This window comes from Brachypodium distachyon, chromosome 1 (genome assembly GCF_000005505.3).
Source record: "Brachypodium distachyon strain Bd21 chromosome 1, Brachypodium_distachyon_v3.0, whole genome shotgun sequence".
NCBI lineage: Eukaryota > Viridiplantae > Streptophyta > Magnoliopsida > Poales > Poaceae > Brachypodium > Brachypodium distachyon.
This window is the reverse complement of record NC_016131.3, coordinates 31,854,888-31,972,611: the sequence shown is the minus strand read 5'-3', so window position 1 is coordinate 31,972,611 and position 117,724 is coordinate 31,854,888. Positions and strand designations below refer to the sequence as shown.

At 50.0% G+C, this 117,724-nt stretch overlaps 10 protein-coding genes and 2 long non-coding RNA genes across 15 annotated transcripts; 7 read left to right on the top strand and 5 right to left on the bottom strand.

The window, feature by feature from the left end:
• Positions 1-8,545: 8,545 nt before the first annotated feature.
• On the bottom strand, positions 8,546-15,976 carry LOC100827835 (MLO-like protein 13). Its single transcript, XM_003560542.4, has 14 exons — positions 15,475-15,976; positions 14,300-14,357; positions 13,832-13,989; positions 13,462-13,578; positions 13,328-13,382; positions 11,517-11,650; positions 10,724-10,798; positions 10,544-10,632; positions 10,342-10,391; positions 10,003-10,043; positions 9,631-9,843; positions 9,485-9,552; positions 9,256-9,316; positions 8,546-9,156 (listed from the first exon to the last, which is right to left on the bottom strand). The coding sequence occupies exons 1-14, from the start codon at positions 15,583-15,585 to the stop codon at positions 8,851-8,853; spliced, it is 1,536 nt and encodes a 511-aa protein (XP_003560590.1). The 5' UTR covers positions 15,586-15,976; the 3' UTR covers positions 8,546-8,850.
• A 13,961-nt stretch (positions 15,977-29,937) lies between these two features.
• Positions 29,938-33,213, top strand: LOC106866322. 2 transcript variants are annotated; one of them, XR_002962013.1, is made up of 2 exons: positions 29,938-30,528; positions 31,780-33,213. It is a non-coding gene; the product is annotated as an uncharacterized LOC106866322 (long non-coding RNA). The 2 variants fall into 2 exon arrangements; XR_002962014.1 differs by lacking the exon at positions 29,938-30,528 and adding an exon at positions 30,535-31,706.
• Positions 33,214-35,235: 2,022 nt separating this feature from the next.
• Positions 35,236-38,144, top strand: LOC100831413 (aspartyl protease family protein At5g10770). The gene is made up of 2 exons (XM_003563585.4): positions 35,236-35,793; positions 36,514-38,144. Exons 1-2 carry the CDS (start codon positions 35,610-35,612, stop codon positions 37,839-37,841), a joined length of 1,512 nt encoding a protein of 503 aa, XP_003563633.1. The 5' UTR covers positions 35,236-35,609; the 3' UTR covers positions 37,842-38,144.
• Positions 38,145-39,534: 1,390 nt separating this feature from the next.
• LOC100827225 (65-kDa microtubule-associated protein 1) lies at positions 39,535-44,284 on the top strand. Its single transcript, XM_010229206.3, has 10 exons — positions 39,535-39,693; positions 40,938-41,023; positions 41,187-41,396; positions 41,629-41,886; positions 42,230-42,445; positions 42,550-42,705; positions 42,799-43,110; positions 43,301-43,388; positions 43,569-43,717; positions 43,818-44,284. Exons 2-10 carry the CDS (start codon positions 40,952-40,954, stop codon positions 44,097-44,099), a joined length of 1,743 nt encoding a protein of 580 aa, XP_010227508.1. The 5' UTR covers positions 39,535-39,693; positions 40,938-40,951; the 3' UTR covers positions 44,100-44,284.
• A 7-nt stretch (positions 44,285-44,291) lies between these two features.
• LOC104581514 lies at positions 44,292-46,380 on the bottom strand. The gene is made up of 6 exons (XM_010229207.3): positions 46,136-46,380; positions 45,707-46,045; positions 45,355-45,603; positions 45,165-45,278; positions 44,643-45,074; positions 44,292-44,556 (listed from the first exon to the last, which is right to left on the bottom strand). Exons 1-6 carry the CDS (start codon positions 46,223-46,225, stop codon positions 44,470-44,472), a joined length of 1,311 nt encoding a protein of 436 aa, XP_010227509.1. The 5' UTR covers positions 46,226-46,380; the 3' UTR covers positions 44,292-44,469.
• Positions 46,381-46,567: 187 nt separating this feature from the next.
• LOC112269840 lies at positions 46,568-47,775 on the top strand. The gene is made up of 3 exons (XR_002962015.1): positions 46,568-46,952; positions 47,053-47,512; positions 47,639-47,775. It is a non-coding gene; the product is annotated as an uncharacterized LOC112269840 (long non-coding RNA).
• Positions 47,776-48,025: 250 nt separating this feature from the next.
• LOC100826922 (pentatricopeptide repeat-containing protein At1g03540) lies at positions 48,026-52,442 on the bottom strand. 2 transcript variants are annotated; one of them, XR_001405211.2, is made up of 3 exons: positions 50,635-52,441; positions 50,174-50,306; positions 48,026-48,690 (listed from the first exon to the last, which is right to left on the bottom strand). XR_001405211.2 is itself a non-coding variant. In XM_024457177.1 (2 exons), exons 1-2 carry the CDS (start codon positions 52,351-52,353, stop codon positions 50,244-50,246), a joined length of 1,782 nt encoding a protein of 593 aa, XP_024312945.1. In that variant the 5' UTR covers positions 52,354-52,442; the 3' UTR covers positions 50,175-50,243. The 2 variants fall into 2 exon arrangements, 1 of the variants encoding a protein (XP_024312945.1); XM_024457177.1 differs by lacking the exon at positions 48,026-48,690 and having other exon boundaries at positions 50,175-50,306; positions 50,635-52,442.
• LOC104581515 (UPF0301 protein Cpha266_0885) lies at positions 48,464-49,675 on the top strand. The gene is made up of 2 exons (XM_010229208.3): positions 48,464-48,640; positions 48,740-49,675. The coding sequence occupies exons 1-2, from the start codon at positions 48,556-48,558 to the stop codon at positions 49,480-49,482; spliced, it is 828 nt and encodes a 275-aa protein (XP_010227510.1). The 5' UTR covers positions 48,464-48,555; the 3' UTR covers positions 49,483-49,675.
• Positions 52,443-52,856: 414 nt separating the features above from the next.
• Positions 52,857-54,051, bottom strand: LOC100826608. 2 transcript variants are annotated; one of them, XM_003560538.4, is made up of 2 exons: positions 53,915-54,051; positions 52,857-53,816 (listed from the first exon to the last, which is right to left on the bottom strand). In XM_003560538.4, the coding sequence occupies exons 1-2, from the start codon at positions 53,927-53,929 to the stop codon at positions 53,202-53,204; spliced, it is 630 nt and encodes a 209-aa protein (XP_003560586.1). In that variant the 5' UTR covers positions 53,930-54,051; the 3' UTR covers positions 52,857-53,201. The 2 variants fall into 2 exon arrangements, with proteins under 2 accessions (XP_003560586.1, XP_010227507.1); XM_010229205.3 differs by having other exon boundaries at positions 52,857-53,810.
• A 5,585-nt stretch (positions 54,052-59,636) lies between these two features.
• LOC100831111 (exopolygalacturonase) lies at positions 59,637-61,504 on the bottom strand. The gene is made up of 3 exons (XM_003563584.3): positions 61,203-61,504; positions 60,806-61,111; positions 59,637-60,713 (listed from the first exon to the last, which is right to left on the bottom strand). Exons 1-3 carry the CDS (start codon positions 61,380-61,382, stop codon positions 59,961-59,963), a joined length of 1,239 nt encoding a protein of 412 aa, XP_003563632.1. The 5' UTR covers positions 61,383-61,504; the 3' UTR covers positions 59,637-59,960.
• Positions 61,505-63,659: 2,155 nt separating this feature from the next.
• Positions 63,660-65,334, top strand: LOC100826296 (exopolygalacturonase). The gene is made up of 4 exons (XM_003560537.4): positions 63,660-63,810; positions 63,895-64,206; positions 64,319-64,849; positions 64,941-65,334. The coding sequence occupies exons 1-4, from the start codon at positions 63,676-63,678 to the stop codon at positions 65,175-65,177; spliced, it is 1,215 nt and encodes a 404-aa protein (XP_003560585.2). The 5' UTR covers positions 63,660-63,675; the 3' UTR covers positions 65,178-65,334.
• Positions 65,335-67,749: 2,415 nt separating this feature from the next.
• Positions 67,750-69,442, top strand: LOC100830804 (exopolygalacturonase). The gene is made up of 3 exons (XM_003563583.3): positions 67,750-68,051; positions 68,143-68,448; positions 68,541-69,442. Exons 1-3 carry the CDS (start codon positions 67,872-67,874, stop codon positions 69,291-69,293), a joined length of 1,239 nt encoding a protein of 412 aa, XP_003563631.1. The 5' UTR covers positions 67,750-67,871; the 3' UTR covers positions 69,294-69,442.
• Positions 69,443-117,724: the final 48,282 nt, after the last annotated feature.

The following is a 117,724-nucleotide window of genomic DNA, read 5'->3' as shown; positions in this document are numbered from 1 at the left end:
CCCTTTTGGAAGGACCCATGTTCCTCTCTGTCTCTCTCTAGATCTCTCTCACACACTGTTGCCTTGGGATCATTGCATGCCTACTTGATTCCTTCGCTAGATGCTTGTTTCTCTTGTTTAAATAATTAAGCAGTGTTTTTGCGGGAAAAATAATTAAGTAGACTAATGTAAGTCCTGCAGAGTAAATAATATAATAGTATTTCGCCTACATATATTTGTTATTATGGCTCTTCATGTCTATTTACTCGAGCATTTTAGACGGCATCCTATTTTTCCTCTCTTTACCATGATAGCCAGCTCTTTTTAGTTCCAGTATATGATCATGCTGGATCTTTTTTTAGGATACATTTTGTTAGAACCAAATCTAGTTGTGCTCACGAATGAACCAAATGTTGATTGCTTGTAGCTAGCCTTCACCTCCTTTTCGATATATATGGTTGTAAGAATTAGCTTTTTGGAGCATCATATTTAGTTAACTTTACTATTTTAAAGTTTCCACCATGCATGGGCCCGGTTCTTTATGTTGACAATCTTTTTCCACTTGGTTACAGCAAAATATGTATTTATTCTTAATCATAATAGGGGTTACATCTAGATCTAGTACACCGTAAAAGTGAAAATGGATAGTAGTATATCTTCTTGTAGCAACACATAAGCATGGGCCAATGGGCCGTACATGTACTCTACGGATAAAATTGAGGTCAGGGGCCAATACTGAAAAAAAAGGTCCTTGTTCTTAAAAAAAGGAAAAAAGAAAACGGTCCTTTGTTATTTTAAAGAATCATTAAAAAATGATTTATGTCTTGTCTTCACATCAGAGATCTTGTGCCGAGCCCCAATTTCTGATTCTTCTCAAATTGCATCTAATATATATATACGACCTCCCCTAGAACACTGCATTAGTAGGTCTATCATTTTTAGGTCTGTTTTTGCTTTTTTTCCACATAAACGTACAAATTTTAGATGTAATATTTCTCGGTCCCTTGTTGTTTCCCTTCTTTTTTCTTTTGCCGTTACCCATGCTGTTTGTACTAAAATGACACATCTAAAAATTAATCTGCACCTCTAGTGTTAAAAGGTGCATCTGTGTATTTTTTTTAAATGATATTTTTTAAATTTTTGGGCTGCACTAGTAGTTTCACTATGTGTACTTGTGTTGTTGCAGAATTTTGGTCTTTTTTTTGTGTAGAATGGTTAAAGAAAACCATCTGTGTTCTAGTATATGTTTTTAGACATTTGTACTCTGTGCGCTCCAAATTATAGGGCGAATAATAGGACTCGTTTTTTTTTCCGGGGAGGGGGGGAGGGAATATGACCCTTAAGACAAGGGTTTGACCACCAATTACTTTCTGATATGTAGTGTATGTGACAAAAAATTAATTTTTGAATATGAACCCAATGCCATAACTTTTGTACGACATAAAGCGCATACTAAAGTGTCAATCCCCTTGTTTTAATGAATTCTTATACGCCATATAATATGAAACGGAGGAGGTAGTATATATGGGGTTAAAGGAGAACCACATGTTCGAATCCAGCGCCCTCTCGAGAGCGAGACTAAGTTCTAAGGAAAAAATAATTGACTGCACGATAGTTTGCTTATATATTTCTAAACATTTACCCACAAACAATCTTTTAAGGAAAAGGTGGCAAAGATATTCTGCCTGGTTAATTATACCGTTAATTAATTATCTTCCATCCAATGTGGATGAATGTGACACAAAAGTTTGGCAGAAGATAATAAATGCATTTGTAGTATATATCTACCCCTCTAATGATCACACTCATATATGCAGCATTCGTTTGGCTCTTGCGTGGCCATGGCATCTCGTCTGTCACTCGTTCCTAGTATATATGCATGCATTTGTCCAAGCTATATATGCATATGATGTAGGGGTATCATAATTATCCCAAGGGACAATGTCAGATCACATCGATCGGTTCTAAAGTCCAAACTAGCTCAGTATAGCTCAACGGCTACCTAGCTATATATATATAGCTTGCTTGCTTACAGATCGAGCAAAAAAAATACAGCACACACATGCATGAAAAGGAATGCTCGACAAAACATACATGTGTTTACGAAGACCCTTGTTGAAAAGCTTATTTCTGCTCTTACCAAGCAATGCAGAAAAGTTTGTTAGGAACTGTCGGTCGATCATCGATATAGCGCGTAGCGTAGTACTCCGATTATGTAGGCCTTCGGTTTAGCCCCTGGATTTTGTGAGTTCGTAGGGGCATCTATTTAACTGAACATTTTGGAGCCATGTCGATCGATGTTACCGGCGCCGGACGGACATTAATTGATCGGCTTCAATCGTCAACGTCCAATGAATATATATGTATGTGTGATCTGGGGGAGTTCTTTGTCAACTACTCCTAGCTAAATGATTGCTTATGTTACTAGCTAGATAGCTTTGCTAGCACGATCTATTGGTCGAGCTAGCTAGGTAGATCGCCCAACAGCTTTCTAGCTCATACCCCGTCGATAGTGACACCTCTGGGTGTGTTTGGATGTGGTACATAAGCCTTTCGAAATTAAGAGGAAGAAAATGTATGGTGTCCTTTTTAAAATTGATTTTGAAAAGACGTATGATAAAATGAATTCGTCCTTCTTGCAACAAGTTCTGCATATGAAAGGTTTCGCTCCAAAGTGGTGTGAGTGGATTGCTCAGTTTGTGCAAGGGGAAAGTGTCGGGATAAGGGTTAATAATGATATTGGTCATTATTTCCAAACCAAAAAAGGATTAAGACAGGGTGATCCTTTGTCCCCGATCCTTTTTAATATTGTTGCCGATATGCTTGCTATCCTCATTACAAGGGCTAAGGAGGATGGCCAAGTTGGGGGTCTCATCCCTCATCTGGTTGACGGAGGTGTGTCTATTTTACAATATGCTGATGATACTATTATTTTCATGGAGCACGACTTAGAGAAAGCCGTTAATATGAAACTAATCCTCTGTATTTTCGAACAACTTTCGGGACTGAAGATTAATTTTCATAAAAGTGAGTTCTTTTGTTTTGGTCAAGCAAAAGATGACGAACAACAGTATAAGCGTCTCTTTGGATGCGAGTCTGGGTCTTTGCCATTTAAATATTTGGGTATCCCTATTCATTATAGGAAACCCCTTAACAAGGAATGGAAGTCTATTGAGGACCGCTTTGAGAAAAAATTGGGATGTTGGCAAGGCAAGTTACTCTCATATGGAGATCGTCTTGTGCTTATTAATTCTGTTCTCACAAGTATGCCAATGTTTATGTTGTCCTTCCTTGAAATAACTAAAGGGGTACGGAAGCGTCTTGATTTTTATAGATCTAGGTTTTTTTGGCAAAGTGATGAACATAATCGAAAGTATCGTTTAACAAAGTGGAATATTATCTGTCGTCCTAAAGAACAACGGGGGTTGGGGATCGAGCTTTTGGATACTAAAAATGTGTGTTTACTCAGAAAATGGCTGTTTAAGCTTCTTAATGAGGAGGGTATGTGGCAACAGTTGTTACTTAATAAATACCTTCATTCTAAAACTCTTTCTCAAGTTCAGGCTATGGCCGCTGACTCCCCTTTCTGAAAATGACTTATGCGAGTTAAGACGGCTTTTTTCAATCGTGGTTCCTTTATTGTTGGGAATGGAATGACCACTCGGTTCTGGGAAGATACTTGGCTTGGTGATATACCTCTTGCCCAGCAATATCCATCATTATATAATATTGTGCAACAAAAAAGTGTTTTGGTTGCAACTGTTCCGTCATCTGTTCCTCTGAATATTGGATTTAGACGTACACTGGGATAAATGGATATCTTGGTTACATTTAGTCCACCGCTTGATGATGGTTCGCCTTTCTGCTGGTCCAGATTCTTTTTCTTGGAAATTTAAGACAAATGGGGTTTTTACGGTTAAGTCTATGTATAGGGACTTAGTGGATGGGAATATTGGTTTTCCTCAAAAAATATTTATGGAAGATAAAAATACCTCTGAAAATCAAGATTTTTATGTAGTTTCTTTATAGAAAAGTGCTGCTCACAAAGGACAATCTTGCTAAGCGCAATTGGGATGGGTGTAAACAATGTTGTTTTTGCGGATTAGAGGAGACTATCCATCACTTGTTTATATCTTGTCCTTATGCTTGTTTTCTGTGGCGAATTGTTCATGTTTCATTTAATTTGCCACCTCCAACCAATGTCACAAATATGTTTGGGAATTGGTTGAATGGTGTTGATAAAAAACTTAAAGCTCAAATTCGGATGGGAGTTTCTGCTGTTTGTTGGGCTATTTGGAATGGCCGTAATGACATTGTTTTTAACAATACTAGAGTGCTCAATTTTTTGCAAGTACTCTACAGGGCCACTCACTGGATCCGTTTGTGGTCTTATCTACTCCCTGTGGACCAGCGGGAGCTTTTGGTTACTGGGTGCAACCGTCTGGAAACGGTTACTCGGGATATCTTCAGCCGGGGTGGATGGCGGTTCACTAGTAGAATTCTAGCTACATGATGCATAGGCATTTTTGTATCTTTTATTCCGGTGGCTGATTTTTGTGTCAACCTTGAGTGACGCATAAGCTGTATTTCTGTGACACTGAACTTCGTAATAAAATGGCTGTGTGCATCGATTGATGCAGAGGCCGGGGTTTCCCCCCCTTTTCAAAAAAACATAACCCTTTCGAAAATTTATGGAGTTTTTTTGCGCATCGATCGACGGGCTAGAATGTATACTCCACAGGCCGGTTTGTGCTCGTGCAAGTAGTGTGTGCAAGTGCAATGAGATGACACTCACATCTGCAAACTGTGTAATCTGAACTTCTTGCTAGCTAGGTCTGAAACAAATTCTAGACTATATAGTATATATAAATTAATAAGTTCCACTCAGAAGACAAATTAATGCATGGTTGAAATTGGAGGGTATTGATGCTGTTATACACAGTTCCAGATCCTCAATAAGCTAGCCTATACCAGAGAGATACATAGTATACTTCCATATTTTTCACTCTTTAATTTCAGCAAAATTGAACTAAGAGTGCAAGGGAAGGAGCGAAATAACTTGCCTTGCAGGGTAGCCAAACAGCATTCATTGCCGTGATATATAGAAAGGATAGGATAATGATATACTATACACATGCAGATGTGCACATCTTCTATATCTAAGTAGGAGCCTCCCATTACCTATTTCTCTCAACATGCAAGCATGCCACATCATCAGGTCCACCATTTTGCCATGCAAACCATGCCACCTCATCAAGTCATGCATGACTTTTTTTTTTCAAGCCATGCATGTATTCATTTACAATTTTTGCATTTAATTTATCAATTCAAACTTGTCACCTCATCAATTAATTCATGTACTCACTTCATCCTGAAATAATTGACGTGGATTTGTATATTTTTCAAGCCATGCATGTATTCATTTACAATTGATGCATTTAGTTATCAATTCAAACATATGTCACCTCATCGCTCCATCTTGAAATAAACCTCTATTTCGGGACGAAGGGAGTATTAATTTTTTGGGAAAAATTTATCTCTCTTTATACATAATTTTGTCACGGAAACCATGCTACCTCATCAAATCATGCATGCCATTTTTTCAAGCCATGCATGTATTCATTTGTATTTTTTCATTAATCTATCAATTCCAACTGTGGCATCAATTTAATCATGTCTTCCTTTTTAAAAAATCGTTCCCTTTATATACATCATTTTGTCACGTACTCACTCTGATTCTAAATTCTTGACTCAAATTTGCCCAAATATGAATGTATCTATTCTTAAAAGGCGTCCAGATACATGTAATATTTCGACAACAATTTAGGATCGGAGGGAGTACTTCTTAAATTTTATTGTTTTAAATATAAAACAAGATTTTTTCCATTAGGTTTAGTTAATTTTAAACATATATTTATGCATTTGTATTAACACATGGTTCCGCGGTAACGCGCGGGTCCTCATCTAGTATCATATATGGAACAGTCAGGAGAGGGCATCTCATCTGTCAAGCAGTGCTGATGCGGATCTCTTTGATGATTGGATTCTACATTCTAGGGGCTATAACTGAATGCCAAGCATCTGTATGCATGCGCAGTGCTTTTCTGTTTCTTCACTCTTTGAATGCCAAGCATGCATGCATACATATGCTTTGCACGTACCAGATCATGCATGGATATATTGAATGTTGTGGTAGTACTCACGCATACATCATGAGTTCATCGACAGGGATCTGGTGGTCTTCAGTTAGCATGCCGGACTGGGAGGAAGCATTCGGGCATATATATGCTGCGCTGCCTGTGTTCTTCCCCTGTTTGGTGCCTGCATGGCATCATTTAAGAAAAGTAGAATATGTACCTGTTGTCAACGGAAAACACCAGAATTAGAGGTGTTGATGGACTACGGTGTAAAAATTTGGGGGGGGGGGGGGGGGGGGGGGGAGGCACGTCAATGTTTTTTTTAAGTAGGTTCGCTCGATTCGTGGAGCACAAACTAGTCCTATGTTAGGAAGAATGACAAGTATCATGCCTCGACTAGTTGCTCGGGCCGTCAGCAACTTCCTGAGTCAACCTCAAAACTCTACACAACACTTTGTCATCGATCCCGAACCGTTAAATGATCGACGACTTCTAGGTCTCGACCCTAGGTATCTTCCTATAATTAAGTTTATTTAAGTGAAGATGGAATGAGGTTACACCCCCATACATGGGTGGTTTAATTTATAGGGCAAAGTAGTGTTGTGCAGTAGTGAACTATGACTATTTTCGTGGACAGAAAGTAGAGGTAAAGAGGTAAAACTTAGTTCATGTTTGCGGGGATGGCTTGGTCTGTATATGGTCCATGGTGAACCATAGACTTATCCGCTCCCACTTTTCCCCTTTTTCTCCTTCTCCCCTCTTAAGTCTTTTTTTCCCTTTGTGCTTGAGTCCTTTTTGCAGTTAGGCCCATTTGCTTCATTTTGGACCTTCTTTGCAGTTAGTCCTTTAATTATGCCTAATATCTATGTTTAAATAGCGCGCTATAACATTTAGTGCCGGCTTTCTCCAGATGCTATAGCGTGCGCTATTTCAAATAGCGTTTTGTAAAATAAATATATTAAATATAACCCAAAATTAAAAATTCCGGCATAAAAACATACTAAGAAGTTCTCCAATCGTTTGCAAGACCAAATCCCATGGCATAAACATAGATATTAGTCATAATTAAATGACTAAATAGTTTTAAAGAAGCAAAGTGTGTACATCCACAACCCATAGGACGACAAAATAACATAAAGTACTCATTCCGAACTAGAGAGAGAATGCACCGCCCTCGGGGTGGAGCTGGTTAGGGATCGTGCTCTCGTTCGAGCTACTATTTGGATTTTGGATGCAAATATTTAGCGTGCTATACGAAATAATGTTTAGCGTCATTTAGCGCCGGGGCTTCAGATATGCTATAGGGACGCTATAGCGAGGAAATAGCGTGCTATTTAAATCCATGTTCGGGACAAGCTAATTAAGCCACAGCCCAGATCGGAGCACTCGTCAGATTGACTCTTTTTTTCTTTTTAATATAAAGGAGAGTACTTTTTTTTTTAGAATAATATAGAGGAGAGTACTCATCCACATGATTGCGTGCAACCGTTCGAGATTGAGATGTTGGGGGCCCACAGGCACGTCAGGCCCACTGATCTGGATCCCAAGGACAGGGCAAGAAGAGATACCCACGCAAAGGAGGAGCCCATCCGGCCCTGCCCACGCCATGCCATCCAGCAGCATCCATGAGGTTTACCTTGCGGTCCTATATGCGTGTGATCGGCCATGTGCCGCCTTTGCACATCATTCCTCACACAAGATATGTACTAGTACTACATCATCATAGCCCTAGCTATAGCTCCCCTGAAGGGTTATGTCGTACAGATGCCAAGCAAAAGAATATGCGTACGTACAGTGCTTGGCACGAAACAATCCTGCCCAGATGATTTTAGAGAGAGTGAGTGAAAGAGAGGAGTAGTACAGAGAAGAGCGTAGAATATTCTTGCAACACTCACGTCTATGAGAGCATGATTAGCCAGCCACGAAGCCATGGAGCCCCCCTCACTGATGACTGATGTAGCTGCCTGTGTCTGAATTCTGCGTGTGTGTGCTCTGCTCTTGCATGTCCCTGACATTGATGGATGCATGCGCGCAGAGGCAGCCGACGGGCGTGCGCGAGACGAGACGGGATGCCTTGCCTGCGCGCGCACGCCACGTCCAGTCGGCAATTATTGGGAGAGAATATATCTATCTATCGGATGCATATAAACTCTGGCCGCATGATGGAATCGACGGCGCTCGATCACTCAACGGCCGGTGTGCTCCGGCGACGGAAAGGTTGAGTACGTACGTCCTGTCTAGACGACATGAGCGATGAATCGAAGCATCTTTATAGATGCTCGATCGCTGTCACTGACTCACTGGTGATCTAGCGTGCGTGTTATACGACATTGGCACAAGAGACGACAGGATCGGCTGTCGTGGCTCGAGGGTGGTTCAGTTCAGGCTTATGTGTCTACCGGCCTGTACCAGTGTTTCTGGAGATCGAATAGCTGCGGCTCATTTGGGCATCCTCGTTGTGGCTAGCATCGATCTCACATGCATGATATGTCGTATAACTCCTGCCTCTGCCAAGCACGACAGCCGGCCGGCCGGAGACGCGTCCCGTCCGCCGGTACCGTTTACAGAGAGATCGAAGCCCTGACGTTACATTGTGTCAGCTAGCTAGTGTGCACGGCGGCCACTCGTCTTCCTGGCCCAGAGGCACAGCGCACCTCCCCCGACACCAGGAATTTCTCAGCTCGCCCCTGGCAGTGGCCGGCGCGGCGTGTAGCCTGCCTGCCTTCTATCTCGTTCACCTCCGGCTGCTGACACCGTCGATGTCGACCACGGACACGATCTCGTCCATGTCAGGGCCGGACGCCGGCGCCAGCATGTTGCGCGAGCTACCGAAGCGCTCGTTGGGCGCCCTGGCCACTGGGACCTCGGTGCCGCTGCCGCCGCCGGGGACGGGGTTGGGGTTGGGGCCGGTCCTCTTCCAGGTGAGCGAGTTCCGGAGGCCCATGTCGGAACGGCCTTTGTTCCGGGCGCCCGAGGCCCAGTTCGTGACGGACTCGTGAAGGCCCGACCCGAGCGCTTGCAGCTTGATGTCTCCGCTCATCTGGCCCAACAAAATCGACACGTCAAACATCTTATCTTCTGACTTGGCAGTGGAATGGAAGCAAACACAACGGGGGAGGAACTTATTAAGGAAGTTTACATGAGTGACGATGGCGTATAATGGCAGGGTGATGTAGCTGCACACCACTTGGATGATCAAACTGTAAAGACAACACATGTACCGCCGTCAAAATGAAAACTGGATCTTTCAAAAGAGAAGATCACGAAGAATCTGTAAATACAGATTTGCTGTGCATCTACATATTCAGCGCCAGTGCACATGAGAGGGCCAAATATCAGAGTTGCAGGTATTTCAAAATTTTACTGACCCGATAACAAGTCTGGAAATGGCATAAGCCTTCTGTTCCATAATACACGAGTCAAACCCATATGTTACCTGCGGAGGATAAATTTGTTAGCTACAGGGTCTTATTATTAATGAAATGTTTAAGTGACAGCATGTCATGAATAATACCAAGACCCAGAAGAAAAAACCAATCTCGAAGGCGTTCTGGAATAGGATGAAATGGATCAAATGAAGCACAATTGAAGGTTTGCCAAACCAGAAATGATCCTTGGAAGGCTTTATATTGGGGATTTGGTTTGTCTCATCTGCTAACGATGCTGCTGCCTCTTGAGCTAACCGAGTAATAATGTGCTGTAGTTTTGCGCCAACAACAAGCAGAAGCTGCAATTTACTCCATTGTTAGGAATTGTTCTCATTGGGATTAAAAAAAACGTATTCTGAATTTTATTAAACATATATGACACCAACGTGTTACTCACACCGTGTTTGAGTGAAAATTGAAAAATGCAAAATAGGATAGTTGAAGTGAGGAATACTTACAAACAGAGGCAAGAAAGCTAACCAAAAGTATGTGTGCCATCCTGCATTTGGCAGTAAAAAGGATAAACTTTTAGATACCTATCCTCATAAACAAGAGGACTGACACCAATATATTGAACCTCAAGATAATCGATATAAAGCATGCTAATTCATTAAAGTGAAAGTGATCGGTTCAAGTTATTTATCAGATGCAAATGGTTAGAATTCAAATAAAAGCATGCAGTGGGAGCAATAAGTAAATTTCTGGTTTGATGGATACTACTACCCACACCTGTACCACAAACACAACAATAAAAAAAAGACATGTGCCGAGTGGGTGATTGGCTCAGCAAGACTTACCATTTATATTGAGCAAAAGGAAAAGGATGACAAACAGCCACAGGTACCAACTGCACACAAGTTACTAAAATAAGGCCACTATATATTCAAGTCAAGGTTGAAATACTTTGCAATAATATATGGTTGTGTGCAACGCAGAGGCTGGGGGTATACCCTCCTTTTCGAAAGAAAAAAAGGTCGCAAGTACTATGAAAATAGCAACCTGATACCAACAACCCTCTTAAAATCGTGTTCAAGGGCACGTATCATGTACTTGTGAAAATCAAAGTCCAGACGACTTGGGTAGTGTATCTGAATGAAAGGGAAGAAAGAAAGAAAACACCATATTAGCTTCAATAGCAGACCGGAGAAGGTATGGAAACAAATGAGCAGGGTTACTTACCAAGACAAATGCTGATCTAAGCGCTTCATAATCTGATTTACTCACAGAATCATGAAACTGCTTTAAGAATGCAATCTGCAGTGTGTGAATCAAACCTTCATGGTAAGTTGTAGATACAGAGACACAGTGACACACAAAACCAAGACAATTCATATAATACATTACTGCAATAAATACTACTTCCTCCGTCCAACAAAGGATGTCTCAACTTTGACTAATTTTGAATGCATCTATACACTAAGTCATGTCTAGATACATCCAAATTTTAACAAACTTGAGACATCTTTTGTTGGACGGAAGGAGTACGAGGTTTGGAAAATAGATCAATAGTCTTGCAGCAACCAGTTCAGAAAACATAAGTAATGCTTTGTGAAGGTATTGATTGATCCACCACAAATACCATAAAATAGGAGCGCCTTGAGTGATACTCTCTCCGTTCCAAAATATAAGGCGTATTTTGTTCCGCTAAGACAACCCTTTGACCAACACTTACGCCATTAATATGTGATTCATTTGATATGCCATTAGATGTAAATAAGACATGGTGATCTCCTATAATTTTATCCAGTGACACTGGGCCAGTTAATGAAAGTTGGCAATTCTGTCTTTCGTACTTTTGCATGCCATGATAGTGAGAAGGCATGTATCAGTCAAGGATATGGCATGCAACGAGATAAATATGTCTTCCACAGCGAATACTTATGTTGCATTAGTCATAATTTGGATCGACGGATGCACACAATCAATCATGCAGACAGAACATTCAAAATAGCTGAATTGGAAGATGGCTTACAATCCAGCTTATGACAGCCAGCTGCCTCCAAAATCCCTTTGTTCGCTCGCTGACAAATTCACCCTGTTCACGATGTAGCACAATATGCAATGGTGTAGTATTTCCTGCAAGTTCTCTTTGTTGTAGTGCAGCCACTTTTCCGGTAAAAGAAAAAAAAATCAATGAGCTAAGGATGAAAATATTGAACTCCAGTATTTCTAACCAATTAGAAGATATGCATGTTTATTTGATACAGAACTTTCTAACACCTATTGAGTAAAAAAACACAACCCTTTGTGAAGTATCCACATGTTTTAATATAGGAATGGTTAATAGAACAGGAAGGCAGAATAAGAAGAGTATAGTGCATAGGCACCATTATAGTCAACGCAAATTTGGACGCTCAATTGGCCGCCAATTGTAAAGTATGCACTTGTTTTAATATACAAATAGCTCTTCTGCTTGTGATGTTTCCTTGTACAGTCCATGAGGAATCGAGAGCAACCAAAAATAAACTAAGAGAATCGACGGAAAATGAATTGCAAAGTTTTGAAGAATCTGACCAAAGGTCAGGATATGGACACATGGGAATGATATAGTAGGGGTGCGCACTTTGTTCGGGCATTCCCGAGAAGTTTGATATTTTTGTCAGGATTATTTATCCATAGGTAGTATAGAGGCTCAATACGTACTCCCTCCGATCCATAAAAAGTGTCGCCCACTTAGTACAAAATTGTACTAACTTAGTACAAAATGGGCGACACTTTTTATTGATCGGAGGGAGTAAGATATAGCAAAAATTACCTAGATTAACAGCCCAGCCCACCTATATACCCCCTCTCCCTCCCTGGCCCAGTCCACTAGCTCCCAGTGTAGCGTTCGCATCTCATATATCTTGGTGAGACTTACTTTCTAAAAGTCTAAACACTATTAACGACATGCGAAGTAATGAAGCTTTAAGGGCCTAAAGAATCTTGCTGAGCTATCTATTGAGTCTTTTGGAACACAAAAGCATGAGATTTGTAAGTTGCTGAACTTGGTTCTCAAATTGGCATTGCTCCAACAGTGCTAATAGTGAGTATTAAAAAGGTGTTCGTTTTTTGTTGAATCTTGTGAAGACCAAGTTGACAAATAGTATGGGCAATTAATTCTAACATGACTGTCTAATCACATTTATTAAGCAAGAGATTCTCTTGAAGATTGCTACTGATGATGTGACATAAAAGCAAGTGTTTCCAAGCAATGAAAATGCAGCATGTGGAATCACGAGTTTTGCTGTTGTGTACTATTTTATCCATGTAAGACCATGCTTTAACTATTTGTATGAACTATTGACTAATTCAGAACTCATTTGTGCCGGACTTGTAAAATTACGCATCTGTACAAAACTTCTAAGTTCTGCATGTAGCTGTACCCTGTTGACAAATTTCTAATAATGCAGTTTAAGACAAATCAAAAGGTGCCTGCTCACATGCAAATCGATGTCATGATACATGTTTATGTCTTAACACATCTTCAAGCCCTCCAAGATGTAGGCAAGAACTAAGCTTATGTGGGCAGCTTCAAGATCCCCGTAAAGTGTGAGAACATAGGCTTGGGAGGGGGCAGCAAGGCTAAGAACACAATTCAAAATTAACGGTGAACGTGGATTCTTAATAGCTCTCACCAGTCAGAACTCACAAACGACTCTATGTACTCTGTTGTATATGTTCAAAGTAAGTTATATATCTCCATCAGTCACATCTACTGTAACTATATTATGCAGGTAGGGTGGCTGCATCATGTACTTATCAAAATCAATCAAGAAAACACAAGGATAGGGCAATACAAACTTTTTGGACGTATTTCTCGGTGAATTCCTGTCTCCCAATGCTTCCATTTTCTTATCTAGAAAAATTTAGCCAGATTAAGTTTCTTATCCACAAACATGGTCATATGCAGCAGAAAGTTATATTTGCAGACATACCTTTGCTCCACCAAGCAATATTGTTGTAGCGCAGAAAACAACATGGACGAAGCCAAGTACAAATATGAAGATGTGCAGCTGGTGCAATGCCTCTAGCGAAAGCAAGGGAACATCACCCTGAAACAGAGCAAGCCTATATTTATGATGACCATTTAATAATATTTCTGCACACTACAACTTAAACTGCTTCCTTTAGGGAAGACAGCTTCCTATGATAATGATACAAGGCCTTGACACCCAGCATAAAAGGATCTGTATCTCATAAATGAATGCACCAACAATCAGACATCCACTTTCATGAAATAATCAGGTATCTACTTTCAACAAGGAAAAAAAGGATCTTAGTTTTTGGAAATATGGCACTGATAACCTTTTTCTTGCAATGTACGCCACCTTCTTCTGGAACCTTGTGATTCACTTTCTTGCATGGAAGCATGAGAAGTGTGTAGGTTTCCGGTATGCAAATATGAACAATTAAACCCTGAGAGAGACTCAGGAGAAAGGAGATAAATCCAAGAAGCATTAACTCTGCATGTGTAGCCATTGAAACAGATAAGACACATAAAACAGAAGAAAAATCTAATATCATCTAACTGTGAAAAATATTGCCAACCCTTTGTCTTGTTTCCTATTTACCATTTGCTAAAGTCAACAAGTAACCTTCAGTTATTTACTCTGTTACATTGTTTCCTTACAGTCTTTTAAAATTTAATAACAGATATACTACGTATTTAGTGTGCAGTCACTAGAGGAGTCAAACTAAATGAACCATTCCAAGGCATGGTCATATGCCAGATTGATAAGTGTTCATGCAATTGCAGGTATTCCTGAATGTTACCTTCTTTTAGTCTCTGTAGAGCTGAATACAGTGTTTTCTGCTGCTTATGTTTTAGTGCCTGCACAATTTTAGAAGAAAGCATAAGTAGGAGGGGGAAAACCCTTGGCATCTCTTATTTGCACTGTTAAGTGTTGAGTGTTGACTACTGACTACAAAAGAAAGTCCAACAGACAAATTTGTTGTTGAGTATTTAAATTTATAAGGGACCTTAACGATGGACTGTGTGCTCTTTGGATGTGCAACATCAAAGTTTATTACTGTTAAAGTTTTATTCCGAGAATTATTAATGTTAAAGTTTCGATTGGATAATACAAAAAGGTTAGCTTCCTGCCTTCCTTAGAAGTCCTCCAATCCAAAACAGCCTGGACAATCAAGTACTACCTCTGTTCGAATTAAATGACGTTTTGGAGAACTAATTCCGGAGAGGTAGTAACTGAAAACACGAATAACATAATTTATGATCTAGCTCATAAGAGCTAATGGACAGGAGAACACCAGGGAAATAAGTGGGTGAGCTACTTTGAGTCTGTCAATAGTGAGGAATAGCTGACATTGGAAATGCCTTGCCAAAATAAAATCAAATATTAGTGTGTGATGTGTCGCTTACAGTCGAAATTATCTGCATGGGCAGACTACTCACGGGGAGTTCATGCATTAAGATGCTGCCAAAAGATCGTTTTTGTAAAACTGGATTGAATATCATCTCGGTCTAACACCAAACAAGGAATGTATGAAGCTAATCAAGGAGTACATTTGTTCATTCATAGACATGTAGTTGTTCGTTCTAAGTACAGTACCAAGAAAATGCCGCATATACTGCAGAGATCAAGTAAAATTATTTCAAACAATTGAGCTCGGCTACATCTGGTGCAAAGCATTAAGGCAGTTGGAAAACCCCTCGAATGCGACGACGATCATATATCATCATTATCACCACGAGCTTGCGAATCGAATAGCAGAAAGGAGCAAGGTGCTCTGATCCTCTGCAAGTGCGTTCCAGAGCGGAGAGCAAAACTGTACCATAACCACCCTCCACCTAGACCCCCACATTTCACCAGAAATCGAGCAAGGTACGGTACAGTTGCGGGGGTACCACGATGCAGCTAACTCACGAGCGCAATACGGAAGAAGAAAAAAAAACTGAGCTAATACGGAAAAATGTTTAGAAGGCATGCCTTGCCGAGGTAGTGAAGGAGGCGCTCGGCGGCGAGCGAGACGGAGACGATGCTGAGGCAGACGGCGGCGACGACCCAGGTGGGCGTGTGCTCGAGCGACGCGTCCTCCATGCCTTCTCAACCTCGATCCGCTGCTGCTGCTGCCGCGGGTTGGTAACCATGGCGGGGGTAGGAGGAGGGTAAGGTAGTAAGGTGGCGCGCGGTGAAAGGGGAAAAGGCGAGCGAGCAGCAAGGAAGGAATCGGCCTCGCGCGGCAGCTGCCTTGCCGCCGACCGCGGCCACCGGCTGGATTCCATCACCTCCTCGCGCACTCTATAGTCTAGTCTAGTCGCTGAGCTAGTGTGTGCGCCGGCAGCGCGCTCGCGTGGGGGGCTCGGCGGGGCGCGTGGCGTGGGTGGGTGCTTTCCTTCGGCCGCCGGTCTTCGCCGTCTCGCGCGGTGTCGGCTCGCTCGGCAGCAGCGGGCTGTGCAGCTGCAATGGGGCCGGGCGCGGTGGGTTGGACTTGGAACTCGGGTGGGCCGCGACGGCATGGGCGTGCTGGACGGGGAGCAAATAGGGAGTCGTTGTTAGGTTGGCTAGGGCCGGCCCGCACGGGTGTGCCTAGTCCTGACTCCTGAAATGTACGCGTCAATCTTGCCATTTCAGCAGGAGAAAATTCAATTTTGAACGTGAACTCGGTACGATTCGTCGGAATCGAACCCTAGACTGATGTAATGTACATTATTTGTTTGTTTGTCGGAATCGAACCCTAAACTTCTAATCACGGGTTTGCTCCTGAACTAATTAATTCTTGTTGAACCTCCTAACCTGAGATTAGCCGCTTGGTTAACCCGGGATTGCTGACATGGCATTAGATCAGGATTTTAAATGGGCTCGGTCCATTTACAACTTCGGCCCATGAAAACCATTAAAACTTGTGAGGTGTCTCTGGCCACCGTACGTTAAGAAATCTTAAGTTCTCACCCTTTAAGGTGGGGCGGCTCGTGTGGTTCATAACATACGCAAAGTTAGTCTAGCTCGTACATGTTTGGTCGTTTACTATTTCGTCACAGAGACTTGAATAAATATCAAAATGCGAATGACACAACTAGAAAAGTTGGTTTCAAAGGGTTTTTTTTTTAACTTTCATGGCGTCCTAAGTAGGACTCCGCCATGGCGTCCGGAGAACGAGCCAAGTCCTCTCTTCTTTTTTTGTAACTTTTAGTCCAGCAACCTAATTAGGACTCCGCAGCTCGTTCTCGGCCAGGAAGACCACTCACTGCCGCGCGGCAGCCATGGCGCAGCTACCTGTCGATGCACGCGCGAGCTACCGCTACCCAGACATGCGGTTATATGTCAACTACTCCTGCAGCGGCCGCTCCATCAGCGGCCTGCCGCACCGCCGCCCGCATGCGCACGCCCGCACCGCCTCTTGCGCCTCCCGTCCTGTTGTTGCTGCCATTTGTAGAAAAAGAAGAGGGGACGAGGGAAAAAAAATGCAAGGGGTCCGATAGAAAAGAGTGGCGCCCGACGGACGGGACCCACTTATAAGAAAAACTATCAAAATCGTCTAACGTTCATTTTGCGCGATGTGAGATAATTAGACGCACAACTTTTGGTTCTGCGGACAAATTGACAAAAGCTGTGACTCCCTAAAAAGGAAATCTCAATAACCGTGTTTCCGTGAAATTCACTCGCAAAAGGAAGACGGGGTGCAACCTAATTTTGTGTCTCCAAACATTAGCTGTCCCGCACTATGGTAGATGACATGTACCTTATCAGATTTTAAGTACATCGTGTACATGAACTTATGAGACGAGTACATCATATAGTACACCACATGTACCTCTTATGTACCAAGAAAAAAAACACATTCATCAAAACTTAGTACCTCCTCATGTACCATTCGTCAAAACTTAGTACTTTGTATGTAAATACTGTGTACATCAACCCATAATTGTACGTCATGTAACAGGAAGAAAGAAAAAATAATAAACACAAGCATTCATCAAAATTTAGTATATGTGTACCATTCATCAAAACTTAAGTATATGATATCTATCCATGGTACTTGTGGTACTCAAAAATCACAGCACAAACGTTCGAAAAGAAATCACAAGATCCAAAAGCAAGCAAGAGCACAGTACAAACCCGCAATCAAATCAGACCACACAAATCGGCAATCAAATCCGGCGCGCACCTCCATCTTCTTCCTCATGGCTGCATCCAAGCGCATGGGCCAGCAGAGGCGGCGGCGGAGGCCGACCACGAGGTCGGCGGAGAAGCCTTGGCCCAGCGACGGAGGCAGAGGCGCCTCGGTCCAGCGGTGGCGCGGAGAGTTGGCTCGTGTGGGAGGAAGTGAAGGAGTGAGAAGAATGAATACTTGGATTGACCGTTCGCTCAAAAAAAACATGGCTAAGAAAAAGAAGGTGACACGTGATTGACTAGGAAGTTGGGGGTACATCGTTGGCCCGCATCACATCTGGGAACTGGTCAGGGCTTTGTTGACGCAAATGTCAAGGCAGATGAGTGTTTGGAACAAATTTGTCAATCAAAAGATCATCCGAACCACAACAAGAAACCATGAACAAACAAACAAATTAGTAGAATCGATCGAACAGCCGCTGCACGTCCTGCGAGAAGACCTCTTGGCAGTATAGTGCTGGTGCAGCGCGGCCGGCGGCGACACGAAGACCCGAGCAGCGCCGAAGTTGAGCCCCCCTGAAGAACGGGTGTACGCCTTCACGTTCGCGGTGCCGCTCAAGAACGGGTCCTCCCATACAGCAGCTCGTACAGGAACACCCCGTACGCCAACCAATCCACTGACGCTCTATGCTCGCCGCCGCTGGCTACCTCCGGCGCCACGTACTCGTGCGTGCCCACGTACGAACCGGATCCGCCACGAACCGCGAGCGCGGGTGACGACATAGAACGCGAGCGGCATGCCGTCTCGTCCCGTGCGCAGCCGCCTGGCGAGGAGGCGAACTCGCTCCGAGTCGTGCTTCAGCAGATGAGCGCCGACGGCCTTGGCGAGATCGGTGGTGGCAAGACCCGTCGGCATCGCCAGAACCAGCCGCAGCGTCTCGAGCGATTCGGCCATGACCTCGTCGAGGACGAGGCAGCGCCGCTCGGCATCGTGGTCGTCATCCGTGGCGTTGCAGAGGAGCTCCACGATGTCTCCCCTGATGAGCCGAAACTCGTCGCGACAAAGGTCAAACTGGTCGGTTTCCATGGCATCGAACTTGATCCACGTCTTGGAGTTCGTCGGCCTATTTCAGGAGCGCCAGTCAGGCCCCTTCGCAGAGGCCGAGGCCTGCCACGTCACGCGGCAGCTCCTAAGCCGACGGCCCGACGGTCCATGGTGCTCCAACGTGCCCGTGGTCTGGTTTGCTGGATGCTGCCCTTGTCTCTGCAGAGGCCCCTGAGCATGCCGGCGGGGTTCACGTTCTGGGTGCTGATCCAGTGAACCTTTGTATGGATGATACTGAACTTGAGATGCAAGACCAGCAGTCCCACAACACAATGGCGCTGCCGTTCTCTCTACTGTGGTCTAGAGGATGCGAGGCCGCTGATTGCTCTGCACTATACCTGTGCATGGTTGGCCCGGCCCAAAGCTCTGTCTACCGGGCCAGGCCGGGCTTCACCTTTTTGCCCGAAAGCCCGGCCCGAAAGCCCGAAATGACTTAAATTAAGTATTTTAGGAAAAATAGGTATAAAAATACATTTATTTATTCTAAAAATAATTATTTTAATGCTTAAATGCCATACCACGGTATTTAAGCCCGTCGGGCTTTTACGAAGCCCGGACTGGGGTTTGTCCAAGTTCCGGATGGCTCCCGGCAGGTTCGGACCCGGACCCGGCCACCCGCCCCGCGAGTCGGACCCGTACTTAGACCCAGCACCGGGTCTAAAGTTTCCCCGGATCCGGACCTGACGCGGGTCCTCGATACCCGACCCGGCAAATCAACAGTTCAATAATAAGCACGACAATAGCAATTCATACCAGAATTAAAAATATAAGATGTAAACGTGCTCGGCTCAAACCAGACGAGAATAAACAACCGTCAGGAGAGGAACAAAAATAAGAAAATCGAAAATAAAAGCTGCAAGCGCTAATAGAACATCACAGGACACTGCACACATTCATCATCGTTCATCCATCCCCATCAGGTACTCACGAGTAGGCAAGTAGCACAGCACAAACACTAGTTGGATCGGGAGTTGGTGTCCATGGCTGGCCGGAGGTGGATGGGGAGTTGGGGACTTGGCGAAGGGGAGCAGTCCGCGGAGGAGACGGCCGCACGGCGACTGGCCCACGGGAGCTGGCCGCCGAGGAGTGGGGGCAGGAGAGAGACGCGAGAGGAAGAGAACACGAGGCGGCGGACTCGTGGGCAGGAGGAGAACGAAGGGAGTTGTCTCTGGAAGTCTGGAGTCTGGACGGGATGGGGAGTATTAGGGTTTTCAGTTGGACCGGGAGTTGGGACTGGGCTTATGCAATTGGGCTGGGCCGAATTTTTAGTAACTCCATGCATTGACACGTGGAGCCCATATTCTGAACCGGGTTTTCGGGTTACCGGGTTCGGGTAAGGCACTGCCAGACCCGTCGGGTCCAAAAATTTCCCGTTACAGACCCGCGTGTCTTATTTTTTCCAAACCCGCATGTTAATCGGGTCTAGACCCGTCAGGTAATCGGGTTTCGGTTACCCATTGCCATCTATAGCCTAGGTATACTCTCCACCAGCGCACATCCCAGAAAATAGTGCAGCAATTTAGAGATGAGCAACAGCAATGTGTAGTCAAAAGCAATCGGGAATGAGATGCATGTACGGCTGCACACAATATTTTAAGTGAACTAGTTCTCCTAATTCTTGATCCACTTTTGTTTCCCGCTATTGAGTTCGTTGCTGCTATGCCCTTTCTCGCCATTGTTTTCCGACCATCCATGGAGAGCCCACAAAGGAGTGAGGTGTGCAGGTAGAGATATATAACACCATATTGGTCATTTAAGCATTTATAATTTACAGATTTACAAGGGGCCATCTCATAATTGTGTCGAGTCATTACACTGATTCCATAAATTATTATCAAGTGAGTTTTTTCGAAGAACCATTCCTTTTGTTTAGCTTTAGACTCTAGTATGGATCTAAGAATTTAAGTGACTAAATGATGCCCTCCGCGTTGCTGCGAACCGTGTTAAAATAAATGCATAAATATATGGTTAAAACTAATTAAAAGTACTGGGAATTGTCCTTGTTTTAGATTTAAAAATAATGAAATGATGTACAAAAGATAAAACTTTTTCCAAAAAATAAAACATGATTGAATCGATAACTTACATTGTTTGAATTGAGGGTCAATGCATAAATGTATCAATGCAAAAATGAATACATGGTTTCAAAAAAAGACATGCATGACTTGGTGATGTGGTATGATTTACATGACTGTTGACACCGATTTTGACGTCGCACTTTAAATAAGATGGTAATTATATGAAAATATATTTTTAGATGGCAAATTCCGTCTAATGCAAAATAAAATAGCGGCAAGTAATTATGTGTATCGGCTAACTAAATGCACCGATATAAGCACACATATCACATAAACAAATGTCGCCACCAGCGGCGGAGTTCTAAACATGAATTAAATTTACACTGTCAAGGATGACACCGATGTTTCCAAAATATTAATCAGACCTTGGGATAAAGATCGACGTCCTCCGGATGACCCTAAAATATGTTGTGGCATCGTATTTACATAAACTCTATCACAGCTTAAAGCTCAATCAGCTAAATGACCAATTAAAGTGCTAATACACAGCTTGCACACATGCTACTAAATAAAATGACCCGGCTCCATCGACAAGGTAATCCAGCCCACATATACACTGGGTGCATGGCTCACGTACAGGGCCCATCTTAATTAGCATGCAAGTGTACTAGTGAGATTAACAAGTAAAGCTAATCAGCCCGTCTCCATAAACAAAGTGCAGGCCTGCATGCATTAGCCCAACCAATTAATCAAATACTTAAATATTGCCTTTGGCCCACATTGGCAGCAGCCAGCAGCCGATCGTGGAAAAGCAGAGCGCCATGCAGCTAGCAACTAATGGCAGCCATTAGACTTGGTCTAATCCTATCCAAATGCCCACGATTACAATTAAAGGATTAAAGAAATTCAGTTTGGAGCCGTTAGACTGCACGATCGGGAGAACGTGAGCATGCGCCCACGATTTTTTGCACAACGCCGATCCTCTCCTCTGCTCTATAAATACAGACGAGGAAGGCTAGAAGAAAGCTGGCCAACTGCTGCCAGTCCACCCGATGGAATGAATCGCCATCCACCCAGAAGGCTGCCGAAGCCAGATACTGCAAGGCGCTGCTGCCTTCGAGCTTGCCCATGGCTTGCCACCGGCCGCCGCCACACATATAAACAAGCAGAGCATCGGCGCAGGTATATGCGCAAGGAAACACTGCTGCCGCTGTCTTGTTCTCTCACACGCCCAGGCACCAGGAGGCTATACCGCGCTTGCTCGCCGGAAGATCGTAGGCGCACATCAACATCTCAAAGAAGGTGAGAAGGTGAGGCTTTGTTCCTTGGTTGATCGGTATAAACCAAAGAACTTCATATTTGGTCTCTCTTATGCATCTTTTCTCATGATTGTTGCATGATATTTTGGCTCTTGGCTTGGGCATATTGTCACAAGTCAAGAAGCACCTCATGATAGGATCAAGAATTATGCATTTGGTTTGGGCATATTGTCACAAATCAAGTAGCCTATTCTTAGATTTTTGCATATATATCTTTGTTGCATATTTGGCTCTTGGCTTGGGCATATTGTCACAAGCCAAGAAACACTTCATGATAGGATTGGAATTATGCTCTTGATTTGGGCATATTGTCACAAATCAAGTTGCTCATTCTTAACTTTTTCATACGTTGTTACATATTTGGCTCTTGACTTGGGCATATTGTCACAAGTCAAGAAGCACCTCTCATAGGACCCGGAATTATGCTCAGTTTAGTCTCATGTCACTAAATTGAATAGATAATCTTCACATGTTGCATCAGCCATATAAATTGCTATATACTTCATACATGCTCTTGATCATGCTGCGCATGTGGGCACATTGTCACACGATGCTAGCATCAATATAAATGAATTGTACTACACGTACGTGGGCATGTTGTCGCACGGCGTTAGGATTAATACAAATGAAATGAGACTATATAAAAAATCATCATATAACTGAAATCTAAAATCATATAAATATGTTGACTAATTTCTAGTCGCGCATTCATTTAAGGCTATAAAAAAGCTAGTCTTACATGCCACAAGATATCTCATATAAATTAAAACTGGACCATGCACCCTCTTCATATAGGTGTATGCATCCGTCTCATATAGATTAAATTGAACCATGCACCCTCTTTATATATGCTGTATGCATCTATTTTATATAGATTAAAATTAAACCATGCACCCTCTCCATATAGGTGTATGTATCAGCAAAGAACCATGCTATAATATAATCTCATATAGATTAAAATCAAACCATGCACCATCTTTATATAGGTGTATATCTGCATCTGCAAAGAACAAATGCCATGTCATAATCTCATATAGATTAAATCAAACCATGCACTCCCTTCATATGGTGTATGCATCTACAAATAACCAATATACAAATGCATGTAGGCATCTAACTTACATGTCATAATATAATCATATAAAGATTAAAATCAAACCATGTGCTCCTCTCATATAGGTGCATGTATCCATAAATTAAATTATAAACATGATCACACCCTATGTTATTTGCACTAAGACTCAATATAGTGCATCACTAAATTTCATATAAACTCACTATATATAAAAATAGTGAACAATACATATATGCTGCTTAGTTGGTTAAATCAATGATAGCACTAGCTGGTAGCAGCACAAAGGAAATGGTAATCAAAATATATATCATGGTGCTCCATAAAGCACGCATACTTTGGTTCTATATTTATGAACCTTTGTTTCAAGAATAAAATCGATATACATAGTATGGTGCACATGCATATATGTGACACTATCAAATAAATTATACATCCATGCATGCGCGAATAAATCACATGCAGCACATATGCAAAAATACTTTGGATGCTATTTTAGCTAGCTGATTAGCCAACTAAATAAATTATCCATGTTAAAAACTGATTAGAATAATCATTATATAATTAAAATATATAATGGTTAATCAACTAAAATGACTTAGCACCCATACATGCATATGTTATATATATGTGTATATATATGTATATATAGATATATGTATATATGTATGTATAGATAGATATATACGAATATATACATATATATATACATAACCGCGTACTACTGATGCTAGTACAAGTGAGATAAAACATGATCAGCCAAGCATGTAAGACTATATGAACAAATCATAGTTAGTATGCTACTCATATATTAGCATACATAAATTTGAAGCATGATTACCATGCTACTCATAAATAAATTTGAAGATTCTTCGAGCATGCCGACGCCGACGACAACGACGAGGAGTTTTATTTCATAGTTTTAGAATATTCATGTGTTGCTATGTCATGTAATAGATACGTTGGAATTTCTTAATCCGGGGTTTTCTCTTCGGAGATGTAATTAACAGAATTTTTATGTAAATGTAAGAGTTCTGGAAATAAAGATCATGCAATGTTTGATCCCTTATTTATTTACCGCATTTGCGCATTTAATTTATATACTATCTGTCTCTATGACGTGGACGCGTATTTCACGCCCCATTTTCCCGTCATCAATGACATTGTGCTGGGCATGTTGAGGTGGCATGCTTGCAGTTAGTAGTGAGGGTCCCCTATTTAGATATAATAGATTAGATGTTTCACCTTTCATCTGATCCGCTTATTTAAGATCTAACAACTCGTTTGGCGCCCATCATTTGAGTCTTGAATTCTAGAATTCATTTTGAATTTCAAAAATGAACTTGTTTGGTTGGCATGGAATTGGTCACATGAATTCAATCTCACATTTCATGGAATCACACTATAACTAATCCCAATTCCTCTCTAAAAGTCATCACCTATCTGGAATTGTCTCTCACTCCACAAAATCCATGTGGTACACAAACATGATTTTTGAACCCGAATTCAAATCCAACCAAATGAAATCCTATCAAAAATTAACTGGATTATGTTTCATATCTACCAAATGAAATGAAAAGATGGATGCCAAACGAGTTGCAATGGATATGATTAAGAGTTTTCAAGTCTGCACTAAATAGAGGTTTTCACATGATACGCTCGCAAAATGGGCATTTTTTACGGTCTTTTTTTCATGCGAAACTTTGCAAGCTTACATTTTCGGACAACAAAGAGTAGAAACGGCAAATTATATCATTATAGTCATCGAATTTGTTATAGAGTCAATTTGTTGACTATGTTTACAAAAACAAAAGGGCTCATCATGTGAATTCCAATAAGGCTTCTATTGGAAGAATATATGGTTTTACAAGAGGAATAGCATACAGAATAAATAACCCATATATGACATAAAACTGACTCTTAGGGACAAAACATGAACAACCTAGAAATTTCATGTTGTACCCGAGCTAGGCCACCTACCGACCTTGGACCGGCGTCGGAGAAGATGTTGCACCTTGTCTCATCTGTTTCGATTCAGGCAGTGGGGGAGCTGGAGCCCAGGGGGCGTGATGGTGTATCACGAGTGGGGCCATGGGGGTTTGCGTGACCCTGCTGGGCTAGTTTTAAGCGGGGTCGTAGCGGCGAGTAGGGTCAGCTGCGTGTGCCTGCGCGTCAGTAGCCTCATGGGCACGCCCAGCTACCTGTCAACTAGGTTGTTGCGTGGCACGTCTTAACGGATTCCTGGGACAGGACAGACATCCGTGGGATAGTACAAGCCGTTACCTGTACAAGCATAAAAAACCATTCTCAAGCAAATAGCTCTATTGACATACATATATGTCACTATTTTTTTCAATGATTGGTCAAAATAGGGGGGGTGCAAGCCCCCCCCCCCCCAATCCAAGCTGCACATAGCTCTGCCGTGGAGTATGGTGGAGTTAGAAATGTTGATATGAAAAATGATCAGATAATATAAATATTTGAGTGTTCAAACAGTACATGTCGATGTGCTCTCAACTGTAAAATTAGTGCTAGCCCCAAAATCGGGTTTTTAGAAAGAAAAAAAAGTTTAGAAGGTGGTGGTCATGTGCACAAAATCGGTTCTGTCCAGTGACAGCGACTGCACGCAATTCTTCTTCACGCTGCACAGGTCCGGTTGCGCTCGCCATTTCCGTTGCTCTCACCGTCGTCTTCGTCGTGATGTACATCTGGAGCCGTGTCAAGGGAAAGTGGAAGGCTCCACTGCCGTCGGCGCCGCATTGCTGCCGCTGCAGCTCAGCTCCGCCGGCGCCCTTTGTGCCTCCTCCACCGACGCCTTAGCTGCCTACTTCGTGGTTCCTCCGCCGGAGGCATGGGCACCGGCATCGGGATACTATGACGCGGCGGCGGCGCCTGGCGTATACTACGACGGGCCACCACCGGTGTCGTTCGGCTTCAACGACTACGGCGGGGATGGCGACGTGGGGGTGGCGGCGTACGTCGTCAGGAGCTCGGCCAATGCCGCAGCGGCTTTGACGCCCAGCTGCTGCACGATTCTCTGAAGCCCGGAGTGTCATACCTGAAGGTGCATATGAGTAGTCTGTACTGTGTTATTGTTCTGTATGAGTTTTGTCTAAACAATTCGTTGGGATAGCTGAGCTTGTCCAGTATTGTTGTTGTGTTTAGGTGTGTGTGTGTGTGTGTGTGGGTTGTAGCCAGGCCGTGGTGGCGCAGGAGTAGAAAGGAGGTGGGCTTAAAGGGTATCAAGCTTTTGGTGTGTGAGTTATCGATGAAATAAATTAGTTTTTCCTACAATTCTTCTTCCTTGCTCCTGGCTGCGGCTCCGTCGTGTATTTTAGGGTTCCGCCACTACCTTAGGGTGTGACAATTTGGTATCTAGTTGTCTCACCTCGCACAAAATGAACGCTAATTCTCTGAAGACTGGCGAGCACCACATAAGATGTTTTGTACTTATATGAGCCCTGCTTGCCCGCCACCTGGCGTGTCCGGCGCTGGCGGTATGTCCGCCAGCAGTTGCGCGCCATTCTTCACGCCGCACCGCCCCGGCTGCGATCGCTGTCTCCGTTTCTGCCCGTCGTCTTTATCATGTTGTACATCTGGAACCGCGTGAAGGCAAAGCGACAGAGCCGTTAGGTTCCACCGCCGTTGGCGCCGCAACAAAAGCTCTTACTCAACATAACCATTGTTGCACATTATTAAATTAATTAGACAAAAGAAAGAACTGAAATCTTGAGTATAAAATACCACAACAAATCGTTTGTGATGCATAGAAAATCCAGAGAGATTGCGAGCTTGTGGAAAATCAAGAATCAGGCTCCATGCAGACTTGTCTGCTTGGCTGATCTGAAGATTCTCAGGATCATGACAGACATACAGGTCTCACCTGCACAGTATCCATACCAAGCCTGTCCTGGTAATTCTAAGGCTAGCCAGAAATATTCCCAAGGGATTGCGGTCAGAGAACTGCCAGATCAGACCACTGGATCTTCTGAAACTGCATGTGTGGCTCAGGAACCCAATATTCAAGATGGCAAGCTGCTGGGCGGGATGCGTGTTCTGATGCATATAGATACATCCATATTTGGATAATTTGAGTCACTTAATATCGGACGGAAGGAGTACAATTTTGATGGAAAGGTTTTCCAAATTTACTGTGTGACGGTGAAACTTGTCGCAAGTAAAGCGAATCGATATATCCGTGCACGAGATCTTCCAAAATAATATCGACGTGATGTTTTTCCAAATTTATGATGGTCAAACTGCCCCGTGTTTTCTATATTGGAGAAATGGCGCGGTATATCATTTTTTCACGGTAGTTTAGTTCCGACCCCCCTGAAATTAGAGAGATAAGATGTTTTGTAATGACGTGACTAGGAGTTTAAATATAATAGTTGGGCCGGGGGGCAGGCCCCGTGCCCCTAAATATGATAGTTGGGCGCGAGGGGGTAGGGGGCCCCGTCTCCTTCCTTTAGTATTCTCTGAAGACTGGCGAGCACCACATAATATGTTTTGTAATGAGATGACTAGTTGCTAGTATTAAGCAGTGGAGAAAATTGACAGCATACCACTATGTGAGACCTAAGATTCCAAAATACCAGTATACCACTAGTTGCCATCGTGATGTACATCTGCAGCCGCGTGAAGGGAAAGTGGAAGGCTCCACCGCTGCAGCTCAGCTCCGCCGGCGCCCTTCGTGCCTCCTCCACCGGCGCTTTAGCTGCCTACTTCGTGCTTCCTTCGCCGACGGCATGGGCACTGGCATCGGGATACTATGACGCGGTGGCGGCGCCTGGCGTATACTACGACGGGCCACCACTGGTGTCGTTCGGCTTCAACGACTACGACGGGGATGGCGGCGTACGTCGCCGGGAGCTCGGCCGATGCCGCAGCGGCTTTGACGTCCAGCAGCTGCACGATTCTCTGAAGCCCGGGGTGTCACACTTGAAGGTGCATATGAGTAGTCTGTACTGTGTTATTGTTATGTATGAGTTTTGTCTAAACAATTCGTTGGGATAGCTGAGCCTGTCCAGTATCGTTGTTGTGTTTAGGTGTGTGTGCGTGTGGGCTGTAGCCAGGCCGTGGTGGCGCAGGAGTAGAAAGGTGGTGGGCTTAAAGGGTGTCGAGCTTTTGATGTGTGAGTGATCGATGAAATAAATTAGTTTTTCCTACGATTCTTCTTCCCTGCTCCTGGCTGCGGCTCCGTCATGTATTTTAGGGTTCCGCCACTGCCTTAGGATGTGACAATTTGGTATCTAGTTGTCTCACCTCGTCCAAAATGAACGCTAATTCTCCGAAGACTAATTATATGAGCCCTGCTTGCCCGCAACCTGGCGTGTCCGGCGCTGGCGGTATGTTTGCCGGCAGTTGCGTGCCATTCTTCACGCCGCACAGCCCCGGCTGCGATCGCTGTCTCCGTTTCTGCCAACTTCTCTTCCTCGATCCAATGCTGCTGCTGCCGCGGGTTGGAAACCATGGCGGGGGTAGGAGGGTGAGGTAGTAAGGTGGCGCGCGGTAAAAGGGGAAAAGGCGAGCGAGCAGCAAGGAAGGAATCGGCCTCGCGCGCCAGCAGCCTTGCCGCCGACTGCGGCCACCGGCTGGATTCCATCTCCTCCTCGTGCACTCTAGAGTAGAGTATCGAGTCTCTAGCTAGTGTGTGCCGTGTGCGCCGGCAGCGTGCTCGCGTGGGGGGCGGGGCACGTGGTGCTTTCCTTCGGCCGCCGGTCTACTCGCGCCTCGGCGGTCGGCGCCGTCTCTCGCGCGGTGCGGCCCAGGCCGCCAGGCGGTCTCGTGTTGCTTGGCAGCAGTGGGCTATGCAACGGCAATTTAGCCGAGCGGGGTTGGTGGGTTGGAACTCGGGTGGGCCGGCATGGCACGGGCACGGATGTGCCTAGTCCCAAACGGCTTAAACTACTGCATGTTGCTCAATCCCCAGCTATAATAAAACTCATCCCCAACAGCATCTTGCTCCAAAATCCAAAGGACAGAGGTAGCTATCACAGTTTCATTCTCAATCATCTTACTCCCAACAGGTGTATATGAACTCATAGGGCTCCGTTGATTCATGGGATTTTCATAGGATTTTTGAAAGATTGCATTCCTATGAATTTTTTTTCCTATGGACGTCCTTTAATTTGCAGGATTCTAATCCTCGGCATTATTTCCCATGGGGTTTGGTGCTTTCTTCGGAGAGGGGAAAGAAAGATGTTTCGACGCGGAGAGGGGAAGATAGGTTGTGTCTGGGTTGGTTTTGACAATAGGTGGCTATCGGGCCGGGCCGGTTCGGCTCCTGCACGGCTCGGGATAAACGGGCCTGGCCCGGGCATGGTCCAACGAAGCCCGGCATTAGAGGGGTCGGGCCGGGCCGGCACCTTAAGGCAACCCCGCGGCCCAGGCACGGCACCAGGCACGACTCGGGCCGGCCCCGGCCCGGTAAGCCCCACGGGCCTAAAAAAGCACCTGGCCGGTGGCCTTTTTATCTCATGGCAGCAACCCAAAACTATCAAAAAGCATTCGGGTTGTGTATTAAACAGAACTGTGAGCGTCGCCCAGTGGCTAGCAAGCGGAGTGGTTGAAGGAGAGGTAGTTTAATTATATTTTTTTTAAAAATCACTGAGCGGGCCGGGGCCGTGCCAGCCCGAGGGCTTGACGCTGAGGCGCGAGTGCGGCACCTGCCGGGCCGTGGCCCGGCCCGATTAAATCTGTGCCGGGCCTGGCACTGTCGGGCTTAATCCGCCGGACTTATGTGCTTTTTCCAAAAGCCCGGCCCGATAGCCGGGCATAGTTTTGACGAATAAGCCGCGTGACCGCCGGACCACGACAGCAGTGTCTGCGTTTGGCTAAGGAAGGAATCGGCCTCGCGCGGCAGCTGCCTTGCCGACGACCGCGGCCACCGGCTGGATTCCATCTCCTCCTCGCGCACTCCATATTCCACGTCTGCGTCCTTGCCACCGCACGCACAAAATCCCGAGATTTCCTCGAACAGCAAAATAAAATAATGAATCCCGCAATTATCTCCAGCTTTGCTTCTTCCTCCGCGACTATTGGCCAGTTCAGCCTCCTCCTCGCTCCTCGCCGCCGCCCGCTTCCTCCCCTTCCACAGATCAAGGCGAAGATGGTTAGGCGCCTCTGGCGGCAAAGGCGGCCGGCGCCGGTGGCAAGCAGGCCCCTCGGTCATCCCATGCGGATTTGCGCCGAAGACGATTAGGCGGCTCCGGCGGCCGGCGGCGTAGCGAGGAGAAGCTCGCGTACAGCCTCTCTCCAGATATAGGGACCAGCTCCGCGAGGTCTCCGTGCGGAGGCCGCGCCCTTCGTACCCTGCCACCCGCTTCTTTTTTCACCAAGCACGCAGTCGAGCCTGAAGGGCGACGAGCAGGAGCGGGAGCGCGGCGGAGACCTCGATAACGATGAGCGTTGCAGGTAATCTTCTGACTGTGCAACATTCCGCTCCTCCGTGGTGCCTCCTCCCCTTCCTTCGCACCTCCCTTACCTTCCCATGGCACCTCTACCGGCTATGGCCTCTTAGGCTCTTACCTCCCACAACGCCCCTCCCTCTCCCTCCTCTTGAACCCTAGGACAGCAACAAGGTATCAAATCTAATCCTCACCATCCTGCAGGTTAATTGGAGTTTAGAATAGCAAGAATTGTGTGTGTAGATTCAGTCCAAGTGTTGCTATGCGCTCTGAATTTTTCCAAACTCTGAAATTTGTGGTCTTGCACATGCAGTAGTGTACTAATTATATCGGTTCTAGGCTTCTACCTGGTTCTTTGAAAGTCGTAGGATCAAATACATCAGATATGTCTCTAGAGATGGATAGACATTTGGAGCAATATGGTTTATGCTGAAATCATCCACCGCTATTCATAACTCTGATTAAGAGGAACTCCAAATTGTGATAACCATTGAAAAAAAGTCATCTTTCAAGGAATAGATCTAGCTAAGCAAGTTGAATCATATTATTTTGTATAGACCACTGTTGTGATAACCAGGATGATATTGAAGAGTTCGTTGATATACTTGAACATTACTACACTTGTGGTTTACATCAGGGAATACTCTGTCCAATTTTTTTAATTTTTTTAGTATTTGCTATGGTGATTGTACACATAGCTTCTCATCAATGTATACCGCAGTTATTAGTACAAACCAAATAATTTTGATATGAAAATTTTGTAAATCGCTGATTCAGTAGTACACATGATATCTCAGAACATAAACCATTTACCTTTTCACTCGATTGGTTTTTGTAGCATAACCTTTTACAGTACCCTCTTTTTTTGTGTGGGTAAAGCCAGATACAGCAGTTTCTTACTGCAGTTTGTTAACAGTTACAACATCTAGCAAGCAATTTTAAAACAATTTAATTAGTAGAACTGAATTGATCATCTGTTGAGATGATCTACTCACCTGTAGACAACTTTAAAACAATTTTGATCAATGAATTTGGATTGTGCCAGAGTTTGGGGTGAATTAGGTGTAACAACATCTAGCAAGCAGTCATATCTTAATTCTTTAATCTTGTTGTACTTTGTGATTAGCATAGCCTGGATAGAAAAAGCAATTCACATAGCAGGGGGAGGGGTGCTATTGTGTCTCAGTAAGCAATCACTTCAATGTTACGTATCATTGTATGAAGGCACAGCTTCTGACCTGTAAACTCTGTTGTGAAGGTTGCTACCTTATTCAATTATTGACCATGACAAGAAAGAACATTTGCCCTATCTGCATCCAGGAAAGACAGGCTTCCAAATTAAGGTAAGCTAATTTAATTAGTAGAACTGATATGGGTTATGGATTATCATACCTATCTGTGTCAATTTTTCATTTTCCATGGTGGAATTGGAAGGGCCAATTTCAGTTACAAGATAAGAACATTTTCCATTGTACAATTGTGCCTATCTGCAGTAGATAATTTCAGTTACATGGGAATTGGAAGAGCTAAAAGAAGGGTAGGAACTGAGAACCTTGCATCTACATATTGTACTCTTGCCCTGGTTCCAATATATAATAGCAGCAAAAAACTACTGGTCGACAAGGTAAATAAGCATTTTCTTGCATCTAAATAAGTGTACCAAATGGACCATGGATATTTCCTGAAGAAGATATGTGAATCTACCAGAGGCTCTCAAAGACAAAATCCTTTGCTGTCTCCCAATAAATGAAGCCATCCGAACTTGCCTCTTGTCAAGGAATTGGAGGTATACATGGGCTTCAATGACCGAACTGATGTTCAGCACAGATGATTTTATTTCAGAGGATATATAGGTTATGTAGGTTAAATAGCAAAAAAACTTGTCTGTGTATTCAGGCCATCAGACTTCAGGCACTTATTCTTCTTGCCAGCACTCAGCATTACTCTTTATTGCTATTGCATAGAAGATAAATTTTTTATTACTACATTGGAAATTATGAGCTGTCCTTATCTATGATTTAGCTGACATGGATGTTTTTATATTTTTAAATGCCTGACCCAGTGACCCTTCTGATTAGATTTAATCAAGCAATAACATTATAATACAAATTGTGAACAGTTTGGTCAGGCTATGGAATTCTTTAAATGCTTCATTTTTTCAATTTTATGTACCGTTGTTCCAAACTGAAAGATTGAAGTCTGAACTTCTGCTTGGCACCTTAAGTTCTTAACGGAGATGTAAATTTACAACTCTTGCCTTTTTTTTTTCAGGGTGCTAAAACGGATGCATGGAAGGAGAGGCTAGCTTCAAACACATTTGCTCAAAATGTATAAATGTTTGTGTCTACAGTACCTGGAGGCAGAGTATACAGAGCAGAATATCTTGACCCTGTTGTTTGGTCTTTATGTCTCACTAGCATTCCTGCTGATTCAATTAACTAAACTTGAGAAGGTTACTAGACTTACCAAGGTTACTGATCCTATGGCCGAAGCCTCAAAGGTGCCTCCATCATATGGCAAATGCTTTTTTAATAAGAGTTCAAAAGTTCCTGTGGTGAATAACATTTCAAATCTCAATGTTGACATACATGCTCTGCATATAGTTTCTCTTGTTTTGTTTAGAAGATTTTGAATGAGCTCGTTAAATACTATCTTCATTCCTAAATGTAAGAAGTTCTAACTTTGTGTTAAATCAAACTTTTTAAAGTTTGACTGAGAAAAGAAAAAAAACTTACGATTTTATGCCATGTGGTAATGTGTTTTGCTTGGCACACATTTGCAAGAAAAAAACTTTTAATTGATGCCTTTATAATTTTCTCTCTTAGTCCGTAGCACGGTCTCTTGACTGGTCTAGTCTAGTCTCTGAGCTAGTGTGTGCGCCGGCAGCGCGCTTGCGTGGTGCTTTCCTTCGGCCGCCGGTCTTCTCGCGCGGTGTCGGCTCGCTCGGCAGCAGCGGGCTTTTTTTTTTGAGAGATGGCAGCAGCGGCCTGTGCAGCTGCAATGTGGCAACTCGGGTGGGCCGCGACGGCACGAGGGCACGTAGGGAGTCGTTGTTCGGTTGGCCGGCCCGGGTGTGCCTGGTCCGGACTCTTGTAATGTACGCGTCAATCTTGCCACCATTTCAGCAGGAGAAAAGTCATTTTTAAACTGAACTCGTAAGATTCGTCGGAATCTTCTAATCCCGGGTTTTCGGCTCCTGAACTAATTAGTCCCGGTTGAATCTCCTAACTTGAGATTAGCCGTTTGGTTAACCCGGAATTGCTGACGTGGCAAATTAGATCAGGATTTTAGATGGGCTCGGCCCATGAAAACCCCTAAAACTTGTGAGGGGTGTCTCCGGCCATCGTACGTTAAGAAATCTCATAACATACACACAAGGTTAATCCAGCTAGTACATGTTTGGTCGTTTATTATTTCGTATACACAAATTCGCAGATGCACGCCGTGTTCGCAGCAGGGGTCACGCGCGGCAACGTGCCCACGAAACAGAAAGGTGATTAAGTGACGTACACAGCACAGGCCACCCACGATGAAGAAGCGATGCATGCATCCATCAACCAATCCATTACTAACATGTGCAGATTGCGCCACATAATTGAGCACTTGCGTACGTGAACACATACTCTCTCGAACACAGATATTGGCGTACGTGCATTTTGACCGGCGGGCCACGATCTGACCGAGAATATGTGTTGTATAGTGGGTTCGAGCCTAACCAGTGCATCGTTTCGATGAGGGAGGCCGGGGCTTCCGCCCCTTTTGGAAAAAAAAAACGAGAGACGGTATTACGGTCCAAACAGAGATTTGAAAACGCAAGCAACCGAGCAAGTAGTGCAAGTGATATATGAGTGGCAAACTAGCTGAATATAATCGAGTCGAGGGTCCGGCAGGCCAACACTGACCGTACGTTGCATCCAAAATGGAGGGAACCACAGTGGTTACGAGTGAAGAGAATGTAAATTGATCGTTGATCAGCTCATTCCATGATAGATCGATCGATGTAACCAAACGTCCAAAGCAACTTCACGGGCCGGAGATCGATCGAGGAGAGGCGTAGACGCTAGCTTCTTCTGCTGTTGTGTGCCCGCATCTGCATATCCACTTGAGGAGAGCCAATTTATTGCAATGTACAGTTAGCAGGATTATTCAACCCCGGTAAGGTTGGATTGGTCAACGAATGGTCTGAACTCTCGTCACGGTTCTTTGGAATTGGATGATGTTGCTGTAAGATGGGACGTGCCTGATGTTGTTGTGTGTGCTGGTCCCAATTAACGACGCAGACTACTAACGTAGCGTCGTTCCAATTGCGTGGATGGCGAAGCCTATGCATCTTAAGCTTACACGCTAGCGCAACTTATCATGTCTGGATTTATAAAACAGTCGCGACAAATATCGGAGGCCTGCCTTACAGTGCAGCAGATGGGAACGTTTGTCGAGTAGAGCCCTGACGTCTTTGTCGAAAAATATATACTCGTAAAGTGGATACCGCTCACTACAAAAGAGTCACTGTTGTACGGCCGTTCACCGTAGCAATTACTCGTGGCCTCTAGCATGTATTACCAGATTACCAGTAGTATTCAGGAGCGAAATCTGTATTTTACTGTATGATTTACCGGCCGCGAGGCCAGCTTGCCTGTCGTACGTTCGGTCAGTGCACCTGGCCGGTTCAAAGACCAGGCTTCTACAGTACTTGCGCTTCTCTGTGCGAGAAGCGCCAGTCCCAGAATCTGTCAGGACAGAGAGATGCACGATTCAGTTCATTCCGTGGTGCCAATGCCAATTTGCCAATTGCCAAAGCCTCCGTACCATCCAGCAGCACCAGCAGACACACGATCAGTCAATCAGTGCAAGTGCAAAAACCCCGAGCCACGCACGGAAGGAGACCACCAGCCAGTGCTCTACTTGTCAGTGGTCATCTCAGCTCCAGCTGGGCGCTCTACTGCTAGCTCCTGTATATAACACGCACGCCGCGGATAGGAGCTATGCGATCGGTCGTTCCTTCTTCGTGTTCCCTCCACTCACCAGGGCGGCAGCCTGATAGAGCCGCCCCACTTACGGCCAAGGCCACTTGTGTTGTGCGTTCGTGCCATGGCCACTGCCGGTTCTGCTTCTTCTTCTCGGTGCTGCTTACTCCTCCTGATGATGCACCTGGTCATCGCCGCCGCCACGCTCGTCGGGGCTGCAGCTCCTGCCGCGGGAAGCTCTGCCGATCGTGTGCTTCTGCGCGTGGATTCGCTGTTCCCTGGACCGTCGTCGTGCACGTCGACACAAGGTTATTTCGTGATCGGGTTCTTCAGTCATACCATACGGCTATAGCTAGATGCATACGGCCATGCCTGAATTATTGTGTTCTTTCTTTCTTTCTTTCTTTCTGTGCATGCCTTGCTAACTTCTTATCGCCGCTTAGGATTTGATTTCTCTAGTTTTGGATTCTGTGGGGTTCTCTGTTAATTTTAGGTACAGTACCAAAATTTGGTTATGGTTTTGTTTGTCTAAAAGTTGACCAACATTGCTAACAATAGTAAACTAGATTAGACAAAGAGTCATTGGTTTGGTTTGCCAAAGTTTTCGCAACAAACCAAATAAGAAAAAACTAACTTTTAGGCTGTGGCCGAAATATTGCTAGTAGTATGGTTTGACCACAGTCCAAACACACCCTTTGTGTCTTCCCTGTGTTTGATGAATTACAGTAGTAGAGTATTTCAGTAGAAACAGGTAACGCAACAGAGTAGTAGGACTGAAGCGACCTGTGCTGTCTTGCACTGCCGGTCCTTTGTCTGGTCGAACATGGCCAAGCATAGTATAGTGAGTTACTGATAAGCTGACAACAGCTAGCCACTCGTTACAAAAATTTCGGCCATACCATCTGAGAAGGACGGTTCTGGTTGGTACTGTTACTCAAAAACATCTTACTTGATTTTCTGAGTTTAAGCTAGCTTAATTAGCTTTGTGATTCCAAAGTAAATTCGAACATGTGCCCCTGAAAATTCAGAGCGGAAACCCATCACTGCGACGTCGTCAGCAGCAAGGGTGCCGATCGTCCACCGGCACGGCCCGTGCTCACCACTGGCCGGCGCGCACGCCGGGAAGCCGCCGTCCCACGCGGAGATCCTGGCTGCCGACCAGAACCGCGTGGAGTCGCTCCATCACCGTGTGTCCTCGACGACCACCGGCCTGGGCGGCAAACCACGGACGAAGAAGAAAACCCCCGGGCACTCCTCGGTTCCCGCGTCGTCATCGTCGTCGTCCTCATCGGTCCCGGCGTCGTCGGGGCTCTCCCTGGGCACGGCCAACTACGTGGTGCCCATCGGGCTGGGCACGCCGCCGTCGCGGTTCACGGTGGTGTTCGACACGGGGAGCGACACGACGTGGGTGCAGTGCCGGCCGTGCGTGGTGTCCTGCTACAAGCAGAAGGACCGCCTCTTCGACCCGGCAAAATCCTCCACCTACGCCAACGTCTCCTGCGCCGACCCGGCCTGCGCCGACCTCGACGCCAGCGGCTGCAACGCCGGCCACTGCCTCTACGGCATCCAGTACGGCGACGGCTCCTACACCGTCGGCTTCTTCGCCAAGGACACTCTCGCCGTGGCGCAGGACGCCATCAAGGGGTTCAAGTTCGGGTGCGGCGAGAAGAACCGCGGGCTTTTCGGGCAGACGGCGGGCCTCCTCGGGCTGGGCCGTGGGCCGACCTCGATCACGGTGCAGGCCTACGAGAAATACGGCGGCTCCTTCTCCTACTGCCTCCCGGCGTCCTCCGCGGCCACGGGCTACCTGGAATTCGGCCCGTTATCGCCTTCGTCTTCCGGCAGCAACGCGAAGACGACGCCGATGCTGACGGACAAAGGGCCCACGTTCTACTACGTGGGCCTTACGGGGATCCGCGTGGGAGGGAAGCAGCTGGGGGCCATCCCGGAGTCCGTCTTCTCCAACTCCGGCACGCTCGTGGACTCCGGCACCGTGATCACGCGGCTTCCCGACACCGCCTACGCCGCGCTGTCGTCGGCGTTCGCGGCGGCCATGGCAGCCAGCGGGTACAAGAAGGCGGCGGCGTACTCCATCCTCGACACCTGCTACGACTTCACGGGGCTCAGCCAGGTGTCGCTGCCGACCGTGTCGCTCGTGTTCCAGGGCGGCGCGTGCCTCGACCTCGACGCGTCCGGGATCGTCTACGCCATCAGCCAGTCGCAGGTGTGCCTCGGCTTCGCGTCCAACGGCGACGACGAGAGCGTGGGGATCGTTGGGAACACGCAGCAGAGGACTTACGGGGTGCTCTACGACGTCTCCAAGAAGGTCGTCGGCTTCGCACCCGGGGCTTGCTGAAGCTGAGCGGTTAGTACTTGGCGGGTATCAATGTCGATCGCCGCCGGGGAAGAAGCTAGCTCGTGATGATTCTTGGATTAATAATGACTAAGCAAATGCTGCGTCCACCAAGTGGTCGATAGGGGATGACTATACAGAAATTATACGTACGGATTGTAACGTGAGAAATGCCAGCTTCTATATATACTGTCAGTCTGTCAGTGATGAAATTGGTAGCCTTGAACGGCGGTAAAGAACAGGAGAAGAACATTAATTACTGCCTGCAACTGCAAGGCATGCTATAAAATCACCAAGTGTTCGTCCGGTTGTGGTGTCCAGGTTTTCGGTTCAGACAAGCATGCACACAGACAGAATAAACTCCCTGTATGTGCTCGTGATCCCTCCCTCTGTACGTACGCGGCAATGACTACGAGTGTGTTGCATCAGACGTCACGGGATTGGCTCAGCTTCCACCGCCCCTATTCACCGTACGACCAGCGAATGGTAGTGCGTGCGCGCAGCGTCTCACCAGCGAACGGCAGTGTTCCCTCCGATCTGTTCAGATTTGTATATCTTTATAAAAAATCCGAGACGCTAATCATGAATCGGAAGGAATACTATGTTTGTGAAATACGAAGTTGGAGTGTTTGCCTCATGAATTGTATCCACATTTTTAAACTTATTTTTGTTTCCATAGATTCTTTTTTGGATTATTTTATATCCATGTTGCGTTATCGCGAATTAGTTTGTTTGGCTACTTTAACTAAGCAATAAGATGGTTGTGTGCATTATTTCGATGCAGAGATCTCTCTTTTTTGAGAAAAAGAGATGAAGTCTCCCACGCCTAACCGTACAGGAAAGCTGCCAACCCCCAAAGTGAAAGTGATTCATTGAAAACCAAACATAAATTCTCAAATAATCTCTCCTCGGACAACCAGAGATTAGAGAGGACATGAAGCAAAGAGACACATTATTGTAAGATTTGCCTAAGCACTCTTGCCTTTAATTTGCCTCTCATCTCGCCGCCACCTCCAGTCCTCCAAGACCCAGTTGCTATCAATCACCGTCGCCACCTCCATTGATGTCATCTCCTAAACTGCCTTTGATTTTTTCGATATCGGTGTCCATGGCTCCCTTGGTTCTGAATTTTTTCGATATTGATGTCCACAGGGTGGTCAGTGAGGCCATGACCCCACGCCGACAGGATATAGTTTTACAAGATGAGTATGTACTTGTCATATCATATTGCCGACCTGCCTATTTTCATTTTATGTGAAGATTTTTCTATCCATGGACAACTTATAATTATGCATTTGTATGTTTAATTAGAAATTTATCTCTGCCTTCTAAATATGATAAACTATATTCTAATGTATTTCATAGTCAGGTACTTATTTTTTATTTTTTATTAGTCGCACGTGCTCGATTACTAACTAGGAATAAAATGATGAGAATAATGAAGAATAAAATGATTAGAAATAAACTACCCCTTCTGGTCAGAATTACTTGTCGAAATATTACATGCATCTAGACATTTTTTACACATAGATACATCCGTATTTTGACAAATTTGAGACAAGTAATACCGATTAGAGGTAGTGCTCCATTTTACTAATCTTCAGAAATATTATTTTCACCCTTAATTGGTTCCTTTTTTGGGGGCCCTTTCGAAGTCTCAATTTCCTTCCCTTTTCACACCGTTTTCCGCCCTTTTCCCTTTCCTCCCTGTCAAACCTTCGTCCGCCGTTTTCTCTCTCCACTCTTTCGGCGGCCGTCAGCGCTCGCGCACCCCGCGGTTGCAGAAGCCCCCCTCCCTCGTGAGAGTTCGAGGGCCAAAGAGGAAGCAAGAACCCTAGCCCCGGGCGGCCCCAAGGTGAGGCCACCCTGCCGCCATTGCCCCCCCCCCCCCCCCCCCCCCACACACACACACACAGCTGTCCCTACACGCAGCGCTGCTCTGTTTCCTGTTGCTACCGCGGCGATCTCCGCGCGAAACGAAGGTTCCTGGGGTTTCTTGGTTTTGGGAGTAGGCGCGAGGTTGCGTTTCTTGTTTTCGTGGATTTCCGTTACGGATTTCATGGGGTTTTGAGAGGGTTTTGGTGGGGGGTTCTTGTTTTTTTTTTTCTTGTCGGTGCTTGGGTTCGACATCTTAGCGATTCAGTTGTTGTGATAGCGTTCCAGTTGCCTGGGTTGCAATGCAGGAGGATTGGATTAGATCTTTGAGTGTGTAGATGCAGCAAATGGCTTGCTGGCTTCAAGATTGTTGCTCCTTCCCACAAGGAATCTTATGTATATTTAGGAATTTAGGAGTTCTAACAAAATTGGGTCATTCTGTCGGAGTGGACTGTTGGAAAGATGTCAACCCAATCGATTAGCTCGTGAAATTGTAGTACCTATAGTTTGCAATTAGGTCGTTATGCTGAATCCTTTTTTGTTCTTTGTGTGGAGAATTTGTTAAAGCAAGTATGTAGTCTTGTCGCCAGATGGTATTTACTGTCTAAAATATGTACATTTCAATTCAAAATTATCTGAACATTCATAATTAATGTTGCAAATGTATGGTTGAAGCGACACAGGACATATGTCAGTCAGCAGGTGAATTTATAATGTTTTTGGCCGATTTGGTCTGTTACAGTTTCTTGAAAACCTACGAAGGTGTATGTGAGAATCCTTGTGGTAGATCTTGGTATGTTTGTCAGTTATGGTATAATCTTGCCTATCTATGGCTATGAATTCGAGCAACTTATGTTTCTGATTGCTAAATCAAAGTGATTCAGTTTGGTTTTTTATACAGTACCATTGAGAGTGTCACAATACTTGTCAGAAAGTTCAGTGGTATTTAGTATATGCAATAATCTAGGAATTTTCAGCATATATATTTTATTACTATTTGCTAGTGTAAAATTGCAGCGCTGCATGAAAAATTCAGGTTATAGTTTTTTCATGCTTATTTTCTTGTTTGGGTAATTGGGTGTGTGACAGATAGGTCTGCATTGTTTGTTTAACTTCTGTGACTTGTGGATCTTTACGGTGCAATAAGTACACATACCATTAAATCATAAATCATGATGGTCTCAGATTGTATATGCATGATCACCTATCATCATCTCATTGCAGATCGTTGAGCTAAGATGGGAGTGGCAGGTCACAACGATCCTTTGTTAGGTGAAACCACATGTGGGTCTTTGCTGCAGAAATTACAGGTGCTTTGCTCCCAGCCCTTCCTCCCTCTAAAAGAAATTGTTTCTCCATGAGCTTTATGAGAGCTAAATTTAAAACAGTGGAAACAAAAATACCAATTGAACTTCTTATCTGCATCTATAAGAGTGAACATAGACTCTTAATGGTTGACGGGTGTTACTTCAGCTGATATGGGACGAGGTTGGTGAGAGCGATGATGATCGAGACAAGATGTTACTTCAGCTAGAACAGGAGTGCCTAGATGTTTACAGGAGAAAGGTTGATCAGGCTTCTACTTCCAGGGCACGTCTCCTTCAACAACTTGCCAACTCCAAATCCGAGCTTACTAGACTCCTTTCTTCATTAGGAGAGCTGTCTATTTCTGGTGTTATAATTGTAAGTATCTGGGGATAGCCCCCCATCTCCCACTTCAACCTAGTTCCTTTATATACATAAACAATACAGATTAGTTTTAGCTGATACTTGATAGTTTGTCATAGTTCTATTTTATACTTTTGCATTTCTCACAGAGTTCATCTTCAATTATAATAATCTCTCTCTCTCTCTCTCCCTCTCTCCCTCTCTCTCTCTCTAATATAGTGCATGTCTCCTTTCTGCTGATTTACAGCCCGACAAGACAACTGGTACAATTAAGGAGCAACTAGCAGCAACATCTCCATTCTTAGAACAACTCTGCCAGAAAAAAGAGAAGAGGGTGAAAGAGTTTGCTGATGTACAGCTCCAAATTCAAACGATACGTGGTGAAATCGCAGGGAGTCTACAAGTTGGTGACCACCTGGAAATGCCCCATGTTGATGAGGATGATCTTTCAATGAAGAAATTAAATGAATATCTTTTTGAACTACAAGCACTACAGAAGGAAAAGGTTGATACTGATTCCATTGTTTCCTTTGCAGAATCTATGAACTGGTTATTTTCTGTTAATGTGCCAGTGTTTCAAACATTAAAGCTTGACCATCCTGGAGCCTGGAGGGATTCTATGTTTGGGCATTGCACACATAATTTTGCATGTTTTATTTGTTTTTTCAAATCTCTTCATATGCCAAGGTTGCATGACTTCAGTAATCATTACCCCCTTTATGTTTGAGATCTAAATGTGGCGTAACACATAATCATGTACCATATTAATCACCATTGCAATATCTTTACTTTGGATTGTAATATCAACTGGCTTGAAATGACATTTGTGTTTTCTTTATGTATCGCAGAGTAATAGGCTGCAGAAGATTCTTGACTTTGTGAGTTCAGTGCACGATCTTTGTTCTGTCCTTGGGATGGATTTCTTGAGCACTGTTACTGCAGTTCATCCTAGCCTCAATGACTCTGTTGGTGCTGATTCCAAGAGTATTAGTGATGAAACAATATCCAGGCTGTCGAAAATGGTGATTGAACTTAAAGAAGAGAAAGTGAAGAGGCTTGATAAGGTAAATTTGCAGTCAGTGTCTTTCTGTTTGTGATCTTATCTTCAGGTCTCTTTGATCTGATGATGTTATGTGACACTATTTTCTGATTAAATGGTATCTCTTAGATTCAAGCTCTAGCTTCCCAGCTAACTGATCTTTGGAACCTGATGGATACCACTGTGGAAGAACGGCAACATTTTGATCATGTCACATGCCATATGTCCTCAACATCGGATAGAGTGACAGTCCCAGGAGCTTTGGCTCTTGATGTAATTGAGCAGGTTAAGATCTTTTTTCCTCTCTGTGTGAGTTGAACTTACTGCTAAAGTAGCATACTGTTCACCCATGTGCTGACATGTTTATGCACTCTAAAGGCTGAACTTGAAGTCGAAAGGCTGGATCAGCTAAAAGCTAGCAGGATGAAGGATATTGCATTCAAAAGGCAGACTGAACTTGAAGATATATATGCTCGGGCTCATATTGCAGTAGATACTAGTGCTGCAAGAGATAGAATACTGTCGGTTATTGATTCTAGCATGTTCGAGCCTTCGGAACTGCTGGCTGATATGGAGAACCAGATACTCAAAGCAAAAGAAGAGGCCTTTAGTAGAAAGGACATACTGGAGAAGGTTGACAGGTGGATGTTAGCATGTGAAGAAGAGAGCTGGCTTGAAGACTATAACCGGGTATGGAAATTTGTTACGTTACCTTCTCTTTGTCTTTGTTTTAGTGACAGAAATGGGCGATATCAAGTGGCACTTTAGGCTTTGATGTTCCTTTGCACCAGCATTGTTCTCCAATTCTATTCTTTTCATGTAGTTGAAACCACCACGTGTTTTATTGTGGACTCTTATGTTGATGTTCTCTTAATGGCAGGATGATAACAGATACAGCGCAACTAGAGGTGCACATCTGAACCTCAAGCGTGCAGAAAAAGCTCGTGTTTTGGTTAATAAAATTCCAGGTATGTTTTGGAAGTTGTTTCTCTGTGAGAATTGCATTGTCCTACATGTGGCAGTTGTAGCTTCCACTGCCTTAGAACTCACTACATCTTTCTGATATTCAGGTATTGTGATGAGAAGACAATGTTATTCCTAATATTATGAACTAACTTATCATGAATGTCTTTGATGGTGTACTGTAGGTATTGTCGACACGCTGGTGACAAAGACCCATGCTTGGGAAAAAGAGCACAGGACAACATTCACCTATGATGGTATAGCTCTTCTTGCAATGCTGGATGAATACAGAATCCTGAGACAGGAGAAGGAAGAAGAGAAGCGGAGAATGAGGGTACTCTTTCTATCGTTCCTTTGTCTCATCGATGACTGGTTCCTAAATCATTTCTCTGCGGAGCCATTTGTTTCTTAACTTTTGTCTGTGTCATTCTTAGGACCAGAAGAAGATAAACGACCAGCTAGCTGCTGAGCAGGAGAAGCTGTTCGGCTCAAAACCCAGCCCAGCCCGGCCCCAGTCTTCTACAAAGAAGGCGGCAGGCCCTCGGGCCAACGGCGCTGCCGTGAATGGCACGCCGAACCGCAGGCTGTCGGCGCTGCAGAACAACCCCCGGTCTGCGAGCCGGGACGGGGGTAGGGACAATGTCAGACCAGTAGCTCCGGTGAACTATGTGGCCCTCGCCAAGGACGACGTAGCTTCGCAGGCGTCTTCAACTTAATTCGTGGCCTCTGTTGGGAGAAATGCGTCTTAAACTTGATTCGTGGCCTCTGTTGGGAGAAATATATCTGTGCAGTGCTGTAGTCGGGAACAATTTTATATAGCTTAGATAACCTAGGTGGAATGATGTAGATTTGGTGGGATTTGTGTTGAGCTACTCTATGGAAAACCAAGATTTTTACCACATTTCTCCTTGCTGTCAGGCTTATTTTCCGTTGTCATTTGCGTACTTTATTTAGCAGCTACTGAACCAACTCAGCATACATCACACACTTTAGCAGCAAGCAACCGAAAAGAAAAGAGAAATCATCGCATGACAAGTTAATCCGACGGAACTGAAGAAGCTATCTGCATCATTGTTCGTCCCAGTTTCAGTAATCCGTTGGGGGTTGACGGGGATCGTCTGCCTCGTCTGCCTCGGCTTGGCGATCCTCTCTCTGCCGCGCCTTCTTGCTCACCTTGATCACGGCAAGTTCTCGAATCAGCACAGGACATTGCAGACGAGATTGATTAAGGTGGAAATTCGAGAGATTTTTGTTGTTACCTTGTGCGATCTTTCTTTGAGCCGGTGCTCGGCTGCCGCCGCAACCTTCCGCCGCGGCAGGTTCCGGGCGCCCCTGAGCCGGTTCTTGCCTGGCCTGTAGCAGCTCAGCCCGCTCCGGCCGCCGGCGCTGGAGCCGTCGAAGCTGACGGCGGAGACGTCGTTGGACCCGCAGCTCTCCTTCTCCTCCACGGCCACGTCCCCCTGCCCCTGCCCCTGCGGCCGCCGCCTGACGACCACCACCCGCCGCCCGGCCACCGAGCCGGCGTCCGCCGCGTTCCTGCTGGCGCCGTCGTCGCTGGGGCAGGGCTCGGCCTGCCGCGTCGCCATCCACCGCTCCAGCCAGCTCCACCCCACGTTGAACTCCCCCTGCTCCGACCGCGACGACCGCTTCTTCGTGCCCCCAACGCCGCCGGTGCCGCCGCAGCTCCTCAGCTTTGCCACCGAAGCGCAAAAAGACCGTCAGTTAGTATCTCTCAAACTCAGTAACCAATGTGATCTGTGATGATATTGTGATGTGCGTACCTGCTGCGAGAAGGCGTACGCGAGGGCTCGTTCCCGCCGCGTCGTGGCCTCCATCTTGCTCTGGATCCGCATCCGCAGCATGTTGGAGCTCAGCGTGCTGTCGTCCCACTCCTCCTGCAGCAGCAAATTCACCCAATTATTAGCAAATCAAACTCATCCGTGTTGTAAGTTATTGCTGCGTTGCATTTACCTTGGCTCTGAACACCTGTGGCCGCGACGACTTGGTCTGGCTTGCGCCCCCACGGTGCTGCGCCGACAACGACGCGCCGTCGTCGGCGTCGCTCAGCCGGAGGTTGCTCAGGGACTCGCCTACCTGGACCTCCACCGATGCCGCCATGGTCGACGGCGATGCAGGGCTCTTGCAGGGCTCCTCGGCGCAGCAGCCGTCCTGTCCTGACAAACTCCCTTCCAGCTCCGGCAACAATTGCCTCCTCCTCGCCTGCAACGCAACGCAAGTGACATTACGATCAACAATTAATGGATATGCCTGAGCGTGGACCTGATCTTGAAAGCTCGATCGGGCATTTGAATCGGGAACGCACCATGAGTCCCCTGAACGCGGACTGGATCAGCGTAGCCGCCGCTTCCTCTTCGCCGGCCGCAGGCTCCGTGGGCAGCACCATGGCTCCCTGCCCTCCAAGTTGGACATCGCCGTTCACGTGGCCGTGGTGATCTGCCACCGGAGCTTGAGCCTGATCCTGCGTCGTCATCGTCGTCGCGCAGGCCGTCTCGAAGCTTCTGGCGGAGACCGTCCCGTCTTGGTCTTCGTCGTCGTCGTCGTCCTCATCCCCCTCTGCGGCCGCGGCGCTGGTCTCGTCGCCGCACAGGTACATCCTGAGGGAGCTCCACGATCTCCTCCTTTGATCACCCGAGCTCCGTTCCTGCGAATCAAAACAATGTCCATATGCAAAATGTCATTACAAAATCCATTTCAAAACAATTGCACGCTAGCTGTGAAGTATGCCACGCACGGTGTGGACGCCTCCGCGGCCGGTCGACGACGATGAGCCGCAGGGGCTCTTGGAGAGGACTCTCCGAACAATGCCGCCGGCAAGGCCCATTGCTAACCCGGCCACCGGAGCAGAGGATGTTTCACAGCACCTCACTCACTCATTCACTCAGTAGCTGCTGATCCACAGCACCGTACGTGTGATCCCCCTGCTCGGGTCGTGCCAGCCACCACGCCGGTTTCCCCTTATAGCAACAGTGCAAACGGCATCCGAAACAAAAACAAAGCAAAGCGCCTCCCTCGCGCTCTCGCTCTGGGTGATCGATGTGCTTTGGCGGTGCAACTTTGTGTAAAGGCGCTGGCATTTGATTGGTGGATCCGGAGGAGCACACGCGGCTTGATGATGAGGGATTAGGCCCCATGTGTTGGCTTCCTTTTTGGGTTCGCGCAGAGGAGGGAAGGGAGGAGGCTTTAGAGCTGGACTTGGGCGTCTTGTTCGCTACTGCTCGAACCTGCAAGAAATCGGCTCCAAAATTTGCTATGCTCACAGTCAGTCTGCATCCGGACCACGGAGTCTTCAAGAGTCACGACGGAGCTGGCCCAATTTCGTCAGCAATTTCGTTGGGTCAGCTACCCCAACAGACTCTGTCAGTCTATTTAACAAGGGAGTACAGAAACAGCCGAACCGTACTGCTTCTGCTGTACTCGTGCCCATGTGGTTCGGGGACATGAATTCTGTCGGCAGGAGGCAGCAGCCGCGAGCGAGTGAGCTTAGCGTTCTGAAGGAAATGAGAAAAGTATTGAGGAGAAAAGAATGTCAGAAGGGCCCGGAAATAAAGGTTCTAGACGTGCACCTTTTCTCTCATTTTTACTGGATGTTCACATGGCTAAGTTGCCTCATCCAACCTAATCTTGGCCCTTGCTTGCTCCCGGGTGCAGGTATATTCCCCTCTCTCACTCTCATCCTGCAGATCTCTCACACGATCGACAAGCACACAAGTACACTGGAGTAGGTCTTCACGTCGGAGATCCGGAGGCCGGAGCCCGGCGCAGAACACTATCCTACGACGAAGGCGCCAACACTATAGCACATCACCGATTTTCCATTTCAGAACGACAAATCAGAGTCAGTCCAGTACTCACCTACTGCACTCCTGGCAATGGCAGAATCCAGCACATAGTCCAGTCCTGCCGATGAGGAACCACGCGGAAAAGAAGTCAGCATGCTTGTAAATGAGCAGGAGAACACAGGACTAGATGTAGACATGTAGCTAGCCATTACAGTTTTGGGATCTCAACAGCGTTGATCAAAGAGGTAAGGTTACCCTTCAAAACGTCGATTTCACCACCCAAAAAATTGGATTTCAGTTTTGGGATCTCAACAGCATTGATCAAAGAGGTAAGGTTTAGTTCTAGTTTTGCACTGAGCTCGATGTCCTCTTTGTGATCAAGAACCAGAGAGGATCTCCCATCTCCTTCTTCGTTGTGTGGTGACACGACAGGTTTGGGTTTCCATTCTTGGCAGGTGGGGCGTTCCTGGCTGGACCCCCTCTTTGGCTGATGATAATCTGCAGCAATGGTGGTCGAACCGCAAGGTGCCGAGGTCCCGAGGATCGATCAGAAGGATGTTGATACCGGTATCATACTTGTGCTCTGGTGCACCTGGAAGCACAGGAATGCCGTTGTCTTTGACGGCCGTCGTCCTCACGCGTGGGAGATTCTTTGTCTTATAAACCAAGAGGGTGCTGCTTGGTACACCGCCGGACTTCTAAAAAATGAGCGCTTTCGTTTAGATAATTCTGTGGGTGTGTGGAACATTAGTGAGTAATTGTGTTGTAAATAATTGGCCTCTTGGCCATGTAACTGCGTCTCAGGTTTCTTCTTCAATATATGATACACTCATCCTAGTGTATTCTAGAAAAAAAATCATTGATCATTTATTATTATGATATTATTACACGGATCGCAATCAGCTGATCAGGGTAAGGAATCCCCTCTCCTAGCACTAGCAGGCTAGCCACATACATCTTCCAAAGGCTCGTCAAAGAATAGTACACCACTACAAGAATGCCTAGTCCATGCTAAACTCCAAGCAGCACAGTCCCTGCTCTTAGTGTTCTTATCCCCCAACCCTATCGAGCCAAGCCGTGGCCACAAACTGTGGCTGGTCCACAAGTTTTTTGGGCGCCTCACGTCACCATTTTGCGTCGCCATTGGCCCAGATGAGAGCATGTAAAAGACGAGCTATATCCATTTCGGGCCGCGGCCTCATAATATGTGGTTCAGATGCTCCGGCTCCATCAATCCGTTCTTCCTATTTAGTTGCAGGTCTTCCCTACATCCTGTCACTGCCGGTGATCCTAGCTCTCCTGTTCCCAAGTTCGTGGTGAAGCTAAATACTGGAGACTCTTGCTTCCGACCTCCAAAGCTTCGCCCACAAACATGGCTCTCCCGTCGCCAGCCGGCATTGCGAAGCCCAGCCTTCACCTGCTCTTTAACAACAGACGCGCGAGCTCCTCTATCACTTGTGAGTTGATCGATCTCCTGCTATCCCCGTGGAGGTTTTTCCCTTGCTGCCTGCTCAGACAGTATTAATTAGATACAACGTTTTTTCACTTGCCTCCAGGCTGCAGCTACAACGCGCGGTCATCCGAGGACGGAGCAGCGCCGACTATCGATGCTGACTGGCGCTCGTTCCGAGCACAGCTCATTTTGAAAGAGCAGTACTCGAACAGCGTCAACCCAGCAGCTGCAGCGGTTACAGCGGCAAAGCCAGGGCCAGCGAAGATCGCTGACAAGTGGGCACATCCACTGGTCGAGCCAGAGAAGGGGTGTCTCTTGATCGCGACAAAGAAGCTGGACGGATCACACATCTTCGAGCGCACGGTGATCCTCCTCCTGTCCGCTGACATGGGCGTGATCCTGAACAGGCCATCGCTCATGTCCATCAAGGAGGCACAGTCAATAACTGCGGAGACCGATATAGCTGGCGTGTTCTCGGGGCGTCCGCTCTTCTTTGGCGGGCCACTGGAGGAGTGCTTCTTCCTGCTGGGACCACGGGAAGCTGCCAACGATGTCGTGGGTCGGACAGGGCTGTTTGAGGAGGTCATGCCAGGCCTGCACTATGGTATGCAAGAGAGTGTGGGGTCCGCGGCAGAGTTAGTTAAGCGTGGGGTCGCCGACATGCGCGACTTCCGGTTCTTTGACGGATTCTGTGCATGGGAGCACGAGCAGTTGCGTGATGAAGTACGCGCTGGGCTGTGGCGTGTAGCTGCCTGCAGTCCTCCCGTGCTTGGGCTCACTAGTGTTGTCAAGGGAGGGCTCTGGGAGGAGGTGCAGGAGCTCGCCAGAAAGAGGAGAGTGTGGTGACTAGTTAGTTGTGTATGTGGGGTAAGAGATGCCAAGAGCAACATCTTTTATCAATATACAGAGTATAAGCTCCTCATCAGCAGTGGATGTGATCAGGTCAACCTTGTATTATGCATATGCTAGAGGACCTTCTACATGTAGATATTTAAGCAAAAGAAGAAGAAAAATCCTATGAGTGAAACATTGAACCATAGTTGAGAGAATTTCTAAAATCCTAGCAATGAATTCAGCTACTCCATGAGTAACAGGCACTATCTGAATCTAACAAGTGTTGATCAAAGGATGCAAAATATTAGTATGCTCAAATAATCCTGACTTGTGGAAATCACGAAATAAGGACACGTCAATCTTGGACATGCATTAGTTTATGGCTATACACTTCAATTGATATCATAGTTTAAGGCCAAACCTACATATTATCTTTGTCCCATGGAAGAGAGTTGAAATGGCAGTGGTAGACAATACGATCCTTAGTGTTATGAATAGATGTTAATGTTCTATTGCCATTTCAGCCCCATGAAAGGACTCTAGAATAAATAACAGGAAGCACTGGTTAGTAGTAACTGTTCTTTCTCATTACTGTCACTAAAACAAACTTATCTATGAATACTTGTGTTATATCAAAAGGTTGCAAGAAATGAGGGGAAAATTACATAATGCACTTGCCAGGCCAACTACAGAAAGAACTTACCCGCCCTTGCAGCACAGAAGCCAATAATTGTGGACAGGCCTTGCAGTCGCACTATTGTCTCCATAGTGGGTCAGGTCATGCCGTCTTGGCCTGCCATGTCTAACAAGTCTCCTTGAATCCACATAATGATATGCTACAAGGGATAAAAACATCTTCGCTCAGCAGATTATTCATGATCTCTATCAATCAATGAATTGAACTTTGCAACATGTCAGTGGTGTCAATTTCCAGTAACACGCTCATAAAATTAGAGTCGTTTCAGAACAATGCATGCTAGCATTTATCTCAAACTCCAGGGTAGTTCAGAAATGACTCATGAGCATTAATCAGAGCCCAGAATCACCAACAAAAGCAGAATCAGAAAAATGTTATCAACTGTCATCATATGTATCCATGTCATTGCACATATGTATTTTATTTCTGTTTACATCAATCCAGCTCATTCCAGGGTCCTTTTTCACCTTTCTTGATTTCATCAACCTCCTTATCTCTGAAGCATCCTCCCACCGTCCAACTGTTCTGTACACATTTTCAAGAAGAATGTAGCTCAAGTGGTACTGAGGCTCCAACTCCATCATTTTCTTGGCAACCCTTTCTGCTACATCTGGGTTAGACTGTGTGGCAGAAGCACCAAGGATTGCTGCCCACAAAGACGAATCATTGCTAAAGGGTGACTTGTTTATCAGATCTTCAGCCTCTTCCAGAAGTTCTACTCTGCTCAGAAGATCAACAATGCAATTGTAGTGTTCGATTCCAGGGGCAATCCCATAGTCCTTGCTCATAGAGTTGAAGTAGTTCCTTCCTTGCTCAACCATTCCATTGTGACTACATGCAAAAAGAACACCAATGAAACTGATGTAGTCAGGCCTGGCTCCTTCCCTGACCATCTGATTGAACAGATTGATAGCTCGCTCAGCATGGCCATTCTGAGCGAAGCCGCCAATCATGGCATTCCAAGTAATTGTGTTACGAACACTACTCGCTTCAAAAACTCTACATGCATAGTCTACAGCACCACATTTTGCATATAGGTCTACAAGTGCAGACTCGACAACCACATCTCTCCAGCCTCCATTCCTCAGAAACCGGCAATGGATCTCTTTTCCTGGCTTCACAGAAGATAGACCAGCACATGCCCTCAGAACAGTCCCCAAGCTATATGAGTCATCGTATTCCTTATCCATCTGCCGGAACAGCACAAGAACCTTCTCGTACTCTGCATTCTGGCAATATCCTCCAAGCAACGCGGACCATGAAACTGCATTTCTGACCTGCATCTCGTCAAACACTCTGCGTGCCTCCAACATCATCCCGCACTTGGCATACATGTCCAGTGTGCTGCTCTCCACGATCACACTCCCACACAGACCACGAGTCACTACCTGTGCATGCGCCTCACTACCCTGCCTCGCCCTCCTCAAGTTCCCCAGCGCTGTCATCATTGAACCAAACGTGCAGCCATCTGGCTCAACCCCATTCCTCGTCACCATAGTCCGGAACCACCTCACAGCCTCCTCAAACCAATCATTCCGCACAAACGCTGATATCAACGATGTGTAGCATATCCCGTCGGGAGTGCACATTTCCTCAAACGCCTTCCGTGCGTCACCTGGAGAAGCCGTATGGCCATACATGTCCACCAGCGCGCTCAGCACGATATCGTCGTCGGCGTATCCCCGGACAAGGATGACCCCGTGGACGCAGGCGCCCACATTACGGTCACGGAGCACAGCGCAGGCCTTAACTGCGGCGGAGAGCGCGTGGGCATTAGGAAAGACGCCGTCAGCGCCGGCGAGCATGGACCTGAGGGACTGGAGGGCGCGTCGGGGAAGACCCGCGCGGAGGAAGGCGGCCAGTATGGAGGAGTGCGCGACGACATCGCGGTGAGGCAGGTCGTCGAACGCCCTGAGCGCGTACGGGAGGTGCCGTGGGAGGCGGACGTAGAAGGCGAGGAGGGCGTTGGCGACGTAGCGGTCGGCGAGGAGTCCCGCGCGCGCGGCGCGGGCGTGCAGGCAGTACCCGAGGCGGGGTGACGGGTGGCGGAGGAGGACGGCGGCGAGGGAGACGGGGGACGAGGGGTGTGCGGCCGCGAGGCGCGCCGCGGCGGGGAGTTGCTGGGATTCGAGGAGACGGAGGACCTCGTGGTGGGGCGCGGACGAGGTGATCCTCGGTGGGGGCATCGTGCCATGGGAGCGCCGCCGGGGAGTGGCGCGATGTCACCGCGGAAGCGCGGAGGAATCAGGAATGTGTTGCGGACGGCCGAGGCAGGACCCAATAGGCAGTCGCAGTTAGCCAGTACTGTGTCGTCCATTTCGTCCCAACCGTTCGATTTGCAATCCGATGGTCCAGATGTAATGGTGATGCCTCTGCCTCTTTATTTTGTTTCTGAATTTTTGAAACTGTGATGCTCCTTTCTTGGTTGTCCTTTCGACGCATGGATTGGTAGTTTGGTACGGAGTACCATACAATTGCCTTTTTTTGTTTAAATTTACTTCAAACATTTTGGACTTTCAATTTTGTTTTTGAAATAAGGGAGAGACGACAAAGCCCCAAACATCAGAAGGAAAAGAAACTAGTATTACTCGCCGTCAAAATTTACAACAATCATCCTTGGGTTCGACGCCAATTGGTAATGGTGGAAAGCTTGGCAAAACAAAACAAAGTTATACAGTACAAAATAGAATTATCAGATACATGAAACACAATTTTATTATAAGTAGTACACCACACGATACTAAGACATCAAATACAAAGATTGACTCCACCTGATTGCTTCGGTTACCACCTTAACTTGACGAAATTAGCAACCTAGCAACCTTATGGGTTTATGGCACCCTAATTGACTTGGCCTATTATTACGATTAAGGATAATGCAACAACAACAACAACAACAACAACAACCGCCGTAAGAAATATCCCACTAACACTGGAACTATTGATCATCGAGTCATCAATCACACCCGATGTTCAGATCCCTTACTCTCCGCGAGCCTTCTTCTCGCACACATCTTGTGGGGCCTGACCCCCTTCAGTCGCTTCTTGCAACAACCTCCTGATCAAGAGCAATAGGAGCTATCGCCGGCGCCTGGTTTGCCGGCGTGAAAACCTCATTGTCGACGGGGACAACCGCCCCCTTGACCGCCGTTTTCTCGGTCTTCTTCCCCACCACCGCCGCAACAGCTACCTCGTCATCGTTATTCTCAAAGTCGACGGGGACGACCGCCCCCTTGGCGGCCACTTTCTCGGTCTTATTCGCCACCCCTGTAGCAGCCACCTCATCATCGTCAGTCTCAAAGTCGACTGGGACTACCGCCCCCTTCGCGGCCGCTTTCTCTGCCTTCTTCCCCGAACGGAGTCGTCGATCTTCCTTGGGCTCCTTCGCTTCCGCTTCCACGGGGCAATGCTCGGTGGAGAGCTTGGCTTCAAGTTCCTTCACTATGCCCTGGTCCTGATCGTCCGTGCCCATGGCGGGGACATCTCCCTCGTCCGTGGAGCCACCATTGTTGCTCACCTCCACATGATGAGCTTGTTCTTCTTCCACCTCGGTGCAGGGGGTGTCAGCTGGGATCATCTCACGGTTCGCGTCTTCCTCCTTCATGCCTGTTTTGTCGTGCAGCGCCGGTGCTGCGATCACTTGCTGAACCTTCCGTGGAAAAGACAGAAACCAAAGTGACAACTACGATTTGGAGCAAAACATTAAGAACCGATGGATTGCTCTAGATGCAAGCTAGCGATTCAAACCTGTGCCGCTGCCATCGCGGTTGCAGGAGGAAGCACTGCCAACCAGCCAACGTCTTGATCGCTTACCACTCGTGACTTGTGAGTGAGAGGTATAGGAGTAGCTTGTAGGTGTAGCTTGGATGGCTTTCGTGTGCCAGGGTCAGGGGGCTTATATAGAGCTGCATGGGAAGCAAAAGCAACAAGGACGAAGTAGCAGCAGCTAGCTAGCCAGGATCGATTTACGAGACGATCATCTTCTTGGATCGACCCCCGCATTTAAAAAAATATCATCTTGCAGACTTGGATCGATCGACAGTTTAGTTTGGATTATACAATGCATGAATGCCTCCAGCTTCCGTGGCAGGTGAGGTCTCATCGAATTCGAGTCTCTGTCTCATACATGGCAGCTCACGGAACTTGACAGGGAGGCCGGAGATATGCCGTTCCCAGAGGCAACACGTCGCTACGATCAGATCGGTATCGGGAGATTTCACTCAGTTTTTTAGGGGAGATCAACTCGATCGGGAGAACGCTGGTGCACCGTGCACACATACATGCACACGTACGCGCGGGCCGGGGTCCTCGTGCTGCGCGGTGTAGAGCACGTACGCGACAGGGCTCGCTAGTCCCTAGTCTGCCGCTCCCCCGTTCGGGCTCGCGCGCGCACCACTTTGCCTCCCGGAAACACGACGGGCGCGCGCGATGCCGCCTTGGCCGCAACGCACGCTAGTGGGCTGTTAGCCTGTGACTGTGAGCGAACCGCGCTAGCTTCGCGCTATCGTTTCGATTGAGATTTACACCGGTTTATTTATTACTAGTGAGCTTGCGTTGCACGCCTATTGCCATTTTACCATTTTTATATGATGAACTCGTCGTTGTACAATTTTAATCCTATTTTTAAGCCAAAATGCTAAAGTTGGGCCTCCAAATTTGTTCATAAAATTATCAAACCTGAACCATGATGACCTAAAAAAAACATGCATCCTAATACACTGAAGTCGAATCAAACAAAAAATATTCAAAATCATCAAATAATAAGGATGCATGAATTAAGGTTCACAATAGAATTTCCAAAAAAGAGTTGCATATCATGAACCCAAACTATGAATTACGCTCCGCTCAAATTACGATTGTACAAGTAGGACCACATTTTTAAAATAAATAGTCTGCCCTACTTGACTCAGGATGGGAAACAACGACAAGCATTTGGAATTCCCAAGCCACTATTACCATAACACATCCTAGTATAGAGATATTTTCAGATATTAGAAATCCAAATCTCAAAACCATTTATGTGAGTACACTACACTAACACCAACCATTTATCATCCCTTGCGTAACCCGTCCATATTCCTGCAAAGAAATATGCCATGTGAACCAGGAGCATTTTACAACAACTCTAAACACCAACAATATAGTACTTGACAACATGAGTTCCAGAAACATTTTGTATGGATTGATTTCCAGGATAAAAAACAAGTATACAGGTCAGCTACTCAGCTATCACCTCATCAAGCAAAAATAAAAAACTCTGCGGCAGATACATAGCAATATTAACCCATAATTTCACAATGCTACAGCCGAGCTAATTGAATTTCTTCAGCACAAAAACAGCTCATCAGCCATGCAGTCCACACAGGAAAAACGTGAAGCGGAGATCATCTCTTGCGATGAAAATGAGCGATTCGACGATGGTAGCTTCGGGCACGTTGTTAGTGATGGTGGGTCAGCGGCGGCTCGGAGCACGTCCGCAACGACGGCGGGTCATCTGTGGCGCAAAAATGATACTCCATCCGTCCAACAAAGGATGTCTCAACTTTGACCAAATTTGAATGCATCTATATACTAAGTCATGTCTAGATACATCTAAATTTTGACAAACTTGAGATATCTTTTGTTGGACGGAGGGAGTAGAAAATGATAGTTCTAGGGAAAACAGAGTAAATTTGATATATAAGCATTTGTAATGGCATTGCTGGATAGAACCATTATTATTTTTCCTTGCCATAAGCTAGTGGAAGGCCATGCAAGAGGGTAACAAAAACAAAGTCAGCACCAAATTAGAAAATAAATAAGGACTTTGTTGATGCTTTGTTTGGGTTAAAATAGACTCAATTTCTAATAATCCTCACATCACACCCAAGAGAAAATAAAGTCTTGCTTTTGTAGGATAAAAATACAGTGAATAATTTAGTATAAATTGCCATATAAACATTAATCATACCCATCCAGATCAATGACTACAACGTACGGTACCAAGATAATTAAATCAGCAAAAGATAATGGAAGGAAAACATAGCACATGTTTCAACCAATTTGCCATGGCCATCCAGATCGATTTGTACCCAGATGATTAAATTAAGAAGAACAATTGGGTAGTATCCAGATGGAGAAGCAATTTACCTTGCGCTGATAAGAACTGGGATTGAGGGGATCAAGGGGACGGTGCAGGGATGGATCGGTAGCCTGTGCGAGTCAGGGAAGACATGCTGGTTCTGTAGAGAGGAGGCGTTGATGGGGGGGGGGGGGGATGAGGGAGGTGGGGGCGGAGTTTGGTGGCGGGGTGTTGCTTTGTGGTAGGGCGAGGTGTGGGATCTCCAACTGGAGCGATGCAGCGGAAGACCGTCCGTGGATCTTGGCGGGCGGAGGCACCGGCGTTCGTGTAGTGGGAGGGCGGCGGCGGCCGGGGCGAGGTAGCGAGAAGCGGCGGCAGGCACAGGAGGCCGCGAGAGGGAACGACAGGCGCGTGAGGAAGAACCGAAGAAGAATGGATGGAGAGGTACGCGCGGATCAGGATCGGGGACTTCAGGATGGCAGAGCAGTCGGATGTAAATTAATAGCTAAAGGCACCCCAGAAAAAGAATTAGCAGTTGTTACAGCTGGTTTGTGGGACTAATTGTTGGTAAACTATTAGGTGGAAAGGGTTGGTGTACGTTTTGTGGGGGGATTTAGAAAAGAATATGCTGGTGCCTTTATAAGTAGTGGAGATTTATTACTCCCTCCCTTCCATTATTCTTGATCCAAGTTTAAAAAAAAATGAGCGAACATGCACATCAAAACGTGACAAAACTGCGTCAAGAATCATGAAACAGAGTAAATACTTACTATCATTTTTTTCAGGAATACACAGTCTGGTTTGCTAGAAAAAACAAGGATCATTCTATGTACTTTAAGTGCTAACCATTGAACGACTTCAAATAAATACTCACATGAAAGACGAAAACCTCTAATCACTTCAACTTAATTAAACCTCTTGCGTCGTTGGTCCGTGTTTCGCCATTTCATTAACACACTAGTTGAGTGCCCGTGCGTTGCAACGGAAAACAAAATACGACTAAAATATAATAATATGTCATCATGAGCACATGAAGACAAGACATACCTGTTCTTCTGATATTATAATAATATGTCATTATGAACACATGAAGACATACGACTAAACTATAATAATACGTCATTATAAATAAATAGGAGTACGTCATTATGAACACATGAATACATTATGAATAGACAATGTCAACATTTATCCCTAATCAGCAGTGGAAGTGAAATGTCAACCATAACTGTTACAATCCGTGCAACAAGCGAAATAGAATAACTATTCCTCATCCATAAAAAAGACTACAAAGGGAAACGAATCATTGGACAAATCTGACGTGCACCGCTGCACCTCCATTCTAAAACCCATTGTAGTAAACAACATATATTTGAGATCTTCTATCAGCTTTGTCCCGCTCGTGGCCATGCTGGCGACGGCTACATAAAAAACAGAGAACGCATGATATCTTCATGTCGTGATTCTAAAAAAAAAATAGAACGATTCTTGCAGGCTCAATGTTTGTGGCGGGGAAGTGGAAGAGACCCTCGTCGGCTTGGTCCAGATCGGGATGAGTAAAGGGGGAGGGCAAGGCAGGTCGTGACTCGTGACTCCATGGTGGCAACGCGGTGGCAGCCGTTTATGCTCCATGGCGGTGGCGGCCGATCCAGAGTCCATGGCGGCGCGTGGCGGCGGGCCGTCCATGGATCTTGGCCGGCAGAGGCGGATGCGGGCGGAGGCTGCACGCGCAGGGAAGGAGGGTGGCGGCGGTAATGGACAGGGGAAATGGGGCGACGATTGGATCTCGAGTTAACTTGGCCGACAATACCGGCGCGATGAGGCAATCCTGGTTGAGTTCCACTATCTTTTGAAAACTGAACAACACAAACACCCTTTTAGGATTTTTTTTTGCAAAACATGTTACATAAACATATATGTATGTCCCTTGGTCAAAAGAAAAACATATGTATATCTAGCTTTAAAAAACTTGTTCAGATATCCGCTGAAATCTTAAATCATTTATCCTTGTCAGGACTTGTGTGATATGTTGGTCTGTATGAAATTGCAGCAATGGTTTGGTTTTAACAAGAAGAAAGTTTCAAATTTGTTGCTGGTTGTCTTTCGGGCGGCACTAGCTCTGTACTTGGTCCCTACGGCTTTAGACAGCGGCAAAGAAATCTATGGAATTTGGGTAGCACAGAAGTTCTTTAGTAGGTTTGGGTGGCGCACCGAGCTTATAATTCAGGATGGATGATCCATCTTGTTTTTCCTATCCTTGATGTTATATGTGTGGATGTTTTGTACGTTGTGGAGATTCTAATCTATATAATCTATAAAGTTGATACCCACTAATTGCAATTAATATTTACAAGTTTCACATACAAGATGACCACATCATCATCCACATCATTGGCATTCAAAGTCTTCACATCACCATCCACATCATGTGTTGTAGCACATTAGGAATCCATTTTGGTGGTTCATTCAAATTTAATATTTTGATACTTAGGATTTTTCATCTTCACGTTGCATATAATAATATTTCATCAAACAACTTTTCTAAGATATGCAAATATTCAGGTTAATGAAGCTTCACTTTTCGGTTTCTTCGAAATTGTTGATGTTCATGCTGATCCCCACTAATTGCAATTAATGTTTGCAAACTTCACATACAAGGTGTCCACATCATCATCCACATCATGCATATTCAAGAATCTCCACACCACCATCCACATCATGTGTTGTAGCACACTAGGAATTCATTTTGGTTGTCCATTTGAATTTAATATTTTGATACTTAGGATTTTTCATCTTCACGTTGCATATAATAATATTTCATCAAACAACTTTTCTAAGATATGCAAATATTCGGGTTGATGAAGCTTCACTTTTCGGTTTCTTCGAAATTGTTGATGTTCATGCACATCAAAATTACACCTATTGTTTTGTTGCATAGGTGTTATTTATGATAAAGTCGTTTTGTCCTAAAATATTCATATTTCTTTTACATTAAATCATATTATTATCATTTGTTTTCAAAATTATATCCAGATGTGCATATAAAATTTTCCGCGGCAACGCGTGGAGACTCACCTGGTTATATGAAGTTGTTTGCATCGATGATTGTAGAGGCCGGATTTTTTCCTCTCCTTTTTGAAAAAAAAATCTGGCAAGAACTTAAGAACTCGTGTACAAGTATCATATAGTTGCATGGCACGGATATTTTGTCTCTAGATACAACAACATATAAGAACGAACGTACATCCCGCTCACAAATGGGGAAGGGCTAATTTGGGACAGTAACATTGCTTTAAGGGTGTACTTGGAAAGGGGTGTATGCGAGTCAGTGAGCAGTTTTTATGGCAGTTCAATTTATCATTTCCTACTTGTATAACCAATTATTTGTCTGGTCGCTGGGTCAAGGTGTTGGGTAAATTTCCGCATAGAGTCCCACTATCTTTTGTTAACAACTGAACAACAGAAACACCATTTTAGGAAAAATTACAAAACTTTTTGCATAAACTTATGCATATCTCTGAGTAAAAAAAAAACTTATGTATATCTACCTTAAAAGAACTTGTCCAGATATCAGGCAAAAACCCGGCACTTCACATCCTCCATGACACATCCATTATTTATGTCGTCTATGGCATACCGTCAGATCGAGATAGAAACAACGATCTCCAGGATGCACCTGCAGTTTTGTTATCAGTGGGATGGAGGTAAGACGACCGAGCGACGGTAGAAGAATCAAGCGGCGCATGCGAGCGCCTCGCTGCATCCCTTGGCGGTGACCTTTGCGTTGGTGCAGACGGCCATGGTCTTGTTGTTCGTGCCGCTGTATTCGACCTTGACGTCGAACATCTGGACGCCGCTGCAGGGCTGCTTGTCGGAGCAGAGCAGGCTGACGGCCTCGGGCGTGGAGGAGGTGCCGGTGATGTTCCGGAACGTGACATCCTTGACGGTGACCTTGGCGGAGTTAGGCTTGGGAGGGCAGATCTTGTTGGGGCAGTACTTCTGGTCGATGATGATGGGGTACCCGACGTCCATCATCTTGATGTTCTCGTAGGTGAGCTTGGACGCCACCAGCGGCGACTTTGCGTCCTCATACGACTTGATCCGGACGCCGTTGGTGGACTTGTTGAGCACGCAGTTCTTGACGGTGATGTCGGTCACGTCCTTCTCGTCCTTGTACCGGCCCAGGCTGCCCACGCTGATGCCGTGGCCCGGCCCGCAGTTGACGCCGCTGATGTTGACGCCGCTGGTGCCGGGGCCGATGGAGATGCAGTCGTCGCCGGTGCCGATCTTGGTGTCGGTGATGGTGATGTTGGAGGCGTCGCCCATGTGGATGCCGTCCGTGTTGGGGCTGTCCCCCGGCGAGGTGATGGTCACGTCCTTCACCGTGATGCCCCTGCATTCGTAGATGTTCAAATGGAAGAACTTGGAGTTGAGCAGAGTGATGCCTTCGATCAGCGTGTTGTTGCAGAAGTCAAGCACCAACGTCTGCATTTTGCATTGCATACGAGTTGATCATGCATCATTACGTACAGCTAGTAATCCTAATGAAATGCAGATATATATATAGTACTATGTACGTTGGGCAAGATCTTGCAGTTGTAGTTCTTGGCGCAGCTGTTCTTGCCCCATACGGCGGGGCCCTGGCCGTCGAGCTTGCCCTTGCCGGTGATGACGAGGTTCTTGACGCGCATGATCTCGATCCAGTTAGCCTTGTACTTTGCCAGATCGTTGGAGCCCAGCAGGTTGCCGTCCACCTGGATGGTGATGTCGCCCGTGCACGGCCCCGTGAAGTTGAGAGGTCCGGTCAGGAAGTCGCCCTTGGGAATCAGGATCGTCTGCTTCCCGGTGCCCCCGCACGCCGACGCCCATGCCTCCTCCACCGCCTGCATCCCAAATTCCCAATACCCATCGCATTGCATCGGAACAGATGATAATCTCGATCATCGGGAGGAAGACCCTTCATGAATTAATTACCTTGGTGCTGTCCGTCTTGCCGTCCCCGGTCGCGCCGAGCTTGACGATGTCGAGGGTCGCGCCAGGCCCGGACGCCGCCGCCGCCGATCCAGCGGCCTCCTTCTCTGCCGCTTTAGCGTACGCCGCGCTCACAACCATCAGAAGGAAGAAGGCTCTGATCGCATCGTTCCTGAACGCCATTTTTGCTGTGCAAACTCAATCCTCTCGATCGTTGCAAGGCGAGGGAGAGCTTGAATGGATGAAGCTTATATATCGCGGTATAGGGGGGCAACTGTTTGCTATGTTAAGGCATGCTGTCCTTCGATTTCCATTTTTAGGAGTTCGACCAAAAGTCACATTGTCCTGTCCTCTAGTTCTTTTATATGGTTATTTCTTTCCCTGTGACATTGTTGAACTATTATCTTTACACTGCAAAAAGTGCATTTTTGTTCATTTGTGATAACAGTTGCATCATGGATAATACGATGATTATGCTTGACTCGTGTCTTCCGCAACTTGTCAACTTGCCGACCTTTGCAGATGTCCTAACATATACAATTGAGTTGGCAAACATATTAAGGGGAAAGTATATTTTTGTCCCAATGATCGCGGAAGTATAATCTTGGTCTCGATTTATAATACAGTAAATTCATCCATTGCCACTTTGATTTGGTCCATTGCTCCAAACAACATTTTGTCCCTGTAAAAATGGCAACCCATTCAAAACGATTTTTTTAAGGACTATAAGTTTTTTGGAACAAAGGAAGGAAAATTTTAGGACAGACGATAAATATTTCAGTAAAGTTACTGTTTTTTAAAAGAATTTAAGAAATGCATAAAAATTATAAACATTATAAGAAATGAATTAAAATTAGAAACATTTTGATGCCTGTCATTTGTATTACTTTTTTATTTTCATTTTTTCTTGAATATTGCAGTCTTTTTAAAAATCATCATGTAATGTTCCCATCACTTTTACTCTTTTATTTAGGTTTCTATTTGATTGTTCATTTTAAAATATATTTTTTAGTTTCTCAAAAAACCCGTCTTTGATTTTTATTTTTATTTTCAAAAATATAAGTATGTCACTTCCAAATTTCTCTTCAGTTCACTTGAGTTGTTTTAAAACTAAAGTTCAATTTTCACTATTTCTATGACTTCTTATACATCTTTCCCCGGATTGGGCGACCACATGTGCAAAATTGTTGCCATGTCATCTTTGAGATCGATTTTGGTTGAGAACACATTGGTTAGATGGTTAGGATGGTACCCACCATTGATCATACCTCATGTTTGATGCGTTGTGTGTGTCGTTCAAGACGGATTATCCTTTCAATGCTAGACACATACTCAACACACTGCTCTGGTGTTGGACTCTCTCAACCAAATTTAAAATTTGGCAATGGTTGAGGGGTTAAACACATTTTTTTCCCTTTCTTCCTATTTCTCTGACTTTTTTTTCTCTGATTGGGCCATCACAAGTGCAAAATTGTCGTTAAGATTGCTCGCCTTTTGTAGGACAAAGAACAAAATCTACACAACTACTCATCTCTCTTGTGTTGGATTCTGTCGACAAAAATTAAACTTAGACAATAGTTGAGGGACTGAAGACATACTTTTTCAGTTTTTTCCCCATACGACGGCGAGAGCTAAAATCATGACAGTTGTCACAAAACTGCGCGTTTGCAAAACCACGTATACAAAACTATTAAACTAGATGATGCCCCGCACGTTGTCCCGGAAATTTTTAGTTAACATACGTGAGCCCATGTTGTTGAAAGAAATTCTTAGTTAACATACATGAGTAAAAAGTAGCAACAAAAGAGTATTCATTGAAAACATATAATGTAATTGTATGATAGATTATACAGTCTTCACTTGATGGAAATAGCTTGATAGAAAGTAACATGCATGCATGTGCAAAAATTATGAGTTTTTCACTAAATAGATGTGTGAACAAATTAATGATGTGATGATGCGGCATGCTTGCATGTTGAGAGAAATCAAGTAGTGGGTTTTCCTACTTATATATAGAAGATTCAACGCCTAATTTGGCATGCACATCTCAGACAAAGATGTGTCTTGAAGAGAGGTGAACCCTCTTAAAAAAACATCATCGACGTGGCAAAGAACAGTGCGGATGGACCGCAACCAGGCACCGGATGCTCGCAGGAGGTTCAATTCCTACGCGCGCTGACCATGCAGCTTAAAGAGGAGTAGTACGCGAGACAATGCAGCGACGAAGCATGGATCGAAAACCGGGGCTCATGGCAAGAGCAGGACAGCAGCCTAACAAACAAACACTATACTAGTAATGCAGTTCCAAGAATGCGTTATGGAGGAGGTGAACACTATACTGAGCAGCATAACAGAATGCCCAGGTGGCCGCCTTTGCGCTTTGCGCCTGGGTCAGTTGCCTGCACGATTATAAAAATGGCGAGACATGCAAATGCTCTGGTCGTGACGGCTGATGAGTAGGAGTAGGAGAGCAGGCATGGCGTTTCCCCTGGTTGCTCTGCTTTTCCTGGTCACGGCTAGGTGGTGCCTGGAGGTCGCTCATGCCGGCCGCCAGGTGTTCGACGTCACCGACTTCGGCGCGGTCGCCGACGGACAGACGGATGACTCCAAGGTAAAATCAAATTGGTCATTTGTTGGTCACACCAGGAATTTACTGGCGAATGTTAGTTTAATAAAGTGGATTGCTTCTGTGCAGGCGTTTCTACGGGCATGGATGAAGGCCTGCGCGGCGCCGGGGAGGCCGGCCGTGGTGGTGCCCAAGGGCGAGTACCGGCTCCACCCGGTGGTGTTCCGCGGCCCGTGCAAGGGGTACATGGAGCTGCGCCTCGCCGGCGTCCTCCGCGCGCCGGACGACCTGGCGGCGTTCCGGGGCAGCCACGAGTGGGTCAACTTCGCCGGCATCGACGGGCTGCTCGTCACGGGCGGCGGCACCTTCGACGGCCGCGGCGCCTCGTCCTGGCACCTCAACGACTGCCCCAGGAAGCCCGACTGCACGCCCCTCCCCGTGGTAACCAAGCCTCTCTCTCTCATCAGTGTTTCTTCAGCTGCGTGCTTGGGCTTGGTCGGCACTTCTTGAATGAATCCATGGGGACTCTGCTTCTGCTGTGCTGTGCTTGCAGTCGATAAAGCTGGGGCGGGTGAGGAACGTGACCATCACGGAGGTGACGTCGCTGGACAGCAAGTTCTTCCACGTGATCATCATCGGGAGCCAGGACGTGGCAATCCACCGGGTCACCATCCGGGCGCCGCGGGACAGCCCCAACACGGACGGCGTCCACATCCAGGGCTCCTCCAACGTGCGCATCACCGACACGGCCGTCGCCACGGGGGACGACTGCGTCTCCGTCGGCCCCGGGAGCGCCGACATCACCGTGTCCGGGGTGTCGTGCGGCCCGGGCCACGGCATCAGCGTGGGGAGCCTCGGCAGGCACCCCGGCGAGGAGGACGTGCGCGGGCTGCGCGTCTCCAACTGCACCCTGGCCGGCACCGCCAACGGGGTGCGCATCAAGACGTGGCGCGGCGGGCTCCGGCCGGCGGCCGGCGTGTCCGGGCTCGTCTTCGAGGACATCGTCATGAGGAAGGTCCGCAACCCCATCATCATCGACCAGGAGTACTGCCCCTACAGCTCCAGCTCCTGCCGCCATGAATCGGTCAGCACAACAGAACAACTTTTCATCTTCTCGTCCCATCCGATCCAAGTAGACAGAACATCAAACGGTCTGCCTGCATGTATATGTTCAGGCGCTGCTGCCGTCCGTGGTGAAGATAAGCGACGTCAAGTTCAAGAACATCAGGGGCGTGTCGGCCACGCAGGTCGCCGTCAAGCTGTCCTGCAGCGGCGCGAGCCCGTGCCACGGGCTGGAGCTCAGGGACATCGACCTCAGGTACGTCAAGCGAGGCGTCGCCACCGAGTCGCGGTGCGCCAACGTCGCCGGTGGGGTCGCCGGCGGCACGCTCGTGCCTCCCTCCTGTATATGAAAACGGCTGTCCATCGGATCAGATTGTAGGACTAGAAAACAGGCATCTGTTGGAATCGGTGACGATGGGGAATTGAACACGGGAAAGATTTTGTATGATCCTTAATTTGCTCTCTACTTGTACTGTACATGATCAATGAGATTGAGAAATCACTCCTCGTCTGTGCCGGTCGACCGAGATAAACGTGACCGAACCTTTTTAAATCTGAAGTTGCAGATAATATGTAAATTCCTGGTGTGACCAACAAATGACCAATTTGATTTTACCTTGGAGTCATCCGTCTGTCCGTCGGCGACCGCGCCGAAGTCGGTGACGTCGAACACCTGGCGGCCGGCATGAGCGACCTCCAGGCACCACCTAGCCGTGACCAGGAAAAGCAGAGCAACCAGGGGAAACGCCATGCCTGCTCTCCTACTCCTACTCATCAGCCGTCACGACCAGAGCATTTGCATGTCTCGCCATTTTTATAATCGTGCAGGCAACTGACCCAGGCGCAAAGCGCAAAGGCGGCCACCTGGGCATTCTGTTATGCTGCTCAGTATAGTGTTCACCTCCTCCATAACGCATTCTTGGAACTGCATTACTAGTATAGTGTTTGTTTGTTAGGCTGCTGTCCTGCTCTTGCCATGAGCCCCGGTTTTCGATCCATGCTTCGTCGCTGCATTGTCTCGCGTACTACTCCTCTTTAAGCTGCATGGTCAGCGCGCGTAGGAATTGAACCTCCTGCGAGCATCCGGTGCCTGGTTGCGGTCCATCCGCACTGTTCTTTGCCACGTCGATGATGTTTTTTTAAGAGGGTTCACCTCTCTTCAAGACACATCTTTGTCTGAGATGTGCATGCCAAATTAGGCGTTGAATCTTCTATATATAAGTAGGAAAACCCACTACTTGATTTCTCTCAACATGCAAGCATGCCGCATCATCACATCATTAATTTGTTCACACATCTATTTAGTGAAAAACTCATAATTTTTGCACATGCATGCATGTTACTTTCTATCAAGCTATTTCCATCAAGTGAAGACTGTATAATCTATCATACAATTACATTATATGTTTTCAATGAATACTCTTTTGTTGCTACTTTTTACTCATGTATGTTAACTAAGAATTTCTTTCAACAACATGGGCTCACGTATGTTAACTAAAAATTTCCGGGACAACGTGCGGGGCATCATCTAGTTTAATAGTTTTGTATACGTGGTTTTGCAAACGCGCAGTTTTGTGACAACTGTCATGATTTTAGCTCTCGCCGTCGTATGGGGAAAAAACTGAAAAAGTATGTCTTCAGTCCCTCAACTATTGTCTAAGTTTAATTTTTGTCGACAGAATCCAACACAAGAGAGATGAGTAGTTGTGTAGATTTTGTTCTTTGTCCTACAAAAGGCGAGCAATCTTAACGACAATTTTGCACTTGTGATGGCCCAATCAGAGAAAAAAAAGTCAGAGAAATAGGAAGAAAGGGAAAAAAATGTGTTTAACCCCTCAACCATTGCCAAATTTTAAATTTGGTTGAGAGAGTCCAACACCAGAGCAGTGTGTTGAGTATGTGTCTAGCATTGAAAGGATAATCCGTCTTGAACGACACACACAACGCATCAAACATGAGGTATGATCAATGGTGGGTACCATCCTAACCATCTAACCAATGTGTTCTCAACCAAAATCGATCTCAAAGATGACATGGCAACAATTTTGCACATGTGGTCGCCCAATCCGGGGAAAGATGTATAAGAAGTCATAGAAATAGTGAAAATTGAACTTTAGTTTTAAAACAACTCAAGTGAACTGAAGAGAAATTTGGAAGTGACATACTTATATTTTTGAAAATAAAAATAAAAATCAAAGACGGGTTTTTTGAGAAACTAAAAAATATATTTTAAAATGAACAATCAAATAGAAACCTAAATAAAAGAGTAAAAGTGATGGGAACATTACATGATGATTTTTAAAAAGACTGCAATATTCAAGAAAAAATGAAAATAAAAAAGTAATACAAATGACAGGCATCAAAATGTTTCTAATTTTAATTCATTTCTTATAATGTTTATAATTTTTATGCATTTCTTAAATTCTTTTAAAAAACAGTAACTTTACTGAAATATTTATCGTCTGTCCTAAAATTTTCCTTCCTTTGTTCCAAAAAACTTATAGTCCTTAAAAAAATCGTTTTGAATGGGTTGCCATTTTTACAGGGACAAAATGTTGTTTGGAGCAATGGACCAAATCAAAGTGGCAATGGATGAATTTACTGTATTATAAATCGAGACCAAGATTATACTTCCGCGATCATTGGGACAAAAATATACTTTCCCCTTAATATGTTTGCCAACTCAATTGTATATGTTAGGACATCTGCAAAGGTCGGCAAGTTGACAAGTTGCGGAAGACACGAGTCAAGCATAATCATCGTATTATCCATGATGCAACTGTTATCACAAATGAACAAAAATGCACTTTTTGCAGTGTAAAGATAATAGTTCAACAATGTCACAGGGAAAGAAATAACCATATAAAAGAACTAGAGGACAGGACAATGTGACTTTTGGTCGAACTCCTAAAAATGGAAATCGAAGGACAGCATGCCTTAACATAGCAAACAGTTGCCCCCCTATACCGCGATATATAAGCTTCATCCATTCAAGCTCTCCCTCGCCTTGCAACGATCGAGAGGATTGAGTTTGCACAGCAAAAATGGCGTTCAGGAACGATGCGATCAGAGCCTTCTTCCTTCTGATGGTTGTGAGCGCGGCGTACGCTAAAGCGGCAGAGAAGGAGGCCGCTGGATCGGCGGCGGCGGCGTCCGGGCCTGGCGCGACCCTCGACATCGTCAAGCTCGGCGCGACCGGGGACGGCAAGACGGACAGCACCAAGGTAATTAATTCATGAAGGGTCTTCCTCCCGATGATCGAGATTATCATCTGTTCCGATGCAATGCGATGGGTATTGGGAATTTGGGATGCAGGCGGTGGAGGAGGCATGGGCGTCGGCGTGCGGGGGCACCGGGAAGCAGACGATCCTGATTCCCAAGGGCGACTTCCTGACCGGACCTCTCAACTTCACGGGGCCGTGCACGGGCGACATCACCATCCAGGTGGACGGCAACCTGCTGGGCTCCAACGATCTGGCAAAGTACAAGGCTAACTGGATCGAGATCATGCGCGTCAAGAACCTCGTCATCACCGGCAAGGGCAAGCTCGACGGCCAGGGCCCCGCCGTATGGGGCAAGAACAGCTGCGCCAAGAACTACAACTGCAAGATCTTGCCCAACGTACATAGTACTATATATATATCTGCATTTCATTAGGATTACTAGCTGTACGTAATGATGCATGATCAACTCGTATGCAATGCAAAATGCAGACGTTGGTGCTTGACTTCTGCAACAACACGCTGATCGAAGGCATCACTCTGCTCAACTCCAAGTTCTTCCATTTGAACATCTACGAATGCAGGGGCATCACGGTGAAGGACGTGACCATCACCTCGCCGGGGGACAGCCCCAACACGGACGGCATCCACATGGGCGACGCCTCCAACATCACCATCACCGACACCAAGATCGGCACCGGCGACGACTGCATCTCCATCGGCCCCGGCACCAGCGGCGTCAACATCAGCGGCGTCAACTGCGGGCCGGGCCACGGCATCAGCGTGGGCAGCCTGGGCCGGTACAAGGACGAGAAGGACGTGACCGACATCACCGTCAAGAACTGCGTGCTCAACAAGTCCACCAACGGCGTCCGGATCAAGTCGTATGAGGACGCAAAGTCGCCGCTGGTGGCGTCCAAGCTCACCTACGAGAACATCAAGATGATGGACGTCGGGTACCCCATCATCATCGACCAGAAGTACTGCCCCAACAAGATCTGCCCTCCCAAGCCTAACTCCGCCAAGGTCACCGTCAAGGATGTCACGTTCCGGAACATCACCGGCACCTCCTCCACGCCCGAGGCCGTCAGCCTGCTCTGCTCCGACAAGCAGCCCTGCAGCGGCGTCCAGATGTTCGACGTCAAGGTCGAATACAGCGGCACGAACAACAAGACCATGGCCGTCTGCACCAACGCAAAGGTCACCGCCAAGGGATGCAGCGAGGCGCTCGCATGCGCCGCTTGATTTTCTTTCCCCATATTCTGTTGCTTCCAGCACGTTCACCAATTTCTGTCTGTTGTAATTTTGTTGCGATGTTCACGCATTCTGTGGAAAGGCGACGTATAAAAGCCCGCTTGTAGCTTTTTTTTTTAGAACAACGATCTAGCTTTATCGATTTATAAAACAAGTAGTACAACAAATCGATAAACACAAAACAACGAAGGTACTCAACAAAACTAAAAGCTTTATAGTCCTCCGAAGTAAATTTTCTTGATTCATCGTTCGTATCTTGATGATTTTTCACGTATTTGTTGACAAAATTGTAGGTGTATGAGTGATTTTTTTTCTTGAGAATAAAACAACCAAGGTACTCAACAAAACTAGGAACGTGTGATTTGAGACGGTATATGAGTGAAGTTTTTTTTCTTGAGAATAACGAGTGATGTTTTTTTTAGAAAGAGTGATCTTTTTTTTTTGAGAAATATGAGTGATGCTGCCTGCTTGTGGCTAGGTCAGCGGTAAGAACGTGTGATCTAAGACGGTATATGAGTGAAGTTTTTTTTAAGAACAATGAGTGATGCTTGTTTTTTTTTTGAGGGGGTAAACCAACTTTATTCAACTCTTGCCCGTAGAGGAATACAAGCAATATCTGGAACATCTAAAAGCCAAACACGACGGCCAAAAGATAGCGGTGAAGCCGCTTTAGCTAAATTATGAGCATCAAAATTAAAATACCTATTCTCATGCTTAAAAACTACTTCCTCAAAAAGCTCCTTCCTTACCCCAATCTCCTTCGTGATAACAGAATAATGACCAAACTCGTTTGCCAAAAGGCTCTTCACCACTGCTAGGCAATCTGAAGCAACACAAAATCTAGAAATATTCAGGTCCATTGCCAAGGATAGTCCCTCGTTGCAGGCCATTGCCTCAAGCGTAGGAGGGTCAGTCATCTCAGGGATAGTAATAGCAGAAGCACCCAAATAGCAGCCGGCCTCATCCCTGCAGATAGCAGCAAACGCTCCACCGGCGCCTGAGCGTGCCACTCCCGCATCAACATTAATTTTGCAAAGTCCAGGCGGCGGAGGGAGCCAGCGATTAGTACCTCTAGGAGCAGCCCGACGAGTGTCCATGAGTGGCCTCGGCTCATCCGACATCACATCATAAGCGAGAGATAAATCCTCCAGAAATTTTTGGATGAAAGCAAAAGGTCAAGAGAGGACTTTGGTGCTTATTCTCATGAATAGCCTTCCTTCTTGCCCACCAAATAGCCCACAACGTTGTTCATGAGTGATGCTTGTTGTGTTTGAATATTTGCACGAGTTGGATTACTTTAGACAGGCCCGGCCCAGGAGCAGAACAGCTAGGGCGACCGTTCTGGGCCCAAGAGTCCGGGGACCGGCTCAACGTGCGTATATGGATGCCATTAGGTTAAATGGCCGGCCCAATAGGAGGGGAGGGACTGTAGGGGAAAGATAATAGGAAGCTTAATATGGGCCAGGTCCAACCATCCCAGGTCGTGAGCAAGAGGAGGGGGTACGTAACGCGGTTGCGATTCTCTCCAAAAAAAAAAAACACGTAACGCGGTTGCGTAAGAGCGTAAGACCGTCAACGCTTCTCTTGTCGCCAGCATCTAAATCAATGAGGCGCGTTTGATTCAAGTTTTTCGTCCATCATTCCTGTTCGACTAAATTAAAAGTAAATCGATCACCTGTGCTGCCACGGAAATATATATAGATTCCACATAAAAGTCTCGCAAAAAGGTTAGATCCTCTCTGACCGTCGTTAATGTCTTTGGTCCAGTTCGCTGCACCGCCTGAGTTTCACTGTTCCTCCTCCCTAGAGAAATTCTGCACACCCCGGCCCGCCCGGCCCGGCTCTAACTAACATACACAAAAATTGGGAACAGTTGGAGTGTAGGGCGCGCATTTCTGGTCCACACTAAAACACCCCGACCCCCTCTTTCAAAAAAAAAAAAGAGGAACAACCAACAACCAGGCCACCAAGTAAAGAAACCATCTGGAAAATGTTATCACACGAGATGTTCGTACTAATCGAACTCCGCAGCTTTGCAGTGAATGCATGGGATCCACACGTAAAATGCTCCGTCTATCGATTGAAGGGCAGGTACACATGCATGCACTCTCTCCATAAAACCGCACTGTTCCGGCCGGTGTTCCCGGCCCATCGTTCCATGATGGCAATCAGAAGCCAACGTACATATACCCCCGGCCCTTCTCACGGCGTCCCTGCATGCCTGCCGTCGACGGACCCAGCTAGCTGCTGGGAACTTAACGTAATCAAATCAACCAAACGCCTTTGCCCGGCCACTGCTCACCCACAGTATACAAGGACGCGCGCAGGCAGGAATTGCATTACACTATCGCCGAGCCCGCCGGCGCGCGAGACGTACTTACCCGACATGCCATGGCCGGACGCATGCATGCATGCATGCATGCATGCATGCATGCATACATACATACATACATAACGCTGTGCAATGCAAACAATGGATTCTGAGAAACAAACATGCGGGCCGAATGTACAGTCCCGGCCCTGCCGAGATCCGGGGCGCGCATCATTCTGTTTTGTCGTCCCGCCGGCCGTCCTCTCGTGTCCTCTGTCGATCAATCAATCCAGTAATTGCTCTTCTGCGCGCGGCATGCGCCGGCCGGCCTCGATTGATCCCTCTTGTTGCCCTGTGCGCCAACAGTGGCGTCACCTGGCCCTGGACATGGGCGGAGCCAGAAAAAAAGTCACGAGGAGGCATCTAGACATTCTTAAGAAACTCTAGCTTAGATTAGAGGAGGTATCAATGGTGAAAATTTAACATTTGTACCGGTGAATCAAAATTGAATGGGAGCATTAGCCCCCATGGCTTATATGCTGGGTCCGCACATGGCTCTCCGGTGTCTTCGAGTGATCCATATATCCATCGAGTCAGCGTGACGGCGACCCGGCCAAGACATCTCGGGAGGAGCTAGAGCTAGAGGTAGGAGCTAGCTCTCCATAGGCAGGCTGTTTCTGGGATCATGAGACATGCACAAAACATTCAAGGACCAGTGTTGGCTTAGCTGTTGATGGCATTTTCTCGGGTTTCAATCTTTTGATCCAGATATCCAATCATCCATGCTTGGCTGTTTCCGGGGACGTGTGTGAGCGAGATATCTGACACTAACGCAGCTTGGATTTTACACTGATGTTGTTGGATTGGTCCGTTTCCCAGCTGCCGATATTTGCTGGCAGAACGAGCTAACTGAACTGAAGAGATAGTACTTCAGACTACAGAGCTGCTGCACGACTGAAATTACCTGCACACAGATCACTCTCTCATTGTCCGATTTCGTGCGGATCCAGCAGAAAATGACGGCGAAATTAAGGGCTTTCATGACACGGTTCTTGATTACTTCGACAAGAACTGCAGCATTTTTTTTCCAGAAAAAACTACCGTTACGCTGAATTATTATTTTTTGGTGTTGCTATTTCCTGTTACTGATAGTAAGAGCCATCCTATTTAAATACTCCTACCATGTCATATTAAGTGATTTAATTTTATCTAAAAATAGGCGTATTTGTGTACTAAAATATGTCTAGATATATATAATATTTCGGCACTTAATATGGGACGGAGGGAACATTAGATTTATACAACTACAAGAGGAATGAGAAGATCTTAATTAATCAGACTGTAGCTATTAATGTCGAGTGAGAAATACGGAGTACAAGATAGCACAAAGACATCAATTTTCTTTTGTTCTTTTATTAGACAGTTGAGCTTGTTATCTTTCCAGACCAATTAAACCTGTTTTTGTATGAGTGGGTCCCAGAGCCAGAGAGAGGGGGAGGCAAATTGGAGCAGCATGGGCGCGTCCTGCGCCCCCATATAATCCATGGGCCACTGCAACAGTGCACTTGGTCATAATTAAGATTCTTTTTGCATGAGAGGACCACTTTGCCTGTAGTTTTCCAAGGCCAATTAACCTCAAGCATCAAGATCGATCTGATCTGTACCACAACTCCCTATCTCTCCGTGCCCGTCTCTCCCCGTTCCCATATGCTTCTCTCCGGCCGTGTCCATGCATTGCCTCCCTGTCCGATGTAGCAAGGCCGCAAAATAATTAAATGGATTGGTGGCCTGCAAACTAACTTCAGTACCGTACGAAGAAAAACAGAGAACCAAGTGTTGCTTTTTTTTTTCTTTTCTTTTCGAAAAGGGGAATTCCCCGCATACCAAGTGTTGCTTGGACTGTTTGGTTTCTCCTAGCAAATGTAAGATGTGAATTTGTATTTATTAGTCAAACATTGCTCTTTGATCTAAGAGGCTCTTTCTTAATTATCACTTTTTGTTGCGTTCATCAATCCCAAATTAATTGGTGGTGCGTGTGGGGGTGTGGAGCTTGGGTTGCTTCGCCTCCACTAAATTGGAAAGGAAATGATGAGCTATTTCACTGTAGATGGATATGAGCATCCGTGCTCCATCATATATGTAATCATGTAACATATGCAATGCAAATGCCGGATAGATCATTATCAGCTGGTATGGTTGTTCGCTGCAGCGATGGCATCAAGCAACCGTCCTTACAGAGACAACGGTGCTAAATTATGGTACTCCGTGATCCTGACGCTGACGATGATGAGATGGGAAGCCATTGCCATGCGGTTACGGGTTACCATCAAAGCCAAACAGCTCTTGCATCTTTTTCGAGCTCCGATGCCGGCTCCATCCGGCTATTTCTGTGCTGGTATGTTTGTCGTGGTGGTGTCACGGTAGATGTCATAAGATGACTTATATTGGGGCCGATGGATGAAGAAGGATTCGGAGGAGGGAGAACGTGATGAGAACCACGCTCGAACACACACACACACGGTTTACCCAGGTTCGGAGCCCTCTTGTTGAGGTAAACTTTTACTCCTGCTTGGTTGTATTTGCCGAGATACCAAGATCTACAATGGTACTCCTTGAGCAGTTTTCTTGAGGAAGAAGAAGAAGAAGGGGAAAATCTTAGATCACTAAGTGAACGTCCCTCTCCTGGGAGGGGTAGTGCTTCTATTTATGGACCGCCCTTGTCAGACTGACATGTGGAACAAAGGCTAACGTTATCTTCTACGGGCCTCGCCGGGCACGTCCTTCGGTTCCCTCTGGGACGCACGGCAGGGGACAAGGCGGTTTTACTTTTCCTGGCGTCTGGCAACACGTACAGTGACCACGCGCCGGCTTTCATCATCGATTCTCTTTCGGTGCTTCTTTGCGCAGTCGCCTGACACTGAGACGTAAGCACCGACTGCTTTTCCGTGATAAAGAGGACGCTATTTTACTTTGCGCCATGTAATAAGGATAAGGCCGTTGACATCTCGGCCCTGGCCGAGATCAGAGTATTCGTGCTTATCCTGCAATCACATAAGACAAGATAGACATGCCGGCATACACTTGGTATTTCGCCCTGGTATTAGTTCGGCTTAAAGGTGCCGGCGTACATGCATGTGCTGGCTTTGCCTTCGTCATCTCGGCTAACGTGTGCCATCTTGACCCTATCCGGGGTCACCCCCCGACACTAGTCCCCGAATCTGTTGCGGTCCGGCAGGAAATTATGTCGGGCCACGACAGTTTCCCACAACTCAAGCCACCAACACCCAGTAGGGTTTAGCCCAGGAAATTGCCGAGACAGCTCCTAGCTTTCTTAGCCGAGATTAGGTTACTCCGACATATCTTATCGGCGCACTTACTCAACCCTGAGCCGAGATTCCTTTATTCCTTGTTGCCGGCAGTGAAGAACTTGTTTCTGCCGACATTAGTGCCACCTGTCGCTTGTACTCCGCGCTCTGCTTAAATAACGGGAAGATAAGACCCGAAATACTGCCGGCGCGCCCTTTGAGGCGAGCATGTCGTCCCATCGGACAGTAAAAGCCGGCAGGTCATTAAGAGGGGAATATTGGTTCCCACGCAGATCCTTATCTTCCCGGATTTGACAGGATTTACTGCGCCACGACGGGCAGTAACCGAGCGCGTTCGCCGTTAATGGGGTTGATTGCCCCCATGATCGTGTGTGGCCTTTCCGTTGGCCACGGAGATCGTGGGCTCGGAAAATCTGCGTCCCATTAGTGCGCTGCGGGTATAAATAAGGTGAGGGGGTGTCATACCAGTGGCCCGCGGGGTCCCACTGATACGGGACGCGTGGGTCGCCAGTGATGAAGCCCCATCAGGAAGGACTCCCGAGAAGCGACGAGTCCGGGAAGCCTGCCTCGAGGAGACGGCCTTTGGTGAAGGTGAAGCCAAGGGCCGAGTACAAGAAGCCCCCGGGAACCCCGGTCCCGGGAAGCTGAAGGAATGCCTCCCGGCAACTAGCAGGTGCGCTAGCCGGGAAGGTGCATCCCAGTAACCCGCGCTCGGGCATGCAGGCGGGACCCGCAGAACCGTGAAGACAGGACAAGACGGTGGGCACAGTGCATTTAATGCACCGCAGGAGTCTTATCAACAGGCCTAGGCTTGCTTAGCAAGGCTAGGGCGACTACCCTGCAAACTAGTTTTTCTACCCTGTACAGTAAACCGGACGCTGCATGGCTTCCAGCATGGATGAGCAAAAGTGTATTCCATGTGGCCGTGACACGCCTCTAGGAAACGTGTCACAGTGCATGCATTGGCACCTGTGATATCCCCTTGTCTATAAAAGGAGGATCAATGCCACCGATCAAAAGGTTCCAACCCCAGTTATTAGAGCATAGCATCGCATTCACCCAAGTAGCCGACCCGGGAACTCCCCGGGTGATCTGTACGCACACAAACTTGTGAATACAACTCAAAGCAGGACGTAGGGTATTACACCTCCGGGTGGCCAGAACCTGGGTAAACTCTCATGTCTACACTTCGTATCTATCGCCACGCGGTGATCGCCGGAGCGATCACCTCGCCCTCCACCGAACCAAAAAGGGAGTGCTCGGCGTCCCCGGTGCCGGAGACCATGCTCCGACATCTGGCGCGCCAGGTAGGGGGGCGTGTAGAAAGCTTCGGGTGACCGCCGGCGTCATCGTCATCAACATCGGCTCCTTCGTCTACGACGTCTTCGACAACTAGCTTGCCATGCCGCCCAAGAAGGAAGGCGAACCCCTGGTCGACTTGCGCGACACTCTCGCCATGCGCACTCGGTCCCATGACGCTGCGCGCGCGTCACAAGCACAAGGGGACTAGGGGTCCCCTCCACGGCAGCAGCAGTCGCAGCTGCCACCTCTGCCTCCTCGGCCGTCGGCAGTCAACCAGCCGAGGGGGCCTGCGGTGCCCAGCGCCGGAGCTAGCCGCGCGAGCGGCCACAACGCCGCGCGTGCCGGCGAGCGAGTCCACTCGCGGGCTGAAGACGGGCAGCAGCCGCTGCGCCACGAGCACAGCACGTCGCGTGCGGCGCCGACAGTCTCACTCCTCTTACCCGAGGGCACCGGGTGATAGGGCGGAGGACAACGGGTCGGAGAATCGGCAGCTTCCCGCCCAGACCCCAGCGGAAGCTATCATAGCGGCGCATGTCATGGTGCGCTACGAGCCACCGCAATGCACGCCGGTGCATGAAGCGTGGAGTGTGGAGCTGGACGCGCTCCTCGCGCTTGCCGCCCAGTAGCCGCAAGGCGAGGGCGCCCCGGTTAGTTCAGGCCGGGGGCAGAACCTGGGACGCGGAGATGCGCCCCGCGTCTTAGGGCTTTGAGAACACCCTCCCCCGCCGGGATGGCAAGGAGGCGAGGATCCCGTGGGATCCTCGGATTCGTCACCGGCCGTTACACGGGGTGACGCGTGAGGCGTCCTGAACGCCCGCCAGCAGGAAGATCTCCGCCAGCGCTTGGAGCGCCGGCATTGGCATGAAGCAGAACACCAGCGCCCAGAGGAGCAAGAAGATGCTCCCGTGGGCGCCGAGGACGGCTGCGCGCGTTCACTCGCGAGCTGCGCCGGATGACGTGGCCTCGCAAGTTCCGAGCGCCGACGCTCGGGACAGACGACAGGACCGTGAACCCCAAGGATATTCTCCTGACCTACACATTGGGCATGCACGCCATTGGCGTTGACGACATGGTCAGGTCCAACTGGTTCCCGATGGTCCTCAAAGGATCAGCGAGGACTTGGTTGCTCAACCTGTCCGTCGGGTCCATAGCCTCCTGGGCTGACCTGCGCGAGCAGTTCGTGAACGCGTTCCAGGGCGGCTACAAGCGTCCGGGAAACATGGCGAAACTGCACATGGTCGTGCAGAAACCGAGGGAGACGTTGCGAGACTTCACCAACAGGTTCTCCAACCTATCCTACTCCATCCCTGAGGCGGAAGCGGCCGCCATCATCTACACGTACGCCATCAATGTCCGGGACCCGAAGATGCATGAGAAGCTCAACACGCACCGGATCCGGACCAGAAGGGATCTGTACGCTCTCGCGCACAAGTGCGCAATGGTCGAGGAAGGGCGCTTGGCGCCCGAGCTTGCCGCCAAAGCAGCGGCAAACCCACCGGAGGGCTCCGGGAAGAAGAGCTCCGGAAAACGCGACGGGAAGCAAGTGCTTGCCGCAGAGTCGAGGGCTCCCCAAAGGCCTGCCAAGAAGGCGTCATCGGCGGGAGCATCGGGTAGCAAGCCGGCAGCGGCCGTGCGCTGCCCCATCCACACCAACGCCACCCACGACGCGCAGGACTGCCGTACTCTCCAGACCATCAAGGAGAAGTGCGAGCAGCACCCCGAGGAACGCCGCGCTGCCGGGGCTTGCTTCAACTGCGGGGACATCGGGCACCTCTCCCTGGACTGCCCGAACAACTCCCGCGGAGGAGCGGGCCGGGGCGCAGCCGGCGGCTACAAAGAAAAACCTGCGGAGGGTCGCGGTCAGGCCCACGGCGGCAAGGACCGGCCTCCCAGCGGGCGCGACAAGCCTCGCGCTGAGCAGCGCGAGGATGTCTACAGCGATGACGACGCCGACGAGCCCGGCTTTCAAGGAGCCTTGCAACGTCGCCTGCATCCACGGGGGAGCGTATGCTCTCACGTCTCACGCTGCCATGAAGCGGCTCACGCGTGAGGTCTGCGCCCTCCTCCCCAGCGTGGAGGCACAGTAGCCGTTGAGGTGGTCGCATGTGCCGATCACCTTCAACTCGGACGATCACCCGATCCGTCCATTGGGTTCAAGGGTGCTCCCCCTCGTAGTGTCGCCGATCATAGACAATGTGATGGTGACCAAGGTACTGATGGATAGCGGGGCAAGCCTTAACCTGCTGTCCGCCAAGCTGGTGGAAAAGCTTCAGCTGCCCCTGGAGCAGATGAAGCCCACCGACCCGTTCCGGGGGATCAACCCCGGAGTGGTGCAGCCCATGGGGCGAATCACGCTCCCGGTGACTTTCGGTTCCCGGGAAGCGTACTGGACTGAGCACATCGTTTTCGATGTGGCTCACGCCCCGTTGCCGTACAACGGAATCATTGGTCGGCCAGCGCTGATCAAGTTCATGGCGGCAACACATTGCGCCTACGGCGGGATGAAGATGCCGTCAACATACCGCCTCCATCAAGTGCGACCTGGAGGACGCTGCTTGGTGCGTGGGCGAGGTCGTGAAGACCTCCGCAGTGGCGGATCCCGGCGACTACGACGTTGCCGGGAACGAGGATCCACTTGCGGGTGAACAACCCGCACAGAAGAAGGCGTTAGCCGCTCCTGGGCAGGATGCCCGGGGCATCTCCAGCTCTAGCCCGCGTGTAAGAAAGGGCACGAAGCTGAAGGAGGAGGGCACCAAGGTCAAGAAGGTGCCCCTGCATGCCAGCAACGAGGCGCGCACCGTCTCTGTCGGTGCGAGCCTCGGCGAAAAATAGGAAAGCGCCCTCGTCGCCTTCCTCCGGGAGAACTCTGACGTGTTCGCTTGGGAGCCGTCAGATCTTCCCGGAGTCCCTAGGGAGCTGATCGAGCATCGGCTGGCGGTGCGGCCGGACGCGCGGCCCGTCAAGCAGAAGGTTCGCCGGCAAGCACAAGAACGCAAGAACTTGATCCAGCAGGAAGTGGAGAAGCTCAAGAACGCCGGCACAATCAGGGAAGTGTTGTACCCTACTTGGTTAGCAAACCCTGTTGTAGTACCTAAAGCTGGAAATAAAGTGTGCATGTGTGTAGATTTTACTGATCTTAACCGTGCATGTCCAAAGGACGCCTTCCCTGTACCCCGTATCGATCAAATAATAGATTCTACAGCGGGTTGTGAGTCTTTGTGCTTTCTAGATGCCTTCTCCGGCTACCATCAGATCAAGATGGAAGTCGAAGACGAGGAGAAAACAACGTTTATTACCCCGGTTGGCTGCTACTGTTACACGTGCATGCCTTTCGGGTTGAAGAATGCGGGCTCGACATTTCAGCGCACCCTGTGCGAGTGTCTGGGGCCCCAGCTAGGCCGGAACATCGAGGCCTACATGGACGATATCGTTGTCAAGTCGCGGCGTAGGGACTCGCTCATCGGCGACCTGCAAGAGACGTTCAACAACCTCCGCAGGATCAAGCTCAAGCTTAACCCTGAGAAATGCACGTTCGATGTGGACTCGGGACACTTGCTAGGCTTCTTGGTCTCTCACAGGGGAATCGAAGCCAATCCACAGAAGATCGAGGCGATCGAGAAGATGGAGGCACCCCGCAAGGTTAGAGACGTCCAGCGCCTCAACGGGTGCGTTGCGGCGCTTGGGCGTTTCATCTTAAGGCTGGGCGAGCGAGCCCTGCCTTTCTTCAAGGCGATGAAGAAGAAGGGTCCAATAAATTGGATCCCCGAGGCGGAAGCGGTGTTCTAGGACTTGAAGAGGTACCTGGAGTCGCCGCAGGTCCTCGTCGCCCCCAAGCCGGATGAGCCGTTGCTGCTGTACCTAGCAGCAACGGACCAGGTAGTGAGCTCCGTGCTTTTTGCTGAGAGGGAAGAACAAGTCCCGGAGGCTGAGACGGAAGGGACGGAGGCTCCCGGCGAGCCGAAGGAACCCCCAGCTACCTCCTCTGCCCCTAGATCCAAGGGACAGCCCACGCAGGTTGCCCCTTGCTAGCAGCTAGTGCAGCATTCCGTGTACTTCGTTAGCACGGTGCTGCGCGATGCCCGGGTACGGTACCCGCAGGTCCAGAAGCTTCTGCTTGAGATCCTGCTCGCTTTAAGGAAGCCGCGCCATTACTTTCAGGTGCACAGCATCACGGTGGTGTCGGGGTTTTGCCTGGAGAGGCTCCTCACTAACCGTGAAGCCATCGGAAGGGTGGCCAAGTGGAGAATGGAACTGACGGAGTTCGGGCTGCGTTTCGCAAACACCAAGAGCATCAAGAGCACCGCTCTCGCTGACTTCGTCGCGGAGTGGACATCGACAAGCATAGAGGAGGAAGAGTCGGAAGCGAGCCTTCCCGGCAGATTGGACGAAGGGTACTGGGTCATGTACTTCGACAGCGCCTTCTGCTTGCAGGGCGCCGGTGCCGGAGTGGTGATCGAGGCGCCCACCGGGGACCAGCTCAAGTTCGTGATACAGCTCGACTTCGCCAACTCCACCAACAACACAGCAGAGTTCGAGGGACTACTTGTCGGGCTGCGCGCGGCAATCGCCCTCGACATCAAGCGCGTGGTTGTTCGCGGAGACTCCCAACTCATGATCAACCAGGTAAACAAGGACTACGACTGCCCTCAGATGGCAGCGTACGTGGAGGAAGTGCGAAAATTGGAGTCCAAGTTCAAAGGACTTCGATTTGAGCACGTAAAGTGCAAGGACAACTTTGTTGCGGATGAACTCTCCAAGTGGGCAGTGGAATGCAGCAAGGTGCATCCTGGGGTGTTCGTGCAGAGGCAGTCAAAGCCCTCTGTCGACCCCAAGACAGTTGCTGGGGAAGCCCCTCCGGCAACTCAAGGTGACCCTGCAGCTGCAGGAGACTATGCCGCCAAGTTGGTGGCACATACTAGCCGGGAGCCACCACCCTGGGGGACAGATATTATTCGCTACCTCAGGGACGGGAACCTCCCGAAGGAAGACGTTGCCACGGTGCGAGTAGCCCGGCAAGCTAAGATGTACTAACGGAGTCATGCTCCTCTGCGTGCCCCAGGAAGAAGGGCGCGCGTTGCTGGAGGATATACATCGAGGCACATGCTCGCACCATGTGGCCTCCAGGGCACTAGCTGGGAAAGCGTTTCGGCACGGCTTCTACTAGACGATAGCACTAGCCGATGCTGAACAATTAGTCAAGACCTGTGAAGCATGCCAATTTCACGCCAAGAAGAGCAACCAACCAGCGCAAGCCCCGGAAGTCATCCTGTCCTCATGGCTGTTCGCGGTCTGGGGGCGGGACATCGTCGGCAAGTTGCCGAGAGCTATTGGCGGCTACGAGTACCTGCTCGTGGCCATCGACAAGTTCTCGAAGTGGATCAAGGTGGAGCCTGGCCGAGCCAACACTGGCGCAGACAGCCATCAAGTTCTTCAAGGGCATTGTGTGCCGGTTTGGTGTGCCTAACGGCATCATCACTGACAACGGCACGCAATTCACTAGTGCGGTGTTCTAAGCTTATTGCGAGGACATGGGCACTAAGATTCACTTTGCCTCCGTCGCTCATCCGAGGAGCTACGGGCAAGTGGAGCGAGCCAACGCGGAAGTGCTGCGGGGGATCAAGACGAGAACCTTTGACAAGCTCAAAGGCCATGGGAAAGACTGGGTTGAAGAACTCCAGCCTGTGATGTGGTCACTGTGGACCACACCAAGTCAGGCGATTGGTCAAACTCCATTTGTGCTCGTCTACGGGGCAGAAGCTGTGCTGCCCCTCGAGCTCAAGTATGGGTCACCTCGGGTACGTGCGTACGGCGACAAGGGCCAATACACGCAGAGGATTGATGACCTTACCTTCATCGAGGAGATTCGATGCCGGGCTGCTGTGCGAGCTGCAGGCTACCAGCAGGGGCTCCGTCGTTATCACGACAGGAGAGTCCGTCCCCGAGGGCTCGAGGTTGGAGACCTTGTCCTGCGCCGGATACAAGGAACGAAGGCCGGGAACAAGTTGACTCCAATCTGGGAAGGCCCTTTCCGGGTAGTGTAGGTGACCAGACCGGGGGCTGTTCGGTTGGAAACCGAAGAAGGCTTGACGGTGCCCAATAGTTGGAACATTGAGCACCTGCGCAAGTTCTACCCGTGAAACGGTGGTTCCTTACCCACGGGTGACGCTGCGGCAGCGTGCCTCTTTAAGCTAGTGTATCCAGGCAAGGCCCGATTGTAATCCGCTAGCACAAAGTTGAATAAAGATAAGTGTTGCTTCAATGAATGTTATGCTTTGCTATTTATGAATGCTTCTGTCTCCTTCTCTAGGTGCACCGAATTGTCTCCTCATCCTTGGCCGTGAGCAGGGGGCTACCGGAACCCCAAAAACCAAGCTCGTTGCCGGGACGCCCCGGAACAAGGCCTAGCAGTTGCCGGACCCATCCGCAACGTGCTACGTGCCATCGAGGCACCATGGAAAATGTAAAGATGCTCACAATCAGGTCTGAGGTCGACTCTTATGTGCCCGGGGGCTGGGAGGCAGGAGGTTATCCAGTTTATACTGTTTTTCGTGCATTTCGAATTTTTTTGCCATGCACCTTGGGCACTGCAGGAATCTGACATGCAGGGTAAAGACGAGGCGAAGGCACACTGTGATGCTCGTGGGGTGGTCACGGGGGTCGTTGTCTTGCAAGTAAGTTGTACATATATGGCAATTACTTCGAGGCTTGATGCAGGAAACTGAGATAGGGCCAGTGCCTCCACGCGGCGATTGGTGGTCCCGGGCGTGTGGAGGCGAGAGCAGCAGTTTGGCTATTTAAGGAGACCAGGGCAAGTGCAACACCAGCAACGGGCAAGAAGGCAAGAGATGTCGCAGAGAGGCGATGGTGGTGCATCCCTCTGCGCTTGTCGCTGAGGGTGTTCCCACCATCGCGCCCTGCCACATCTATTACGAAACGACACCAGAAATAGCGAGGAGACAAGCGAGAGGCGTCGTAAAGACGCGGTGGTGGTGCATGCCTCCGCAGCTCCAAGGGTGCTGCTGGAGGGTGCACTGCCACCGGGTCCTTGCCACGGCTCTCAACAAGGTGCAACAAGTCCAAAAAGAACGGGAAGCTAAGTATCTCGCTTTGGGTCCTTGGTTTTTTCCCTTTAGGGACGCTAGTTTGCTGGGGTAAGCTTGGTCCCTGTGTTGCCGGAGCGCAGGAAGGACGCTTGCGGGGTGAGGACGCCTCCCACACGTGGCTTGCAGGTCCGTCCCGGAGGCGTGCGCGCTGGGGTAGTCAACCCGCAGGCGGAGTGACTAGCCGCTGCTGTTTGGTCCTAGGTCGGCACTGCGGGTCCGTCCCGGGTCCCTAGTCTGGCCAATCACGTGGTTGGCGAGTCTCGGGGTACGCAAGGCTAAAACACGAGAAGGACAGAGCCCCTCCCCGGCAAGCTAGTCTTAGGCAAAGAAGCAAATAAAAGTGACATTGGATATATTGAAGCTTGACCAAAACAAGTTGACAAATAACACTGGTGATGATAAGGGAAAGCTAACATAAAAAAGTTCTAAGGCGCCACGCGCCACTTGCAGGAAAATAAAAAAGAAAAAGGGAGGAAACTACGCGGGAGGTGCTCCCAGGGCGGCTGTGTCGGTGTCATGTGCATCCACGGCATAGGGGGCTTCTCCGGCAACCTCCTCAGCAGCGGCTTCGTCTTTGTCGACCTTGTCCTGCATCCGCTCCACCATCTCGTCCACGATGCCCTGCACCGCTTCCCAGTGGGTCTTGGCTTCTTCTTCATTCGACCAGGCGTCGAAGACCGACTCGAACGGGAAGTCAGGGTGGGTGGAGTGGACCCGGGTGAGAATCTGCCCGGCAACCTGCTCGGCCGCAAGGCCGACTTGCCGGTCCCCGAAGGCCGTCACACAGCTTTGCCGGTTGCACAGCTGGCCGATGAAGTCTGCGAAGAATGAAGTGAAGCTCCCCATGTCGGCCCCACCAAAGGAAGCCACAGGGATGTCGAACCCCTGTAGCGCCTCCACTGCCGAGTCGGGCAGCTTCTTCAGCATGGCCACCTCCCCTGCCCTGCGGGCCCGCAGCTCGGTGCACGCACCACGAGCCTCCTGGGCCTGCAGCTTGTGCTCGCGGCACTCGGACTTCAGCCGACCGATCTTTGACGCTTTCTTGGTGTTGTCGTCGCTGCCCGCCCCGGCTGGCGGAGGTTGCTCCGTGTCGCCCGCCTCAGACGGCGCCCCCTGCGTGGCGTCACCTGTGGCAGCAGTTACGGCCCCGGTAGGCGCCGTGACCGATTGCTGAAGAGCATCGTCGTTGACTTCGCCAGTAAGGTTGATTACCCGCACCTCTGTAGGCACGGGCGTATCCGGAACTCCTCCGGCCGCTGCATGAACGTCACTTGCGTCAAGCGTGGGAAATGGCGCGAATAGATAGAAGAAACGCTGGAACTCGCACGTACCTGCCGCCGGGCCGGTGCCCTGCGAGCTCGGATCGGGGACCCTTGGGTCCCTAGCGGCCGCTGCCGCCGTCACAACCGCTGCGTCAGCGGCATCTTGGTCGCCTCTGCCCGGTGCTGGGCGTGGCTTCTTGGTTGGGGCTACCGGCGACACGTTGGTCTGCCCCCTCTTCCTCGTCGAATTGGAAAGCGCAAAAATAAATTAGTCAGGCACAAAAAAAAATTCGTAAAATCGAAAGTGTTCTGGACAACATTGGACTTACCCCACCGGTTTGAACTTGAGCACCCTGTCCGCTAGGATGCTCCTCGCCGGAGGGCCGCTTCGCACGGGGGGAGCTGTTGGAGTCGCCGGGGTGGTCGGGGCGGCTGCTGCAGCCACGTCACTGCCGCCGGAGGCCTCAGCCCCTGCGTCATCGTGAGGCTCCTGGAGCTGCGGGCTGGCCTCCCCCCTGCCCCCCCGCTCTGCCGCGGACCGCCTCACCAGGGGGACGTCGTCTTCCTCGTCGTCCTTCTCTGGCACGACCCCGCCGGCTGCCGGTGGAGCGTCGTCGTCGCCGTCATCGTCGCGGAGGTCTCCTCCGACGCCCAACGAGGAGTCGTCGGAGTCCGAGCCCTCTGCCTTGGCGGAGGCCGGGCCTGGGCCCCCTTTCCCCGAGCCGGCAGCCGGCTCCTTGCCCTTCTGGGGTCTGGGCTGCGGGGGGGAGGGGGGAGGGTTGTGCCGAGGGGTCCTCCACGATCCCCCACTCGTCGCAAAGTGGGAGATCCCAGGCTCCCGGGTTCGGGATCCCGTCGTGGAGCGGGTGTGCTCCAAGCGGGGGCAGCCGGTAAGGTTCGTCCTCGCCGGTGATACCCTTCACCCAGAACAGCACTTCCTCCGGGAGGAGGTCCGTGCGCTGCAGCCGGGTCCGGTCGCCAGCCCCGGTGTACATCCATGCCGGATGCGAGCGCCGCTGCGGTGGGGGGGGGGGGGCACGCGCCTCCCAATGAAGTGGCACGCCACATCCGTGTCCGTGAGCCCAGCCTCACAAAGCGCCTTGATCTTTGCGCAGGTTGGGGCCAGCTCCTCGTCCTTCTGATCGCGGAGCGTCCAGTCGTCAGAGCCCTTCAGAGGCCCGAGGGGCTCCTCATGGAACTCCTGGAGCTCGTCGGTGCGCACCTAGCACTAGTCGCGACGCCATTCGTGCTCGATATTTTTCTTCCCCAGCTCGATGAACTCCGATTTGATCCTGTTGCGGAATCGGAACACTACCCCCAAGGACAGGGGAGCCTTCTTCTCCACTCTCGGGTAGTAGTAGTGGCGGAATAGCGCCACCGACAGCATCACCCCCGCGAACGCTTCAAACAGGTGTTGAAAAATAGCCAATGTGAAGAACGACGTGGGGTGAAGCTGCGCCATGATGAGCTCGTAGGTCTCCATGATGGCTGAAAGGAAGGAGGAGTGTTGCGGCACAAACCCGGCAAGGATGAACCTCCCAAAGATTCAGAAGTAGTGCCCGTCGCTCTCCGCACCGACGGGGAGGACCCGCGTCGGCCCGTGCTCATTGTGCTTGGTGTCCAGCGCCAGGTCCAGCTTGTCGACCCCCCTCGCCGTTGTACCCGGGGGGAAGAAGGCGAACTTAGCCCACATTTCCTCTTCCTTTCGGGCCTTGTCCGACAGCTCCTTCTTGCTGGCCTTATCCCCTTTCCTAGTGCTCCCCTTGGGACGGTTCTGGCCCTTGGAAGACATCGACGGAGGTGGAGAGGTGGTTTGGTTGGAGTTGGGGAGCGGGGAGCTTGGAAGGAGGCAATGGCAGGAGCGGGAGACAGTAGGGAGTGCCCGCCGCCGGCCTTGGGTATTTATCGGGGCTGGCGGACTGCAACGGACACCCCCACACCGGCAATAAAGAGACCTAAAGAATCGGAGATTAAGAGGGGGGTGCGCGACGTGGCCTTAATTCTCTAGTATTAAGGGGGATAATGTCGGGGGGATGACCCCGGGTAGGGTCATGGCGACACAACTCTAGCCGAGATAACGAAGGCAAAGCCGGCATAGCAACGTATGCCAGCATCGTAAAGTTAAAAACTAACTCTAACCCGGCATCCCGGGCGTATGCCGGCATAGTTTTCTTATCTTGTAAGTTTGCAGGATAAGGACGAGCCCCTTGACCTCGGTGGTGCCGAGATTCCTCAACGTTCTTATCCAGACCACGCGGTGCAAAGCAAAGCATCATCATCATCATCATCCCAGAAAAGCAGTCAGCACCTACGTACCGGTGTCAGGTGACCATGCTAGAGAAGCACCGAAAGGGAATCTATGACGGAAGCCGGCAGAGGATAGCTGTACCCGTTGCAGGCTGGCAAGGAAAAGTAAAGTTGCCTTGTCCCTGCGGTACTGCCTGGAGGGAACCGAGCCGCGTGCCCGGCGGGGCCCAAGGAAGGTGACGTTAAACTCGGCCCGCATGTCAGTGTGACATATCTGGCCTATAAATATAGAGCAATACCTCTCGGTAGAGGAGGAGACTCAGAGATTCTAGGGTTTCTCCTTCTTCTTCTTCTTCTTCTTCTTCTTCCTCAAGAATACAGCTCAAGGAGCGCCGTTGTAGAGCTCGCCTATCTCGGCTAACACAACAAAGCAGGAGTAGGAGTCTTACCTCGACAAGAGGGCTCCGAACCTGGGTAAATCTGTGAGTTCTTGTGTGAATCGTGCGTGTTCTTCTTCACATCCTCTCTCCTCTGGTTCCTCCTTCGTCCATCGGCCCCAAGTTAAGCCATCCTATGGCATCTGCCGTGACACCACCACGACAGTTGGCGCCCACCGTGGGGCAAGAACGTATGACGGCAGTACTAAGCCGGAAGATTGGCTGGAAGACTATTTCACGGCAGTAAGCGTGGCAGGTGGCAATCGCAGATGGGCAGTACGTTATGTACCCCAGATGCTCGTGGGGTCGGCAAGGATATGATTGAACAATTTGCCGGAAAGCAGCATCAATTGCTGGATAGACTTCGAGGAAGCGTTTGTTAGCAATTTCACTAGCACCTACAAGAGACCGAACCGCCCTCAACAGTTGTCCGTGTGTAAGCAAAGAGACAACGAAACCGACCGGGATTACCTGACAAGATGGAACAATCTCGGCAATTCCTGTGAGGGGATAGTGGAATCGCAAGCCATAGCGTGGTTCGCCCAAGGATGTCTGCACGGCAGCATGCTATGGCAGAGGCTGCAAAGAGAGATGCTGACCACTCTATCTGAAATGATCAGGATCGCCGACATGTATGCACTTGGCGATCCGACTCAGCCATCGCTGATGCCGGCGGAACCACAAAGAGAGCAGCCGACATACAATCCTGCAGGGGCTTTCCGGAGGAATGATCATCAAGATCACCGCAACAAAAGAAGGGATGACAGGCAGGATTACCGATACGGGCCAGCCCATGTCGCTGCAGTTTAGGACCAACCTGATGCCGGTTCCAACCAGCGTCAAAAAACAGGAAATCAACAATGGGTTAAGAAGGGGGAGCAAAAGAAGCCCCGGTAGGATAAGCCGAAGTATACTTTCGAGGTGATGTTGGATCAGCCTTGTCGTTTTCACATGACTAACCCCAACAAGCCGGCGAACCACACAACGCGGCAATGCAGCTGGATGCAACGGGCTGAGAACGGCGAGGCAAGCCGGTTACCTCCACCTCCACCACTCACAGGCGCAAACGCACAGATCCAAGGACCCCCTCAGGCAAACAATGCAGTCAACCAGGTAGAGGGACAAGAAATCTCAGGGTATGCCGGGAGAAACGAGTACAAGGAGCCTCACCAGAGCTACATGATTTTCATCACTGAGCCCACTGACAAGCAAAGTCAGCGTAGGCGAGAAATGGAAGTCAATGCTGTTATGCCGGCAGTTCCAAATTTCATGTATTGGTCGGAGCAGGAGGTCAACTGGAACCGGGCAAACCATCCCAAGGTTATGCCCAACCCTGGTGGATATGCCTTGGTGGTCGACCCGACGCTCATTGGGCCTGACATTAACGTCAAGTTCGCTCGGGTTCTCATTGACAATGGAAGCAGCATCAATATCCTGTACCGGGACACGATGCTTAAGCTCGGCATTACAGATAACATGCTTGAGCCCAGCGGGACTACCTTTCATGGTATTATGCCAGGAGTGTCTTGTGCCCCGGTAGGCAAGATCCGAGTGGACGTCTTATTCGGCACCAGGGAGAACTGTCGGACCGAAAATTTAGTGTTCGAGGTGGTGGACCTTAGCAGTCCGTGCCATGCACTGTTGGGTAGGCCGGCACTCGCCAAGTTCATGGCTACTACTCACATTGGTTATTTGAAGATGAAGATGCCGGGACCAAATGGTACCATAACTATCACGGGCAACTACAAACGCTCAATGGTATGCGCGGCGGCCGGATTTGCTTTGGCCGAGTCGCTGGTCATCGCTGGCGAGAAGAAGAAATTACAAGAAGCTGTTGCAATGGCGCAGGCGGCACAAGTCGGTCTGCCGGCAATGACCAATCCTCATGGAAGTGTGGCTTTTCAGGCAGCTAAGGAGACAAAGAAGGTACAGGTCGACAGCGAGTTCCCGGACCGCACGGTCATCATCGGTGCCGGCCTAGGGGAGAAATAGGAAGGCGAGCTCAGCAGCTTCCTCCGTGAGAATCGGGATATCTTTGCATGGTCAACTCAAGACCTACCAGGTGTGCCGAGGGAGTTAGCTGAGCACTCATTACATGTCAGACCAGACGCAAGACCGGTGAAGCAGCCCCTTCGACGCTTCGCCGATGACAGAAGGAAAGTCATATCAGAAGAGGTATCCCGGCTTCTAGTTGTCAGCTTTATCATGGAAGTGTCGCATCCCGACTGGCTGGCAAACCCAGTCATGGTCGAGAAGAAGAAAGACGACCCAATTGCTGCCAAAGCATGGCGCATGTGTATCAACTACACCAGCCTAAACAAGGCATGTCCCAAAGACCCATTTCCATTACCTCGGATCGATCAAGTGATTGATTCCACTGCTGGGTGTGAGTTGTTGTCTTTTGTGGATGCGTATTCTGGTTTTCATCAGATACCGCTGAACCCTAATGATCAAATAAAGACATCATTTATCACCCCGTTCGGGGCTTATTGTTATCGCACTATGCCGTTTGGTTTGAGAAATGGATGAGCTACCTATCAAAGGTGCATGCAGAAGTGCTTACATGATCAACTCGGCCAAAATGTACAGGTATATGTCGACGATGTCGTCACAAAAACCAAACAGAGCGCCACGCTCCTGGATGATATCCGGGAAACATTCGCAAATCTGCGGAGGTTCCGAATGAAACTGAACCCGGCCAAGTGCACATTCGGTGTGCCGGCAGGAAAGTTGCTCGGTTTCTTGGTATCAAGCCGAGGAATAGAAACGAACCATGTGAAAATTGTTGCTATAGAAAGAATGAAACTGCGAAAGTGCCTTAAAGATGTGTAGAAATTCATGGGATGCCTCGCATCGCTGAGTCGTTTCGTGAGTCGGCTCAGTGAAAAGGCTATGCCCTTATACCAGCTGATGAAGAAAACCGACAAATTTGTGTGGACACCACAGGCGGACCTAGTTTTTCAAGAGCTGAAAAATATGATTGCTACGGCACCCATATTAGCTTCGCCGATGGAGAAGGAGCCTATGTTGTTATACATAGCAGCGACAAATCGGGTTGTCAGTGCTGTCATTGTAGTGGAAAGGGATGAAAATGGCAAATCAGTGCAGAGGCCGGTATATTACTTGAGTGAGGTGTTATCATCGTCCAAGCAAATTATCCCCACTACCAAAAGATGGCATATGGCGTGTATATGGCGGCAAAGAAGTTAAAGCATTACTTTGAGGCACATCAGATCCGAGTTATATGTGAGGCATCCGTTTCGGAAATCGTGAGTAACAAAGACACGAGCGGCCGAGTAGCAAAATGGGCTGTCGAGCTGGCACCCTATGCGTTGCAGTACGACAGATGGGATGCAATGAAATCTCAGGCTTTGGCGGATTTCTTGGTGGATTGGGCCAAGATGGAGTATGAACCACCGCCCCCAGAAACTAACTACTGGAAATTACATTTTGACGGCTCTAAGATGAAAAGTGGGCCGTGTGCTGGCATAGTTCTGACCTCGCCAAAGAGCGACCGACCTAAGTATGTATTGCAGATTCATTTCGCAGCATCCAACAATGTTGCCGAGTATGAGGCACTTGTGCACGGATTGAAAATGGCGAAAAAAATTGGAGTCCGCCGGATTCAGTGCTTTGGTGATTCCAACCTGGTCATCCAGCAAGTTTCTGGTAATTGCGATGCATTGGATGCCAACATGGTGCTATACCGTTTTCATGACCAGAAGATCAGTGGCCATTTCGAAGGATGTGAGTTTCATCATATACCTCGGGCGGAAAATGAAGCAGCCGACACATTGTCGAAACTCGGTTCGACGCGATAGGCTATTCCAACTGGGGTGGCGTTAGAGCATTTACGTAAACCATCCATCAAACCCTCACCTGAATCAGAGTCGATATTTATCCCGGCGAGCTCAGAAGCCGACGTCACTCCCATGGACGTTGATAGTGGCAACGGTTCCGATAACCCGGGGACTGAGCGCCTTAACTCAGCAGAAACAATGGCGGTTGAGCCAATGGAGATAAACGAGCCGGATGAGCCTCTTCACCACTCGTCCTATGCATGGCCGTTAAAGCCTCCCTGCAGAAATAAAAAGCTTAGTAGTTCACATGATTGTGAAGAAGGAAGCCAGCATCAGAGGTTGAGATAATAAGAGCCTTACCCGACGATCAGGGGTTTCGGCTTAGGACCATGTGCCGCAGTTTTCTTCCGCTTCACGTTCTGCGGAAGATCTTTGTCTCGAACCGCGCGTCGGCGGGGTGCTTTGCAACCGCGCGTTTCTCTCGAACCGGAGCCGCAGCAGCAGCCGGTTCCGGCGCCTCAGCGGCACGCTCACCCGAGTCGGCTATTTCAGGGATAAAGCAGGAATAAGCATTTTGGTTACGAGAATTATAAGGGTTACAAGAAGATGGTAGAGACTCTTACGTTCTGTACGGCGAGGGCCGGCATGAGCGATCGGCATGAAGTCCTCCGAATCCGGATCTTCATGGTCGATGGTCAGGCGCGGAGCCGCAAAGCATTTGTTTGGGGATCTCCCGTGTTCATTCCCCTGACGGGCGAACCTCTGCAAAGAAAAATCAGGTGCCGCTGAGTTATTTCAAAGCAAGGCCGGCATAATCTTATATCGGATGAGAGCAGAAGTTACATATAAACGAAAAACTTACCAGGGGCACTCGGTGCTTCCGGCTGTAGCCGGCATACCCCAGCTCCACTGCTCCGCCAGGCTGGTCTTTGCAATAGCTTTAACCCGGAGCCGAACTTCAGTCTGGTCAAGCCGGACTGTAGACACTCGGTCTGGGTCGAGCTGACCGCTGTAGAAGCACATTTTTTGTAACCGGCACTGCAGCGGGCATAGCCGCCGGTACAAAAATGTCGCCAACAGATCGTCGGCCGTCATCCCCTCCTCCTTCAGCTTGAGGATGGCGGCGTGAATCTCATTGACCTTCGGGTTGGTCTCCTTTGGGTCGAAAGACTAGTTCCTCTTCTCTTCCGGGGGGCCGACTTCGAATCCCGGCAGATTGATCTTGTCGTCCATGGAGGAGTTTTTAACATAGAAAAAGGTCTTGAGCCATTTTTTGCATGACTCAAGACCCTAAATCCTGGGGAAAGCCGAGTTTCGGTGAGAAAAGATGGTGGCGGCGCCGCATTGGGTCATCGGCTTTGCGGCGCCGGGATTGTCTTTATCCAGGAGAACTTGTGGCTGGAACATGAATTACCGGGACCACAGATCAACGGAAGGGCAAAGGCCGAGGTAGCCTTCGCAACAGGTGACGAACGCCGAAAGGGTGAGAATGGCATTCGCCGGAAGGTGGTGCGGCTGGAGGCCAAAGAAATCTAGGAATGTCCTAAAGAAATCACTGGCCGGAAGGGCAAACCCGCGTTCGAAGTGTGAGAGAAAGACGACGTGCTCACCAGCTTCGGGGGTCGGCATGATTTCTCCGCCGCGAACCCGGCATTCGACCTCCTTCGGGATCCGCTGGGAGCGGCGGAGCCACTGGATGTCCGCCGGGGTCACGTCGGAACCCTCCCAGGCGGCGCACTTAGAGCTCGTCCTCTCCTCTGCCTGAGCAGCAGGGTCAACGGCCGGATTGCGAGAAGAAGACGCCATGGAGGAAAGTAGATCTAGGGTTTGAGTTTCTGCGAGGTAGCGCTTGCGCGAAGGCCTAAGCTTGCAGGCGGGTGCAGCGGGAGCCTAGTTGAGTACGGGCAAACCGGCGGCTACGAGCTATGGCGATGGCAAGCAAGCTTGGTGCTAGCAGTGGCGGTGAAGTGCGCAAGGAGCAAGAAGACAGAGGAGAACGAAGGGGCGAGGAGAGCGAGGAGTGCGAAGGGTTTTCTGCCCACGCCCTCCTCCTCCTTTTATACCCGAGGCAAAGTAATGGGGTGCAGGTTTCCCGAGCGCACCACCTTAGTGGCTAACGGGAAGATTGTGCATGATTTGGGACAGTTATTCCCATCAAGGCGCACGCTCGGTTACCGCGCGGCATGCCGCCGAGAATCCCGCAAGATCTGGAGGATAAGTGTTCGCGTGGGAACCGAAGTTCTATCCTTAATGGCTCGGTCGGCTTTACTGCCTTACAGGACGGCACGCTCGCCCCGAAAGGCGCAACGGCAGTAACTCGAGCCTTATCCTCCCGTCAGAAGTGAAGAGTACAAGTCACGGACGGCGCGTATATCGGCAGAAGTGAGTTTTCAACTATCGGTTATGAGGAAGAAAGAATCTCGGCTGAGGGCTGGATAGACACGCCAACCCGGAGTCCCGGAGTGAATTGATCTCGGCTAGGAGAACCTGGGTTGTCTCGGCATCCTTCTCGGCTAGACCCAAGTAGGTGTTGGTGGTCTGTCTATGGGAAACTGTCGCAGCCCGACATCCTTCTATGCTGGACCACAACAGCTTCGGGGACCAGTGTCGGGGGGATTACCCCGGGTAGGGTCATGGCGACACAACACTAGCCAGCATCCCGGGCGTATACCAGCATAGTTTTCTTATGTTGTAAGTGTGCAGGATAAGGACGAGCCCCTTGACCTCGGTGGTGCCGACATATCTGGCCTATAAATAGAGCACCACCCCTCGGTAGAGGAGGAGACTCAGAGATTCTAGGGTTTCTCCTTCTTCTTCTTCTTCTTCCTCAAGAATACAGCTCAAGGAGCACCATTGTAGAGCTCGCCTATCTCGGCTAATACAACAAAGCAGGAGTAGGAGTCTTACCTTGACAAGAGGGCTCCGAACCTGGGTAAATCTGTGTGTTCTTGCGTGAATCGTGCGTGTTGTTCTTCACGTCCTCCCTCCTCCAGTTCCTCCTTCGTCCATCAGCCCCAACATAAGCCATCCTATGGCATCTGCCGTGACACCACACGACAGATAAGGCACGACAAATTGGTGGAGTAGAACTATAACTGTGGCCCGCGAGGCCGGGTGCCAGGGGTTTTCCTCCCCTTGGGACCCACGCGTCGGATAGGGCGTAGCCCGGCAACCGACCGAGGATAGCAGTTGCTGGGAGCTTCAGGGCTGCCGGCCCACGCCCAGGGCTACTGTTGTTCCAGTGGCCCGCGGGGTCCCACCGATACGGGACGCGTGGGTCGCCAGTGACGAAGCCCCATCAGGAATGACTCCCGGGAAACGACGAGTCCGGGAAGCCTGCCTCGAGGAGACGGCCTTTGGTGAAGGTGAAGCCAAGGGCCGAGTACAAGAAGCCCCTGGGAACCCTGGTCCCGGGAAGCTGAAGGAATGCCTCCCGGCAACTAGCAGATGCGCTAGCCGGGAAGGTGCATCCCAGCAACCCGCGCTCGGGTATGCAGGCGGGACCCGCAGAACCGTGAAGACAGGACAAGACGGCGGGCGCAGTGCATTTAATGCACCGACATGAGTCTTATCAGCAGGCCTAGCCTTGCTTAGCAAGGCTAGGGCGACTACCCTGCAAACTATTTTTTCTACCGTGTACAGTAGATCGGGCGCTGCATGGCGTACAACATGGATGAGCAAAAGTGTATTCCATGTGACCGTGACACGCGTCTAGGAAAGGTGTCACGGTGCATGCATTGGCACCTGTGGTAGCCTCTTGTCTATAAAAGAAGGACCAATGCCACCGGCCAAAGGGTTTCAACCCCAGTTATTAGAGCATAGCATCGCATTCACCCAAGTAGCCGACCCGGGAACTCCCCAGGTGATTTGTACGCACACAAACTTGTGAATACAACTCAAAGTGGGATGTAGGGTATTACACCTCCGGGTGGCCAGAACCTGGGTAAACTCTCGTGCCTACACTTCGTGTCTATCGCCACGCCGGCGATCGCCGGAGCGATCACCTCGCCCTCCACCGAACCAAAAAGGGGGTGCTCGGCATCCCCAGTGCCGGAGACCGTGCTCCGAGAGGGGGCGAGGGTGAAAACTCTTCGCTTTCCCCCAACGCCCTCGCTCTTCTCTACTCTCCTCTGCTCTTCGTGCGCTCCGCCATTGGCGTGAGCTCCGAGCTTCCCTGCTACCGCACCTCGCGCCGCATCCTCGCGTGCGCTTGCTTAGCTCTCTGCCACCGCTTTCTTGCCCGCTCGCGCCTTGCGCCACCGTCTCCTCGCCAGAAACCCTAAACCTAGATCTGTTCTCCAAGCAATGGCTTCTTCCTCCCGCGATGCCGCCACCATCGACCCCACTGCTCTGCACACCGAGGAGGAGACGGCCTCGGAGCGAGCCAGCTGGGATGGGTCCGACGTTTCGCCGGCGGACATCGAGTGGCTCCGCCGCACCCGGCGGATCCCGGAGGAGGTGGAGTGACGGATCCCCGGTGACGAGGTCATGCCGACGCCCGAACTCAGTGAGTATGTCGTCTTCCTTGCTTACTTTGAATGTGGATTCACTCTCCCGGCCAGCGATTTCACTAGGAAGTTCTTAGATTTCTTTGGCCTTCTGCCGCACCACCTTCCGGCAAACGCCATCCTTATTCTTTCGGTGTTTGTCACCTGCTGCGAAGCTTATCTCGGCCTCTGGCCTTCCATTGACTTGTGGGCCAAGTACTTCATGTTCCGGCCTGAAGTCCTTCCCGACAGAGACAATCCCGGCGCCGCTAAGCCATGACTCAGTGCGGCACCGCCACCGTCATACCCCGTCGAGGTTCAGCCTTCCCTCGGATCCAAGGTCTTGAGTCCTGCAAGAAATGGCTCAAGGCTTTCTTCAACGTCAAGAACTCCTCCGACACCGACAAGATCAATTTGTAGGGACTTGTAGTCGGCCCTCCGGAGGAGAAGAAGAACTGGATGTACGATCCCAAGGATAGTCTTCCCGAGATCAATGAAGTTCATGCCGACATCCTCGACCTCAAGGCGAACGGGATGATGGCCGACGATTTGCTGGCAACCTTTGTGTATCAGCGGTTATGCCCGCTCCAACGCCGGACACATAAGATGTGTTTCTATAGCGGCCAATTTGACCCTAACCGGGTATCAACTGTCCGGCTAGACAAGCTCGAAGTTCGGTGCCGAGTTAAGGCGATCGCGAAGACGAGCTTGGCCGAGCACTGGGTTTGGGGTATGCCGGCATTCAGCTGGAAGCACCGTCCGCCCCCAGTAAGTTTTTGTTTGTATGTGTCTTCTGTTCTCATCCGACATGACGGTTATGCCGGCTTTCATCTGACAATGACTTATCTTGGCGCAACTTGATTTCTTTGTGCAGAGGTTTACCCTTCAGCGCAATGAAGACGGGAATTCTCCGGACAAGCGCTTTGGGAGCGAGCGCTTGACCATCGACCATGAAGATTCAGACTCGGAGGATCATATGCTGATCGCTCATGCCGGCCCCCGTCGCACCGAAGGTAATGACTTCCGACATCCTCTCATAGTTATTAGAACACTTATCATCAAAATACTCACGCTTGCATTAATCCGGGAACAGCTGACTCGGATGATCCTGCCGATGCTGTAGCATCGGGTCCGGCGGCTGCTGCGGCGCCGGCCCGTGAAAAGCGCATCGCCGAGAAGGATCTTCCGAGGACAGTGAAGCGGAAGAAAACCGCCGGACCGCAACCAAAGCCGAAGCCCATGGTCGTTGGGTAAGGTTTACAGCATCTCAACCCTTGATGTCGGTTTCCTTCTTAACCATCATGAAAATAACCAACTCTCATTCCTGCAGGGAGGCTCTGACAGCTACTCAGTCTCAGACGTGCATTGCGTCTGAGATCCTGACAGCCCCATCTCCGCGTGCCGAGCCTACAACTCAGGCCACGGGAGAGACCGAGACCGCCGCCGATCCGACATCCCCCGTCCGGGATGTCGGCTCGAGCATCGACGCTTCGAGCGTCGCCCAAGCCGGGACCTCTGCGGCCGGGACTTCGGTAGCCGGGGCTGCTCCTTCATCGACAGCAGCTGAGACACAAGCACAGCCGCAAGCCACGGAGATTCCTTCAACAGCCGGCGACACAGGCCCAAGGATCCCAAGGACCGCAAACGACGTCCACACCGCCATCGCCGCCGCCGCAGCCGCAAGCTACCCAACTAGCGGCTGCGCAAGCTAGGAGGACTAGGAGCTCTGCCATCCCGGCGGGACAAGCGCCTCGGAGTTCCTCCAGCTCGCAGTCCGTCCGGGGTAACTAGGGAGTTCCCCTTAGGACGCCAAGCAGGCATAGCTGGGGTCGCTTGGCCAGTTCGTGATGGACTAGAACAACGCCGATAGCTATGAGGTGAACTCCGGCACCATGCACACGGCACGGCAGAGCCCTCTGGTGGGGCTGGCACCTATGGGGGCGACTCCGGAGTCCGTGTCGGCCCGGATGTTCCAGGCAAGGGTCGCCTTGTTTGAGTCCAGCCGCGTTGCTGAGGTACGAAGAATTCCTTTGAAGTTTTTTACTCTAATTCTAGTATCCATACAACTAGTCCCCGAGGTTTAGGCCGAGTAAGAATTAGTCAGCCTGAAGCTTATCTTAGAAAACCTCAAACACTTATTCCCCGAGGTTCAGGCCGGGTTTAGAATAGTCGGCCTGAAGCTTAAAGACTTCAAACACTTATTCCCCGAGATTCAGGCCGGGTTTAGAATAGTCGGCCTGAAGCTGACAGCTGCTGACCTCCCACTGTAATAGAATTAACTGTGGATCACCATTTTTGCAGTCTTGCATGAATAAGCGCACCGCCATCTTCAAGGTCCTGCTGACGAAGCATAAGAAGCTGGCGGCGGAGCACAAGGCTTTGGTAGCCGAGCACCAGAATAAGGGTAAATACATTTCCGCCGACATAGAAGCTATGTTCGAGTATTAATGTACTGTGAAAACTGATGCGTGCTCTCATCCACAGCCGAGGACAACACTCAAGTGGCGGAACTCTTGAAGCGCGCCACGGAAGTGCAAGGTATAATCTTATCCTTATCTCGGGTTTCACCCATTTTAAACTTGGGCTTTTGTAACTCACGTCTTCCAAACAGATGAGAAGACCCGGCTGGAGGAACAGCACCGGGATGAGGTGGCCCGGCTGAGGGCGCAGCTCGAAGCTCAGGCGGAGGCGCACAAGACCGAGGTAGTTCAACTAACCTTGGCTCTGTCTACCCAAGCCGACGAGAAGATCCGCCTGGAAGGCGGAGTGCAGAAATGCAAGGATATTGTCACCCAGGCTGAGACCCGCACCACTTCTGCTGAGGAGGGGAAGGCCGAGAGAGCCCGCCTGCTCAGCGTGTGCAGGCATGATCTTGTCAGGATAGACGTGATGCTGACCAGTTAGTTGCCCTTGTCCAAATCTTTTCCCTTTGATCATTTGGCCGAGAACAACAATAGGGTACCGAGACTCATGACTTCCTTTTTGTCCTTATCAGAATTTTTTCCGCATTCTACTGAGACTGCCCAGGCCGCTGTGATCAAAGCGCGCGGAAGAAGGGATCCAGCCAAGGCAGTACCTTCAGAGTATGATCTGGAGGACTACCTCGTCGGCATCGCGGCCGTGTCAAGCCCCTGAAGTCCTTCGGGGTCAACATGCTTAATGCTGACATTCGCGCCTTTCGAGCTTTGTGGCCGGGAGAAGAGGCTCCGACTGGCATCGCGGAACTAGTGAAGCGTCTCCTGGGAGTAGAGAACCGGCTGAACGAGTGGCGGGAGTCGGCCGCTCGTGTCGGCGCCGACGAGGCTTTGTCGTTCGTACTTTCTTGGTACGACGGCATCAACCTCGAGGTGCTGCAGTCGATGCGTGTCGGCTCCCCCTTCGTCTTGGACACGGAGCTGATCACGAAGTGTCAGGAGCGGGCCTACTCCTTCATTCAATATGCCGATGTGCATAAGTTTGTGGAGGGTCCGACGACAGACGGGGACGAGGAGGCGGCCGAGGAAGACGAGGAAGAAGTCGATGAAGAGATTGTGGTCGAGTCGGCTTCCACTGCGACGGACGCTCCGAGTACCGGCGCCAACAATCCTTCTATTTCTTCTTAGTTATGTCAGAAAAACCATTTTAAAGCTTATCAGATCCCCGGGATGCCGGGTGCATATGTAAACAGTTCGAAATACTTTTCGTTGTGAAGCACAATATTTTTAATTTGCTTAAGTCTTTTAATTCTCGAGTTCCCAACCGAGTCCCCGAGTCTATTTTTTCTGTTGGTGAAATTTTATGACTTCGGTTCTTTGTCTGCCTTGTCGGCGTTTGACGTACGAATCGCGAAGTCATAGAGCATATCTTTCAAAAAAGTTTAAACTCAAAAAACTCACTTGGGGATGTCCGATACATGAAGGAAATGCCGGGTTAGGTAAAATAACACGCATCTCGGCTCGCTCATTTGCTTATCTCTGCAGTCATTTTTCATGTGTTCAGTAATTTCGTACCCCTACTCTAGCTTGCCATGAAGCCGGGTTGCGGACAACAGCGAAGTCATAGAGGGAGTTTTTAGTACCGACACATTACTAAACTGACATAAAATTAGACAATCAAGCCACTCCGACACATAGAATGATAAATGCAATACAACACTTAAACAGCATGGAAGTCCCCGAGTTCCTTTTAAGAACCCGGCGGATAATTTCATTGTCTCAAAAAATTCAACATAAGGGAAAAAACGATATAAATACTTATCTCTCAAGTATAGAACGGACGAAGCAAAGCTACATTCCATGGCCTCTTGGTCTCCTCGCCTGACCGGTCCATCCTGTTTGCTTTGGGATCCTGTGCATCTATAAGATAGTAGGAATCATTGTGTAGCGCTTTGCTCACAATGAAGGGTCCTTCCCATGGGGGTGACAGTTTATGCATGCCGGCTGTGCGCTGCACAAGTCGGAGCACGAGGTCTCCTTCCCGGAATACTCGCGGGCTTACCTTCCGGCTGTGATAACGCCTTAGGTGTTGTTGATAGATGGCCGACCGAGATAGAGCCAATTTCATGCTTCTTCGAGCAGGTCGACAACATTTTCTCGGGCCTCTTTTACCTCAGCCTTCGTATACATGGTCACTCGCGGAGAGTCATGTTCAATGTCAGCCGGTAAGACAGCTTCCGCCCCGTATACGAGGAAGAATAGCGTTTAGCCTGTAGAGCGATTTGGAGTTGTGGTGAGACTCCATAGCACAGCTCGGAGTTCATCTAACCAGCATCCTAGAGTGCGTTCCAATGGCTCAATCAGCCGAGGTTTTATGCCGGCTAGAACCATGCCGTTGGCTCTCTCAACTTGTCTGTTGGACTGAGGATGTGCCACGGAGGCGATGTCCAGCCGGATTTTCTTTTCCTCGCAAAATCGCGCAAAAGGTCCCTCCGCGAAGTTTGTTGTAACATCCGAAAATTTAAAACCTTTTCTTATGCATTGCACTCATGAGCATCATGCCACAATTGCATTTTGAATCTTGTTTTGAATTCCAAAAAGGTTTTGAAAAGATTTTATTTCATTTTAAACCTTGGCCTTTTTACCCAATTGAGTTTTGGATTTTAAACCAATAGGGTGTTGTTCATAAAAGGGGTTTATTGCACAAATGAGCTACCCCATATTCTTGTTATTTAATTTGGAGTTGAAAAACTATTTTTTATATTAGTTATAAAGCCCTAAAGGCAATTTATAAGCAAAACGATTTTTAACTATTTTATTTTGAGGGGAAATTAGTTCCAAAAGTTGAATCATATTATAATATGATTTTACCAATTTTCTGAAATTTATTTGAATTGATTTGGAGTTCAAAATCAAAAGTTATAAAAGAAATCAGGGAAAGGAAAAAAGGAAAACAAAGGAGCAAGAAAAAAAGAAGAGAAACGGACCGGCCCGGCCGCAGCCCGGCCCGAACGCGCACACGCCCGAGGCTGACAGGCGGGGCCCGCCTGTCAGAGCCTTCGTCCCCAAAGGGAAGGCCCCGCGAATCACGCCGCCGGTCCCCGCGCGCCGTCGCCGCCGCCATCACCGCGCGCCGTCTCCTCCGTGCTCCTCGCCGCCTTCCTTGCGCGTCCTTATAAAGCCTGACGCCCCCTCTGCCCTTCCCCTCTCCCGATTTCGCTCGTCTCGCGCCCACGCTGCCGGAATCGCTCGCCGGAGAAAGCTTGCCGCCGCCGCCCGTTTTTGGTCACCGCCGTTGAACCGGTACGGCATCTTCCTCCCCTCCTCTCCTGTTCGTTTCCCCTCACCCACGCGCACCTCCTGACGCGCTTCGTTCGCCCGTTTGTGCACCGCAGCCTCCCCGACGCCGACGACCCAAAGCTCTGCCGCCGCTGCCTCCGTTCAATTGTCCTAGGTGTCATCTCCAGCCACCCCGAAGCGAACCGCCGCCACCATCGTCTCCGTTTCGTCACGCCGCATCATCCCCGCCCTTCCCCGAGCCGAGACGCCGCCGGAGACACCCCGCCGCCGCGTCCCCGAGCCTGACACCGCAAGCCGGAACCCTAGTGCCGCCGGAGGTAAGGCCGAAGCCTCTCAGCCGTTGGATATTGATCAATGGTCGCGATTAGAATATGTTAAAAACCCGAACCAGTACGCAGATCCGGCCGTCCGATCTAACTTAAGTTAGATCCGACGGTTCTCTTTTAATTTAATCCCGAACCAGTATGCACCAATAGGAACACGACACGTGGCACGGTTTTAAAATTAAAACCTAATTCCCGGTTAGAATAATTGGCGATTTTGCAGAATAGCCCCCGAAACTTCAAACCATCATATCTTTTAAGCCACTTGGTCAAATTTGATGATCTTTACCTTTCTGGAAACCTTGGAGCATGTAGAATCTTTTCACACTGTTTAAATTCAAATTTGATTATTTGTTTCTGGAGTTATTTACAGAGTAGTGTTTAATGCCATTTAAACCATATCTATTGTTTTAAAAATCCTTTTTAATTGAAACCAGTGCCCAAAAATTTGTTTTATTGTTCTCTGTTCATTGGGACAGAGAAATAAATTTTTTGATTTAATTCGTTGGTTGATCCTAATAAAACTTTGTTTTAAGCTTTTAAAACCTTTTATTTATAAATCTTGTTTTAGCCTTTTCTTTTTGATTTATTTTGTTTAATCCTTTTGACCAGAGATTAAATGTTGTATGCCTGAGAACCCGAAAACCTTTCTCGACAAATAAAATAAACCAAATCATGTCATATGCTTGCATTGCATCATAGCATACTTTCTTTTGCCGTGATGTGAATTGTTTGTTTATGTATGTGTATTGCTTGTTTATTTAGGTTTACTCGGAGAGCGAACCGTGCGATTGTGATGAGTGTCTGAACTCCAACTGCTATCAAGGCATGTTCACTTTGATCATTATCCTATTATTGTTGTTTTTAAATACCTATGCATTAGTGTTGCTTATTAGATTGCATTGATAGGATTATTACTCGTACTTATGCTAGCTATGACTTGACCTATTAGTGATAGGATCACCTTTGCCATGAATCCACCACCAATAGCCACCGTGAGTAGTTGTTGATTAGCCATGCTATGTTAGTATACGTGGGAGGGAATCTCAATCACTATGAAACTGATAATGTGGAGCATTTTGGAAACTTGGCAAAGCAACCTTAACGAATCATCCTGGGTGGACGGCTTTGAGTTTCCGAGATGTTATGCGATGTCAGGTCCATTTCTATGGGTCCCTCTAAGTCGTCTCCCCGTGGATTCGGGGAGGGATCGTCCATGGACGTCTCCCCGTGGATTTGGGGAGCGCTTGCGTCGCAAATGTGGAATGCCACCCGAGGTAACCAGAGACTGGACTAGTTTCCTGTTTAGTAGCTTCCAGTACAACCACATGGTAATATGGGCTCTGCCAGGATGGAGTAAGAAATATGAACCCGGATCCGAGGATGACATCGGTATGTAGCTGTGTAGGTGGGAGCGCGTCCCTCAGGTGGTCTGGGGGATTATGTTCTGAAATTTCTTGTAATCGATGCCGTTGCTACTCTACCCTGAGGACAACAAGGGATTAACACGTCAATTTCTTGTGGGTAAAGTGTACCACCCCTCGAGAGTGTCAAACTAAGTACTTAGCCGTGTCCCCGGTTACGGACAATTTTGAGCAACTAGATTTGGGGGCTGTAAGGAAGGTCTCACTCATTCTAATTTCTAAATAAAATAAATGGTTTGAACTTGGGTTAGGAGCATCGATGTGTCTACTCGATGTCCTTAGTGTAATAGGAGCATCGGTGTTTCTACCCGGTGTCCATTAGTTAACAATATTGTAACATTCAATTGTAGTAAGATAAACTATGTTCTGCTACCACGCCAAAAAGCCTGAACCCCACCTTGCCATATACTGCATGTGCATTGTTAGGTCTGTTATAACTTCCAGGTGAACTTACCAATACATTCAATGTATTGACCACGTAGTGGCTGCAATTAACAATGCAGGTGAATCAGACGAAGAGTGAGGTCCGTCGTTGTTGTTTGGGTCATGTGCTTACATTCCAACATGCTCTCTCCTTGGAGTAGTTGTGGCCCATTTGTTCTACCTTTCCGCTGCCTATTTTGAAACACTATTTTGTTATGCTGACCCAAGGGGTCATGCAAGGTTGTAAGTACTATTAAATTCTGGATAAATGCGTTGTAATAAAGTACTTTGACCTTTGTATCTTGATATTTCATCTTGAAACTATGTGTGCTAGTGAGTCGATCCAGGGGCTAGCACTACAAGCACAGAGATCGAACCCTGTACGAGGGCGGTCGCTTTATTTGTGCCATTATCCGTGATGACGCCGTGCGGGTAATCGTACCTCAAGATGATGTCTTTCAGAAATGATACCGCGGTCTTGCCGTCACATTTCCGTATCGGCTTCACTTCGATCCACTTGGTGAACTTGTCAACCATGACCAAGATATGTGTCATACCTCCTCGCACCCACTTGAAAGGTCCCAACATATCCAAAAACCAAACAGCAAACGGCCAAGTGATTGGAATAGTCTTGAGCTCAGATGCCGGCATGTGAATCTTGCTGGCATATCTCTGGCAACCGTTGCATTTCCGGACCATGTCCTCTGCTTCTTGTAGCACACTCGGCCAGTAGAAACCGTGCCGAAATGCCTTGCCTACCAGCGTTCTTGAAGATGCGTGATGACCGCACTCTCCCTGGTGAATATCCCGGAGTATCTCCTGCCCTTCTGCCGGCTCAACGCATCGTTGCAAGACGTTAGTAACACTTCTCTTGTAGAGTTCGCCATTGATGATAGTGTATGCCTTTGCCCTTTTCTGAATTTGCCTTGCCGACACTTCTTCTTCCGTGAGATTCTCATCTTTGAGGTAGGACATTATTGGTTGTGCCCAAGCCGGCACAGGACGAGTGGCAAAAACTGGTTCGTCTATCTCCATTGGCTCAACCGCCATTGCTTCAGCTGAGCTAGGACGTTCAGTCCTCGGGTCACCAGAACCACTGCCGCTGTCAATGTCCATTGAAGTAACGCCATCTTCTGAGCTCGCCGGGATAAATATTGACTCTGATTCGGGTGATGGCTTGATGGTTGGCTTGCGTAAATGTTCCAATGTCACACTAGCTGGGATGGCCTGTCGCGTTGAGCCGAGCTTCGACAGAGTGTCGGCTGCCTCGTTCTCCGCCCGTGGTATGTGATGAAATTCGCACCCTTCGAAGTGGCCACTAATCTTCTGAACATGAAAGCGGTACAACGCCATATTGGCATCCAAGGCATCCCAATTGCCAGAGGCTTGCTGGATCACTAAGTCGGAATCGCCAAAGCATTGAATCCGGCGAACTCCAATCTCCTTTGCCATCTTCAGTCCGTGAACAAGTGCCTCATACTCGGCGACATGTTGGACGCTGCAAAATGAATTTGCAACACATATTTAAGTTGGTCGCGTTTAGGCAAAGTTAGGACTATGCCGGCACCAAGCCCACTTTTCATTTTAGAGCCGTCAAAATGCATCTTCCAGTAGCTAGTTTCAGGTGGCGGTGGTTCATATTCTATCTCGGCCCAATCTACCAGGAAATCTGTCAGAGCCTGAGATTTTACGGCATCTCGTCTGTCGTACTACAGCGTGTAGGGTGCTAACTCAATAGCCCATTTGGCTATCCGGCCGCTTGCATCTTTATTGCTCATGATTTCCGAGATGGGTGCTTCACATATAACCCGGATCTGATGTGCGTCAAAATAATGCTTTAGCTTCTTCGCCACCATATAAGCGTTGTATGCCATCTTCTGGTAATGGGGATAATTCTGCTTAGACGACGATAACACCGCAATCAGGTAATACAACTGCCTCTGCACCGACTTCCATGATAAAGCCGGCAGCTAGAAGCCGGGATATCACTTCCGATATGATTTTCCTTCTGTCGTCGGCAAAGCGTCGAAGGGGCTGCTTCACCGGTCTTGCGTCTGGCCTGACATGTAATGAGTGCTCAGCCAACTCCCTCAGCACACCCGGCAGCTCTTGATTTGACCATGCGAAGATGTCCTGATTCTCACGGAGGAAGCTGGTGAGCTCGCCTTCCTTTTTCGCACTCAGGCCGGCACCAATGATAACGGTGTGGTCCGGGAACTCACGGTCGACCGGGATCTTCTTCGTCTCCTTGGCTGTCTGAAAAGCCATGCTTCCATGGGGATTGGTCATAGCCGGCAGGCCAATCTGTGCCGACTGAGCCAACGCAACAGCTTCTTGCAACTTCTTCTTCTCGCCAGCGATAACTAGTGACTCGGCCAAAGCAGACCCTGCCGCCGCGCACTCCATCGAGCGCTTGTAGTTGCCAGTAATGGTTATGGTACCATTCAGTCCCGGCATCTTCATCTTCAGATAGCCAATGTGGGTTGTCGCCATGAATTTGGCCAATGCCGGTCTACCAAGCAACGTAAGGTACGGACTGCTAAGGTCCACCACTTCGAACACCAAGTTCTCGGTTCGACAATTCTCCCTGGTGCCGAATAAGACGTCAACTCGGATCTTGCCTACTGAGGCACAAGATACTCCCGGCACAATACCATGAAAGGTAGTCCGGCTAGGCTCAAGCATGTTATCAGTAATGCTAAGTTTGAGCATCGTGTCCCGGTACATGATGTTTATGCTGCTCCCATTATCAATGAGAACCCGAGTGAACTTGACGTTAATGTCTGACCCAATGAGCGTCGGGTCAACCACCAGAGCATCACCACCAGGATTTGGCTTGTCCTTGGGATGATCTATCCGGCTCCAGTTGAGCTCCTGTTCTGACCAGTACATAAACTTCGGCACCACCGGCATAACATCATTGACTTCCGTCTCCCGCCTGCGCTTACTCTGCTTGTTAGTCGGCTCCGTGATAAAGATCATGTAGCTCTGGTGATGCTCCTTGTACTCATTTCTTCCGGCATATTCCGGGATACCTTGGTCTTCCACCTGGTTGACAGCATTGTTTGCCGGAGGGGGTCCCTGGATCTGGGCGTTAGCGCCTGTGAGCGGCGGAGGAGGGGGTAGCCGACTTGCCTCGCCCTTCTCAGCCCGTTGCATTGCCAGGTTGTGTGATTCGCCGGTTTGCTGGGATTAGTCGTGTGAAAACGACAAGGCTGATCCAGCATCATCTCGAACGTGTACTTCTACTTATCTTGCCAGGGCTTCTTTTGCTCTCCCTTGTTGGCCCACTGCTGATTCCCAGTCTTCTGACGCTGGCTAAAGCGGGCATCAGGTTGATCCTTAATTGCGGCGGCGTGGGCTGGCCCGTACCGGTAATCCGGCCTGTCGTCCCTTCTCTTGTTGCGGTGATCTAGATGATCATTCCTCCGGAATGCACCGGCAGGATTGTATGGCGGCTGCTCTCTTTGTGGTTCTGCCGGCATCAGCGATGGCTGAGTCGGGTCACCAAGCCCATACATGTCGGCGTTCTTGATCATTTCGGACAGAGTGGACGGCATTTCTCTTTGCAACTTCTGCCATAACATGCTGCCATGCTGGCATCCTTGAGCAAACCACGCTATGGCCTGCGATTCCACTATCCCTTCATAGGAGTTGCGGAGGTTGTTCCATCTCATCAGGTAATCCCGGTCAGTCTCGTTGTCCCTTTGCTTGCACATGGACAGCTGCTGAGGGCGATTAGGCCTCTTGTAAGTGTTGGTGAAATTGCTGACAAAAACTTCTTCAAAGTCTATCCAGCAATTGATGCTGCCTTCCGGCAAATTGTTCAGCTAGATCCTGGCCGGCCCCACAAGCATTTGGGGTACATAACGTATTGCCCATCTGCGATTGCCGCCTGCCACATGCACTGCAGTGACATAATCTTCCAGCCAATCTTCTAGCTTAGTACTGCCGTCATACGTCCTCGTGCCCCTGGGCAACTGGAAACCTTGGGCTGGTGTCTCCCTCATGATCCGGTGTGCGAAACAACGCGGTCCCGGACGTGTCGCACCAGTGGCACCCGGGGTACCACCGCTGCGCGATGCGTGAGCCCCCTCCCCTGGGTTCCCGGGAAGGTCTCATCCCGGGGAGCGCCAACGAGCTTCCCGGCAAGCTACCAGCCCGAAATGGGCTAGCGGGGCTTCCAGGAATATTCCCGATTAGGCACCTCCCGGGAAGCTGCTTCCCGGAAGGAGTTTCCCGGGCGCGTTGGGCTCGGGTGCTTCCCCGGCCGACTTGCGGGGACTGGAGGCTCCCGGACGCGCGCCCCCGCCTCGGGTCGTGGGGCCCACTGGACAGTGCCACACGGGCGCGTGGCGGGCGCGGAACGCGCGGTCCCACCGAGGCAAGGAGTAAGGCACGCGACTCAGTAAACGAGCCGACCGACGGGTAGTTACCCGTCGGGTCGAAGGAACAGTGGTTGTCCAATCCTACCCTAGGGTCTTAGGCCCCTAGCAGCGGAGGTGGCACCCATGCATGCCACCAACTCACCAGGGAGAGTTGCATGCCTCCCCGTTGGACACTTGTAGCCCATGCACCGTGGCACATGTGGCATCCCCTTGTGTATAAAAGGAGGACCCATGCCAACGGTCTACAGGAGAGAGAGGTTTGACGCGTTAGTCAGTTGGTCAGTTAGTTGGTTCGGACGAAGCTCGCTCGATAGATGCTTAGTGGCTCCAGTAGGCAGCCAGCTGAGAGTGGTGAGGAGTGCCTAGCCACTGAGAGAAAGCCCGGGAGTTTGCCTGGCAACCTGTGAACATTTGATTCGTAATCAATATCAGCTCAGACAGGCAGGACGTAGGGTTTTACATCTCCGGGTGGCCCGAACCTGGGTAAAAATCGTGCGTACGTCTGTTCTTGGACTAGCGCGTACCCCTAGCACTTTGCCTCGCCGGCCCAGTAGGGCATCGCAAGCCGTGCCGGCGATCATCTGGTCTCCACCCCAGACGCCCCTACCGAACCTGAAAGGGGGACGTGGCTGCACGCCCCCGGTGTCAGAGCACCGAGCGACGACATCTGGCGCGCCAGGTAGGGGGCGCGGGAGTGGACGGCGCCGAAGATCGCCGGCAGCGGAAGTTCCCGTCGGCATCGGCTTCACTCTTCTTCGTCGACGAGCCTTGTCACCATGCCCTCCAAGCGGGCTAGTGATTCATGCATAGACCCGCGTGAGGCCCCAGCGGCGCACACGCGGTCGCACGATGTGCGACCCGAATCGGGAGCTCAAGAGAATCCCGAGCCCTCGAGGGTGCAGCAAACACAGCTGCCTCCACCGCCTCCACGACCGTCGACCGACAATCGGCCAAGGGGACCGGCTGCCCCCAGCGCTGGGGGCAGTCGGGCGAGCACGCATGGCGTTGCCCGGGCCAGCCAACAGGTGGAGACGCGACCCGAGGATGCCCCGCGGCAGCGGCACCCGGAGCACGCCGCGTCCCGGGCGACCCCTGGAGGTTCGCACCTTGCACGCCCGGAGGCGTCCGGGGCCAGGGCGGGAAGCAACCGTTCAGGAAACCGGTTGCCCCTCGTGCGAACCCCGGCTGAAGCCATCGTCGCCGCGCGCGTCATGGTGCGGTACGAGCCGCAGCAGGGCACGCCGGCGCACGAGACGTGGGGCGAGGAGTTGGAAGCGCTTCTCGCCCTGGCCGCCTAACAGCCGCAAGGCGAGGGCGCCCCGGTAGGCTCCGGCCACGGGCCGAACTCAGAGCTCGAAGGCGCGCCGCCCGCCTCACGACAGGGGGAGAACCCTCCCCCTCCTCAGCGGGGCCTGGTAGACGGGAGCCCGGAGGGGTCCTTGAATTCATCGCCCATCGTTCCATGGGGCGATGCGCGTGGCATCTTGAATGCCCGACAACAGGAGGATCTTGAATGCCCGACAACAGGAGGATCTGCAACAAGAAGATGCTCCCCTGGGCCTAGAAGACGGCTGCACTGCGTTCGCGCGCGTGTTGCGGCGGGTGGTGTGGCCCCGTAAGTTCCGAGCGCCTGCGCTCGGTACGTACGACGGGACCGCTAACCCCAAAGATTTTCTCCTGACATATACGCTGGGCATGCATGCCATCAGCGCCGACGACAAGGTCAGGGCGAACTGGTTCCCGATGGTCCTGAAGGGATCAGCGCGAACCTGGTTGCTCAACCTACCCGCCGGATCCGTCGCCACCTGGGCAGACCTGCGCGAGCAGTTCGTGAGCGCGTTCCAGGGCGGCTATAAGCGCCCGGGAACCATGGCGGAGCTGCACACCATCGTGCAAAAACCGGGAGAGACGTTGCGGGCCTTCGTCAACCGCTTCTCCAATCTCTCCTATTCTATCCCTGAGGCGGAGGCGGCCGCCATCATAAACACCTTCGCCATCAACGTCCGCGATCCCAAGATGCGTGAGAAGCTGAGCACGCATCGGATCCGGACGACGCAGGACTTGTACGCCTTGGCGCACAAGTGCGCCATGGCTGAGGAGGGTGCCTAGCGCCCGAGCTGGCAGCCCAGGCTGCCGCGAGCCCGGGCGAGGGCTCGCAGAAGAAGGGTTCCCGTAAGCGCAGCGGGAAGCAAGTCCTCGCTGCGGACTCGGGGGCTCCGGCCGCGAGGCCCACGAAGAAGGCCTCGCCGGGGGGAGAATCTGGCGGGAAGCAGGGCGACGCGTCCCGCTGTCCTATCCACAACAACTCCACCCACGATGCACAGAGTTGCCGCGTCCTGCAAGGGATCAAGCAGCGGCGGGAGCAGCGCCCCGAGGAGCGCCGCGCCGCCGGCGCCTGCTTCAATTATGGCGACATCGGGCATCTCTCCCGAGATTGCCCAAACGACCCCAGAGCGGGTCCGAGGCCGGCCGGCGGGGGTCGAACCCCAAGGAGGGCGCAGCCAGCCCCTCGCTGTGCGGGAACGCCCTCCTCGCGGGCGCGACAGGGTGCGCGCCGAGGAGCAACGCGAGTCCGACCATTCCGGCGGCGACGAGCTGGGCTTCTAGGAGCCTCGTGGCGTCGCCTGTATCCATGGGGGATCTTACGCTCTCCCATCCCACACCGCGGTGATGCACCTCACCCGCGACGTGTGCGCGCTGTTGCCGGATGCGGAGCCGCAACAGCCGCTGAGGTGGTCGCACGTGCCGATCACCTTCAGCGCCGATGACCACCCGGTGCGACAATTGGGTTCCGGGGTAATACCCTTCTTCGTCTCGCCGATCATTAGCAATATGACGGTGACCAAGGTCCTGGTGGACAACGGAGCGGGGCTTAACCTCCTGTCCGCCAGGCTGGTGGAAAAGCTCCAGCTGCCGATGGAGCAGCTGAAGCCCACCGAACCGTTCCGGGGGGTGAACCCCGGGATCGTGCGCCCGCTGGGACGCATCACAATGCCGGTCACCTTCGGGTCCCGGGAAGCATTCAGGACCGAGCACATAGTGTTCGACGTGGCGCATACCCCATTGCCCTACAATGGGATGCTTGGCCGTCCGGCGCTGATCAAGTTTATGGCGGCTACGCATTGCGCCTACGGCGTGATGAAGATCCCATCCATTTACGGAGTCCTCTCCATCGGGTGCGATCTCAAAGACGCTGCTTGGTGCGTTGGCGAGGTCATCCGGGCTGCTGCTACAGCTGACGCCGGCGACGAAGTTGTTGTCGAGGACGACGCCCTGCCGGGTGACGCCCCGGCAACAAAGAAGGCCCGCGCCACCCCGCAAGGGCTAGCCGGAGGAGGCGCAGGCTCGAGCGCGCGTCCCGGCAAGGGGCGGGGGCTCCGGGAGGAGGCCGCCAAAGTGAAGCTGCCCCTCCAAGCCGGCGACAAGGAGCGCACCGTTACCGTCGGTGCGAACCTGACCGCCGAATAGGAAAGCGCCCTCGTCACCTTCCTCCGGGAAAATGCCGACGTGTTCGCCTGGGAACCGTCGGACCTTCCCGGGGTCCCAAGGGAGGTGATTGAGCATCGGCTCGCGGTGCGCCCGGACGCGCACCCCGTCAAGCAGAAGATCCGGCGGCAGGCACAAGAGCGGAAAGATTTCATCAAGCAAGAGGTGGGCAAGCTCAGGGCTGCTGGGGCGATCAGGGAAGTTTTGTACCCCACTTGGCTGGCTAACCCTGTAGTGGTGCCCAAAGCGGGGAATAAGCTTCGCATGTGCGTGGATTTTACCGATCTTAATCGTGCATGCCCCAAGGATCCCTTCCCTGTACCCCGTATCGACCAGATAGTTGATTCTACCGCTGGTTGTGACCTGTTGAGTTTTTTGGATGCTTTCTCCGGCTACCATCAAATCAAGATGGCGGTCGAGGATGAGGAAAAGACAGCGTTTATCACCCCGGTTGGCTGCTACTGCTATACATGCATGCCTTTCGGGTTGAAGAACGCGGGCTCCACATTCTAGCGCGCCCTGCGAGAATGTTTGGGGCCCCAGCTAGGCCGCAACGCGGAGGCCTACATGGATGACATCGTCATCAAATTGAAGCGTAGGGACTCCCTGATTGATGACCTGCGGGAGACATTTGACAACCTCCGCAAGATCAAGCTCAGGCTGAACCCGGATAAGTGCACCTTCGGCGTCAACTCCGGGCAGCTTCTGGGTTTCTTGGTTTCACACCGGGGGATACAGGCCAACCCGACCAAAATAGAAGCCATCGAGAAGATGGAGGCCCCCCGCAAGGTGAAAGATGTCCAGCGCCTCAACGGCTGCGTTCCCACGCTTGGACGCTTCATCTCCAGGCTGGGCGAGCATGCCCTGCCTTTCTTCCGGATAATGAAGAAGAAGGGTCCAGTCGACTGGACTGTCGAGGCCGAGGCGGCGCTCCAGGAACTCAAGTGATACCTGAGGTCACCGCCCATCCTCGTCACCCCCAAGTTGGGCGAGCCGCTGCTACTCTACCTAGCGGCGACTGACCAGGTGGTCAGCTCGGTGCTGGTTGCCGAGAGGGAGGAAGACGTCCCGGGGATTGGGGCTGCGGGGCAGGGGGCAGAGCAGCCTCCGGCAACCACCTCAAGCCCAGGGACCACCCTAGAGCCGGCAACCTCGGCGCCGCGGAAGCGGTTGGTGCAGCGACCGGTGTATTTCGTCAGTACGGTGTTGCGCGGCGCGCGGACAAGATACCCGCAAGTACAGAAGCTCCTTCTGGGGATTCTCCTTGCGTCCCGCAAGTTGCGCCACTACTTCCAAGCGCACCGCGTCACGGTGGTGTCCGGGTTCTGCCTCGGGAAGACCCTCACCAACCGTGAAGCCACCGGGAGAGTGGCCGAATGGAGGATGGAGCTGTCGGAGTTCGATCTCCACTTCGCCAACTCCAAAAGCATCAAGAGCACGGCCCTGGCGGACTTCGTCACGGAGTGGACGTCCACGGGCGTAGAAGAAAGTGAGTCGGAGACCGGCCTTCCCGGCAAGCTGGACGAGGGCCACTAGGTCTTCTACTTCGACGGTGCGTTCAGTCTCCAGGGAGCAGGAGCCGGGGTCGTCATCGAGTCACCCACAGGGGACCAGCTGCGGTTCGCCGTCCAACTCGACTTCGCTAACTCCACCAACAACACGGTGGAGTACGAAGGCCTGCTTGCCGGGCTGCGGGCAGCGGTCGCCCTCGACATTAAGCGCTTGGTTGTTCGCGGTGATTCCCAGCTTGTGATCAACCAAGTGAACAAGGACTACGATTGCCCTCAAATGGCGCCGTACGTGGAAGAGGACCGCAAGCTGGAACAGAAGTTCAAGGGTTTGCGCTACGAACACATCAAGCGGAAGGACAACTTCGCTGCTGATGAGCTGGCCAAGATGGCAGCAGAGCGCCGGAAGCCTCCGGCGGGGGTGTTCTGTCAGAAGCAATTGGCTCCTTCAGTCACCCCCCAGACGGCTGCTGGGGACGCCCCTCCGGCAACTGAGGGAACCCCTGCAGCAGCAGGGGTCCATGCCGCTGATATGGCGGCATGCATGGGCAGAGAAATTCCTCCCTGGGCGGAAGAGATCGCCCGCTATTTGAAATGGGAGGCTCTCCCGGAGGATGACGTCGCCGCGGAGCGCGTAGCGCGGCGAGCCAAGTTGTACACTGTGATAGACGGCAGCGTCTACCGCAGGCGTGCGAATGGTGTAAAACTCCTCTGCGAGCCGCAGGAGGAAGGGTGTGCACTATTAGAGGACATACATCGAGGCACATGTTCACACCATGTGGCCTCCCGGGCTTTAGCCGGCAAGGCTTTCCGGCATGGTTTTTACTGGCCCACGGCCCTGGCCGACGCAGAGCGGCTGGTGAGGACGTGCGAAGCGTGCCAGTTCCACTCGAAGAAGAGCAACCAACCAGCCCAGGCCCTGCATGCCATCCCGTCCTCATGGCCGTTCGCGGTCTGGGGACTAGACATCGTCGGCAAGCTACCAAGGGCGGTTGGCGGTTACGAATACTTGTTTGTGGCCATCGACTAGTTCTCCAAATGGGTGGAGGTGGAACCAGTGCGCAAGGTGACCGCCCAGGCGGCCATCAAGTTCCTTAAGGGCATTGTGTGCCGGTTCGGGGTTCCCAACAGCATCATCACTGATAACGGCACGCAATTCACGAGCGCAGCGTTTCGCGCCTACTGCGAAGACATGGGCACTAAGTTGCGCTTCGCGTCCGTCGCTCACCCGAGGAGCAACGGACAGGCGGAGCGAGCCAACGCAGAGGTTCTGCGGGGGCTCAAGACGAGAACCTTTGACAAGCTCAAAGGCCACGGGAAGCACTGGATCGAAGAACTCCAGCCCGTGCTGTGGTCCGTCCGGACCACACCTAGTCGGGCAACGGGCGAAACTCCTTTCGCCCTTGTCTACGGGGCAGAAGCGGTGCTACCCCTCGAGCTCAAGTACGGATCTCCCCGAGTACGCGCGTACGGCGACGCCAGCCAACACGAGCAAAGGGTCGACGATCTAAACTTCATCGAAGAGCTTCGGTGCCGGGCTGCTGTGCGAGCCGCGCGCTACCAGCAGGGACTCCGTCGTTATCACGACAGACGAGTCCGTCCCCGGGGGTTCGAGAATGGAGGCCTTGTCCTGCGTCGGATACAAGGAACGAAGGCCGGGAACAAGTTGACTCCGAAATGGGATGGCCCCTTCCGGGTAGTGCAGGTGACCAGGCCGGGGGCTGTCCGCCTGGAAACCGAAGACGGCTTGCCGGTGCCCAATAGCTGGAATATTGAACACTTGCACAAGTTCTACCCGTGAAGCGGCGGAGCCCGACCCTCAGGTGATGCCTCCGATGCATACCTCTCGAACTAGTGTAACCGGGCAGCCCCCGTGTGTAAACCGCTAGTTAACTGTGAATAAAGATAGGTGTTTCACCCCTGAGCTTTGTTCTTGCCTTGTTCATTCGCTTGTTTTCCCCCTCTTGCCTCCTGCTTTAAATGCATAAAGGTGTCTTTTCCTACTTGGTTGTGAGCAAGGGGCTGCCGTGGCCCCGAAACGGAAACCCGTTGCCGGATCGTTCCGGCACTGGACATGCCGTTGGCGGGCTTCCCGCAACGTGCATCACTGGACATGCCGTTGCCGGGCTTCCCGCAACGTGCATCACTGGACATGCCGTTGGCGGGCTCCCCGCAACGTGCATCACTGGTCGTGCCGTTGGCAGGCTTCCCGCAACGTGCACCACTAGGCGTGTGGTTGCTCGGCCTCCCGCCGCCTGCACCGCGCAGTCGCTGCGCCCGGGAAGGAAACGCTCACATCCAAGTTTGGCATCGACCCCTTTGTGCCGGGGGCTAGGAAGCAGGAGAGATGAGATTTATCTGATTTACCTGTGTTACTTGTTTTCGTAAGTTTTGAAATTTTTTCAGCACCTCGAATCTGGTAAGAGTGGCGCCGCAGAGGCACGGGGGTAGTGCGGGCCGCCGGCGTCACACGCCGACAGGTGCACTGCCGTTGTGCCCCTGCTGCGCTTCCTCAAAGGGGCGGTTCCGGGCCGAGGGTCGCCGCAGAGGCACTGTGGCGGTGCGTCCCGTTCGCGTCCGGCGCCGACGGGGTGCATTGCCACAGTGCCCTTGTCGCCCCCCTCCGTAGGACACCTCCGCAAGGAGCAGGGTCGACCGCGGAGACTCTACGGTAGTGCGTGCCATCCGTGCCTTGTGGCGACGGGTGCACTACCACAGAAACCCGGCCGCATTCCCTTTGAGAGAGTCTTTTTCGGGCGCGGGTCGTTGCGAGGACGCTGTGATGGCGCCGGTGCCGGCGCTCGTCGCTCGTTCCGGCCCATCACCGCGTCCCTGCCGCAGCCCTTGAGCAGTTTAGCTCCCGGGTAACAAGGGTCGTCGCATCCCTTGGGGCGACTCCCCTAGAGAAAACCCAGGTCTCCCCAGTTGCGGGGGCTGTCGCTGGAAGGCTATAACTTCCTCGTCACCCGTACCCGCCGTTCGGGGTGTGGCGAAGCCGGCGCCGAGGACGTTATAGCCGTCTCGCGGCTGCTCCCGGAGCGGAGCCCTCCTAAGCCAGGGTTCGTCCCTGAAGGCCAGGGTCCGCCCCTGAGGGCGAGGGTTGCCACGTGAGCGTGGTGGTAGCATCGTCGTCGGCGATTGCCGCCGGCGGCGATCCTGCCTCCGCGTTCCTGCCACATCCCTCCGAGGTCGTTTCCCCTGAACAGGTACCCCGGATGGTTTCCTACCGAGGTGGCGCCTCGTCTGCACTCTACCGCAGGGCATCGCGGAACGTTGGACCAAACGGAAAAGCTAAGTATCTGAACGTGAACGCTGAATTCGCTAAGAGCTGAACGAAACTGAGCACTGTCCCGCTGGGTGCCACCCCGGATCCCGCGCGTAGCCGGAGTGTTAGAAGGGACGCTTGCGGGGGAAGTGCGCTCCCCGTGTGGCTCCCGGGTCCGCCCCGGGAGGACACGTCTTGGGGGGGGCTACCCCGCAAGCGGAGTGACTCCCCGCTACCGCTTGGCCCCAGGTCGGCACCGCGGGTCCGTCCCGGGTCCCTGGTCTGCTCAAGGGTGAGGCGTGCGCGAGTCCCCCCGCAACCCAAGGCAAGACACGCACCGGCTATGGGAACCACCCCGCGAGGCGGCCTCGGGAATAAAAGACAAAAATTGAGCAAACTAACAAGCTTGATTGACTAGGTGTCGAGTGGTTACATGGACTAACCCAAAGGTCATTGTCCAAACGGCGCTAAGCGCCATACTTGCAGGTAAAGCAAACAAGAAAGAGGTACAGGGGAAGCAACGAGTATAGCCAGGGGCCGCGGCAGCTAGTTGTCGTCGTCTTCAGCCGGGGGGTCGACGGGGGGTTCAGGCTCCGGCTTCATCTGCATCCGCTTGACGACCTCGTCGATGAACTCGCGCACTGCCTGGGTGTGCGTGGGCTCGTCCTCGCTATCGGACCAAGCGTCCAGCAGGGACTCGAAGGGGAATTCTGGGTCCCGGAGATGAATCCGCGGGAGGATTGTCCCGGCAACCTCCCGGGCGCAGTTGGCGACTTCGTTGGTGCCGTACTTGGCGATCCAGACGTCGAGCACCCCGAGCTTTCCCAGCAAGTCGGAGAAGAAGGGGTTCAGCGTCGTGACGTCCATGCCGTCCACCTCCGCCTCCTGCAGCTCGAACTTGGGCAGCAAGTCGCGCAGCGACCCCGCAATCTTCGCCAGCTTCTCCGTCTCGAGCCCGGCCGCTTTGCCTTTAACCGAGTTGAGCTCGGCCTCGTGCTGAGTCGCCGCTCTCGCCGCGCCCTCGGCGGCCTTGACCTGCACCTTCAGCAGGACGCGGAGGCCTTCGATCTCGCCACGGTAGTTGGCGATCAGCTCGCTCTTCTCGTCCAGCCGCGCCTGGGCCGTCACGAGCACCTCGGCATGTTCCTTCCGGGAAGCTTCTAGGGTTGCCGCCATTGCGTCGAGCCTACCTTGGAGCTCCGTGCGCTGGACCTCCAGTTGCCGACGGAGCTCGGTCTCCGGGACCACCCGCTCCCGAGCAGCCTCCAGGGCTTGCCGGGCTAGCCGCGCCTCCTCTTCGGCGAGGCGCGTCTCCTCGCGCAGCCGGGAGAGTTCGCGCCGTTCTCTCTCGACGGCCTGCCGCACCTCGCCGAGTTGATTCTTGGCGGCGGTGTGGCGCTCCCTCACCTCGTTGTAGGAGGTGACGAAGGCGAACTGCTGGTCCCGGACGGTGTCCAGGAACCGGTGCCCCCGCTCGAAGACGCTCGGATCCCAGGTAAGAGGATTCCAAGCGACCCCGGCGAGGGTGCCGAGGTCGGTGCTGGGGAGAGCCCCCGAGGATGACGAAGCCCCAGCTGCTGAGGTGGAGCTAGGCACGGGGTCGCCAACTTGCTCCC

Bases quoted from the DNA above. Each gene is read 5' to 3' on its own strand.
- LOC100827835 (XM_003560542.4), bottom strand. From the start codon at position 15,585: ATGGAGGACGCGTCGCTCGAGCACACGCCCACCTGGGTCGTCGCCGCC. The intron at 9,844-10,002 runs GTAAGTATTCCT...AGTAAATTGCAG, and splicing joins TAGCTTTCTTGCCTCTGTTT to CTTCTGCTTGTTGTTGGCGC. The intron at 9,553-9,630 runs GTATTATTCATG...TATCCTCCGCAG, and splicing joins GTTTTTTCTTCTGGGTCTTG to GTAACATATGGGTTTGACTC.
- LOC100831413 (XM_003563585.4), top strand. From the start codon at position 35,610: ATGGCCACTGCCGGTTCTGCTTCTTCTTCTCGGTGCTGCTTACTCCTC. The intron at 35,794-36,513 runs GTTATTTCGTGA...CTGAAAATTCAG, and splicing joins GTCGTGCACGTCGACACAAG to AGCGGAAACCCATCACTGCG.
- LOC100827225 (XM_010229206.3), top strand. From the start codon at position 40,952: ATGGGAGTGGCAGGTCACAACGATCCTTTGTTAGGTGAAACCACATGT. The intron at 42,446-42,549 runs GTAAATTTGCAG...GGTATCTCTTAG, and splicing joins AAGTGAAGAGGCTTGATAAG to ATTCAAGCTCTAGCTTCCCA. The intron at 43,111-43,300 runs GTATGGAAATTT...TCTTAATGGCAG, and splicing joins GGCTTGAAGACTATAACCGG to GATGATAACAGATACAGCGC.
- LOC104581514 (XM_010229207.3), bottom strand. From the start codon at position 46,225: ATGGGCCTTGCCGGCGGCATTGTTCGGAGAGTCCTCTCCAAGAGCCCC. The intron at 46,046-46,135 runs GTGCGTGGCATA...TTTGATTCGCAG, and splicing joins GCCGCGGAGGCGTCCACACC to GAACGGAGCTCGGGTGATCA. The intron at 44,557-44,642 runs GTAACAACAAAA...GCCGTGATCAAG, and splicing joins TCAAAGAAAGATCGCACAAG to GTGAGCAAGAAGGCGCGGCA.
- LOC104581515 (XM_010229208.3), top strand. From the start codon at position 48,556: ATGGCTCTCCCGTCGCCAGCCGGCATTGCGAAGCCCAGCCTTCACCTG. The intron at 48,641-48,739 runs GTGAGTTGATCG...ACTTGCCTCCAG, and splicing joins CGCGAGCTCCTCTATCACTT to GCTGCAGCTACAACGCGCGG.
- LOC100826922 (XM_024457177.1), bottom strand. From the start codon at position 52,353: ATGCCCCCACCGAGGATCACCTCGTCCGCGCCCCACCACGAGGTCCTC. The intron at 50,307-50,634 runs GTGAAAAAGGAC...TATCCCTTGTAG, and splicing joins GGTTGATGAAATCAAGAAAG to CATATCATTATGTGGATTCA.
- LOC100831111 (XM_003563584.3), bottom strand. From the start codon at position 61,382: ATGGCGTTCAGGAACGATGCGATCAGAGCCTTCTTCCTTCTGATGGTT. The intron at 61,112-61,202 runs GTAATTAATTCA...TTTGGGATGCAG, and splicing joins GCAAGACGGACAGCACCAAG to GCGGTGGAGGAGGCATGGGC. The intron at 60,714-60,805 runs GTACATAGTACT...TGCAAAATGCAG, and splicing joins ACTGCAAGATCTTGCCCAAC to ACGTTGGTGCTTGACTTCTG.
- LOC100826296 (XM_003560537.4), top strand. From the start codon at position 63,676: ATGGCGTTTCCCCTGGTTGCTCTGCTTTTCCTGGTCACGGCTAGGTGG. The intron at 64,207-64,318 runs GTAACCAAGCCT...CTGTGCTTGCAG, and splicing joins ACTGCACGCCCCTCCCCGTG to TCGATAAAGCTGGGGCGGGT. The intron at 64,850-64,940 runs GTCAGCACAACA...GTATATGTTCAG, and splicing joins GCTCCTGCCGCCATGAATCG to GCGCTGCTGCCGTCCGTGGT.
- LOC100830804 (XM_003563583.3), top strand. From the start codon at position 67,872: ATGGCGTTCAGGAACGATGCGATCAGAGCCTTCTTCCTTCTGATGGTT. The intron at 68,052-68,142 runs GTAATTAATTCA...TTTGGGATGCAG, and splicing joins GCAAGACGGACAGCACCAAG to GCGGTGGAGGAGGCATGGGC. The intron at 68,449-68,540 runs GTACATAGTACT...TGCAAAATGCAG, and splicing joins ACTGCAAGATCTTGCCCAAC to ACGTTGGTGCTTGACTTCTG.